Source organism: Camellia sinensis, chromosome 4 (genome assembly GCF_055761805.1).
Source record: "Camellia sinensis isolate YWXY chromosome 4, ASM5576180v1, whole genome shotgun sequence".
Classification (NCBI taxonomy): domain Eukaryota; kingdom Viridiplantae; phylum Streptophyta; class Magnoliopsida; order Ericales; family Theaceae; genus Camellia; species Camellia sinensis.
The window spans coordinates 90,404,641-90,512,137 of NC_138964.1; the positions used below are offsets into that span (position 1 = coordinate 90,404,641).

Here is a 107,497-nt window from a genome sequence, read left to right on the forward strand (position 1 = left end):
ATCGGGTGTCGGTGTGCTTACAGTGAACTACAACATGCGATGTGCCAGTATGTTTGGGTGGTTCAGTGACAATGCAACGTGTGTGCACGTGTTCAGATTCAAACAGACATCAAGTGCGAGTGTGTTCACAGTCAACTACAACATGCAGTGTATCGATGTATCCGGGTTAAGCAGTTAAAGAACAAAATCAACTATGGCAGTTAAGTGTTCTACATTGCGGAAAATGAAACGGGGAAGAATATACCTCGGAAGCGCCGTATGATAGGTGTGACTCCGGCTCGCATAGGAGAAGCTCTGGTGGCACACCTTTCACAAAACTCCGGAACTGACGAAGTCCGTCGGGAGGAAGCACGTGAACCGCCGGCCGGTAGGTCGCCGGGTCGAACGGGCAGACGCTCAAGGGGAGGAGCTCGGCCTCTGGGTCCACCTCGTGATCCGGGGGAGTCCCGCCCCGTGGAATATCATCCGCTATGTCAAAGGTGGTGTGAAAATGACCGGGAAAGTGGAAACCGGATGAGAATGCGAAAGGTCAACTAGAAAGTCAACCCCGAGAGGGCGGAAAATGGCCGGAAAAGGAGGGAAATGAAAGAGGTAAGGAAATCAAGAGAAACTCGAGGGGAACAAACCCTAAAAGGTGGAAATAGCAAAAGAAACACCGAAACGAAGAAATGTTCGGTTCAAAATGTTCGAAACACGAAGAACTTCGCGAATCGAACGATGAAACGGGCGCGAAATGCAAGAAAATGGAGGAGCGAAGGGAAAAAAATATCCTAGAGAGAGAGAGGGTAAAATTTCAGCCAAGAAGAATGAAAAGAATAGGGTTTGAAACCCTATTTTAAAAGTCCCAAGGCGAAAGGACAAAACTGCCCCGATTCAGCAAGATTTGTCCGGTTGGCTAAATTTTTGGCCGGTCGGCCAAATATTTGGCCGGTGAGATGTTTTGATGGCCGGTGGATGGCCGGTGACCTCTCCTGATGGCCGGTGAGCCTCCTACAACCTTGTTTGGGTTGATGTATAGTTTGGGGTATTTATTGCTCAAGATAGTGCAAGAAATGGCATTTCTGAAGCTCAACCGGCCTCCGTTTTGACCTCGGACAGTGTCTTCTGTGCGTGGCACTCGAATATGTGCAAGGTGTATCCTTTTTGTATCCTTTTGTCTCTTTTAAGATTCGAGAGTTGCCCCACATGCGTTGTTTTGCAAACACGTGTTGAGTTATACGTCATTATGCTTGGATTGTTATGCATTTTCAATGGTCTGGCGAGACCTTAAATACGCTCGGTCTAGGAGACCTTAAATCCTCTGAAGGTGCAAGTCTTTCGGTGTTTGTCGTGCCCGAACGACTTTTGGCAAGTTCACATGCATTGTCATGCATTTCAAGCGATGCGCGTCGTCGCGTATTCGAGTTCATAAGCATTTCGAGCGACATGTGTGGTCGCGCATTCAAGATCATATGCATTGTCATGCATATGATCTATATTGAGGCGATGGTTATAATTACTGAGGCGATGGTTATAATTACTGAGTTCTAAATCTAAGTATTCTACTTTTTTTATACACAAAATTAAATCCTACTTTAAAATTATTGAAAGCTACTATAATGTGAAACTTATAACTAAATTGTCTAATAATAAAAACTATTTTATTTCCATAAGCAAAATGTATAAACTAACTTAAATTGTCCTAAAACCGAACACTACTTTGATACCAATTTTTTGGGAAGTTAGTGGTCTACCACTATTTTGATGTTGGGCTAAGAATTATCTGGTTAATTCTATAGTTATGCTAATATTAAATTCTTAAGCTGTCGTATTAGTTGTTGTAAGGCTTCTTGTTTTATCGTTATCTATCTATTTATTTGTGTGACTTTCAAACTATAGTGTAGATCTATCGGAGGCTAATGATAACAGAAATTGATATTTTTGTTTTTGATCTTCTAATTCTTGTATATGCTCAGTACTGGATTGGATTTTAATTCTAAGCATAAAATTCTGATTTTTAAAACTTTGTATTAAAAATATTTCCTTGATATTTCTACTCAAGTTGCTCTCCTTATATTCTAAAATTCTTTCTCTTATTTGGTAAAACTATTTTTAAGTAATGTTTGTTTTTATTACATGTATTCCCACCTTAAAGCTAAGTCTCGTTTAACACACTATATTTTTGTTTTCTATTTCTTACTTTTCCATTTCTGCCTACAATTTGTAATGCCCCAACTTCTGAGCTGTTAAATACGTACAATAATACAACACAAGTAGGATAGATAACCAAAACATCTTAATATACATATATAACCAGAGTTAATATCACATATAATTCGTTTATGTTCCATTACAGGATTACCAAAACATTGCCAAACCAAAAGTCAAAAAGAGAAAAAAAAAACTACTAGTCTAAGTCTTCATATGAACCATAACTCTAACACTTATATCTTATTTTCCTTCGAATAATCCTCACCATTGTAAACTGCTTCATCACTTGGCATGGCACGCCATGAGCTTGGAATGCCCAGTAAAAACACACACACCCCTATTTCTTCTATCAACCAATCAACCATACACAGAACAAATTGGGTAACATAACATACAATATTACAATAAAGTTCTATGAATTAGTAGTTAGATTGGACATCTAGAATCCCCCAAAGAGATCCTTCTACCCAACCACAAGGATTGAATACCGGACTATTCAGAACTCCCCTTTTTGCTATTTTGCAGACCTTACCACCTATGCATGCCCACCTCCTGGTTATTTTACCGATCAGTGACATTGATGGACCTCAAAAGGGATGGCCAAACAAGTGGGCTCGCTTACACCCAAATCGTACCTAGGGCTCGCTTATAAAAGAGTCTAATTATGTAGAGTACACAAATTTTTATTTTTATATTAAATCTATGATCTAAAATTTATATTAAACAAATCAACAACTTCTAATTAAAGATATAATCTATAAGTTATCTGTTTTAGAAGAAGCACCAAACACTTCTATGGGCAAAAGAGGAAAATGTTTGGCACCTTTTTTTAACCCCACACCGATCCTGGGCCTCCGTGTATATATATATACTAGTGGTTGGGCACACACGATGTGTGTGCAAATTAAATAAATAGGAATAAAAGAAAATAATAATGAAATTAATATTATAATGTGTATTTAGTTTAAGTGGTATGAGTCCTCATACTTAAACCCATGGTCATGGGTTCAAGCCTTGCCCATCTCTTTTTTTAACTTTTTTAACACTTTATAATAGTATAGATAGATAGATAGATAGACTCAGTAAATTCTCTTGCTGAGAGGCTAAGCAAGATTAGTTTAAGTTAAACTTGGCCACTCGAGCAAATGAAACGATTAGGGGCGCAAGCTAATTTGTTCTCGGAACAAAAGAGAGAAGGATGGAGAGGCACAGAGAAAGATAGAAACTTTCTGCTTTGAGAGCCAGAAGAGAAAGTATAAGAGAAAAGAAAGAGGAATTGGAAGAAAGTCAAAGGGAATTCATTCTAATTCATTCTTCTGGGCTTGAGAATTTAACGCTTAAATGATTTAAGAAACCATAAATGTGGTGCTTATGTTAAACTGATATCGTTAAGCTACAAATATTCAGTAAATTCTATTGTTCAGTGGCTATGCAAGATTAGGTTGAGTTAAACTTGGCCAGTTAAGCGAATGACACATTTACGGGACCCAAGCTAATTAGTTACTAGAACAGAATGAAGAAGCATGGAGAAGCACACATAAAGTTAGAGAGAAACTTTCTTCTTGAGAGCTAGAAGACAAAGTTAGAGAAAATGAAAGAGAAATACGAAGAAAATTATAGGGAATTCAAATTGATCCTTTCGGACTTGAGAATTGAACACTTGGGTGATTTTGAAAACCTCGATGGGATGTTTAAATTGAACTAATATCTTTAAGCTACAGTTACCCCGTAAATTCGTTTTCTTAGAGGCTAAGCAAGATTAGTTTGATTTCAACCTGGCCACTTAAGCTAATGAAACAATTAGGGGCCCAAGCTAATTAGTTCCTAGAACGAAAGAGAGAAGGATGGAGAAGCAAAGAGAAAGTCAGGGAGAAACTATCTTCTTGAGAGCTAGACAAGAAAGTTAAAGAAAAGAAAGAGAAATAGGAAGAAAATCAAACGGAACTCAAATTCAACCTTTTGGACTTGAGAATTGAACACTTAGGAGATTTCGAACACCTTAAATGAGGAGTTTAAGTTAAACTAATGTTGTTAAGTTACAATTACTCAGTAAGTTCTCTTTGTTAAACTATTTTTAAGTAATGTTTGTTTTCATTACACGTATTCCCACCTTAAAGCTAAGTCTCGTTTAACACACTATATTTTTATTTTCTATTTCTTACCTTTCCATTTCTACCTACAATTTGTAACGCCCCAACTTCTGAGCCGTTAAATACGTACAATAATACAACACAAATAGGATAGATAACCAAAACATCTTAATATACATATATAACCAGAGTTAATATCACATATAATTCGTTTATGTTCCATTATAGGATTATCAAAACATTGCCAAACCAAAAGTCAAAAGGAGAAAAAAAAAAAACTACGAGTCTAAGTCTTCATATGAACCATAACTCTAACACTTATATCTTATTTTCCTTCAAATAATCTTCACCACCTGGCATGGCACGCCATGAGCTTGGAATGCCCAGTAAAAACACACACACCCCCATTTCTTTTATTAACCAATCAACTATACACAGAACAAATTGGGTAACATAACATACAATATTACAATAAAGTTCTATGAATTAGTAGTTAGACTGGACATCTAGAATCCCCCAAAGAGATCCTTCTACCCAACCACAAGGATTGAATACCGGACTATTCAGAACTCCCCTTTTTGCTATTTTGCAGACCTTATCACCTATGCATGCCCACCTCCCGGTTATTTTACTGATCAGTGACATTGATGGACCTCAAAAGGGACGGCCAAACAAGTGGGCTCGCTTACACCCAAATTGTACCTAGGGCTCGCTTATAAAAGAGTCTAATTATGTAGAGTACACAAATTTTTATTTTTATATTAAATCTATGATCTAAAATTTATATTAAACAAATCAACAACTTCTAATTAAAGATATAATCTATAAGTTATCTGTTTTAGAAGGAGCACCAAACACACTCGTATATATGTCACTTCATAACTGGTTCCGATTTGCCAGTGCATGCGGAGAAGGGTCGGTAAAATATAGGTGTAAACTGGGTGTACATCACACAGGAACAAAACCGACAAAATTCTCAAATACGACCGTTTCAATTTGTGATAAACGCAGAGAGACCAAATAAAATTTGTTTGGTTCCTATATCGATGAACTAGGGTTTCGATTTAGTGCGGCGACGAGGAGATGAGGAAGAGCAAAAGACGATGAAATCTATTAGGTTTCGTTGGTAATCAATGGTCTAGGGCTTGGATTATGGTGGACAATGACGACGACAAACCGACGACGAAATCAACAAATAGATGGCCGGAAATTGTCATCGTTGTGACCTGTAAGTAACTTTTTTGATTGTTCATCGAAATCTACGTTCCAGCGATTGGGATCGTGCGATTCACATCGCAAATCGCTATGATTTCTGGTAACCCTGGTTCTAGTGTTTAATTTGCCACTTAATTGACACATAAGATGTAATACTTTTCTGTTTTGTTCTTACGTATTTGAATTGCACGCGATGCGTGTGCCAACCGCTAGTAATTTAATATTCAAACACAACCATTTAACATAGAAAAACTACCTGGCCCAGACAGTCATCAATCTTTCCAATCTCAAACTGGAGCGGAAAGACATGGTTGATTACTAAGAAAATAAATAAATTAGAATTAATTAAATAGTTTGGGCCTTCAATATAATAAATAAAAGTTCAAATTTTCTAAATCATTACAGGATTTCAATTAATTTTCTCTATAGACATTTTCTTTGATGTAAGCCTCAATCCATTTCAATTTTAAGGGTATGTTTTATTGTGTTGTTCCTACTTTGTGGCATATACACGATGACTAATTTTTTTGCACCTCATTTTAGTTTTTTTGGTGGTTCCTTGAAGCTCAATGAATTTTCCAGTGCTGGAAAGTGAATAGTGTTGGACCAAAGAGAGAAGTGAGGGAAGAAGAACAGATGGGAGAAATGGGGAGTAATTTCAATTCAATAGCCGAGTCAAAATTCCTAAACCATGACATAAAGGCCTATTTATAGTCAACCATACCCTAATTAAGAGTTACCAAAAATGTCATTATTAATAGAACCAAGCCAAGAATTCCTAAAATAAAATAATACTAAAATAGATTACCAAATCTTCAACTCAATTATTCCTCCTATGCCTTTCTATTCCCCATAATTAAAGTTCCTCAATTTCTATGGGCAAATGCTTTTCTGCTTTGTTATATCATTTGAGTCATTGGTCGATACAATCTAAGCTTTGTTCTTCATCTGTTGTCATTTACATGTGCATGTATGTTTGGTTTAATTTTCGTTTCTATCAAATATTTGGCTGACTATTTTATGTTGTCTTGTTTATGGGTTTTGCTCGTTCTGTTTCACACATTGTAGTTCATAATCGAGATGACACTGAGCTTTAAAGTGTATATGTGGCTGCTAATTGCTTCTAAATATATTCATGTTCTTTGTATATTATGTGTGCATAGGTGTGCACTTGTGGATTTGTGCTCATATTCATTGCTTCAAGTTTTCATATCCCCGAATTTAGGACTCTACTAAGCCACTTAGCATACTGATCATGGATGCAGAAGGGATACCTTTGGAGCCAGACAAAATGAAGGAACAGGTAGTTGCAGATCCATTTCCTTTCAACTAACTCTCTGTTTTTGGCTGAGTTTAAATAAAATGTATTTTGATAATAACAATTCTTTTCGGATTCTGTTATCAGCCTCTTTCAGCGAAAGATGAGAGGTCAGTTTCTCCTAATGCTTCTAAGGATGCTGGAATTGGTCATTCAAAGGACATTGCTGATCAATTGGGACCTCTTGGTTCATGTGGAGATCACCATCTCTACCCATCTAATATCTATGCTCCTCAGGCGCAGGCCATTTACTATAAAGGTTAGTTTTTACATATGGGATTGTTTGGCATGCTTTGATGGTGGACCAGCCTGAACTGAGCATTGAGATGAGAACATGCATGCTGTTTTTCCACTGCCTTTTTTTTTTTGATGGGCCAATATTCAGCTAAGATATTTTTCTATTAAAAAAATAAAAATAAAAATAAAAATTCAGAGAAGATATTTTTGTAATACTTGAACTTAACCATCAAACATATTCACTTCTGAGGCCACACTTCACTGTGTTTGTATTGCGCTTTCCAAGAACAACGCTCAAGGTTCTAAGTGAAATTATCGTTCTAGGAAGATGAACCATCGAATTTGTAGTTGGTTGGCAAACAAAATACATGGCAGTGCTACACTCCCATGTCATTGTTTGAGATAGTTTATGTTCATCTAGTTGGGTTGAGATCTCCTAAGTTCACCATATTGCATTTTGCAATTGAAAATAAATTGAACAATTTTTGCGGTTTCTTACATTGATAAGATCTTAATTTAATACCAGAAATATCACGGGGGATCTGAATGGATTTGCTAGTATACTTAATTATTGTGAGAATATATTAGTATATATTCTGTATATCTTTTATATTAGGCATGTATGATTATAGATATTCCTTTGATTGTGTAGATATTCTCCTTTGATTGTGTAGATATTATATTTTCCTTTTTAGTCTTGTCTTATGGCTATATAATTCAGTTTTGTACTTTGTAAGAATACGTTGAATATACAAGTTGATACTGAAACTTACATGGTATCAGAGGTGGTTGTGAAACCCTACACTGTCAATTGAAGAGTGTTGTAGGCCTTTTTTATTCCATTTTTTTGATTTGGGCTTTGTTGGGGCTTTGTTGGAATTGCGATCTGCTGTCACCAGAATCGCAAGTCATTGGGTTGAGATCGATCTCCTTGGTTTAGTTTGGTTTGCGATCTCTCTCTTTGGTTTGCGAGATTTCTGGCCTTGTCTCCATAGGTTGACTTCGTTACCTATCTCCTCTAGTTCATCTGGTCATTTAATCGCACTTCTCTAGTTCGTTGGTCTCTCTCTGGCTCTTGCGACCCCCCCCCCCTCTCTCTCTCTCTCTCGTTCTGGTCCAAGACCTCTCTAGGAGTCGGGTTTGGGTCTGGTTATTTACCCATTTGAGGTATTATCTTTTGGTCAGTGTTGTTATTCACTTGGCAACACTGTTCTTATTTACCTATTTGCATTTATATCCTTGTTTGTGTTCTGGTTAGGATTACTAGCTTGTTCTTGATAGTCCATTCATCATGTTGGATGATAAAATTCAGGCCATCAAATGCAAACTTACCGGTGCCAACTATGCCTGTTGGTCAAGTGTTACGAAGAATTTTCTTCTTCGACGAAAAAAATGGGGATATATTTATGATTTTGTTTCTCGTCCATCAGACCCAAGAAAAGATGGATATCTAGCTACTTGTAACACTTGAGATTGTGATAATGCATAAGTTCTAACCTGGTTTCACAACTTGGTTTAAGACCATATCGGAATGATCTTTTCCAAATACAGCATTGCCAAAGAGGTATGTGATGCTTATTGGACTCCATGTTTCATCCGTGGTAGAGACTGGGAGCTTGTAGAGGTGATTATCATATTTTGATTGGTCTTGGTGGTTGTTTTAGGTTTTTTTATTTTTGTCTTAGTACATGTCTCTGTTACGAGATTATGTGTTTTATGTGGATATATTTTGTTTACTCGCCCATATATGTTCTCTAAGTTCCCATCTATTATCTTTGATGGTGGGGGTAACTTGGGTATAAAAAGGATATATGGGCAAATTTGGGTTATATTTGTGATTTTCTGTTGGTCCCTTGCAATTGCGGGGGTTTGTTATAGCTAGTTATTTTTGTATTAGCCTCATTCCTTCCTTTTTTTTTTTTTTTTTTTTGGGTGGGGTGGGGTGGGGTTGGGGAAGAGGGAGGGGGGGGGGGGTGGTGTGTTGTTTGTATTGCCTGGGGTATGCCCCTCATGAATGTGTACATTCTATTTTATGACTTACCTACCTAAAAAAAAAAAAGAGATGGGATTTTTTACTGGGTATGTAGCAGTAGTCTAATTTTGCCAAACATTATGAATTGGAATTCGCTATTCAGGCTGCTCGTTAGCGGGATTAGTCTATTCAGGATTTCTACATTGAGATGATAGGGGTCTAGGTTCAGTTGGCCCTCATGGAACCATCTAGCCTTAAGATACTTGATGATTATTTGCAGTTTGGATTGGAAGGTTGTTTGGTGCAGTTCTTAATGGCTCTTTCTCCTTAGTATGAGGCTATCCGGGGTGGTGTTCTTCACCGTTCTTCTCTTCCTTCTGTGGATGCTATAGTTCGTGAGCTTCTCTCCAAGGAAATCTGTCTCAAGACAGCTAGTTAGGTTCCATCTTCATCTGTCTTCCTAGCTTTTATTCAGTTTTCACTGTTATCAACCCTCTCTCCTAATCAATTCTAGACATCTGTTGATCCCAAGAAAGGGCCCCTGGCCTCGGATCAGTGTGCTTTCTATCATCAAAGGGGCCCTTGGAAGTACAACTATCCTAAGAAGGGACGTCCACCTGCTTCTACTTAGTAGTCTTAGTTCAAAGCTCCTTTGAGTAATTTTCAGCCTCCAGTTGCTTATACTGCATTTGCTCTGGCTCTTGATCCTAGCTTGGCTACCTTAAGTGTTTAGATTGCTTAGTTTCAGCATATATTGTCCACCTTCCAGCCATCCTCGTTTGCGTCCACTATTACCTTTCTTCATTCAAGTTTGCTTGGTTCTTTAGATATCTATCATTCAGTTTGGATATCTGACTTTAGTGCTTTTCATCATATGATTTTCCATCTCTCCTTACTTCATAACTGTATTCTCCCTTCCTTTCTAGTTGCTGTTAATGTTGCCAATGGGTTTGATATGTTTGTTTTATCTATTGGGTTTGTACTGCCTTCTGCCATCCCTTCTGTCTGCCTTCTGCCATCCCTTTTGTCTTTTATGTACTTCAGTTATCTGCCAGTTTGTTATTTATTAGTCAGCTTGATGCTTTCGGTCTTGATGATATCTTTTCTTCTTCCATCTGTTGTGCGTATGATCGGATGTCCAAGAAGCAGATTGAGATCGATCATAGTGTTGGAGATCTCTATGTGGTGGAGAGCTTGCATCTACCTATAACTACCTCTCCGATTGCTTTTTCCTCTTTTCAATTAGATTCTCAGTTGAGTCCTTTTTATTTGTGGCACTCTAGATTAGGTCATTTGTCTATTGATCGTTTACGGTCGTTAACTCAAGACTGGGTTTAGTCAAGACTCATTATGATGGTTCTCCCGAGCTCTACAAAGCTCGCGTAGTTGCTAAAGGTTTCTAACAGGAGTATGGTATTGATTATGAGACTTTTGCCCCTGCCCCTGTTGCCAACATGACTACTTTTCGTACTTTGATTTCTGTCGCGGCTGTTCGTCATTGACCTCTATCAGATGGTTGTTAAGAATGCTTTATCTTACTGAGGAGGTTTACATGCGTCCTCCCTCAGGTCTTTCCACTTCTGTAGACAAGTTTGTTGTCTTTGGTGTGCTCTGTATAGTTTGAAGCAATTTCCTCGTACTTGGTATGATTGCTTTCAGATGGCTATTACTCAGTTTGGGTTTCATCTTTGTGCCCAGGTTTCTACTTTGTTTCTCCTTCATACCTTTGCTGCTTTTGTTGCCCTGTTACATTATGTGGATGATATGAGCATCACTGCTCTAACTCTTCTGCTATCTCTGAGTTCATGCCACATTTTTTTCGCACCTTTGAAATGAAGGATTTGGACTCTTTGCGGTATTTTTTTGTTATTGAGGTTGCCTATTCTCCCAAGGGGTATTTTCTCTCTAAAGCCAAGTATGCCAATGAAGTTGTTCACTGTGCCAGTCTTTCTGATACTCCCATCGAGCTTAATGTGAAGTTTAACACTATTGATGGTATTCTTCTGGATGATCCTACTTTATATTGAGAGCTGGTGGGTTGCTTGGTTTACCTAACTGTCATTTGCCTCTTATCTTGATTATGCTACTCGTGTGATTAGCTAGTTTGTTTCTAATCCTTATTCTACACATTGAGCTGCTTTGGTTCGGAGTCTTCGCTACCTCCGTGATACTATATTTTAGGGCTTACTGTTATCTTCCATTCCTCTTTGGATTTGGTGGCTTATGCTGATTTTGATTGGGCTAGTGATATTAATGATAGCAAGTCCACTTTTGGTTTCTGTAGATTTCTTGACGATTCCTTAATCTGTTGGAAGAGCAAGAAACAAACTGTTGTTGCTCACTCTATTGTCGAAGCTGAGTACTGTGCTATGATTCATGCTGCTGCTGAGATTGTCTTCTGGCTTAGTTGTCTCTTGTTTGATTTGGGCATTCCTCAATCCTCTTCTACCTCTCTATATTATGACAACTGAAGTGCTATTTAGATTGCCCATAACACTGTCTTTCATGAATGGACGAAGCACATTGATATTGATTGTTACTTCGTTCATTAGCATCTGCAGTTTGGCTCTATCTCGCTTCCTTTTGTCACTTCGGCTTTGCAACTTGTTGATTTCTTTACCAAGATTCACGCCACTGTTCGGTTTTGGTTTCTTCTTGACAAACTCTTAGTGTTTTCTGCTAAAACATCTTGAGCTTGAGCGGGGGTGTGAGGATATATTAATATATATTCCATATATCTTCTATATTAGATATTCCTTCAATTGTGTAGATATTTTCCTTTGATTGTATAGATATTCTATTTTCCATTTTAGTCTTGTCTTAGGGCTATATAAACCAGTTGTGCACTTTGTAAAGAATACATTGAATGTACAAGTTGATACAAAAACTTACAATGGGGTGGTTTGGCAACTTAGATTTAGGCTATTTTTTTGGTTAAAATTTACAAAATGACAAAATAGGTTAAAATAGCTAATAAGATAAAATGTCACATCAAATCTATAATTATTTCACTTTCACAAACATTACATCCAACTACAAAAAAATCCAATCATCTTCCCAAACACAAAAATTTTAGCCTACTAAAATAGCCTACTAAAATAGCAATTTCTCAAACACCTACAATGTTGGGGTACTTTTTAATGCAGCATGCAAATACGCTTAATGCAGTTCTGAGATTTTGTAGATGGCATGCAAAGCTTTTTGGGTTTAATGGCCATGCAAAATCTTCTATTCACTCATTTTATGATACAAAATTAGATTCTGGTAATCATTAAACCAAGTTTGTAGCTTGCTGTAGTTGGAACAACTGGTATGCTCATCCAGAATTACAGAACTAGTTCCTTTTTATCTTTTGAATAGTTTGTACATAGGTGCGTTGATTTGCACTGCTTTTTGGACCCTTTATTATGTAGTGATGTAAAGTTTTTGATTATTGACTTCAGATCATACCTTAGTTTCGTGGAACTGCAATTAATTCTGGAACTTTTCAGAGTATTGTCCAGGTTTGTGATTAAATATCACATGCAGCTAGCTAGTAGGTAAACCAGCTTCAAATTTGAAATTTCATGGTGACTTTCATGGTCACCGTTCAAGTATGTAGTGTGTGTTCATTCACAGGTGTAAGATCATACCATAGTATAATTTTTTTATAATTTGTGTGTGTAAGATTTGTATTTAATATTGCTTAAATAAAACAAGAGCTAATGGGTTGAAGCAACTTAATAATAAGAACATCTGCACACTTCATTACCTATCTTCAAGTAGTGTGTGTGTCAGTAGCACGGATATTGAGGTACACCACTTGAAAATCGAGACTACATGGCATGGACACATCAATATATTTTATATGTATATATGAAAATAATATAATTTCTCCATTTTTTTTATATTACAAATACATTTATATTTTTTTTTGATTAGCAGCAGAGAAGTTTTATTAAGACTAGAAGAGAAAAGATAAAGAGAGGTACGTAGGAGGACAAGAAGTCCTCAAAGAAAAGGAAAGAGAAAATATAACACAATTACAAATCACATTCAACTCTCCAGTCACTAAAAAGGGCAGTCCTAGTGCACGAGGGTCCTGCCATTACCAAGTTTGGGGATCCCCCTACTGAGGGGCATTACTAAGCCCCTCGCACTATCAATTCCCCCTCCCAAAGCATTACCAAATAAGCTGTGGGTGGGACCCACAGGTGCACTTGGTAAAAAAAAATAAATTTTTTATATAAAATAGATTAAATCCGCTTACTATTTTCCTAATCGCATCCAAAACTCAGCCAAGTTAATCCCCCTCTGAGGGGGATTACTAAGCCCCTCGCACTATCAATTCCCCCTCCTAAAGCATTACCAAATAAGTTGTGGTTGGGACCCCCAGTCATAGCAATCCAATCCCCCTCCCATGCTGATAAACAAACATGACCTGAAGTTGATCACTAACATCTAAACACACAAAGTAAGTATTGCCCCAATCCATCGTTGCCAATCTAGATACTATCCGCCAAAAAGCGAAAGCCATAAGACAAAGCAAAAATAGATGATCAATGCTTTTCTCCTCTATCCTGGACATAACATACCGCTATGGACATAAATAGCAATTGGGTCTTCTAATTTGAAATATGTTTATGGTGAGTTTCTTATGAGTTTTTTCTCCATGCAAAAAGATTTAGACCATGTTTGTTTGGATGGTCTGGATAAAGGAGAATTGCAATGCAATGGATTGTTAGCCTTGGGCTAAATAGTTCCTGGATTATTTGGTTGGAAATTATGTGTATACAATGTTTGTTTTGTCATGGGATTAGATGTTTGGAAATGACTATTTTAGTGAATCTCATGTTTGATTAGGAAATTATATAGAATGATAACTTCTCAAAAAACCATTTTGTCTTTTGAATTGTTTACAATGGCAAATGATAAATTTGAAGTATATTTTGTTTTATTAAGACAACTTTTAATTTTATTTAAATACAACATTAGAATTATATTTTCATTTATAATTTTGCTAATACAAAATAGGGGAAAAAAAAAAAAAAGAAAAAAAAAGAGAAGACCATTATATATTATGAGATTAATTTACACATGTTTAAAAAAGTTTGTGTTTAAATATTTTTGTAAGAAAAAATGAAGAAAAGAGATGTATATTGTCTTTATTTTGAACATTAGAAGTATATTTTCTTTTATTATTTTGCTAATAAAAAATAAAAAATAAAAAATAAAAAATAAAAAATAAAAAAGGGAAGACATTATGTATCACGAGATTAATTTATACATGTTTAAAAAGGGAAGACATTATATATCACGAGATTAATTTATACATGTTTAAAAAAAATTCAACATGTTTAAAAAAATGAAAGAAAGAAATATTTTATAGTTGAGGGTCAATTTCGTCATTTTACTAGCTAATCTTGAGGTTACCCAATGGGATTGAGTTATGCCACATATGGGGGACTGTTAGTTTGACCTTTACTTTTCTAACCAAACGTTGGACTATTTGTTCCATTGGACATGGAGTTCAACCCCATGGCTTTATCACACTAAACACACACACCCCCTTACTATAAGTGGTACATTTGCTCTCCAAATCATATTTTGAGGTTCAAACAATGGTACATCTGAATCATCAATAATCTTATCAAAGAAAAATGGGCAAATTACATATACCTCCCTCGAGGTTTAGTTAAATTACAGATACCCCCCTGAGGTTTCGGAAATTACATCCCGCCCCCTGAGGTTTGTATTTTCATAACAATTTGCCCCCTGAGGTTTATATTTCATAACAAATTACCCCCTAATTTCTTATGCAAATATAGCATTCAGGGGGGAATTCGTAATTTCTCAAACCTCAAGGGGGTATCTGTAATTTAGCCAAACCTCGAGGGGATATATGTAATTTGCCCAAGAAAAATTTACAAGAAAATATCTCAGAAGAATGAGCAGTTCAAAATCTTTACCTATAACAACTATTCTCGTAGTTAAGAATAGATAACAAAGAAATGAGCTCAACAACTTTACGATCATTCAAGTTTTTTAAAAAAATTGAAGTTTCAAGAAATGGGAAAGAATGAAAAGAGATCATAGAAGTAATGGATATGTTATGAGGCTGAAAAAACTATACAATTGGGGAAATAAATGATCAAATGAATTCTCACCCCTCTATACATCCTCTCCAAAATGAATGGGATTGGATTCTCTCAAGTTGGCCATCCAACTTGAGAGTGTTTGGGCTTGGTTTGCCCATTTTGGGGCTGACTTTAGTGAAATATGTTTGAATCATATTTGTTTCAAAAAATGGACAACAATTATAATATCAGGAGTAGCCATTCATCTGTTTTAATACAAATGTGATTCAAACATATAGCTACCGATGTCTGATTATCGTAATTTTTTGCATGAATATTCTATTCAACAAGTACTAAAAAGTGAATGGTTCGGATCATTGAGATCGGCCCCTAAATGGGCCTACCAAGCAGAAACACTCTCAAGTTGAGATGGCCAACTTGAGATAATCCAAACCCAATCGAAACAAACAAACAAACAAACAAACAAATCGAGAGAAATAAGATACACCTTGAGAGATAAATTCCCATGGAGATTTGGAATTCTCCCAATTATGAAGCAAAGCAACAAATAGAGTGCTAAAATGCTCAAACAAATTGGAAAGGCAACAACTAGGTTGTCTTTGGATGACATGAATCAAAGACAAGGAATAGGTATATCTCATTTATAGGAATCTCATTCCAAGTGAGGGAATCAAATTCTTCCTTAGTCTAGGAAACTGAGTATGTATGGATTGAGAAGTCAAGAATCATATTCCCATTCCAATATTATCGAAATCAAGCTTGTCAACGGATCATATTTGAACCGGATCCAATCTAATTCGATTATAAAACGATCTGAATCTGAACCCGATTTGATTATGACAACTCCAATAAGAGATCATCCAAATCTGAATGTTGTATACTCTTATTCGAATTTCACTTTCTTAATTTTTTGGTTACTGTTGCCCATTACTTTTGAAATATAATAGTTCTATATGTACATATAACATTAAAGTATGAAAATCAGACCGGGTTGGATCATATTAACTCTGATCTGTCAATAATTGGATCAATTGGATTCGGATTTTATTGGATTATAGCATATTCATTAAAGAATTCTGATTTTTTGGATCAGATTCAGATTGAATTTGGATTAGATATATAATTTCTTTACGTGCCTAATCCAAATGGTGGAATAATGGAAACCTGCCATTCCCCCGTGAGATTCTTGCCATCCAAACTTAACTCTAGGGTGATACATTGACAGTGGACAAGGGAACAAATTTCGTTTAGTTTCTATCGAAATGGTTGAGATAGTTTTATTTTCGAGAAAATCAACATGAACTTTAGTGGAAAACCAACATTCTAGTATTTCCATTGAGCCATAATGAAACGTACTAAATCTCACCAAAACACTGAAACATTCTCAAACAATGAGTTGTCTCATTAGAAATATTTAGTAAGAGCTATTTTTTTATTTTTTGGGGGGCTCTTTTGTTAAAAGAAAAGATTATAGAACAAACAAAAAACTTAGGGCTTGTTTGGTTTGTTTTTCAGAAATTTTTTTGGGAAAAATTCTCTATAAACAAATTTTCAAGAGTAATCAAACCAAACAAATTTTTCCAAAAAAAATCTCAAAATTTTGTTTGGTTACCTACTTTCCAAAATCACTCTCTCTCTCATACACATCAAATCAATCACTTTTTTTAAAACTCTCTCCCCAAAACAATTTTCTAAAACCATTTCTGAAAAAAGGCAAACCAAATAAGTTTTCGTACTTTTTATCTCAAAAACTACTCTACAAACACAAACCAAACACACCCTTAATTTTATTAGAGAAAGTAGAAATGATAAGACTAGAGTTAGATAAGTGAATTTAAAACATAAAGTGACTTATTTTTATTTATTTTTTGTTATTATAGATGCGTTTCTTTTTATAAATACTTGAAATTTTACTTTTTTATTATTTAATTTTATCCTCATTACATTAGAATTTAGCATTTCTTATGTTTTACCTTTCAATGGCAATACCTCATCTCCAGTTAACCCTTTAAACAAATTGTTTAGGAGATTCTATTATTCGTTGATCTTTATTGAATCTTACTTTTACTTTTGTGAAAAATATATAAAAATTAACCTTGTAAACCCAAACGACCTCCTATGCTATGCATACCCTTTAACCTTTGTGTCTTGACTCTTTTATTGCAACACTACGTGCAAGATTTCAAAAAGTTGTAAAGCTTCTTTATGGGGAACGAAAATGAGTTGGATTAAAGAGAAATTAAAAATTTTTAAATTTTATTTATTTGTGAGGTTTAATTTAATTTAGAGTTCGATCAGGTTAGTGTTCTATTTTCGGTAACTTGATTTAGGTTCTTCTATTTTGCCTATATATATTGCTTTATACAATAGTTTTAGGTTAGCTTTGGAATATTGATATTGAGTATACGGTTATGGCCATTTTTGTGAGATTAAGGTTTTGACCCGTGTGTTCTTCTTCTCTCTATTATTCTTCTCAAAACTTTTGATCTTTTTTTTTTTTTAGATTAATTCTCCATAATTTTTGGTTTTGCAATCAATTACATAGTTGAACAGTTCTCTTAATAGCCGTTCGACATTAGTTGGTATTAGAGCCCAATTTAGATCCATTTTTCTGATTTAATCCTCGTGATTGCCTTCTTCCTACATCTATCAAACCATTATTATATCCACTTCTTTACTATCCTTTATTCTTCCATCACCATATGTTGTCTTGTCTTGATGGGACCTCGTCAGTAGGGGTGTTAAGCGAACCAAGCTACTCAAGCTTGACTAGTGTTGGACTTGTTAAAAGCTCGTTGGAGATTGTCTCGTTGCTTTAGACAATTTTTTGGTTATCTGGGGTTCTTTGTTACGAGTGCCCACTACTTGTGGTTTTGTTAGTGCTGTTGGGGTTTACTGGCATCCAGATGTGAGTGTTTTTCGATTTGGCTGATGCGAGCTAACTCTGACGCCTGATCAGTACCAGGGTCTTCTGCAGATAGGATCTTCTGCAGATGGGATCTTCTTTGGAGCATATTATAGATCCTTTGGTCTCATCTGGGTATTTTAGTAGGCTTTCTAATCTTTTTGGGATTAGAAGGGACGCCCTTTGTCATTGTATCGGTGTTGGTGAGATAGTATTTGATGTGGATTATTTTTTGGATTGATTTGCTGCTGAAACCAGACCTGATGTCTATGCTAGTGATTTTCATGAGGGGGCTAGCTCCTTGGAGGGAGAGGAGTAACGAGATTCTTGGCTTTGTTTTGGTGGTAGAATTATTATTACCACGTGTAAATGGTTGACTTGATGGCCGAGTTGGGATATTTGTGTGCAGGATGAGACTCGGCCACTCGCTAACTCCAATGATGGTTGAGACTTACATAGCCTTGTTGATGGTGTACTTTGATCCATATGCCCCATTTACTAGTTGTGTCGAGTTACTTCATCATTGGCTGGTGAGCCACCCTATTGCGTGTAGACCTCGTCATTACATGTGGTTTCGTATAGATCTTATAGCACATATGGCTGAGAGGCATCGATGATTGACTCCTCCTTGATAGTGTTATTCTTGATAGTCTTGTTGCTACTTGGGCTTGTTTCCTTTGGGCCTAGTTAGTGTGAGGACTAGGGACTGGCCTTTCATTCCATTGGTGGGTTTTGCTGGTGTGGTTCCATACTTTGGTAGGCGAGTTCTTTGCTAATTTGATCACCACCAGGTTATTCCTGGCGACTGATTTTGTTTTGAGTTTGGCACTCAGTGTGATGACTTGAGGATTTAGATGGCTTTTGAGGCATGATATCGACGAGATTATTAATCTTCGTCAAGTATGTTAGAGACTCTGATTATTACTAGGAAGTATTATACATGGCTTGATGCTCAGATTTCTAGATTTGAGTTTATATTTTTATGTCATTCAGTTTTGTAGGTGCTCTTTCCTTGAACGGATATACCGATTACGTCAGGACTTTATGTGTTCAATTACAGCTTTCAAGGAATGCTTATCACCGTTCCATGGCTTAGATGCGGTATACTATTTTTGTTTATGTTGAACGTATTGCTGTGTTGGAGTCTCGGGGACTTGAGTTAGAGATTGATTCCTTGCTCGAGGAGAGAAGTGCTTTGACTTGACGAGTATTTGCTTTATTAGCTCAGATTGATGATTTATGTTCCTGCCTAGAGCGTGTTTCTGGAGATTTGGTGACAGAGCAAGCAACTACTGAGGCATCGTTATGGGGGCGTATTACTATGGAGCATCTAGTCGTGGCACTTCGGCGTGGCAGGGATCTAGCCTTAGAGGCCTGTAGCGGAAGGTTTTCTTGTATAGTGTTTTTGGTTGATATGCGGAGTGATAGGCTCGATTTGAGGGGTTTATTGACTTGGTTGCCCGGACCACGAAGAGTGAGCTTGCTAGCAGGAAGGTTCAGGAGCTACAAGATTTTGCTTCTCGTGAGAGATACAAGGCCTTGACTCGTAGATTTCTGCAGATGTTGAGGAGAGTTCGAGGAGCACTTATATTGATTGAAATAGATGGAAAGGAATTTCTTGATTTGCTCAATTTCAATGTTGTAAAACACTATTACATGTAGTTAAGATTTCAAACAAAATGCTTGTCTTTTTAACCAATCTAGCCACTTTGGTTTTTCCTTCCCTACACTTTGAAAGGCATCATGACACAATAAAGCTGTTTCTGGCGAAAACCCCAAAAAGGGGCAATAGAGGCAAAAGTAGCAAAAAAAAAAAAAAACAAAGAAAGGTGCTCATTACCTTTCCGAAGTTATAAGTTCACAATTAATAATGTTAAGATAATCTGATCCTTCGAAAAGTTATGTAAGTCCAAGCATAATCACTAGGTCCTAAAAAAATGATCCCTGGGAGCTTACGAGTCTAAAGTGATGGTTAGTCACTTGGAGGAGCACGGCGGAACGGGAAGCATTCTGTCACTGTGACAACCATGTCATGCATATCAACTTTGCATTTATTTAATTATGTGATTATGAATTTTGTTTGCATAGTGTGTTCAATTGAATGTTACATTGTTAGGAATTATATTTGAATAAAAAATTGAAAGCTTAGATGACTTAGAAAACGATAATTGATTAGCTTAATCAGTTTAGTTTAATGTATAGAATCACATGGGAATTTAATTAAAAATTTGATTCATATTAATAATAGTTATAAATAACCAATTAGACATAATTATGATTGATTAGCTTTAAGTTTGATTAATTAAGATAATGAGCTATTAGTGTATTAAGCTAATCTATTAATATATAACTTAGAAGAAGAGAAGTTGAGTTCATCCTTATGTAATTGCTGGAGAAAGTTTTAGAGGGGGAGAGAGAGCTCAACTTTAGAGAGAGAGAAGCTAGAATTTGAAGAATTGAAGGAGGTGGTTCAAGATTTTGCAAGAATACATCAAATTAAAGACTCTAGGTAAGAATTACAAGTTTAATTCTTGTAGATATTCCACCTAAGGCTTGAATTCATGGAGTAATTAGAATAATTTGCATGTAATTTGAATATCTTATATTTCATCATTGTTGGTTTGAATTTTGCCTTTCTAGCATTCATGCGAGTTTGAACTTTGCATTTTTCCAGAATTGTCATGGTTTTATATCATATATTTCATGTTTGATGAACAAAGGAGAAAAGCTTTGAAAAATTTTGCATGCATGAAGGTTTTGGTTTCAATTTTGCTAATTGATGATGTTTCGAGTTAATGGTTTCAAAATTGATCATGTACTTGTGTTTTTCCAAGTGTTATCATGTTTTTGAGTAAACGATGCAAGCCCTCTAATATTGAATTTGTGTTTGGAAGCTCAATTATTCAGTTTTGGAAAACAGAATTTGCACAGGCCGCTTGAGCGATGAAGTAGTTGCTCGAGCGCACTTCGAGATCATCCAGTATTTTTGTAGACTGCTCAAGCAATTAGGTTACTGCTCCAGCCTACATTTGAATCACTTGGAATGTCGTTTTGCAAACCAAATACGGGAGCTTGCATTCATCGCTTGAGCAATGAAAGGATCACTCGATCGATCACTTGTTTTCAGCATATTTTGTAAAACACTCTCATGGGCATATTTTTGTTTCCATCATCTTCCGAGTATTCTTAGGCATTGTTTAGGCCTCATTAAAAAAGTAATAAGCTAGTAACCAACATAAGGAAATGGATTAGATAAGAAGTATTCGTTTGAAAGGTGTATTTCAATGTGAATTTGTTTATGTGCATTGTGTATGTTGGACACCCGAGATATAGCAATCGTTTGAGACCACTGTGAGTGATATCTCTATAAAGTTATGTTTGAAATTGTTTCAAGAATGATGCCATGAAATCTTATTTTGTATCCATGAATGAAGATCCTTTTTGTAGATATATTCGTGGCATCCTTTAGTGAGGCCTTGCCTGGGGGATATAATACCATGGCCCTTTGAATGTTTGAAGTATAGAGATCTCTGATGTTTGACACGAGTGGTCCCTTTGTTAGACCTGAAAGGTCCCTTTGATTTTGGCTTGAAAGGCCCCTTTGTTTTGCTCTATTGGCTGTTACCACTTATCACGCTTCGATAATGAATTTCGTTTATAAGCAAAAGCTTTGTTATGAATTCGATATATGATTCGTTTTGAGAATACAAGTTATGTTTTGTAATGCGATTAGACTTCATTCATTAACAACTTTATATTGATGTTACTCATTGGGTTTTAGCTCCCCCCCCTTCCCCTATATGTATGTAGGTGAGCATTTAGGAGATCAAGCTTAGAGTTTGCCTTGGGAGTCCACCTTTTTGAGAAGCCAACATGTGGAGTGTCTCCGTGTCGAGGCGTTTGCTTGGATTTGTGTTGAACCAAGCTTTTGTCAAATTTTTTTTTGTTAAGTCTTATGTTTGGACTTGTATGTGTATAAGATGAAGTTTGCACTTATTGTAAATATTATTAAGTTATGATGCGTTCTATGGAGGTTTTTGGTTTATCATTTAAGCATAGCTTAATGGACTAGTTTTGTTAATGATTTTGCTTCCGCTTTAGGCCTCGATATTTAATAAATATTTTGGATTTGTCTAAGAGGCTGTAGGTAATCTACGATTACTAGCCAGTTATGCCCTTATCCTCTAGGGGCGGACTAGGGACTTGACAGTCACTGACTTTCATATTGGAAGTGTTCAGTAACCTCACCCCCTAGCCCCTTTGAGTGTTGAAAACCTTCCTGACCAGAGTGCCTTTCACTCGACATCTCCTGGGAAAGTACTTGTTCCCTTCACCAACCAATCTTCGGATTCAAAAATTGGAAATATAACTGTTTTAATCTGGCATACTCATAAGAATGAAGCATGCATTTATATTACAACAGTGTGACACACGTACAATACTAGAATATAAAACTATTATGCAAAAAAACTATTGATCACCTCGAACTCTCCACATCTGTAAAAATCTACGGGTCAAGGCCTCATATCTCTCACGAGCAGCAAAATCATCTAGCTCCTGAACTTACCTCCTGGCAAGCTCACTCTACGTAGATTGGAAACCAAGTCAATAAACCCCCCAAATTGAGCTTGTTGCTCCGCATAATGGCCAAAAATAAGGCAATACTAGGAAACCTCAGGCTCTAGGCCTATAAGGCTAGTATACTTGTCACGCTGAAATGCCATAACTGGATACTCTAGCTCAGTAGTATGCCTATGTATCAATGCCTCGGCTGTCGTTCGCTCTGTCGCCAAATCTCTAGAAATATGCTTTAAGCGACAACATAAATCATCGATTTGAGCTGATAAAGATGGTACTCATCAAGTCAAAGCACTCCTCTCCTTAAGCCAGAAAATAGTCTCCCGTAAGTCCTCGAGACTCGAACACAGTAATACGCTCAATATAAACAAAAATAGTATCCTGCATCTGAGCCATGGAATGTTGATAAGCATTCCCCAAAAGTTGTAATCGAACACTCCGAGTCATGATGTAATCGGTTTATCCGCTCAAGGAAAGAGCGCCTGCAACAGTCGAATGACGTACAAACATAAACTCAGATCTATAAATCTGAGCATCAAGCCATGCATCATACTCCCTAGTAATACCCGGAGTCTCCAACATACCTGATGAGGATGAATAATCTTGTTGATATCATAACTCAATAACCATTTGAATCCTCGAGTCATGATATCTGTCTTGCTGGTTGTGCATTGCACAAATAAATATATATTCCACCAAACTAATTTGATATATTGTGTTGACCAATTCAAAAAAATAATATATACTTACATATTATTTTATATTTCCATTACTTTTAAATTCCACCTAACTAATTATTTTTTTTAATGTTTAAAATGAATGTTTATTTGCTATTCTTTTTTTAAAAAATATTTTTTATGCTGCATTTAATTAAATATTATATAAACAAAATTTTAAACTCATTTATAACATACATACATATATATAAAAAGTTAATATAAATAAATTAAAAATATTAAAAATAACAATAATATATAAGCGCTTCCAACCTACGACTCTTCTAAGTTGCCCTGCTCCCGTTCCCTCTCCCGTTGCTGTTTCGTGCAACTAAATGCTAGAATACACTTCACATGGAATTTCACTTCAAAAGAGGTAGCTAAATGCTGAACCAAATGTGTTGTTAGCTTTATTCCACCTATTTGTTGGTCCTAAGCTTCTCTAAACCTCATGAAACTCCACCTTAATTGCCAAATTATTCTCTATAATAAAAATTCAAGCATTAACACATAATTAGGTTGGTGTTTGGGGTTTGTTTTTTTTGTGGCCTTTGTTTTTTTGTTTTTGTTTTTTTGGGTGGGTAAGTCATAAATTAAGGACAAAAAATTACACATTTACAAGGGGCATACCCCAGGTAATACAACAAATATCATTCTCGCCCCCCAAAAGGGGGGTTGAAACAAATAAAATCTAAATACAAATAAAACACAAAAATTACCCATATATCTTTTTTATCCCCAAATAACTTCTACTATCAAAAAATAATAGGTGAAATTTGAGGAAGATATATGGGCAAAAGTACAATGACCTCACCACAGCCGAACATGGCTGAACAACAAAAAGCACAAAACCATGAGTTGGTTTTGAATACGTCAGTGGCCAAATAAAACCGACGTGGCGTTGCAACCTTCAACACAAAACTATACATATACACCAAGCTGGCCAACCACCTAAAATAAGGAGCCGACCTACCACCTATATCTATCTCCCTCATACCAACGTGCTATCCTTGATCAGAACAACATCATTGGGACGGGAAATTGCACCTTGAAACACACGATGGACCACGCGTACAGCCACTCTCCATCTCACATTTACCAACCAAACACCACAAACGCCCGACGGAGAAACAACCATTACGGTGGTAAACACCCAGGCCAGTTATGGACAAACCCACCAGTGCCGGAGTAGCGAACCACCTGCTACTCCTCACCAGAAACATATAGCGAACAACACCAGCTCCGTTACAAGCGTACCACCAGCAAGCAACACCCCATGAATTGAAAACTTTAAATCCCTAGAGGACCTATACCAAAACCAGCACCAGGTGAGAGCAACACCCGTGCCTGAACAAAGTCAATATCTCGCCGGAGAAGAAGCAACTCCGGCCAGAGATCAACCAGCACTAGTGACTACCCCCCGCCGACGTCAAACCTGGACAAAACAAACAAAAAACATCCACCAACAGTTGCCTCATCGAAACCCTCCAGAATGAAGATTAAACCTTGAGCCAAAGGAAAATGCCCATGGAAGATGACCATGGCATCACCCACAACCGAACACCATAACCCAATTTCCATATCCATTTACATCAACATTCTCGCTCTAGACTAGAGAGAGAGGCTAAGAGCAAAGAAAATGACCATTGCAAGTCGGAGACGACCAATAACAGTCACCACACCAAGCTATAAAACTCACCAGTGGCATAGCCAGAACCCTCCTTTAGCTACCAGATTTACATGAGCGTAGAGACCACCGTCATACCAACGAACCCACCAACAATGACCAGAACCCCGACACAGGCATTGACCCACGGATGGTTTGACCATCGGGAGCTGACAGATGACTACTCGTCGGCGAGACAACTGGGATGATATCCCATTCACCAGCCATGGCGGACAGCAACTCAATGTACTAGAGGCGAAGTCATGGGACTTGAATACATCACAGAAGCACCAGAGAACTTCCAAACAAAACTTGAAAATACACAACAAAGATCAATACCACCCCTAAAACGGAGCTTAACAGACCTGAAACACACTCACTTACCGTCAAAATTTGTGGCCTTTTTGCTTCTTTTAGGAGCTAAAAAAGCAAATGTGTTTGGGCAGTTGCTAAACAAGCAGGTTTTTGGGAGTGAAAAAATTGATGTGACATTTGACTTTTTTAGCTAGTGACAAACATGGGGGCTTTTTGGATTTTTTAGTCAAAAGCTGGCTTTTTATTTTTTAGTGTTCCCAAATGACCTCGCATATGTGCAAGAAATTACTATAAAAGAAATGCAACTTTTCTTATATAAATCAACATGAACATGCAATTTTAGCCGTTCGTCACTTTTTTACTGTTAATATTTTTATTATTGTTTTTCTTTTCAATTTTTTGTTGACCATAATTGGTTGCAATTTTATGCACATTTAAAATTGTATACACTTGTGCTTTATAAATTTTAACATTAATTTGATAAGCATTGGTTCACATTAAATTTTTAGTTAATTATACGCTAGTGCCATTTGTGTAAAGAGATGTGTATTGTGAAGCACAAAGATATAGGCATGGACACAAGATAACGATTTAAAAAAAAATAAGGATATAGACATAACATGGATACTACCCAGTTTTTTTTTTTTTTTTTAAATATATTTTTATTTGCTAATTTTTATCCACAAACAATAAAAAATAATGAAAAACTAACATTATTTCAACATGAAAAACCATAAAAAATACACTAGTCATAAGACACATAAGATATCATCTAATACATTCATCAAAAACACCTAGAAAAAAAAGACTACGGGGACTATATTTGTTTTTGTGAGGATGCTTGGATTGGGGATAGCTCTTTTGGTCATTTGTTTCCACATTTGTATTGTTTATCTCACTCTCATAATGTGTCTGTTGCTTCTATTGCTTGTTTCCCTAAGGCTCCCATTTCTTAAAATTTCAGTTTTTTCGAAAATCCAAGTGATACCTGTCATGCATAATGAGGTGGGATTCTATGGATAAAGGGTATTGTCTATTCATTCCTTGGGTTTGTTCTCTTGCTAGTTTTTTTTTTTTTTTTTCATGAGTTGATTGATAATTCTGATGTTCCCATTTTTTATTTTTTTTAAAATGATTTGTAATGCTTGTGTGTCTTTTTAAGTAAAGTGTTTCTAACGATTAGTTTCAAAGGAGAGCTGATTACTTTTGCTACCTCAATGGTGCATTTTGTGTAGAAAGGGGGATAATGAAAGAATTGACCCTCTCTCTCTCTCTCTCTCTCTCTCTCTCTCTCTCTTTTTTGTTGTTTTGCATTGTCTTGCGACTTATCATCGTGGCATAGATTGTTTTACATGGTGGATGTTGAGTGGGTGGCTTCTCCTTCTTTTATACAAATGCTTTTGATTGATTGTAGGAGGTTTGGAACGAATAAGAAAGTTTGAGTTCTTTAGGATTGTGTCATTTTTGTGATATTTTCAGAGATTTGTTTAGGAAGGAACACATTTTTTTTATTATAAATTTTGGCATATAGAGGAAATCATGGAATAAGATTTGTTGTATATCTTTTTTTTTGCTTCTGTCCCTTTTTCTTTTAGGGAGATTCCTTTTGATTAGTACGGATTGAAGGGTTGTGCGTGGTTTGTAATCTTTTGGTTGACTTTTGTGTTTTTGGTGGACTTCTTGTCCTACCCCAACTTTTGTAATTTTTCTTTTATTTTATTAATAAAATTTCTTTTGTAGCCTTTTGAGGCTTCAAGCAGACCTAATGTAGAGAGAATGTAGAGAGAATGTAGAGAGAATGAGTTGACTTTTTGTGATATTTTATTAGTTTTTTTGTGATATTTTATTAGTTTTTTTTTTATTTCTTATGAAAAGACGTGTAAAAAATGTAGAGAGAATGAGTTGACTTTTTTACTTTTTGGCTATTTTAACCAATTGCCAAACATGGCCTTATGTGCTTTATTGCTTTATAATCCAAATTAATTTGAGTTGTATGTAGCATAGCTCTTGTAATGTAAGACCTTTTGACTTTACATTCAGTGAATCCCATCCATGGACTTAAAGTTGCAAGCAAGTCAGCACATCATCTATAGCTTCTGAGCTGCTGTTGACAGGTTGACGCAGTTCACCATTTCGAAATTCAAAGACTGGGGATTCACCGCTTGAGTGGTGGTCCAGCAGTATATAAGGGTGTGTAGGATCTGAAGCATGTATTTGTAGAACTGCAAATATTGAATCACTGCTCGAGCGATGCCAAATTAGTTATAAAATGCATAAGATTTTATCATTTCCAGATTTGGTTGCATCCTCTCTCTCTCTACATATGAAATTAGAGCAGGATATGGTGAATTATCATCTCACTATATATAGGTGGTAGATGTGTGGCACTTTCGTCTTTTAATATGACTTTTGGTATTCATGAGGTCTGACTGATTTGCTAGGAGTAAAAATTATTAGAAGCAAGTGGAAAATATGGGTTGTGGCTACTTTGTGCTTTATGGGATGCATTTAAAGGCAGAGGAACAACTGGTCCTTGAGGGAATTTAGAAATCAGGGCACCTTAAGTATGTTTCTCTGTTGGTTGACGGAGGGTGTTGGATAGCTTGATATACATTGTTGGGCCTATTTCGTGACAACTTGAGCTTTTGGGACAATTGGTGACTTGACAATAAGAGATTATTCTATTTCAATTTTATTTTAAAATTTGCAGATAATAAGAGGAAGGAAACAATGTGATGATCCACCCAGATGTGGCCTCTTCTATTCTTTTTCTTTCCCTTTGGTTTTGGTTGCCTGTGGCAAAGTACATGTTTTGCTTCAAATATTATGTCTTCCCATGGTTATTGATGATTGTTTTTATTGAGGTTTTTTTTCCGTGTTTCATTTTATTTTCATTCATAATTATTTTTTTATTTTTCAAGAAAATTCCTAGAGATTTGACAGAGGCATCATTACCAGGTGCTGGATTATCAATAATCGCCGACTTTTCCATGATATTTTTATTTGGAATGGTAGGAAGCTCATTTTTATTTCATTGGAGATTTATGGATGTGATATGTAGATCATGACTATTCATCATTACATGAAAAATGACTTTGATTCAAGTCTATATTGATGTATCACTGCTCTTTAAAAATTGCATTAAGTTTTTGTTGGTTTCTTCTTTCATTTATTAACCGTCACATTTTTTATTTTAGGTATTCATTTCTTGTCCTAGCTGCACTACATGAATGCATGTGTCTCTCTTTTCACAAAGTAGTATACTAGTATCATAGTATGCTTAATTGTTTTTGTGGTTTTACTTTCTATACAGAATTAAATCTCAAATTTATTTTTGCAGGAACTAAATAACTATTTTACAATGAGCGCATCTACATCTGTAATTGTTGACAAGAGTTCTGATGGGGAATTCTTGCACATTGATTTTAATTTTAGGTATTGTCGTGGACCTAATTTTATTTCTTATTAAGCAACATTCATTCGAATTTTCTCCTTGTTTTTGCTCAAATTTTTAAATATTGCAAGAAGCAGTTGTAAGAACCCACACCTATAAATGAACATAAAATTCAGTGCTTTTACTATATTGGAGGTCATGAAATTGTTTGTGCAGAACCTTCGTCACCTATATACCTTTGTAGTCACTATGTTGATACGTAATACTCTTGAAATTTTTTCTATGAATTTCCTACAAACTATTTTAAATTTTTTTTTTTTTTGTTGATATTTTACATTTCTACTTGTTTTGCAATATTTAGGGTAGGTAGGTTGTGTTTCTCGTATTCAGTCAATTTCTCCACTTTCGTTTTGCAATGTTAATTCTAATTTTGATTGGTCTGTTGAACTAACATTCAGTTTTTTGTTTTTTTTTTTGGGGGGGGTGGTAGCTTCCCTGCACTCTCGTGTGAATTTGCTGCTGTTGATGTGAGTGATATCTTGGGAACAGTAAGTTTCAATGACTCATTTCACTGCAATTTATTACTCCTTGAAGAGTAAATTCAAGCATCGAATGTAATCATGTGAGTGATTCTACAAAAATTGGTTGTGCTTCTTATTTAACCAAAGAGAATGAGATTTTGCAACCTCAACTTTATATTTTTATCATGGAGTTAATTTTCTTTCTAATATCAACAGAGGGAATGAGGTGAGATTTTTGTGGAATCTTTACTAGTATCTATTTGGGAGGTTATTATGTTTACCCCAAATTATTATTACAGATAATCCAGTCCCCTAAGCCTGGCATTCTTTTTGGATTGGTCAACAGAGCGGAGTTCACCTTGCCCTTAACCCAGATCCATACAGTGGAGTCTTTGGTTCAGACAGGGAGAAGTATGCAAGAGATGTTGAAGATCTCATTACCTTTGGAACTCCAGGGCATGTAGCTGGTTTTATTTCTGAAGCCATACAGGTAAGCATCGTCTATGTAAATTTGTTTTTATTGTTTCTTTTTGTGGCTATTTTGATTAGGGTAATGATGTACACACAGGATTTAACACAAAAAAATTTATGCAAAATGATGTGTCGCATTTATATCCCTACATTGATAGTCAAATGCCCATCACTATGGTTCATAATTGCAAGAGTGTCATTGCCACATTATTTGTCTTAAATTCTGTACAAAAGTTGTGTGAGAATATCATTTTCCTATTAATGTTACCTCTTCTGAGTTACTGTCTAATTTGAACTACTCTCTAAAATGGTAGGGAGTGGGTGGAATTATTGAATTGGCCCCAGGTTACTTCCCTGTCGTATACAACAGTATTAAGAAAGTAGGAGGGCTTTGTATTGCCAATGAGGTTCAATCTGGGTTTGCTCACACTGGGAGCCATTTTTGGAGATTTGAGACCCAAGGCATTGTGCCTGACATAGTGACAATGGCAAAGGTAAATCTATATAATATGTCAGGATGATTTTTAAAAATGTCCAAAATGATTTTTAATGGTCTAAATCAATTCTAAGTGTATATCAATGGTTAAGATCAATCCTTTCAAATGTACCAAACACTTGATTCCCACCCAAATTCTCTTCTCTCTCTCTCTCTCTCTCTCACGTCTCAAACACTTAATATGGCTGGATTATTTTTTGGCCTTTATAGATTTGGCCTCTTCTTCTTGGGGTAGCAAAGTGTGTTTTGAGGGGAGAGAGAGAGAGATAGTGTGTGTTTTAAAATTTGAAATTTGAAAAAGTGAGATGAGCGAGAAAGGATGGATGGGTGGGTGGGGGTGAAGAGTTTTTTTTCTTTTTTGTTTTTTTGGGCTGTTGTGGCTCTTGGACACAAAGTGCGTTTTGTTGTCCGTCATGGCCACCGCTACCGTCGCCTCACTCTCTTGGGAACAAATTATGTTTTTGTTTTTGTTAGTATTTATTTTATACAAAATATAAAAAAATAATTAAAATGTATTATTTACTATAATTTGAGTTCAAATACTTAAAATACATAAAAATACATAAATCATGCAAAATTATAAAACTTTATTTTAAATTTGTAAAAATTATTTTAAAAATTTTTAAGTGTAAATTTTATAACATTACTCTAAATTTTATAATTTTTAAGTGTATTCAGATTGAATGGATCTGAAAAAGTAAAAAATGTTGATTAAAATATTTAAAAAGTTTACTAAAAGTAATAAAATACAGATTGAAAATTTTAAAAATTATTTTTGAAAACTGTAAACTAAATAAGTTTTGAATTTCAAATTTGTAAAAATTATTTTCAAAATATACAACCAAACTCTAATTATAAAATTATTTGAAAATCCAAACCAAACGGACCATCTATTTATATTTTGACCTCATTTTTTTTTTTTTGCGCAACAAATTAGATAAATTTTATTTTAATCCATAAGATGAATATTTCTTTATATTTTTTTAGTATTTTTATCAAAAAAAGTTACAGATTTTACAAATTTTAGCATGATACGTATAAATTATAACTGCATTTTGATCTCAACAACACGGGCATACACTAGTATATATATATAAATTATTAATTTCAGTTCCATATCAACATTTTAAGGTAGCTTGGTTGGTTGAAGCTTGCTTCCACTTACCCCCAAGGTAACGTGTTAAAAATTAGGGTTTCACAACTTTCACTCTCTTTTCCCTCCTTTGTTTCTAGACCCCCCCTCTCTCTCGCTGATCTTCCACCGCTTCAAAATTAGGGTTTTATAACGGTCTTTCTCTTTTCACTCCTTTGTTTATTGTCGCCTCTCTCTCTCTCTCTATTATCTTCCATCGTTGCTCTCTCTCTCCATAAACCTAAACCCTTTCGATCTCTCTAGCTTCTATCCATCTGAGAAACCCAAAACCTTTGAAATTGACTCATTCAAATCGTCTTTCTGATGGAGAACATGAAGACGAAGCACAAAAAAAACCCTTAGACGAAGCAGCAGAAACCTCCTAAACCACACTCAAACCCTAAGACGAAGAAGAAGAAGCGTGAGATCGTCTGAAATCCATCACGCATCTTGAAATCTAGTTATTTATTTTTCTGAAATCGTCTTTCTGATGATGGAGAATTGCTTAAATTTTGCTTCAAATTGCTTGAGATTAATTGAAATCTGTATAAAATTGCTTGATTATTCTTGTGATTATTTTTGTTTATGTGATTTCAATATGATCAGGTGAACAAGCTTTGTGAAGTGTGTTGAAGATTTCATAGCTAGGGTTTATCTGCAACTTAACAAGATTTTTCAATGCTCAGTGGCTTCGATTTCTCAATCTCAAACCTCTACTTTTACTGGTATTGATTGCTCTATCCATTGATTGCTTTATGACCACACACCCTCATCAAACTCTTAATCACCACTGTCACTATCTCTCCTCTCTCTCTTGATGTGTATTTTGCTATAGCATTGCATGATGTCAATATTTTCACTTTATTCTTGATGCATGTCACAATATTTTCACTCTGTATAGTAATTTTGAAACTCATGTTCTATTTTAGCTTTAATATGTGTTTTAGCTTTAATATGTGCATTGGTTCCCCTACTTACAGTGAAAACTTCTACTCTATTTATAGACCAAATTTTCTCTTATGAGGTAAAAAAGTTATTTTAGTAGAATTGAGACAAGTTTTGTTTTGGTATTACTCTGAAGCTTCTGTTGGAAAAGCTTGACAATCAAAGCATTCAATGTATATTGTGTCATGGCAGGGTGCAACTTGCCTACATCTTTGCTTGTGGATGTACAAATAATTTTCCATCACTACCGCCATAGATTTTAGTTATAAAAATGCAGTTCCCATTAAATAATGTTGTTGCTTCTTTTTTTTTTTTTTGGGTGACTCCTATATGCATGTCCCTACTTTTTCATTGTTAAAAAATGTGTATTGTTTGTCTCATCTTATTTAATTTTGCTTTTACTTCAAGTTCAGAGTTCTACATACATTGCAGTTCCTGTTAGTGTAGTCCATGTAATTTGGAGATGTTGATGGAGATTGAGGGCGAGGCAACCGCCGAGATTTTCAGTTATTTAGAAGTTTAATTTTATAAAAAATAGCCCTTCAACCAAACAAGAAACAAACAAAACTTGGAAAAAAATGACCATGAATTGATTGCAGGTGTTATTAACTTGTAGTTACTATTTATTTGGAATGTTGAAGTATTTTTGTTGCTTGATATTTGCCTCTCTCCTAGTTCTTCCCCTCATCATTATGCTTACATATGTGATGATGTAACCATTGTTCTTCTATTCTATAGTTTTACTCAGGAAATTCGTCTATTTTTTCTTTATTTTGGAGAGGTGGTTCTACATGATGCTGATCCTAGTATGAGGACCTTCATTCATTCATGTTTGAGTCGATAAAGATGATTCTATTTTTATTTTTTTTGTTAAGTAGGAAAGCCAATTTGTAGACATAAGTCGTAACTCAAAAATAAAATACGACTCATGCCAATTAGTTTCTCAATTTTCTCTTGACACCAGGCTCTAAGGATTCTTTTAGGTCCTCCTTTTTGAAATTAAACATATGTGTTTAGTTGTCAAAATCTCCATTAAGCTCAATTAGTTTCAGTACGAAATTACTATACCATATTTTGTTCCAACAAGGTCGGGAAGGTGCATAATAACTTTAAACATACAAAATAAGATGTGGCATCACATAAGGAACAAAATTTATTTCTGAAGTAGCATTGACGGGACGAAAATAAAATAAAACTACAATTATGAATACCAATATATGAAGGGTCTTGTTAACAAGTGCCTCGAGGACACGAAAAGTAGACCAAAAAATAAATTTGAAAACACGACATTTTTTATTAAATTCAATGCAGTTTTTATTGAAATTAATGCACTTCTTTTAACTGTTTGACCTATTTTCAAGACACTTCTTTATTTCATCCCAATATCCAGCACTTTTAGCATTTGTCATATACAAATATCTTGAGGACACAACAATTACACGAATTATAACTAAGGCCATTCCAATGAAATAAATTACATATATCTATTAAGAACAGAACAAAAAGATGACATGAGGAACTTGCTTCTCTACATTTCAAGAGCTTTAGCAATAATGGAGAAAACTACAAATGCAAGACTGATGTTACAGGAGGATAAGTTACCAAAATATTTGATATCCATGTTTCGTATTTCTTTTTTTCTACTTCTAAATCTGAAAATTCAGTCAAATAAAGAAACTAAATCCTAAGCAAAGAATCATGCCAATCTCAAATCGTATCTGAGGGAGTAATGTAGGGAAATTAGTTAGAAGTTTTCTCTTGTTAAGATTTTGAAATTTCAGTGTAGCTTCTACAACATGGTCTAAAAATTCACTTAGTAGTTTATTGGTGGTAGTTGCTACATAATTAATGTCTGTTGGGCTATATATAATAAATCCATGTGTTTTTTGGGCGATTAATGTAGACCTTTTTTTATTCAATGGCAACTGAGCAGCGAGTAGTAACACAAGTGATGAAGACTAAAGAATTCCTCAACTAAGCAGTGAGTCAACAACCAGGTAATTTCAGTTATCACTCAAGAATTCCTTTACTTATGTTGCTGCCATTGCTTGGAAATGGAGACTAAATTGGGCCCTAGTTTTTTTTAGTTTTTATTTTTTTCATTTATCCTTTTTGATGTTGTGATGCAGAGCGTGATTCTTGGGAAGCTAACATGTTCATGGAGATAGAAGGTGATGGGGGTGCCTGCATATCTTCAACCTGATCTGGAAGCAGATCTCGTCTTGCCTCCGGCACCAGCTAGCAGAGTCGACAACCATGTAATTTCTAATCTCAGTTATCACTGAAGAATAAATTCACTTGCATTGCTACAATTCCTTGGAAATGGATATTGTATTTCATGAGTAACTGATCAAAATAATTCTATTGGCACGGAATTGTATGATGCACGATTCGATTCATACAATTTAATATGAGTTTCAACCAAAATTATTTGAATTGTGTTGTTTGAAAATTGGGTGTGCTGTTGAATTGAGAATTGAGTAGTTCATAGGTTTTTGTTTACATAATGTATTGAAATGACGCCTTTTTCAACTACTCTATGATGAAACAAAAATAGGGCCATTGGTTATACTGATATACATGGTGTTATATATATATGTAATATATAATTTATTTATATTGATCCTGTGAAGTATTTGATTGCGATTGCTAGTGTTCCAACATATGTGTGAGGTTTGGAAATTCCTTTCCAATAATTTGGGCTATATTTCACGACAAGCATCCGGTGGATCTTGTATCAGAAGGGAAAAAGAAATGGAAGGAAAAGTGGGAAAAAAAACTTTGTTAATAGTTTCATGTGGAAAAAACATGCAAAGAGTGAACTGCTAACACATGTATTATCTTATGCAATTTTATCTTTTCTTTTGTGGAGATTTTGTTGGAATTGTGTTTCATTTGTTGTGGCGCGTTATAGAAACCAAAAACACCCTTTTCGTAGTTTTTAGATAATTAGAGATCGATGATTCCAACTTCCTTTACTCCATTCAAAAAGTTGTTCAAAATAATTGATCAAAATTTCCAATGATCCGGTTTGTGCATGTTATTCAAAATAATGTTACTTTTAGGAGTTGTTAGTTTTTCGTTTGTATTTTTTTTCCTTTGTGTTTTTGGCGCTAACCCCTTGCAGGCAATGGCACATATAGACATAGTTAATCATTTAAGGTAATCTCCTTAACTTTTTGATTTTATTTTTTACATTCAGGACAATGCCTTGTTTAGTTTGGGGGGAGAAAATACTTATTTTGAGAAGAATTTATATATTTGCTTGCAGCTATGAGTTAGTTATTTTGTTAAAAAAAAAAAAAAATTTAGTGCTCATGGTATTCTTTTGTTCTATACATTGAGTGATTGGGCATACTTGTGGTATTTAATTGCTTTAACTTGAGAATTGTTTTGAAGTTTGATATGCTAGCTACTTTGTTAAAGTATTCCGTGTGTTCATATTTGGAAATCATTGCACTGCACTTCAGCCACATGAATATGATTTTTAGTTGATAAGTGGGTATGACTTGAAAATCTTGAGGAATGATAGTGGAGACTTTTAACCCTGTGAGTTTTGTGCCAATCATTTATTGGAGGGTTATTATACATCTACTCTTAATTTTTCTTTGGAAGCGCATTAATTTGTTGTTTAGTCTTATTATTTTTTCATTTTTGGTTGAATGCTGAGAACAAATCAATTTGTTATCACACTTTTTACTCCCTCGAGGATGATGCATCGTTTAGGTTGGGGGGAGAAAATACTTATTTTGGGAAGAATTTATATGTTTGCTTGGTACAATGAGTTAGTTGTTTTGTTTAAAAAAAGAAAAAAAGGTGTGCATGGTAATGTATTGTTCTATGCATTGAGTGATTCGGCATACTTGTAGTATTTTATTGCTTTAACTTGAGAAATTGTGTTGAAGTTTGATATGCTAGCTACTTTGTTAAAGTATTTCATGTGTTCGTATTTGGAAATAATTGCACTGCACTTTAGCCACATGAATATGATTTTTAGTTGATAAGTGGATATGACTTGAAATTCTTGAAGAATGATAGTGGAGACTTTTAACCCTGTGAGTTTTGTGCCAATCATTTGTTGGAGGGTTACTATACATCTACTCTTAATTTTCTTTGGAAGGACATTAATTTGTTGTTTAGTCTCATTATTTCTTCATTTTGGTTGAATGCTGAGAATAAATCAATTTTTTATGACACTTTTATTCCCTCGAGATCATGAAAGTTGAAGGACCATACTAATTCTTGAGAGATGATTTTAGGCCATCTTTGTTTCTTTGAGCCTTTTATTTATTTTTCTTTCTTTTATTATTACTTCATGAACCATTAGAAACCAATTTGAGCCTTTATGTTAGCCTTTCTTTGTTTAACCCCGCAACCCATACCTTCTTTTTACTTTTGTAGATATGTTGGGATTATTTGAGTTTGACAATGGCAAATTTTTTTTAAAAAAAAAAAAGAAAAAAAAAGGAGAAAAGCTGAAAAAAAGAAGAAATAAATTGTGTTCAACGAAGGGAAAAAAAAAAGAAAAAAAAAAAAGAAAAAAAAAAAGCAGGAGGAGTAAGTTGAAAAAGACAAAAAGAAAAGTAATAGAAAGAGCAAGGCATTTGGAATAATGCTCTAATTGTGTTTATTTTTATGCCAATTGTCTCTGAGACGTCCTTTTTTTTATTCACCTTTGGCTTTTTATTATTTTTTCGTAATTCCTCAACCCAAGCATTACAACCAAATAAAAGTCCTATTTGATCTTGAGTGTGGTATAGTTTACAAGTGGACATGATGGATTGGGGTGATGGTGTGGTAATTTTAATTCTCAGTATTTGATATTCCATTCATGAGACTATTTATTTATTCTTTCATTATAGCGTTTTTCCAAAAAATTAGTATGCGGGATATTTTGCCTTTGATTTACATTATTCTACTCGCATATATTGAGAGTAATTTTTATACCATATTCTGAGTGATTTATTTGTTGAGTGCAATAACTGGTGAGATTTGAGTCGAAGCATGTTTCAGAAAGAGATTTGGGTTATATTTCACTTTGAGGCTAAGGTTGTGTATGTGTTGGCTAAACTTTTTCACACACGCCAAATTCTGAATGTCATGAGATATCTTTACTTGCTACTAGTGTCTTGAACTTTGATTGGTTATCTTGTTAAGGTTGTGAAATTCATGACTTGTTCTTGAACTTTTAGTATGAGAACGAAAGAAATCCTTCGAGTAAAGAAAATTTTTGACGTTTGTGGGTAACATTTCTAGAAATTTTATTTCTCAGTATTTGATATTCCATTCATGAGACTATTTATTTATTCTTTCATATTAGCGTTTTTCAAAAAAATTAGTATGCGGGATATTTTGCCTTTGATTTACATTGTTCTACTCGCATATATTGAGAGCAATTTTTGCACCATATTCTGAGTGATTTATTTGTTGAGTGCAATAACTGGTGAGATTTGAGTCGAAGCATGTTTCAGAAAGAGATTTGGGCTATATTTCACTTTAAGGCTAAGGTTGTGTCTGTGTTGGTTGAACTTTTTTCACACACTCCAAATTTTGAATGTCACGCGATATCTTTACTTGCTGCTAGTCTTTTGAACTTTGATTGATTATCTTGTTAAGGTTGTGAAATTCATGACTGGTTCTTTAACCTTGGCATGAGAATGAAAGAAGTCGTTTTAGTAAAGAAATTTTTGGATGTTTGTGGGTAACATCTTTGGAAACACAAGACTTTAACTCGTCCATGAGGGTTAATCTATTGGATTAAGGGCTTGTTGCATGTGCTAAATTCAATCGTGATTTCTTGCGGAAGTGGTTTAGAGTAGTTGCTTTTATTTTTCTTTTTCATTTTATTTTAGTCGCCTTAATTGCTAGGTTCTAAAATTAAAGCTGGTTGGGAGGTGTGATGAATGCTTAAAATTACGTAGTTATTCTAGGAATTTTGGATATTATATTCATTCTCTCAATTTATATTTAATTGTGATTTAATGTATTTAATTTAAATTTTTAGAAAAACTACATTTGAGCCATCAACAATATAAATTGCTCAACCAGGCCCATAAGACTCGGTTTGCTTTGAAATCATCTCATAACATCCACAAAACCTATCTCAAAGGTTAGACAAGATTTCATTGTACCTCCAGTCCTTTTATATTTTGATTTTGCTCTTCAAATATTTATTTATTTTTTCTCCTTTTAATTACTACCCATCTTTTGTTCATTGTTTGTTCCTTTTATGTAATATATATTGGGTGACTCAGATAATAGCAAGAACACTAGATCTGACTGCAATGTTGTCAAGGGTGCTTGGGCTGCTTGAATTCAGCGCAACAAGATGGTAATTTTTATCTTAATTTTCTAACCCTCTACATAATATATATACCTTTTTACTCACAACGGTCTTGTGTTTGTAGCTTTTCATCGAATAAAAGATAATATTGCTATTGCCTAAAGGCAAGATTTCATATTTTTGTAGATAAGGGAGCACAAAAGGGGTGCTGTTTTGAAAGAAAAAAGCGTGTCATTGTATATGATGTGTTTTTAATGTTAATATTGTTTGTACTCAAATGAATTGTTGAGCCTTCACAAAAAGGTTCTTTTGTATAAAACTAGACTACATTTGTTTCCCGGTAAATTGAGATCTAGATGGACCGGCCCTTTCATAGTTAAAATTGTTTTTTCTCATGGGGCCGTTGAGATTGAAAATCCCAGGAATGGTAATGTTTTTAACGTGATTGGCCAACGTCTTAAACCAGTTTTGGAGAATTTCCCACCTGAAGAGGAGAGGAGTCCATTGAATTAAAAGACCCTATTTATAGAGACCCATAAACATAATAATAAAAGCAATGTTACTTTTAGGAGGAGTTAGTTTTTCGTTTGTAATTTTTTTCCCTTGTGTTTTTGGCAATAATCCCTTGTAGGTTCATGGTTCATCTTTTCTTTTTAAATAAAATTTTTGTTGACGCTCAAAAAAAAAAAAAAAAATATATATATATATAGACATGGTTCATTATTTAATGTAATCTCCTAACCTTTGTGATTTTGTTTTTAACATTGAGGACAATGCATCGTTTAGGTTGGGGGGAGAAAATACTTTCTTTGAGAAGAATTTATATGTTTGCTTGCTGCAATGAGTTAGTTGTTTTGTTATAAAAAAAAGAAAAAGAAGAGACCTTGTCTAGCTTAAGAAGCTGTCAAAGCTCGAGCCATGATGGTTCTCATTCAAAATAGAACCAAACAAAACATGGAAAAAAATGACCATGAATTGATTGCAGGTGTTATTAACTTGTAGTTACTATTTATTTGGAATGTTGAAGTATTTTTGGTGCTTGATATTTGCCTCTCTCCTAGTTCTTCCCCTCATCATTATGCTTACATATGTGCTAATGTAAGCACTGCTCTTTTATTCTACAGTTTTACTCAGGAAATTCGTCTATTTTTTCTCTATTTTGGAGAGGTGGTTCTACATGACGCTGATCGCAGTAGGAGGACCTTCATTCATTCATGTTAGAGCCGGTAAAGATGGTTTAGTTTGTAGTCCTTTCACAATAGTTTATTTTTGGGGAAAAAATGAAATTATGATTTCATCTAACAATTATTCTCTATTTATGCATATCATATGATAAATCATATTTGAAAATCACTCTTCCAATGTTTGATTGCAGTGAATTTTTAGACCCTGTTGTTGCTGCTACATTGGACTTTCGAAATCTTAACAAGAGAAAATTTCTAACTAATTTCTCTACATTACTCCCTTAGGTATGATTTGAGATTGGCATGATTCTTTGCATAGGATTTAGTTTCTTTATTTGACTGAATTTTCAGATTTAGAAGTAGAAAAGAAGAAATATGAAACATGTATATCAAATATTTTGGTAACTTATCTTTCTCTAACATCAGTCTTGCATTTGTAGTTTTTCCCATTAATGCTAAAGCTCATGAAATGTAGAGAAGTAAGTTCCTTGTGCCATCTTTTTGGTTCCGTTCTTAAAAGATATATTTCATTTATTTTATTGGAATGATCTTAGTTATAATTCGTGCAATTGTTGTGTCCTTATAACTTGATATTTGTATATGACAAATGCTAAAAGTGATGAATATTGGAATTGAAATATGGAAGTGTCTTGAAAATAGGTCAAATAGTTTAAAGAAGTGCATTAATTTCAATAAAAACTGCATTGAATTTAATAAGAAGTGTCTTGTGTTTTCAAATTTATTTTTTGGTCTACTTTTCGTGTCCCAGGACACTTTTTAGCAAGACCCTTCATATATATTGGTATTCATAATTGTAGTTTTATTTTATTTTTGTCTTGTCAATGCTACTTCAGAAATAAATTTCGTTGCTTATGTGATGCCACATCTTATTTTGTATGTTTAAAGTTATTATGCACCGTCCCGTCCTTGTTGGAACAAAATATGGTATAGTAATTTCGTATTGAAATTGATTGAGATTAATGGAAATTTTGACAACTAAACACATATGTTTAATTTCAAAAAGGAGGATCTAAAAGAATGCTTTTGGAGATACTGTGGACTTAATCTGCAGTGAAGGGCATTACTGACTTTCATACATATATTTTTTTTCTGTTTTCTTTTTTGATGCAGATCAGAAAAATCGTTTCTAAGTGTGCTTCCAGCATTGATGTCTCTTGGATCATTTGTTCAACTATTTCCATCTCTCGTTGACTTACCAAGTGAGTTTGTTTTTCAGGATTCCCTAGTAGTTACATTATGCTCCTTTTCGTGTCTTTCTTTTGTGGTTTTCGTCTCTGGTCATATTTCACCAATGAGCAAAATGCCTAGGAATACGAAAAAATTTACCAAAAAATCTACCACTCACATGGGTGTGGGACCAACACCCGTGTGAGTGTTTGCTAGAACATTTGGGGTCTTGCAGTATTGTTCGCCAATTGAAGTTCTACTTACTCTATTAACAGCTGCACCGTGTTATTTTCCTTCCATTAATTTATTGATCAGTCAAATAGGCCATTTTGAAATGCCTTAATTAAATTTGTTCAGAAATTCAAAATCTACATGCTTGGTACTAGTTGGAAAACTGGATTTTGTTATTTTGAATGAAAGCTAGAAAGAATAATATTTTTTATTCTCATATTTAAACAATGTACACACAACATCTCTATTAATAGGAGATACATGGCATAAAATAAGGGACTGATTAGCTACTGATTCTGAGGACTGATTAGCTACTATTTAGCTACTAATTCTAATTCTAAATATAAACTTTCCTATTCTATAGTATTGACTAAATCTAGATATTTACAGCTGTGATATCCTAAAGAATTCAGCCATATCCTGGCAGAATTATTTTCTTCCCATTTCCAACACTCCCCCTTAAGCTGGCTTGCATATGTCTTCCATGGCCAACTTGTAGATTAGGTGGTCGAATTGCCTCTTGTGTAGTCCCTTTGTAAGAACATCTGCAATCTGCTCCGTAGTGGGTATATAAGACATGCAGATCAATCCCTTCTCAATCTTTTCTTTGATAAAGTGCTTGTCCACTTCCACATGCTTAGTTCTGTTGTGAAGAACAAGATTATGAGCAATTGCATTTGCTGCCTTCTTGTTACAGTAAACTTCCGTTGGTGATGTTCTTGGAATTTTTAAGTCTTCCAAATTCCAATACTCTCTCGATCCACAAAGCTTTACAAATTCCATGAGCCACTGATCTAAATTCAGCTTCAGCACTACTTCTAGCCACTACGTTCTGTTTTTGTAGAGGGTCAGAAATTAAACCCCAAATTAAGTGTGGGCCTAAGTACTGAGGTCGCCCCAAAGAGGCGACCAGGAATGAAAAAGGAGCATGGGCTAAAGTCCAAGGGAAGTGGGCCAATAGTGGGCCGGAGTAGGTCCGACCCGCCAAGGGTCCAAACAGACTTCACGAAGGAAAATGACCAAGTCAAGTTGCAGCGGGAACACAATTGCAGAGGGAATACATGCAGCAGGGAAGTTGCCGAGGTATTTTGCCTCAGCACCGCCATTCTTAATATCTTTGTCTCCGCTGCCATCCAAAGTTGATGAGGGAAAGAGAAAGCCGAAGCAACTAAGTTGCAGAGGCGACAGTTGCGACGACCAAGTTGCGGAGGCACTTTGTCTTAGCGCCGCCATTCCAAGTATTCTCGGTTCCGTCGCCACCTGGAGTTCCTGAGGGAAGGAGAGAACCGAAGCAACTAAGTTGTAGAGGCGCCCAAGTTGCAGAGGCACTTTGTCGGCGTTGCCATCTCCAATATTGTCGGTTATGCCATTTGAACTTGCCACGGGAAAGGACTACAGCAGCAACTACTGCCGCCGCAACCAACTTGCGGAGGGAACATCCCGGCAAGGTGATAGCAGCCTCTGGCAAAAGCTTCCCCTCTGCAAGGAGAGGGTAATGTCAGGCGCTGATAGCAGGCCCCAAGGCATTACTAGCCCAGGGCTGATAGCAGGCCCAGGGTACCAGTTTACCGCGACGATCCCGCGAAGACGGGAGCAGGGTAGCCCTAGCATAAGGGACTCCCTTTCCATTACCCAGGTCATAGACCTGCCTTAGTCGCACAGGCAGGACTAAGGAAGCCCCTTGGGCTTGGTACTAAGGCACAACACGGCTGATAGCAGGCTTGGCTGTGGCCTTCGCCCGGGGAAGCTGGGGAGTTTGTGGTTAGGTGGCTAAGGGTGAAGGCTTCGTTGCGGTGAGTACGAACATTGTCGATAGCAGACTAATGGAGTCCTGAGAATGCATGTAGTGGCGAAGTAGAATTGAGAAGGCAAGTGCAGCACCAAAGTTTACCGCTGCAAGTGCACTTGCTGAGGTTCGAGCTAAGAAGGCAAGTGCAGCGGCAAACGCTCCCGTCGCAACTGCACTTGCTGAGGCTCAAGAGGGAGTTGCAGCGCTAAACACTCCCATCGCAATGACACTTGCTGAGGCTCAAAAAGGTAGTTGCGGAGGCAAACAGATAGTACACAGTACATGCAGAAGGACACGTGGCATCTTTCAGGAGATATTAATCATGCCATACCCAACTGGGTATACAGTGCCCAAGTTTATTAAGTTTGATGGGAAACAAGGCAATGCCAGAGAACAGGTGGTGAGGTTCATAGAAACTCTTGGTGTCCATGGCAGTGACCACTCTCTGCGCCTTCGGGAGTTCTCCAAGTCCACTTACTGAAAGGGCTTGCAGCTGGTATGTGAACTTGGCTCCCAACTCGATCAAGAGTTAGGAGGAGATGGTGAACAAGTTCCACACGAAGTTCTTCCAAGTCTAAGAGAAAGTTACAACCCTCACCCTTGGGCGAGATGTCCAAAAGGAGGGCGAAGATATACTGGACTATGTTAAGCGGTTCCAAGATAAGGCTATTGACTGTCATGAACCAGTGGATGAGGCCTATTTAGTCAGCATATGTGTGGGGTGCCATACGCGACTACAAAATTTTCTTGGTGAATCATAATCCGCTTATCATTTCAGCCTTGATTGAGGCAGCTAGGAACCTCAGTACCACTGGTTCCTTGCACAGATCTCGTGACAGCCACCGTTACCCTAGCAGTAGCAGAGTTGCTGCGGTAACCCCTGCAGGAGGGAGCCGCTCGCAAGGGGAGGCGACGTCCTCTCGGAAGAGAGAGAGTTATGAGGACTGAAATCTATGTCTTTGCAGCCTTGAGAATGTTAAGGCTTTGGTTAAAGAATGGGTAGCTGATGGTGAACTTACCTTGCCTCCAGTTGAAGTCCCTCCAACCAAGGACAAAGAAAGCCCGGATTATTGTGTCTATCACAGAACCACCAGACACCCTACTGGGGACTGTTGGACTTTGAAAAGTATCTTCAAGAAGAAAGTTGACACAAATGAGTTGAAGTTCAAAGATGCCGGTAACCGTGATGTGCGGAAGGACCCTTGTCCTAACCACAAGGAGAAGGGGAAGAATGTACATATATGATTGGCTATCTTGGGCTTGTGCGTGATCAAGTGCATATGGCGTCTTACTATGATGAGTTAGAAGAAATTGCAACCGGCCAACTCCCTGAGACAGTACTTGCAGAGGCAAAATTCGCAGAGGATGCTAATGCCCAGGCCTTGCAAAACTCTGTTAAGTTTCGCGCCTTGTTTGACCAGTTGGGGCTGAGCCAAGCCGCCAGGTTGGAAGCAACAAAAGCCCTCATTAATATCTTTGAAGTGCACCATGATGAAGTTGCTAAGGCTAAGGAGTATGTGCCTCGGCGCATCCAGGAAGCTTATGGTGCCATTACTTTTTCAGAGGCAGATAGAGCATACCTATTTTCCCATAATCGTCCTCTTTTTGTCACAGCATACATCAATGATGTAGAGTTCAAGCGTGCTTTCCTTGATGGCGGGGGCGTCTATAAACATCATCACTATTGACACCTTTGCAAAGGCTGGTATCCTAGAGTCTGGGATGGTTCGCCAACCCATCACTGTGATGGGTTTTGGCGGCGAGAAAAAAGATACCAAGGGCCATGTGGTCGTGGACCTAGGAATTGGTGAGATCCGTTCCGCAACCAAGTTTCATGTGATTGAAGCGGACACAAATTGCCACATGATACTTGGTAGAGCTTGGATGCACCGATATGGAGCTATCCCGTCTAGTTATCACTAATGTGTGAAGGCAAAGTTGGGAAAGCGCACAATAACCATATAAATGCGTCTGAACAGCCATTTGGGGTTGAGGAGGGACACTATTCGAATGCAGTTTTCTTTACTGAGTTGTTAACGGGTGAAACTCCAAGGACCGGTAAAGTTGCAGGAGTAAAATTGCCAAAATAGGAAGGCATTCGGGATGCAGAGGCTGCTCCAGAAAGTAGTGGGCAGAAGAGGAGCAGCAAGTCCACAAGTCCTTCGCCCAAGATTGTTAAGGTGCGGGAGAGCGGTAAGACAGTTTACTACCTATGAATGGTCTTGGAGGCCAGGCTTCATACCTTGGGAGTATGGCCCCGAGAAAAATAAATGTGACGATGACGAGTTCCAAGAAGAGTTGGTGGAGACGCCTGACCCCACCCTTGAATTCTATTTAGTTCGGCCACGCCGTTTATTATTTTGTATGTATTGTTAGAGACTTGGGTCGGGCACAGCCTAGTCTGCCTTAAAAACTTGCAGATTAGGGGTTGGACTGGGAAGCGCAAGCCTCTTTCTACAATGGACACCACCGTGAAGGGGCATTTGTCCAGCTCGCCCCAGGGAGTGTCTCCTTTCTTGGCGAGCTCCAAGTGGACATCATCTGGAATATTGTACTCTCTACGGAACTCGGCCGGTGCCCCCGGAGAATTCACCATGAACCGGTACTTCCCCATCTATCCCGGTTTTATTTAGTTGGTTGATTTAGGTCGTATCTCGGTAAAAATTTGGTGAATGTTTGCTCGGACTTTGAGCTTCACCGGTTGTAACGCTGAACAGACCTGGTCAGTCCTAGTTTGTTCTGCATTATTAAGAAATAAGTCCAAGGATTAACGTGGCATAAATTGCACGGCTTCACTATCTGGGGCGTTTGATCGGTTCAATTTTCTTATCTCGGCTTCACTATGTGGCCGACTTGGCCTTCCTAGATCGGTTCTAGCCCCCTTTCTTACAGCTTGGTCTCGGCCTCAAAACAAGACCACAAACAGGTTCTTGCTCGGCTAAATCCTATTTATAGATCAAAAACTTGGGTTTTGCTCGGTCTCGCTCAGGGTTCAGGCTGTTTATCTTAAGTGTCAAGTCCGTGCATCGAAACTAGGGGAAACAAGGGGCATGGGAGCCCCATCTGCTTCTCTGATTCTAGTTTTTCCTAAGGTGTACCAGTATTACCCTAAAGAGGGGGCACTGGTAAGATTCTAACAGTCCCAGGCAAGAACATGAAAAACGTAAATGGCGAGTACGAAGGAGGGGCAGGTAAACTTACCGATATGGACGCCAAGTGAGGAGCAGTTAACCACGATCTTGTCTACAGCCTTCGAGAGGACGAAGGTGGTCGAGAACGACTGGAGGAGCAGTGATGGTAGAAGCTTGGAAACTTGAAGGCTAGGGTTTGGCTCGAGAGAGAAGATGAACAGTAGGGGCGTATGTGACCCGTCATGTGCGTATATAAAGGAGGGGGGAAGCCAAAGGGTGGCAACCTTTTGAAATTTGTGCATGATGAAGACAGCTGTGGGTCTGCACGGAACCAATGGTGTGAAGCCACGTGGCATCGAAAAGATGGCTCTGTCAGTACGGCTGTACGATCGATGACTAAACTACTGAGGCAAACCCCGACGACCGACCAATTCGGATGGCCCGGTCAGAATGATAATCCCAAATCACGCTCAGCTCGGATGGGAATAAGGGGCAATTGAGAGGGAGATTTGCGCCCGGCTATGGCGCCGAACCGAATCGGCACGGCCTCTCGGGCTATTGCGTTTGGCCGAGCTATGTCGCTGACCGCAATGCGAAGACATGCATGTGCCCAATCGAGCTTTTGACTCGGCTAAGTCTTCGGTTGGATCTGCAGTGGTGCGTTTGGACCGAGCCAAGCATAGCCCGAAATGAATTTAGACCGGGATGAAGGCCTGCACGCCTCACGGCCAGTCAGTTCGGATGGATCGACTTCTTACAGTTCGGCCGTCCCGGTCGTGGTGGTGCTTCTTCCCAAGGGATAGATCGGTTATGATATCCCGGTTGAGTGTGCCTCTTGGACCAATGGTGTGATGGAGGGGAAATCCACTCGTGGCACGCGTCAATACCGTTTGGCAGTTCCACACACGCTGTTTGGAGGTTTTGGCCTTTACACGCGTAAGGAAGGTAGAGGGGAGCACTACCACCTGTCTAGGGAAGGACAACAGAGGTAGTGCGCCCACAATCTCTGAGGCTGCATGGCCAGCCTAGAAAAAGGAGGCATGGGGGACGTTGGAGGTAAGCAATCTGAGGAATTCCGAACTCTCTCTCTTTCAAAAGTGCTCTCTCCTTCTTCAAGTGTGCTGACTTGATCTTCGGAGGGTCTATTCGGCAGCACACCGCCGGGCAGTTCACCGTCTTTCTGTTTTCAGGCCAAGCGACGCTGCGTAAAGCTCGAGCGCAAGGAGTACGGAGAACAAAGGATATTTCACTCCCGTACAATTGGCGCCGTCTGTGGGAAAAACTCGACAGATAAACCTTGCTCTTCAAGCTTTTTCGACTGTTTCCATGGATAACTATGACAAAACTCCACCGTCCGTCATCGATGGTATCACATTGGAGTCTGTTCGACGGAGAGATGGCCCTCCTGCTATTCCCACCATGGCGGGCTTGGAGACCTCTTCCAGGGGTGCGCGCGACAAACGCGCAAGGAGCACTGATTGCTCGAAGAGTCTAGAGAGTCACATGCCTCCTGGAGCACAAACTCAAAGACCAGGACGCTCTCATTCGCAAGATGGCAGCTGAAATGGGGGCGCTAAAGCACCAGATGAAGGGGAAGGGTGCTGCTCGAGGGGGCAACCTCAGTGAGCGCACCCTGCCCTCTCGCTCTGGCAATTGCCACCAGGAAAGGACGTCTTCCCTCTCTATCACCAGACGCTACGGGGTAGGAGACTCCGACCCACAAGTAGGAAGGTCTCATACTTGCGACAGCAGCTACCGTCCCTCGCACCCCTCGTCGTCGTCGAGAAACTCTTTCTCTGTCCATTCGGGAGACCTGGGGGATGTACTGGAAGAGAGGGCTCGCCGTAGACAGACCCGAAGGCTGCCGGCATCGCAAAGGCTGGGCTCCTAGATCCGTTGGAGTGAGGAAGTGGCAATGTCTGCGCCTAGGATGATAGCACCAGGGGACAGAGAGCTAGCAAGACTTACCGCTACCCCGCTGTCCCCAGAAATTGAGAGCACGCCGCTCCCTGTCGGATTCCACCAGCCTAAGTTCACGTTGTACGACGGCAAGACTGATTCGTACATGCACGTGAGTCATTACCGGCAAGTAATGGCAGGACATCGACGCAATGACGCCCTCATGTGTCTCATATTCCCAGCAAGCTTGGGCGAACTAGGCCTGAAGTGGTTCGAAAGGCTTCCGGAGGGGAGCATCGAGGGCTGGCAACAACTAACAGAGGCCTTCGTCACCAGATTCAAAACCAACACTCGAACACCAAAGGAGGTCGACCATCTCCTAGGCGTTAAGATGGAATCTGGAGGTTCTTTGAACGCATACAATGCCAAGTACTGGGAAACTTACAACGAGATCCTCGATTGCCCCACCAATTTGGCGATCACCCAATACAAGCGGGGTCTCCCAGTCGGACATAGGTTGCGAGATTCGCTTACGATGCACCAGCCCACTACCATGGAATCTTTGATGCAACGGATCAACGAACACATCCGAGTGGAGGACGATGCTGCCACCGCGACCGAGAAGGCGAATCCGGTCCCGGCGTACAGAAGAGTGGTGGGGAAGGTTCACTCGGTAGGGCAGGAGGGCAACCGTCCAAACGACCGGTCAAAAGATCAACGTCGTGGCTCAAACCGCGATGATAGGAACAAAGGTCGCAGAAACGACCGAGCTAACGCTCCTCGTGATGAAGAGGAAGATGCCAAGAGAAAGTTGAAAGCGCGAACCGGTATCACCACGGTCTTTAAAATCCCTATTTACCGCATCCTGAGTGAAATCCGAGGTGAACCGTACGTCCGTTGGCCGGCCAAGTTGGGAAACACGCAGAGAGGCTTCAACTCGAGGTATCGCTGCACCTTCTATTAAGAACGAGGGCACCGAACGGAGGACTGTGTGCCGCTAAAACAACATTTGGAGGAGTTGGTGGCGGCAAGGCATCTGGACCAGTACATAGACGGCGGTATGAAAGCCGCTCCCAGGACAGGGCTAGCCAAACGGCCTCGCCGTCCTGGATGCAGCGTCGCAGGGGTGATCAATGTCATCCATGGCATCATTGAGCCGGCAAGGGTCTGCGAACTAAGAGGGATGATCAAGAAAGCTGAGCACATGAGAGAGGTGCTCTCCGTTCAGCCCGCCGTGAAAAAGGGAAGACCGAGGAAAAAGACGTCCTGACCTTTTCTAGCAAAGACTTGGAAAGGATTTAAGTGCCTCATAATGACGCTCTAGTGGTGACCCTCTGTGTCAAGGACTTCGACATCAAAAGAATTCTGGTTGACCAGGGGAGTTCGGTCGAGATCATGTATTACGACGCATTCAAACAGATGAAGTTAGAGGACAAGGACTTAGCCCCCGCAACGTCTCCATTGGTTGGCTTTAACTCTCAACTAGAATGCCTCATCGGAAAGATCATATTGTCGGTAAAAGCGGGATCAGTCATGAAGCAAGTGGAGTTTGGGGTGCTTAAAGTCCTATCGACCTACAACTTAATTTTGGGCAGGGGCTGGTTGCATGCCATGCAGGCGGTAGCATCGACCTACCATCAGGTCTTGCGCCTCCCGGCACCAACCGGACAGATAGAAGAGGTTTGGGGAGACCAGGTGATGGCAAGACAGTGCTTCGTCGCAGTAAAGGGCAGCAGAGTTGCCAAGGGCTTTGTGCAGATGATAGAGGGCCCCGAGGGGAAGGAAGTCCTGGAAGACGTTGAAAGAAAGGTCGAGGAGAAATCGGTCGAAGACTTGGTGGAGGTGCGCATGGACGAGAACGACCCAAACAAGTTCTTTCTTTTGGACTCATCCCTGTCCAGCGCCGAGCGACTTGAGTACGTTGACTTTTTGATTTCCAATATGGAGGCCTTCGCATGGACGCCTTATGATATGCCTGGCGTCGACCCTAGCTTCATTTGCCACCGGTTATACGTCTTTCCAAATGCATGGCCGGTCATCTAGAGGACACGGCGCTCGGCCTTGCACCATGCCGAGATAGTGGCGGATGAGGTCAAGAATTTGTTGGAAGCGGGGGGCAATAGAAGAAGTGCAATATCCTAGGTGGATATCTAACACGGTGGTGGTGTCGAAAAAGAACGGCAAGTGGCGGGTTTGCGTTGATTATAAGACGGTCAACCGTGCGTGCCCAAAGGATAGCTTCCGCCTCCTAAGAATCGACCAGCTGATGGACTTGACAGCTGGCCATCAGAGGTTCAGCTTCCTCGATGCGTATCGTGGCTACCACCAGATAGCCATGTATGAACCAGACCGAGAGATCACTTTGTTCACCACTCCGCGTGGCCTGTACTGCTACAAGGTCATGCCATTCGGACTAAAAAACGCTGGGGCAACTTTTCAAAGGATGGTAACCAAGATGTTTGCTTCCCTTCTAGGCCGCATCATGGAGGCTTACATCGATGATATGGTGGTAAAGAGCAAGGAAAAATCTCGACACCTCGCCGACCTAGCAGAGATGTTCACTACACTCAAACATCACAAGCTGCGTTTGAATGCCTCCAAGTGCGCCTTCGGAGTCGACACCGGAAAATTCCTAGGTGTTTTGGTCACGAACCGAGGAATTGAAGCCGACCCTTCCCAAATCAAGGCGATACAAGAGCTGGAGCGCCCAAACTCCACGAAGGACGTGCAACATCTTACCAGGATGGCAGCCGCGCTGAACAGATTTATCAGCCGGTCTTTAGATCGTTGCAGGCCCTTCTGCAAAACTTTAAAGGCCAAGTTCTTCTGGGATGACGAATGTGACCGTGCATTGGCGGATCTGAAAGCATACCTTTCCTCAGCCCCTATCCTGGTCACACCAAAACCGTGTGAAGAATTGTATCTCTACTTGGCAGTCTCTCAACATGCGGTAAGCGTCGTGCTGAGGGTACCCAGCACCTCCCCATCTTCTACGTAAGCAAGACCTTACTCCCGGGTGAATCAAGATATCTGTCGCTAGAAAAATTGGCTCTGGCCCTGATGATGGCCTCCAGAAAGCTAGCGTACTATTTTCATGCTCACACAGTCGTTGTGCTAACCGAATTTCCACTTAAGGTGCTCTTTGAAAAGGCTGATTTTACTGGCAGAACTCTAAAGTGGGCTGTAGAATTGGGGCAGTATGATATCAAGTTTCAACCGCGCACTGCCATCAAAGCTCAAGCTCTTGCCGACTTCGTGGCGGAATTTGCCCTAGGAACACACCTCGTTTGCCCTATCGATGTGGCCAGTCCGGATTTGGCGCAGCCCATGGCTCAGATAGCAAATACGAATAGCGGACAACAAGTGGCGGAAGGGCAAACGAAAGCCGAACAAAAAATGCAGGAACCGGACAACCTGTCAAAGCACGGGCTCGATTGGGGCATAGAAAGAAACCAGAATGAACCGACCAGTACCCCGCAGCTGAAGAGCTCCCAAAATCCCTCCGACTGCTAGAAATTGGTCATTGGCGAGATGTGGAAATTCTTCGTCGATGGGGCCTCCAACAGGCACGACACTGGGCTGGGGAGCGTCCTAACCTCCCCAGATGGGCTGACCATAGAGCATACGATCACACTCGATTTTCCAGCGTTCAACAATGAGGCGAAATATGAAGCTCTCCTTACCGGATTGAAAAGCGCATTGAGGATGAAAGCGTCGGAGCTTATGGTATTCAGCGACTCCAAACTGGCGATCAATCAGGCCTCTGGGGAGTATGAGGCCAGGGATGAAAGGATGGCCAAATATCAGGCGCTGGTACGCGCTGAACTCAAAAAGGTTGCTGCGATAAGAATGGAACAAATTAACCGCGAGGAGAACAACGCAGCTGACGAACTGGCCGGCCTTGCATCAATGCAAACAACTTTTCCCAATTCTTTGATGACAAATTTTTTACCCCGGCCTAGCATTGAGGAACCGGAGGTGCCCGAAGTACTCTGCGCTGACTTAGGACCATCCTGGATGGACCCCATCATCGCCTTCCTAAAGGATAGAATTTTACCAGAAGAAAAGAAGGCGGCCAACAAAATTCGAGCCAAATCAGAGCGGTTTTGGCTCTCTCCATCTCGAGCCTTATACAAGAAGTCTTTCACTGGGCCGTATCTGAAGTGCGTCCACCCTGACAAGGTGGAAGCCTTCCTCTATGAGATTCATGAAGGCATCTGCGGGAGTCGTATTGGGGGAAGGTCTTTGGCTTACCGAGCGATTTCCCAAGGTTATTGGTGGCCGTGCATGCAGGCGGACGCGCAGAAATACGTTCGCAGGTGTGAAAAATGTCAAAAATTTGCTCACTAAATCCACCAGTCGGCCAGAGAGCTGCTCCCCCTTACAAGTCCTTGGCTGTTTGCACTTTGGGAGCTGGATATTATGGGACCACTCCCAACAGCTCCAGGCAACCGCAAGTTTTTCATCGTTGCTACCGACTACTTCACTAAGTGGGTTGAGGCCGAGCCGTTGGCAACCATAAAGGAAAAAGATGTGAAGAAGTTTGTTTGGCAAAATGTCGTCACTCGCTTCGGTATACCGAAGGCCCTTATTTCGGATAATGACACTCAGTTCGATGGGAAACTCTTTCACGGATTTTGCGAAGAGTTAAAGATTGAGTTCTACAACTCAACACCGGCCTACCCTCAGTCAAATGGTCGAGCAGAAGCCTTAAACAAGACCATCCTGGACGGGCTGAAAAAGCGGCTAGAGAAAGCCAAAGGGAAGTGGGCTGAAGAATTACCCAATGTGCTCTGGGCATACTGCACCACGCCGAGACGTTCGACCGGGAAAACACCGTTTGCCTTGGCCTATTGCATGGAGGCTGTTATCCCACTGGAAATCGGCATGCCGACCATCCGGTCTGAAAGTTTTCAGCCAGACTTGAATAATGAAGCAGTGGCCTTAGAGCTTGACCTAGCAACCTACCAGCAAGAACTCTCCAGGAATTACAACAAGACCGTGCATCCAAGGCTATTCAAGATCAGAGACTGGGTCTTGAGAAAGGTGATGGGCAACACGGTGATCCCTGGCGAAGGCAAACTAGGTGCAAATTGGGAAGGGCCGTATAAGGTAACTGGCCTTGCAGGCAAAGGGGCATACCATCTAGAAGATTTAGATGGTAAAGCTATCCCCAGACCGTGGAATGCAGCTAATCTTAAGATTTTTTACTTCTGAAATGTAATCTCTTCTGTTCCCTTCTCTTTTGAATATTGGCCCTTTGGCACCAGATGTAAATCTCTGACGTGTAATGAAAGATGACCCTATATTTTCCTACCTCCTTATATTATGTGTTTCTGTACAATGACATCACAAGGGTATTGGGCCACTATGAATGCCAGGGGCAAGAAGCCAACAATGGCTTGACAGAGGCCGTACAAACAGTTGGTGTGTTGTCCAACTTGCATAAGGGCCGAGTTGATTTTACTCGCCCGAGTGAAATGTTGACGTTTTGTCCAACTTGCAGAAGGGTCGAGCTGATTTTGTTCGCCCAAGTGAAATGTTGGCGTTTTGCCCAACTTGCAAAAGGGTCGAGCTGACTTTGTTCGCCCGTGTAAAATGTTGGTGTTTTGTCCAACTTGCAGAAGGGTCGAGCTGATTCGGCCATTCCCAAGTGAAATGTTGGTGTTTTGCCCAACTTGCAAAAGGGCCGAGCTGACTTTGCTCGCCCGAGTAAAATGTTGGCGTTTTGTCCAACTCGCAGAATGGCCGAGCTGATTTTGCTCGCCCAAGTGAAATGTTAGCGTTTTGCCCAACTTGCAAAAAGGGCCGAGCTGACTTTGCTCGCCCGAGTAAAATGTCGGCGTATTGTCCAACTTGCAGAAGGGCCGAGCTGACTTTGCTCGCCCGAATAAAATATCAACGTTTTTGTTAGCATATTATATTATTATCTGAGCTTTTTTGGTTTGTAATTATTCTATGCCCTCTGGGCTCGACTTGTAATTGTCTCATCTTGTAAATCCTAATCTTCATTTATAAATAGGGGATGATATTTTATCAAACCCTAAGCTGGTTACTCAAGCTTCATGGTACCAGAGCAGAACCTCTAGGGTTTCGGCTCACCCTTGTTGGTCGACCTTTGCACCAACGACTCTAGGGTTCGAGACTTACCTAGGTTGATCATCTGCTGCGATCTTCAGCTCGCCGTTGTCACTCAGTCGATCTCCTCAATTCGTTGCCGTTGGCTTTAGCTCGCCTTCCTCTGTCGGTCTCCTTACTCAGTCGATCTCCTCAGCCCGTCGACCTCCTCAGTCGATCTCCTCCGCCAATCGATCTTCCAGCAGTTCGTCGATCTCTCTCTGGTATACTCTCTCATCACTGTTTGGTATACTTATGTCGTGTATATAGACCGCACCAATACATATATAAATGAATAACTAAATAAAAAAAAAAATGGTTTCTTAATTATGTTATGCTTTTATAGTGGTCATTGTGCCTGTTCTTTCATCACTACCTTCCGGGTTTGTGATTGCCACTAGTTTTGTTACGGGTTCGGTAGTATAGTATCCATGACAGATTCCACCAGTGTGTGTACTTCTTAAACACCGAGGAGTGAGAGTCTTATTATACCTGCTACCATGACTGAGAACCTCAACCCTAGTCTGAAAATCACCACCTCTCTATTTAATGGTCAGAACTACCTAGCACGGTCTCAAAGTTTGACAATGTTTTTGAAGAGTAGAGGGAAGATGGGGTATGTTGATGGCCTACAGGCACCTAATACCACTGACTCGGGTTATGACCAATGGGAGATTACCAATTCTTTAATTATGGGTTGGCATATTCATTCGTTGGTTTCTGAAATTGGTGAGGGTTACTTGTCTATGGAGACTGCCCAGGATGTTTGGGATGCTGTGGCTGCCACCTATTCCCGCAAAGGGAATTTCTCACAGGCATTTGAGTTGCGCCGCTCTATTGAGAGCTCACTTCAAGGGGAGCAGACTGTTCTTCAGTATTTCACTTTCCTCACCAACGGCTGGAAACGCCTTGACCACCTGGAAGACTATAAGCTCGTTTGCCCTGCTGATTCTATCGGGTACAAGAAGTTCATCGCACGGGAACGGGTGTTTAAATTTCTGGCAGGCCTAAATGTGGAGTATGATCCAGTTAGGGGTCGAGTTCTGGGTATGGACACTCTTCCTTCACTTCAGGAGGCATTTGCTTATGTACAAAATGAGGAGAGTCGCCGGTCTACTATGATGTCCCCTGTCTCTACTGACTGCTCAACATTACTGTCTACTCCTCGAGATGGCCTCAGCCTGACTCCCATCCCTTTGTCTGCTGCTAAGGAGTCTGTATTCTGTGATTATTGCAAGAAGCCGCGACATACTCGTGAGACGTGTTAGAAGCCTCATGGGACTCCATCCGGGGGTAGAGGTGATCGGTTTGGTTCTTGAGGAGGTCGGTCAGGCTAGTCTAGAGGACGTGGTTCCTATTCTCGGGCTCATCAGTCTAGTGTCGTTGATACACTTGATTCTAATTCTGCTTCTGTTGGCCAAGCTTCTGATACTGAGCTGGAGGATGCTTTGCGCCAATTGTTGGACTACCAGTCTTCTACTGCTCTCAGTATAACTTCCTCGTCCTTTGCCCGCTCAGGTAACTTAGCCTCTTCTCCTTGTGTTTTCCTGTGTCATAAGTCTTTGCCTTGGATTATTGATTCCGGTGCCTCCGATCATATGTTTGGCTCCTCTGATCTTTTCTCTGTCTATAAGCCCTCTTCAGGTCAGGACAAAGTTAGGATTACAGATAGTACTGTTTCTTCCATTTCTGGAAAAAGTTTAGTCCAAGTCACTCCTACCATACATCTATCTTTTGTTCTCCATGTTCCCAATTTTTCTGTTAATCTGTTATCCTTGAGTCGTCTTACCCAGGATTTGAATTGTAGTCTGACGTTTTTCCTTAATCATTGTCTTTTTCAGGACCTTGTCACGAAGAGGACGATTGGCAGTGGTAGTGCAGAAAATGGTCTCTACTTCTTGAATCAACAGGATAAACTTGCTTATTCTTCCACCACGTCTTCTACTACCCCCGCTGATTTATGGCTGTGGCATCGGCGTCTTGGGCATCTTTCCTTTTATTTACTTAAGCCTTTATTTCCATCTGGTTTCGCAAATCATCATGTGTCTGACTTTCTTTGTGAGTCTTGTCAACTTGGAAAACAACACAGAGCTTCTTTTGCTCCCAGTTTGAATAAAAGTTAAGTTCTTTTTTCATTAATACATTCTGATGTTTGGGGTCCCTCTCGTGTTATGTCTGTGAAAGGTCATCAATGGTTTGTTACATTTATTGATGATTTTTCTTGTGCTACTTGGGTGTATCTCATGAAAGATAAGAGTGAGGTTTTCTCTGTGTTTCGCAATTTTCATAAGATGATTTGTACTTAGTTTGGGGCTACTGTCAAACTATTTCGTTCTGATAATGGCGGGGAATACATAGATTCTGGGTTAGGACAATATTTCTCTTCTCATGGCATTATCCATCAGACCTCTTGCACCAATACCCCTTAACAAAATGGGGTGGCGGAACGCAAGAATCGGCATCTTCTTGACATGGCTCGGTGCATGTGTTTTTCTATGAGTGTGCCTCGGCCCTATTGGGGCGACGCTGGTCTCATCGCTGCCCATCTTATTAATCGTCTCCCTACCCAGGTCTTGTAAAAACAAGCTCCTCTTCACGTCCTCCTCGGTTCTCAGTCCTTATTTTCTATTCCTCCCAAAATTTTTGGTTGTGTCTGTTTTGTTCATAATCACTCTTCTTCTCGTGGTAAGTTGGAACCTCACTCCCGCAAGTGTGTTTTCTTTGGTTACTCTCCTACTCAAAACGGATATAAATGTTACCACCCTTCTTCTCGTAAGTGGTTTGTGTCCATGGATGTTACTTTCTTTGAGTCCCAGTCCTATTTCTTGTCCTCTCCGGTGTCACCGTCCTCATTTCCGGGGGAGCCTTGGTGTGAAATGAGTCCTGTGCTTCCTATGGTGGACCCAGTTGTTCTTGCACCACCCTCTTCTACTGTGCTTCCTATGGTGGAACCAGTTGTTCTTGCACCACCCTCTTCTACTAGGACTATAGAACCCAATGTCACCAAGGATAAGGACGGACATGTTTATGTCCGGGACATCGACAGACAATAAGTTAACTGGATACAGGGGACCACTTCTGCTCCTCCACTACTATCTTCTGCTTCTGATGAGAGTCTAAGTAACTATGAATCTCTTGAGTCCATTGATCTTGATGTTCCTATTGCCAAGAGGAAGGGTGTGAGATCTTGTACTCAATATCTTATCTCACAGTGTGTGTCCTACTCTCATTTGTCATCCTCATATAGAGCGTTTGTATCCAATATTTTCTCTGTTAGCATTCCTAACCATTTTCAGGATGCTCTTGCTACCTCTGAGTGGAAAGTAGCCATGATTGAGAAAATGAAAGCACTTAGGAAGAACGGCACTTGGGAATTGACTGAGTTACCTACGGGCAAACGACCTGTGGGATGTAAATGGGTATATATTGTAAAACACAAAGCAGATGGGTCTATTGAGCGTTACAAGGCAAGACTTGTGGCAAAAGGGTTTACTCAGACATATGGCATTGATTATCAAGAGACCTTCGCACCCGTGGCTAAGATGAATTCAGTCAGAGTACTTCTCTCTCTAGCAGCTAATCTAGATTGGCCGCTTTATCAGTTTGATGTCAAGAATGCCTTTCTCCATGGTGACCTCAAAGAAGAGGTATATATAGACATTCCTCCTGGTTTTGAGGATCATCAGACAGAAGGCAAAGTATGCAAGCTTCGGAAGTCATTATATGGTCTCAAACAGTCTCCAAGGGCTTGGTTTGAGAGATTCACTCAGGCTATGTTTAAATATGGCTTCAAACAGAGTCAGGTAGATCACACCTTGTTTGTGAAACATTCCTCACGTGGTAAGACTATATCACTTATTGTTTATGTAGGTGACATAGTTCTTACAGGCAATGATAGTGGGGAAATACCTCTGTTGAAGAAATATTTAGCTAATGAGTTTGAAATCAAAGACTTGGGAAGCTTGAAGTATTTTTTGGGAATTGAAGTTGCTCGCTCTAAGGATGGGATATTTATCACAGAGAAAATATGTGCTTGACCTATTGAAGGAAACTGGGATGCTTGGCTGCAAGCCATGTGCCACTCCACTGGAACCCAATCAGAAATTGGGGGATGATGAAGGAGGAGAAGCTGTTGATAGGGAGAGCTATCAGCGATTAGTGGGTAAGCTCATTTACCTATCTCACTCCCGTCCTGATATTGCTGTTGCTGTCAGTGTGGTTAGTCAGTTTATACATGCTCCTCATCAGATTCACTTTGAGGCTGTCATGAGAATCTTGAGCTACTTGAAGTCTGCTCCTGGTAAGGGTCTTTATTTTTCAAAGTATGATCATCTTCGTGTGAAAGCCTATATAGATGCTGACTGGGCTGGATCAGTAATTGATAGGAGATCAACTTCAGGGTATTGCACCTTTGTTGGAGGCAACCTAGTTACTTGGAGGAGTAAGAAACAGAATGTGGTTGCCAGGTCAAGTGCAGAAGCTGAGTTTAGAGCTATGGCACAAGGTGTGTGTGAACTTTTATTGATCAAGTTATTGTTGAGTGATCTAGGTATTGATCAGACGGACTCCATGCGGTTATACTGTGATAATAAAGCCACCATCAACATCGCTCACAATCCAGTTCAACATGACAGGACAAAACATGTTGAGATTGATCGCCACTTCATTAAGGAGAAACTTACTAGTGGTACCATTTGTACTCTAGTCTGGTGAACAACTTGCTGACATTCTCACCAAGGGAGTTGGGAATAAACCATTTCATGACATATTAGGCAAGCTGGGCATGCGAGATATCTTCGCACCAGCTTGAGGGGGAATGTTAGCATATTATATTATTATCTGAGCTTTTTTGATTTGTAATTATTCTATGCCCTCAGGGCTCGACTTGTAATTGTCTCATCCTTGTAAACCCTAATCTTCATTTATAAATAGGGGCTGATATTCTATCAAACCCTAAGCTGGTTACTCAAGCTTCAGTTTTGTCCAACTTGCAGAAGGCCGAGTTGAATTTGCTCGCCCGAATAGAATATCAGCATTTTGTCCAACTTGCAGTAAGGCCGAACTGATTTTGCTCGCCCGTGGCAATGGATGCTTGGGCCATCCAGGTTTATGGCCGAGCTGATTTTACTCACCCGAGCTGGAACTTATATTCGACAAACATTTCAAATCGAAGAAGATTTGCTTATCATACCGAAGACATAACAAAAATAGATACTTGGCGAGCAAAAGTTAAACTTTTCATTGATTAAGAAAGCGGAATTACAAAAGTGGGCGAAGCCCGGTTACATTCCAAAAAAAAAAAGGGAAAGAGGGCGGAAGATCAGTCTAAATCTACATCAACGGTTTGCTCGGCCAGTCCCTCCTCAGCCTCATCTGCTAGCGCATCTACCACCGTGACAACCTCTTGCTCGATCTCTCGATCCTTGGCCCTTTCCTCAGAAGCTTCAGAAGGAGGATGTTGCTCGGCTGGTTGCACGATGGTAGCTTCTGCTTCAGCTGCTTGTTTGGCTTCTTCGATTAGCCTCCTCTGTACGGCACCGACATAAGCTTGCATATAGGCCGGGATGAAGGCAGCAGGAGGGTTTTGAAACACCTCGGCGTCCTGACCATGGCCAAGTTTTTCCACGGCAACTTTCCAACCGCACTGGGAAAAGATGTCATTGGTCCCCTGGACCTGCCGTTCATATGCTGTCTCACTCTCGGCATAACTGTGGTCTCCAGCCTCGTCGACCTCTTTCTCCAGCTCAGTTTTGTGAGCGTCGCGGAGTTTGCGCAGCTCGGCAATGTATCGGGCCTCCGTCACTTGGAGGGCCCTCTACTTGTCATCGTCTGCCCGGGCCAATCGTTCAGAAAGCTTGTCGCGCTCGGCCGCTGCTGCTTCCTGCGCGACCTTCAGTTTTGCCAGCTCGGCCGTCTTGGCCTTGTTGTCAGTAATTGCCACCCGTAGACTTTTCCGCACGGCGATCATTCGCTCGTGGGCCAGGTAATTCTTCTGCGCAGCCTGCGCAACAAACGAAAATGTCAGAACTCCACAACCGAGCAGACACTTGACAACATGAGAACTTGCAAATTTACCAATACTATTGACTTTGTTGCCGAGCACAGAACCTTCAGGTCGGACAGCTCCTCGTGCTTTTTCATGTCGGCATGAAGGAGCCGCCCTTTGGTTATGTTGAAGCCGAGAGAGTAATCCTTGTCCGCGTAGACCGAGTCCGCAGTAGAGCCAGCCCGGCCTTTGTATGTTAACTCGGGCGACTAGACTGGGGGGACACTGGATCGAGTGGATGGCTCGGTGATCGGCTGTTCAGTCTGGTCCCCCAAGTTGGTAGAAGCATGCTCGGTTGAATCTTCATCTGCCAAATGTTGTTCGGTCTGATTTTTTTTCGGCCTTTTCTTTGACCGACCTACAACTTGTTCGCTGGCCAGAGCCGGCACAACCCCCTCATCTTGCACGGCCGGCGTGGAAGAAGTTACCCCAGCTGCCTTCGGTGGCTGGGAGTTGCTCGCCTCACCGATGATCATTGACTTGATAGCTCGGATCTTGGCCATCTTTTGCTCGGTTGTCAAAGGGACCAGTTTGATCGGTGGAAGGCTGGGATCTGGTTCTGGAGAAGGTGCACGCAGGAAGTCGGTCACCTTGCTCTTGCGCGGCGCCTTGTAGCGGTAGCTCGGTTTGAAACTGAGCAGCTTGGGTGATTCTCGCTCCTCAGCCGGATTACGTAACGCAACCCTTATAGCCTCCTGGTTTGCGCGGGAGTAATCCTCTGCCAAGAGTTTATAGTCTGCAACATGAAGGCAATTGTTAGACCGGCAGTAAAAAGAGCAACTTCAAAAAAATTGATGCCGAGATGCTCACCAGCACTTCCAAAGTCTTTTCTTATGTACCAGCCCGGTATGGGTGCTTCAGTGTCCTCATAATTACCGGACATCCACAAAAAATCATCATTGTTGGTCTCTTTGTCCGGGTTACCTTCGATGAGTTTTGCTCGGCCTTTCCTGACCTTCAGATACCAGCAAACCCCACCTTTATTTTTACTAAGTGCGTATTGGTGAAATATCTCGGCGAGGCCGAGATTCAGACCAAGTATTCTATTTAGCTTGGCCACGCCGTTTATTATTTTGTATGTATTGTTGGAGACTTGGGTCTGGCACAACCTAGTCTGCCTTAAAAACTCGCAGATCAGGGGTTGGACCGGGAAGTGCAGGCCTCCTTCTACAATAGACACCATCGTGAAGGGGCATTTGTCCAGCTCGCCCCAGGGAGTGTCTCCTTTCTTGGCGAGCTCCAAGTGGACATCATCTGGAATATTGTACTCTCTACGGAACTCGGCCAGTGCCCCCGGAGAATTCACCATGAACCGGTACTTCCCCATCTATCCCGGTTTTATTTAGTTGGTTGATTTAGATCGTATCTCAGTAAAAATTTGGTGAATGTTTGCTCGGACTTTGAGCTTCACCGGTTGTAACGCTGAACGGGACTGGTCGGTCCTAGTTTGTTCTGCATTATTAAGAAACAAGTCCAAGGATTAGCGTGGCATAAATTGCACGGCTTCACTATCTGGGGCGTTTGATCGGTTCAATTTTCTTATCTCGGCTTCACTATGTGGCCGACCAGGCCTTCCTAAATCGGTTCTAGCCCCCCTTCTTGCAGCTTGGTTTCGGCCTCAAAACAAGACCACAAACAGGTTCTTGCTCGGCTAAATCCTATTTATAGATAAAAAACTTGGGTTTTGCTCGGTCTCGCTCAGGGTTCAGGCTGTTTATCTTAAGTGTCAAGTCCGTGCATCGAAACTAGGGGAAACAAGGGGCATGGGAGCCCCATCTGCTTCTCTGATTCTAGTTTTTCCTAAGGTGTACCAGTATTACCCCAAAGAGGGGGCACTGGTAAGATTCTAACAGTCCCAGGCAAGAACATGAAAAACGTAAATGGCGAGTACGAAGGAGGGGCAGGTAAACTTACCGATATGGATGCCAAGTGAGGAGCAGTTAACCACGATCTTGTCTACAGCCTTTGAGAGGACGAAGGTGGTCGAGAACGACTGGAGGAGCAGTGATGGCAGAAGCTTGGAAACTTGAAGGCTAGGGTTTGGCTCGAGAGAGAAGATGAACAGTAGGTGCGTATGTGACCCGTCATATGCATATATAAAGGAGGGGGGAAGCCAAAGGGCGGCAACCTTTTGAAATTTGCGCGTAACGAAGACAGCTGGGGGTCTGCACGAAACCAATGGTGTGAAGCCACGTGGCATCGAAAAGATGGCTCTGTCAGTACGGCTGTATGATCGATGACTAGACTACTGGGGCAATCCCCGACGACCGACCAATTCGGATGGCCCGGTTAGAATGATAATCCCAAATCACGCTCAGCTCGGATGGAAATAAGGGGCAATTGAGAGGGAGATTTGCGCCGGGCTATGGCGCCGAACCGAATCGGCACGGCCTCTTGGGCTATCGCGTTTGGCCGAGCTATGTCGCTGACCGCAATGCGAGGACATGCATGTGCCCAACCGAGCTTTTGACTCGGCTAAGTCTTCGGTTGGATCCGCAATGGTGCGTTTGGACCGCGCCAAGCATAGCCCGGAATGAATTTAGATCGGGATGAAGGCCTGCACGCTTCACGGCCAGTCAGTTCGGATGGATCGACTTCTTACAGTTCGGCCGTCCCGGTCATGGTGGTGTTTCTTCCCAAGGGATAGATCGGTTATGATATCCCGGTTGAGTGTGCCACCTGGACCAATGGTGTGATGGAGGGGAAATCCACTCGTGGCACGTGTCAATACCGTTTGGCAGTTCCACACACGCTGTTTGGAGGATTTGGCCTTTACATGCGTAAAGAAGGTAGAGGGGAGCACTACCACCTGTCCAGGGAAGGACAGCAGAGGTAGTACGGCCACAATCTCTGAGGCTGCATGGCCTGCCTAGAAAAAGGAGGCATGGGTGACGTTGGAGGTAAGCATTCTGAGGAATTCCCAACTCTCTCTCTCTCAAAAGTGCTCTCTCCTTCTTCAAGTGTGCTGACTTGATCGTCGGAGGGTCTATCCGGCAGCACACCGCCAGGTAGCTCACCGTCTTTCTGTTTTCGGGCCAAGTGACGCTGCGTAAAGCTCAAGCACAAGGAGTACGGAGAACAAAGGATATTTCACCCCTGTACAATTGGCGCCGTCTGTGCGAAAAACTCGACAGACAAACCTTGCTCTTCAAGCTTTTTCGACTGCTTCCATGGCTAACCATGATGAAACTCCACTGTCCGTCGTCGATGGTATCACACCGAAGTCTGTCCGACTGTGAGATGGCCCTCCTGCTATTCCCACCATGGCGGGCTTGGAGACTTCTTCCCGGGGTGCGTGCGACAAACGCGCAAGGAGCACTGATCGCTCGAAGAGTCCAGAGAGTCACATGCTCAGCGCCTGGAGCACAAACTCAAAGTCTAGGACGCTCTCATTCGCAAGATGGCAGTTGAAATGGAGGCGTTGATGTGCCAGATGAAGTGGAAGGGTGCTGCTGGAGAGGGCAACCTCAGTGAGCGCACCCCGCCCCCTCGCTCTGGCAGTTGCCACCAGGAAAGGACGTCCTCCCTCTCTATCACCAGACGCTATGGGGTAGGAGACTCTGACCCACAGGTAGGAAGGTCTCATACTCGCGACGGCAGCAACCGTCCCTCGCACCCCTCGTCGACGTCGAGATACTCTTTCTCTGTCCATTCGTGAGACCTGAGGGATGTACTGGAAGAGAGGGCTCGCCGTAGACAGACCCGAAGGCTGCCGGCATCGCAAAGGCTGGGCTCCCAGATCCGTTGTAGTGAGGAAATGGCAATGCCTGCGCCTAGGATGATAGCACCAGGGGACAGAGAGCTAGCAAGACTTACCGCTACTCCGCTGTCCCCAGAAATTGAGAGCACGCCGCTCCCTGTCGGATTCCACCAGCCTAAGTTCACGTTGTACGACGGCAAGATTGATCCGTACATACACGTGAGTCATTACCGGCAAGTAATGGCTGGACATCGACGCAATGACGCCCTTATGTGCCTCATATTCCCAGCAAGCTTGGGCGAACTAGGCCTGAAGTGGTTCGAAAGGCTTCCGGAGGGGAGCATCGAGGGCTGGCAACAACTAACAGAGGCCTTCGTCACCAGATTGAAAACAAACACTCGAACACCAAAGGAGGTCAACCATCTCCTAGGCGTTAAGATGGAATCTGGAGGTTCTTTGAACACATACAATGCCAAGTACTGGGAAACTTACAACGAGATCCTCGACTGCCACACCAATTTGGCGATCACCCAATACAAGTGGGTTCTCCCAGTCGGACATAGGCTGGAAGATTCGCTTACGATGCACCAGCCCACTACCATGGAATCTTTGATGCAGCGGATCAACGAACATATCTGAGTGGAGGACGATGCCGCCACCGCGACTGAGAAGGAGAATCCGGTCCCGGCGGACAGAAGAGTGGCGGGGGAGGTTCACTCAGTAGGGCAGGAGGACAACCGCCCAAACGATCGGTTAAAAGATCAACGTCGTGGCTCAAACCGCAATGATAGGAACAAAGGTCGCAGAAACGACCGAGCTAACGCTCCTCGTGATGAAGAGGAAGATGCCAAGAGAAAGTTGAAAACGCAAACCGGTATCACCACGGTCTTTAAAATCCCTATTTACCGTATCCTGAGTGAAATCCGAGGTGAACCCTACGTCCGTTGGCCGACCAAGTTGGGAAACACGCAGAGAGGCTTCAACTCGAGGTATCGCTGCACTTTCTATGAAGAACGAGGGCACCGAACGGAGGACTGTGTGCCGCTAAAACAACATTTGGAGGAGTTGGTGGCGGCAGGGCATCTGGACCAGTGCATAGACAGCGGTATGAAAGCTGCTCCCAGGATAGGGCGAGCCAAACGGCCTCGCCGTCCTGGATGCAGCGTCGCAGGGCGTGATCAATGTCATCCATGGCATCATTGAGCCGGCAAGGGTCTGCGAACTACGAGGGATGATCAAGAAAGCTGAGCACATGAGAGAGGTGCTCTCCGTTCAGCCCGCCGTGAAAGAGGGAAAGACCGAGGAAAAAGACGTCCTGACCTTTTCTAGCAAAGACTTGGAAAGAATTCAAGTGCCTCATAATGACACCCTAGTGGTGACCCTCTGTGTCAAGGACTTCGACATCAAAAGAATTCTAGTTGACCAGGGGAGTTCGGTCGAGATCATGTATTACGACGCATTCAAACAGATGAAGTTGGAGGACAAGGACTTGGCCCCCGCAACGTCTTCATTGGTTGGCTTTAACTCTCAACCAGAATGGCCGATCGGAAAGATCATATTGCCGGTAAAAGCGGGATCAGTCACGAAGCAAGTGGAGTTTTGGGTGCTTAAAGTCCCATCGACCTACAACTTAATTTTGGGCAGGGGCTGGTTGCATGCCATGCAGGCGGTAGCATCGACCTACCATCAGGTCTTGCGCCTCTCGGCACCAACCGGACAGATAGAAGAGGTTTGGGGAGACGAGGTGATGGCAAGACAGTGCTTCATCGTAGTAAAGGGCAGCAGAGCTCCCAAGGGCTTTGTGCAGATGATAGAGGGCCCGGAGGGGAAGGAAGTCGTGGAAGACGTCGGAAGAAAGGCCGACGAGAAATCGGTCGAAGACTTGGTGGAGGTGCGCATGGACGAGAATGACCCAAACAAGTTCTTTCTTTTGGGCTCATCCCTGTCCAGCGCCGAGCGACTTGAGTACGTTGACTTTTTGATTTCCAATATGGAGGCCTTCGCATGGACGCCTTACGATATGCCTGGCGTCGACCCTTGCTTCATTTGCCACCAGTTAAACGTCTTTCCAAATGCACGGCTGGTCATCCAGAGGACGCGGCGCTCGGCCTTGCACCATGCCGAGATAGTGGCAGAAGAGGTCAAGAACTTGTTGGAAGCTGGGGGCAATAGAAGAAGTGCAATATCCTAGGTGGATATCTAACACGGTGGTGGTGTCGAAAAAGAACGGCAAGTGGCGGGTTTGCGTTGATTATAAGACGGTCAACCGTGCGTGCCCAAAGGATAGCTTCTGCCTCCCAAGAATCGACCGGCTGGTGGACTTGACCACTGGCCATCAGAGGTTCAGCTTCCTCGATGCGTATCGTGGCTACCACCAGATAGCCATGTATGAACCAGACCGAGAGATCACTTCGTTCACTACTCCGCGTGGCCTGTACTGCTACAAGGTCATGCCATTCGGACTAAAAAACGCTGGGGCAACTTTTCAAAGGATGGTAACCAAGATGTTTGCTCCCCTTCTAGGCCGCACCATGGAGGCTTACATCGATGATATGGTGGTAAAGAGCAAGGAAAAATCTCGACACCTCGCCGACCTAGCAGAGATGTTCACTACACTCAAACATCGCAAGCTGCGTTTGAATGCCTCCAAGTGCGCCTTCGGAGTCGGCACCGGAAAATTCCTAGGTGTTTTGGTCACGAACCGAGGAATTGAAGCCGACCCTTCCCAAATCAAGGCGATACAAGAGCTGGAGCGCCCAAACTCCACGAAGGACGTGCAACATCTTACCGGGATGGCAGCCGCGCTAAACAGATTTATCAGCCGGTCTTCAGATCGTTTGCAGGCCCTTCTTCAAAACTTTGAAGGCCAAGTTCTTCTGGGATGACGAATGTGACCGTGCATTGGCGGATCTGAAAGCATACCTTTCCTCAGCCCCTATCCTGGTCATACCAAAACTGGGTGAAGAACTGTATCTCTACTTGGCAGTCTCTCAACATGCGGTAAGCGCCGTGCTGAGGGTACCCAGCACCTCCTCATCTTCTACGTAAGCAAGACCTTGCTCCCGGGTGAATCAAGATATCTGCCGCTAGAAAAATTGGCTCTAGCCCTGATGATGGCCTCCAGAAAGCTAACGCACTATTTTCATGCTCACACAGTCGTTGTGCTAACCGAATTTCCACTTAAGGTGCTCTTCGAAAAGGCTGATTTTACCGACAGAACTCTAAAGTGGGCTGTAGAATTGGGGCAGTATGATATCAAGTTTCAACCGCGCACTGCCATCAAAGCTCAAGCTCTTGCCGACTTCGTGGCGGAATTTGCCCTTGGAACACACCCCGTTTGCCCTATCGATGTGGCCAGCACGGATTTGGCGCAGCCCATGGCTTAAATAGCAGATACGAATAGCGAACAACAAGTGACGGAAGGGCAAACGAAAGTCGAACAAAAAATGCAGGAACCGGACAACCTATCAAAGCACGGGTTTGACTGGGGCATAGAAAGAAACCAGAATTAACCGACCAGTACCCCGCAGCTGAAGAGCTCCCAAAATCGCTCCGACTGCTGGAAATTGTTCATTGACGAGATGTGGGAACTCTTTGTCGATGGGGCCTCCAACAGGCATGGCGCTGGGCTGGGGATCGTCCTGACCTCCCCAGATGGGCTGACCATAGAGCATGCGATCACAATCGGTTTTCCAGCGTCCAACAATGAGGCGGAATATGAAGCCCTCATTGTCGGATTGAAAAGCGCATTGAGGATGAAAGCGTTGGAGCTTATGATATTCAGCGACTCCAAACTGGTGATCAATCAGGTCTCTGGGGAGTATGAGGCCAGGGATGAAAGGATGGCCAAATATCAGGCGTTGGTACGCGCAGAACTCAAAAAGTTTGCTGCGATAAGAATGGAACAAATTAACCGCGTGGTGAATAAAGCAGCTGACGAACTGGCCGGCCTGGCATCCATGCAAACAACTTTTCCCAATCCTTTGATGACAGATTTTTTGCCCCGGCCTAGCATTGAGGAACCAGAGGTGCCTGAAGTACTCTGCGCCGACTTAGGACCATCCTGAATGGACCCCATCATCGCCTTCCTAAAGGATAGAATTCTACCAGAAGAAAAGAAGGCGGCCAACAAAATCCGAGCCAAATCAGAGCGGTTTTGGCTCTCTCCATCTCGAGCCTTATACAAGAAGTCTTTCACTGGGCCATATCTGAAGTGCGTCCACCCTGACAAGGTGGAAGCCTTCCTCTATGAGATTCATGAAGGCATCTGCGGGAGTCGTGTTGGGGGAAGGTCTTTGGCTTACCGAGCGATTTCCCAAGGTTATTGGTGGCCGTGCATGCAGGCGGACACGCAGAAATACGTTCGCAGGTGTGAAAAATGTCAAAATTTTGCTCCCCAAATCCAGTAGCCGGCCAGAGAGCTGCTCTGCTCCTCCCTACAAGTCCTTGGCCGTTCGCACTTTGGGGGCTGGATATTGTGGGACCACTCCCAACAGCTCCAGGCAACCGCAAGTTTTTCATCGTTGCTACCGACTACTTCACTAAGTGGGTTGAGGCCGAGCCGTTGGCAACCATAAAGGAAAAAGATGTGAAGAAGTTTGTTTGGCAAAATGTCGTCACTCGCTTCGGTATACCGAAGGCCCTTATTTCGGATAATGACACTCAGTTTGATGGGAAACTCTTTCGCGGATTCTGCGAAGAGTTAAAGATTGAGTTCTACAACTCAACATCGGCCTACCCTCAGTCAAATGGTCAAGCAGAAGCCTCAAACAAGACCATCCTGGACGGGCTGAAGAAGCGGCTAGAGAAAGCCAAAGGGAAGTGGGCTGAAGAACTACCCAATGTGCTCTGGGCGTACTGCACCACACCGAGACGTTCGACCGGGGAAACACCATTTGCCTTGACCTATGGCATGGAGGCTGTTATCCCACTAGAAATCGGCATGCCGACCATCCGGTCTGAAAGTTTTTTGCCAGACTTGAATAGTAAAGCAGTGGCCTTGGAGCTTGACCTAGCTGAAGAAAGAAGGGAACGGGCGCTAATCCACATTGCAACCTACCAGCAAGAACTCTCCCGGAAATACAACAAGACCGTGCATCCAAGGCTATTCAAGATCGGAGACTGGGTCTTGAGAAAGGTGATGGGCAACACGGTGATCCCTGTCGAAGGCAAACTAGGTGCAAATTGGGAAGGGCCGTATAAGGCAACTGGGCTTGCAGGCAAAGGGGCATACCATCTAGAAGACTTAGATGGTAAAGCTATCCCCAGATCGTGGAATGCTGCTAATCTTAAGATTTTTTACTTCTGAAATGTAATCTCTTCTGTTCCCTTCTCTTTTGAATATTGGCCTTTTGGCACCAGATGTAAATCTCTGACGTGTAATGAAAGATGACCCTATATTTTCCTACCTCCTTCTTATATTATGTGTTTCTGTATAATGACATCACAAGGGTATTGGGCCACCATGAATGCCAGGGGCAAGAAGCCAACAATGGCTTGACAGAGGCCGTACAAACAGTTGGTGTGTTGTCCAACTTGCATAAGGGCCGAGTTGATTTTACTCACCCGAGTGAAATGTTGGCGTTTTGTCCAACTTGCAGAAGGGCCGAGCTGATTTTGTTCACCCATGTGAAATGTTGGCATTTTGCCCAACTTGCAAAAGGGCCGAGCTGACTTTGTTTGCCCGTGTAAAATGTTGGCATTTTGTCTAACTTGCAGAAGGGCCGAGCTGATTCGGCCATTCCCAAGTGAAATGTTGGCGTTTTGCCCAACTTGCAAAAGGGCCGAGCTGACTTTGCTCGCTCGAGTAAAATGTTGGCGTTTTGTCCAACTCGCAGAAGGGCTGAGCTGATTTTGCTCGCCCAAGTGAAATGTTAGCGTTTTGTCCAACTTGCAAAAAGGGCCGAGCTGACTTTGCTCGCCCAAGTAAAATGTCGGCGTATTGTCCAACTTGCAGAAGGGCCGACCTGACTTTACTCGCCCGAATAAAATATCAGCGTTTTGTCCAACTTGCAGAAGGGCCAAGTTGACTTTGCTCGCCCGAATAAAATATCAGCGCTTTGTCCAACTTGCAGTAGGGTCGAACTGATTTTGCTCGCCTGAGTGAAACGTTGGTGTATTGCCCACTTGCACCGAGGCCGAGCTGCTTGGGCCATCCAGGTTTATGGCCGAGCTGATTTTACTCCCCCGAGCTGGAACTTATATTTGACAAACATTTCAAATTGAAGAAGATTTGCTTATCATACCGAAGAAATAACAAAAATAGATACATGACGAGCAAAAGTTAAACTTTTCATTGATTAAGAAAGCGGAAGTACAAAAGTGGGGCTAAGCCCGGTTACATTCCAAAAAAAAAAAAAGGAAAAAGGGCGGAAGATTGGTTTAAATCTACATTAACGGTTTGCTCGGCCAGTCCCTCCTCAACCTCATCTGCTACCACCGTGACAACCTCTTGCTTGATCTCTCGATCCTTGGCCCCTTCCTCAGAAGCTTCAGAAGGAGGATGTTACTCGGCCGGTTGCACGACGGTAGTTTCTACTTCAGCTGCTTGTTTGGCTTCTTCGATTAGCCTCCTCTGCACGGCGCCGGCATAAGCTTGCATATAGGCGGGGATGAAGGCAGCAGGAGGGTTTTGAAACACCTCGGCGTCCTGACCATGGCCAAGTTTTTCCACGGCGGCTTTCCAACCGCACTGGGAAAAGATGTCCTTGGTCCCCTAGACCTGCCGTTTATATGCTGTCTCACCCTCGGCATAACCGCGGTCTCTAGCCTCGTCGACCTCCTTCTCTAGCTCGGTTTTGTGAGCGTCGCGGAGTTTGCGCAGCTCGGCAATGTATCGGGCCTTCGTCACTTGGAGGGCCCTCTACTTGTCCTTGTCTGCCCGGGCCAATCTTTCAGAAAGCTTGTCGAGCTCGGCCGCTGCTGCTTCCTGCGCAGCCTTCAGTTCTGCCAGCTCGGCCGTCTTGGCCTTGTTGTCAGTAATTGCCTCCCGCAGACTTTTCCGCACGGCGATCATTCGCTCGTGGGCCAGGTAATTCTTCTGCGCGGCCTGCGCAACAAATGAAAATGTCAGAACTCCACAACCGAGCAGACACTTGACAACAGGAGAACTTGCAAACTTACCAACACTATTGACTTTGTTGCCGAGCGGAGAACCTTCAGGTCGGACAGCTCTTCGTGCTTTTTCATGTCGGCAGGAAGGAACAGCCCTTTGGTCATGTTGAAGCCGAGAGAGTAATCCTTGTCCGCGTAGACCGAGCCCGCCGTAGAGACAGCCCGGCCTTTGTATGTTAACTCAGGCGACCAGACTGGGTGGGCACTGGATCGAGCTGATGGCTCGGTGATCGGCTGTTCAGTCTGGTCCCCCAAGTCGGTAGAAGCATGCTCAGTTGAATCTTCATCTGCCAAATGTTGTTCGGTCTGATTTTTTCTCGGCCTTTTCTTCGACCGACCTGCAGCTTGTTCGCTGGCCAGAGTCGGCACAATCCCCTCCTCTTGCACGGCCGGCGTGGAAGAAGTTCCCCCAGCTACCTCCGGTGGCTGGGAGTCGCTCGCCTCACCGGTGATCATTGACTTGATAGCTCGGATCTTGGCCATCTCTTGCTCGGTTGTCAAAGGGACCAGTTTGATCGGTGGAAGGCTGGGATCTGGTTCTGGAGAAAGTACACGCAGGAAGTCGGTCACCCTGCTCTTGCGCGGCGCCGTGTAGCGGTAGCTCGGTTCGAAACCGAGCAGCTTGGGTGATTCTCGCTCCTCAGTCGGATGACGCAACGCAACCCTTATAGCCTCCTGGTTTGCGCGGGAGTAATCCTCTGCCAAGAGTTTATAGTCTGCAACATAAAGGCAACTGTTAGACCGGCAGTAAAAAGAGCAACTTCAAAAAAATTGATGCCGAGATGCTCACCAGCACTCCCAAAGTCTTTTCTTATGTACCAGCCCGGTATGGGTGCTTCGGTGTCCTCATAATTACCGGACACCCACAAAAAATCGTCATCGTTGGTCTCTTTGTTCGGGTTACCTTCGATGAGTTTTGTTCGGCCTTTCCTGACCTTGAGATACCAACAAAACCTACCTTTATTTTTACTAAGTGCATATTGGTGAAATATCTCAGCGAGGCCGAGATTCAGACGAAGTATTCTATTTAGCTCGGCCACGCCGTTTATTATTTTGTATGTATTGTTGGAGACTTGGGTCTGGCACAGCCTAGTTTGCCTTAAAAATTCGCAGATCAGGGGTTGGACCGGGAAGCGCAGGCCTCCTTCTACAATGGACACAACCGTGAGGGGGCATTTGTCCAGCTCGCCCCAGGGAGTGTCTCCTTTCTTGGCGAGCTCCAAGTGGACATCATCTGGAATATTGTACTCTCTACGGAACTCGGCCAGTGCCCCCGGAGAATTCACCATGAACCGGTACTTCCCCATCTATCCCAGTTTTATTTAGTTGGTTGATTTAGGTCGTATCTCGATAAAAATTTGGTGAATGTTTGCTCGGACTTTGAGCTTCACCGGCTGTAACGCTGAACGGGCCTGGTCGGTCCTAGTTTGTTCTGCATTATTAAGAAACAAGTCCAAGGATTAGCGTGGCATAAATTGCACGGCTTCACTATCTGGGGTGTTTGATCGGTTCAATTTTCTTATCTCGGCTTCACTTTGTGGCCGACCTGGCCTTCCTAGATCGGTTCTAGCCCCCCTTCTTGCAGTTTGGTCTCAGCATCAAAACAAGACCACAAATAGGTTCTTGCTCGGCTAAATCCTAGTTATAGATAAAAAACTTGGGTTTTGCTCGGTCTCGCTCAGGGTTCAGGCTGTTTATCCTAAGTGTCAAGTCCGTGCATCGAAACTAGGGGAAACAAGGGGCATGGGAGCCCCATCTGCTTCTCTGATTCCAGTTTTTCCTAAGGTGTACCAGTATTACCCCAAAGAGGGGGCATTGGTAAGATTCTAACAGTCCCAGGCAAGAACATGAAAAGCGTAAATGGCGAGTACGAAGGAGGGGCAGGTAAACTTACCGATATGGACGCCAAGTGAGGAGTAGTTAACCACGATCTTGTCTACAGCCTTTGAGAGGACGAAGGTGGTCGAGAACGACTGGAGGAGCAGTGATGGCAGAAGCTTGGAAACTTGAAGGCTAGGGTTTGGCTCGAGAGAGAAGATGAACAGTAGGGGCGTATGTGACCCCTCATGTGCGTATATTAAGGAGAGGGGAAGCCAAAGGGCGGCAACCTTTTGAAATTTGCGCGTGACGAAGACAGCTGTGGGTCTACACGGAACCAATGGTGTGAAGCCACGTGGCATCGAAAAGATGGCTTTGTCAGTACGGCTGCACGATCGATGACTAGACTACTGGGGCAATCCCCGACGACCGACCAATTCGGATGGCCCGGTCAAAATGATAATCCCAAATCACGCCCAGCTCAGATGGAAATAAGGGGCAATTGAGAGGGAGATTTGCACCGGGCTATGGCGCCGAACCGAATCGGCACGGCCTCTCGGGCTATTGCGTTTGGCCGAGCTATGTCGCTGACCGCAATGCGAAGAAATGCATGTGCCCAACCGAGCTTTTGACTCGGCTAAGTCTTCGGTTGGATCCGCAGTGGTGCGTTTGGACCGAGCCAAGCACAGCCCGGAATGAATTTAGACCGGGATGAAGGCCTGCACGCCTCACGGCCAGTCAGTTCGGATGGACTGACTTCTTACAGTTCGGATGTCCTGGTCGTGGTGGTGTTTCTTCCTAAGGGATAGATCGGTTATGATATCTCCAAGGGATAGATCGGTTATGATATCCCGGTTGAGTGTGCCACCTGGACCAATGGTGTGATGGATGGGAAATCCACTCGTGGCACGCGTCAATTCCGTTTGGCAGTTCCACACACGCTATGGGGTAGGAGACTCCGACCCACAGGTAGGAAGGTCTCATACTCGCGACGGCAGCTACCGTCCCTCGCACCCATCGTCGACGTCGAGATGCTCTTTCTCTGTCCATTCGGGAGACCTGAGAGATGTACTGGAAGAGAGGGCTCGCCGTAGACAGACCCGAAGGCTGCCGGCATCGCAAAGGCTGGGCTCCCAGATCCGTTGTAGTGAGGAAGTGGCAATGCCTGCGCCTAGGATGATAGCACCAAGGGACAGAGAGCTAGCAAGACTTACCGCTACCCCGTTGTCCCCAGAAATTGAGAGCACGCCGCTCCCTGCCGGATTCCACTAGCCTAAGTTCACGTTGTACGATGGCAAGACTGATCCGTACATGCACGTGAGTCATTACCGGCAAGTAATGGCAGGACATCGGCGCAATGACGCCCTCATGTGCCTCATATTCCCAGCAAGCTTTGGCGAACTAGGCCTGAAGTGGTTCGAAAGGCTTCTGGAGGGGAGCATCGAGGGCTGGCAACAACTAACAGAGGCCTTCATCACCAGATTCAAAACCAACACTAGAACACCAAAGGAGGTCGACCATCTCCTGGGCGTTAAGATGGAATCTGGAGGTTCTTTGAACGCATACAATACCAAGTACTGGGAAAGTTACAACGAGATCCTCGATTGCCCCACCAATTTGGCGATCACCCAATACAAGCGGCGTCTCCCAGTCGGACATACGCTGCGAGATTCGCTTACGATGCACCAGCCCACTACCATGGAATCTTTGATGCAACGGATCAACGAACACATCCGAGTGGAGGACGATGCCGCCACCGTGACCGAGAAGGAGAATCCGGTCCTGGCGGACAGAAGAGTGGCGGGGAAGGTTCACTCGGTAGGGCAGGAGGACAACCGCCCAAACGACCAGTCAAAAGATCAACGTCGTGGCTCAAACCGCGATGATAGGAACAAAGGTTGCAGAAACGACCGAGCTAACGCTCCTCGTGATGAAGAGGAAGATGCCAAGAGAAAGTTGAAAGCGCGAACCAGTATCACCACGGTCTTTAAAATCCCTATTTACCGCATCCTGAGTGAAATCCGTGGTGAACCCTACGTCCGTTGGCCGGCCAAGTTGGGAAACACGTAGAGAGGCTTCAACTCGAGGTATCGCTGCACCTTCCATGAAGAACGAGGGCACCGAACGGAGGACTGTGTGCCGCTCAAACAACATTTGGAGGAGTTGGTGGCGGCAGGGCATCTGGACCAGTACATAGACGGTGGTATGAAAGCCGCTCCCCAGGGACAGGGCGAGCCAAACGGCCTCGTCGTCCTGGATGCAGCGCCGCAGGGCGTGATCAATGTCATCCATGGCATCATTGAGCCGGCAAGGGTTTGTGAACTAAGAGGGATGATCAAGAAAGCTGAGCACATGAGAGAGGTGCTCTCCCCATTCAGCCCGCCATGAAAAAAGGGAAGACCGAGGAAAAAGACGTCCTGACCTTTTCTAGCAAAGGCTTGGAAAGAATTCAAGTGCCTCATAATGACGCCCTAGTGGTGACCCTCTGTGTCAAGGACTTCGACATCAATAGAATTTTGGTTGACTAGGGGAGTTCGGTCGAGATCATGTATTATGATGCATTCAAACAGATGAAGTTGGAGGACAAGGACTTGGCCCCCGCAATGTCTCCATTGGTTGGCTTTAACTCTCAACCAGAATGGCCGATCGGAATGATCATATTGCCGGTCAAAGCAGGATCAGTCACGAAGCAAGTGGAGTTTTGGGTGCTTAAAGTCCCATCGACCTACAACTTAATTTTGGGCAGGGGCTGGTTGCATGCCATGCAGGCGGTAGCATCGACCTACCATCAGGTCCTGCGCTTCCCGGCACCAACCGGACAGATAGAAGAGGTTTGGGGAGACCAGGTGATGGCAAGACAGTGCTTCGTCGCAGTAAATGGCAGCAGAGCTGCCAAGGGCTTTGTGCAGATGATAGAGGGGGTCGGAGGGAAAGGAAGTCCTGGAAGACGTAGGAAGAAAGGCCAAGGAGAAATCGGTCGAAGACTTGGTGGAGGCAAGTACAACGGCAAACGCTCCCGTCGCAACTGCACTTGCTGAGGCTCAAGAGGGAGTTGCAGCGCCAAACACTCCCGTCACAACTACACTTGCTGAGGCTCAAAAAGGTAGTTGCGGAGGCAAACAGATAGTACACAGTACATGCAAAAGGACGCGTGGCACCTTCTGCCTGGTGGCTCAAGGCAGAATATTTCATGTGATTCTTTAGGCCACATGTCCTCTCTCTATTTGGCCACTTGGTGTCCTCTTGGTGCCATGGAAAAGCCTATATAAATAGGACCTCTATTTGGCCACTTGGTGTCCTCTTGGTGCCATGGAAAAGCCTATATAAATAGGACCCATTTCCCAAGGTTCAACACGAGGAATTTTGGGGATTTGGGGGAGATGCTGCCCATTTTGGCACTGCCATACATTTCTTCTTGAGCTACTTGGTTCACCCTCACCCAGCTGCACACTCTCCAACTTCCAAACAGTTGCTGCTGCTCATTCTCAAGCCACTTTCACCATTCTTTGACCATTAGCATAGTTTTGCCTCTCTAATCACCTTCTCTAACCTCGAACCCCCTTACATTTTTGGTGACTCCGCTGGGGAGGCTGCTTTGTTGATTGTTCATACCCGCAGTGGTTTACACACCTCATTGGAAAAAAATGGCAGAGGATGAAGTTCAGCAAGGCTCTTCAAATGGCGGAGCAGCACATACGGAGGACCGTGACCACAGTGTTGTGATTGAGGCTGTTCAGTTACTCCAGGATACGCAGAGGGAGATCCTGGCAGCTTTGCAAACTCTCATTGATGCTATTATGGCCATGGCTTCTCGACCAGCTCCAGCGCAAGCACCTCCGCCCGTAGCAGTCCCAAACCCAGTGCCTAACCTGTTCCCTGAGGTTTGGGCTCCGATCCAGGTGCCTCCGGTGGTACTTTAGGCGAACAGTGCGGCTGTTGGTTTAGCTACGCAGGAGCAAACTAGACCATTCCGGCCCACTCACTTTGTTCCTCTAAGCCGATGAACAAGCTATGCTCGAGCAAGAGCGTAGCAAGAAGCAACTCCCATCTCTCCCCGACTCAGATGTAAAGGCCTCGTACTCTCAGGAGATATTGACCATGCCATACCCAACTGGGTATATAGTGCCCAAGTTTATTAAGTTTGATGGAAAACAAGGCAATGCCAGAGAACAGGTGGTGAGGTTCATAGAAACTCTTGGTGTCCATGGCAGTAACCACTCTCTGCGCCTTCGGGAGTTCTCCAAGTCCACTTACTGAAAGGGCTTGCAGCTGGTATGTGAACTTGGCTCCCAACTCGATCAAGAGTTGGGGGGAGATGGTGAACAAGTTCCACACGAAGTTCTTCCAAGTCCGAGAGAAAGTTACAACCCTCACCCTTGGGCGAGATGTCCAAAAGGAGGGCGAAGATATACTGGACTATGTTAAGCTGTTCTAAGATAAGGCTAATGACTGTCATGAACCAGTGGACGAGGCCCATTTAGTCCGCATATGTGTGGAGGGGTGCCATACGCGACTACAAAATATTCTTGGTGAATCATAATTTGCCTACCATTTTAGCCTTGATAGAGGCAGTTAGGAACCTCAGTACCACTAGTCCCTTGCACAAAACTCGTGACAGCCACCGCTACCCTCGCAGTAGCAAAGTTGCTGCGGTAACCTCTGCAGGAGGGAGCCGCTCGCAAGGGGAGGCGACGTCCTCTCGGAAGAGAGAGAGTTATGAGGACAGAAATCCATGTCCTTGCAGCCTTGAGAATGTTAAGGCTCTGGTTAAAGAATGGGTTGCTGATGGTGAACTTACCTTGCCTCCAGTTGAAGTCCCTCCAACCAAGAAGGACAAAGAAAGCCCGAATTATTGTGTCTATCACAGAACCACCAGACACCCTACTAGGGACTGTTGGACTTTGAAAAGTATCTTCAAGAAGAAAGTTGACGCAAATGAGCTGAAGTTCAAAGAACCGTGATGTGCAAAAGGACCTTTGTCCTAACCACAAGGAGAAGGGGAAGAATGTACATATATGATAATCGGCTATCTCGGGCCTGTGCGTGATCAAGTGCATATGGCGTCTTACTATGATGAGTTAGAAGAAATTGCAATCGGCCAGCTCCCTGAGACAGTACCTGCAGAGGCAAAATTCGCAGAGGATGCTAATGCCCAGGCCTTGCAAAACTCTGTTAAGTTTCGCGCCTTGTTTGACCAGTTGGGGCTGAGCCAAGCCGCCAGGTTGGAAGCAACAAAAGCCCTCATTAATATCTTTGAAGTGCACCATGATGAAGTTGCTGAGGCTAAGGAGTATGTGGCTCGGCGCATCCAGGAAGCTTATGGGGCCATTACTTTTTCAGAGGCAGACAGAGCATACCCATTTCCCCATAATCGTCCTCTTTTTGTCACAGCATACATCAATGATGTAGAGTTCAAGCGTGCTTTCCTTGATGGCGGGGGCATCCATAAACATCATCACTACTGACACCTTTGCAAAGGCTGGTATCTCAGAGTTCAGGATGGTTCGCCAACCCATCACTGTGACGGGTTTTGGCGGCGAGAAAAAAGATACCAAGGGCCATGTGGTCATGGACTTAGCAATTGGTGAGATCCGTTCCGCAACCAAGTTTCATGTGATTGAAGCAGACACAAATTGCTACATGATACTTGGCAGAGCTTGGATGCACCGATATGGAGCTATCCCGTCCAATTATCACCAATGCGTGAAGGCAAAGTTGGGAAAGCGCACAGTAACCATATAAATGCGTCTGAACAACCATTTGGGGTTGAGGAGGCACACTATTCGGATGCAGTTTTCTTTACTGACTTGTCAACGGGTGAAACTCTAAGGACCGGTAAAGTTGCAAGAGTAAAAAGGCATTCGGGATGCAGAGGCTGCTCCAGAAAGTAGTGGGCAGAAGAGGAGCAGCAAGCCCACAAGTCCTTCGCCTAAGATTGTTAAGGTGCGGGAGAGCGGTAAGACAGTTTACTACTTATGACGGGTCTTGGTGGCCAGGCTTCACATACCTTGGGAGGATGGCCCCGAGACAAATAAATGTGACGATGACGAGTCCCAAGAAAAGTTGGTGGAGACGCCTGAGCCCACCCCTGAATGCGTGCAAGATAGACCCAAACCGCAGCAGGAGGTACTTGCTGAGGTCAACCTCAACGACTTACCAGGGCAGAGCAAGCCCTGTGTTCATCAACGACACAATGGCTCCAACAGCTAAGGCAGAATTGATAACACTACTGAAGCGGTACAGTGACGTCTTTGCTTGGACATACGATAAGATGCTTGGTCTTGACCCATCTCTTGTCACCCATCACCTGGATACTTTTCCCAACTCTAAGCCAATAAAGCAGCATGCTCGAAAGTATCACCCTGACCTTGAGGCAAAGATTAAGGAAGAGGTAGAAAAGTTGTCGAGGGCCAAGTTCATTGAGCCTATAGAGTACCCAACTTGGCTAGCAAATATTGTGCCTGTGGAGAAGAAGAACGGCCAGATCAGGGTCTGTGTAGACTTTCTCGACCTGAATGAATGAGGCCTGCCTATTGCCCCATGTTGACACACTTGTCGATTCTACTGCGGGCCGTAAGGTGTTCTCCTTTATGGATGGGTTCAGTGGTTATAACCAGATCAAAATGGCATCAGAAGATGTAGAAAAAACGGCATTTAGAACACCCTTGGGAAATTTTTTCTATACGGTGATGCCTTTCGGTTTGAAAAACGCAGGGGCAACCTACCAACGGGCTATGACTGCAGTGTGCCATGACATGTTGCATCATGAAGTGGAAGTATATGTGGATGATCTGGTGGTCAAGTCTACCGAGGCAAACCGACACCTCTGCGACTTGGAAAAAGTTTTTCAGCGATGCCGCAAATTCTGCCTAAAGATGAACCCTCTCAAGTGTGCCTTCGGAGTTACCGCCGGCAAGTTCCTTGTCTTTTTTGTACACCGGCAGGGGATTGAAGTAGATGAGGATAAGATTAAATCAATCATGGAGATGCCACCACCACACTCTCAAAAGGCTTTGAAGAAATTCCTAGACAAAGTGTCATACCTCAGGAGGTTCATTCCAGCCCTTGCTGAGATAACCTTTTCCTTTGGGACACTGCTGAAAGGGAATCACAAGTTTGAATGGTTGCAAGAACACCAGCAGGCATTTGATATGGTGAAGAAAGCACTTACAATGATTACCCTACAACCCAACAAGCCTCTGCTACTGTACCTGACGTCTACACCTCGGTCTATTGGGGCTCTACTTGTCCAAGACATAGATGGCATTGAGAAGCCAGTCTATTACATCAGTCGCAAAGTCAATGGTGTCGAGTCGCGATATACCCCAATTGAGAGGCATTGTTTAGCCTTAATCTTCACAGCGCGGAAGTTGTGCCACTATTTTTTGGCACACCCGATCCATGTTGTGACCTCGGAGTGATCCGGTCTGCTACTTGCTAAGCAAACCCGCTCTGACTGGAAGAATGGCAAGATGGCTTTTGGCTCTAGCAGAATATGACATCACTTGTGTTACTCCCAAGGCTATTAAGAGCCAAGCACTTGCAGACTTACTGGCCCAATTCCCATCTGGTGAACATGAACCTGCAGAGGTATTTCTACCAGGTGAGGTCCATGTCTCAGCAGCTGTAGTTGAGGCTTATTGCAACTTAAAATTTGGTGGAGCTTCGGGAGCTGGGAAAGGCGGAGCTGGCATAACACTAACCAGTGAAGGAGAGAAGTTTCATCTATCATATAAGCTTGATTTTGAATGTTCAAACAACGAGGCTGAATATGAGGCGTTGATATTGGGTCTAATCGCTGCCCAAAAGAAGGGGCTCCGCAAGTTGAAAATTTGGGGTGACTCTGAGTTAGTTGTCAGGCAAACAATGGATGATTTCGCCTTAAAGGAGCCTCTGTTGGGCCCGTATCGCACCGTGGTTCAAGGGTTGCTCACTCAATTTGATGATGTCCAAATCCAGCATACCCCTGGAACACACAACCGTTTCCCCGATGCCTTGGCTACACTGGGGGCAAGGGTGGATATACCAGATGATAGTATAGCCATCGTCATCGAGAAAAGAACAACACCGGCAGTGTTAGCCGAAGAACATACAGAGCATGAAGCTGAGGGATGGAAAGCAGATATAATCCAACAGAACAGTTGAAAACAGGCCAGGGAACAATTAGACTAGCAGAACTTGCATAATTTCTGCTCCTCAGAGGAGAGTTGTATTTTCGCGGTGCCAATAACTTGCTGGCAAGGTGCGTCGGTAGACAAGAAGCAACTTACAGACTTAAGCAGATCCATGCTAAGTCTTGTGGAGATGGAGATAACAGTCTATACCGGCGGATACAGAGGCAAGGGTATTACTGGCCAGAGATGGAAAAGGAAAGTACTGAGTTGCAGAGGCAATGTGCAAAATGTCAATCCCATCCTAAGGAAGAGGAAGCCCATTTCTTAAGCAGTGAAGAATGGAGGCAGCCATATGTCGACTACCTTGGAAATGGCACACTGCCTGAGAACAAAGCCGATGCAATCAGAGTTAAGAGGCGGGCCCTCCGCTTCTTCCTTGACCAAAGGATAAGGCAAATGAGGTGCTGAGGGAAGCCCACAAGACAGAACATCAAGGAGGGCAGCGATTATATGGACATCTCATTCACCTCGGCTACTACTGGCCGACAATGGAAGAAGATGCTAAAAACTTTGTAAGGAGATGCCAATCCTGCCAGAAGTTTGGGAACTTGATACATGCACCGGCAGTTGAGCTGCACAACATCAAGACCCCTTAGCTGTTCCATACTTTGGCATTTGACCGCGCAGCAATCGAAAGGCCACAGATTGCAACGACTGAAGTTAGTACCAAGTGGGTGGAGGCTATACCGATGAGGAAGGCAGACGGGGCAGGAGTAGCCAACTTCATCAGAGAAAGCATAATCTGTAGGTTTGGCATACCAAAAGTAATGTTGTCTGACAATGGAACTCCCTTTGTAAATCGTTATGTGGGAAGACTGCTGAACACCTACCAGATCAAGCAGCACAAGTCTAGTCCATACTACCCCCAAGGGAATGGACAAGCTGAGGCGACCAACAAAACCATCATCCGAATATTGAGTAAAATGATGGATGAAGCAGGGGGCACATGGTTTGAACGACTCCCCGTAGCACTCTAAGCGTATAGAAAAGAAAGCCAACTCAGGCAGCCCCATTTTCCCTAGTGTACGGGTCCGAAGCTGTATTACCAGTTGAGTTGGCAGTACCCTCAGCAAGAATGGCTATGTCAGCACACTTAGTTCCAGACAGCAGAAAGAATGACATAGAGGCTGCTGAAGAAAGAAGAGATTGGGCCTCGCGGGCAGTGGAAAAGTATCATCAATCTGTAGGTCGTGCCTACATTCAATTTGTTCAGCACAAGAAGTTCAATAAAGGGGACTTGGTATGGAAGACAGTGGACGCAATCATGTGGGGGCAACCAATTCCCAAGTTCTCACCAAGATGGGAAGGCCCCTACAAAGTTGCTGAGGCAAGCAGCAGCGGGTACTACAAGTTGACAAGAGTAGATGATGGGTTCAAAACTGGCCCTATCATCGCCACGTTGTCTGCATGCTCGAGGAAACCATCGACTGCCTGAAGCCTATCCTTTATCCACGATAGGTCCAAACCGTTCCTCTCAAAGCCACTCAGGTTTGCCTCGGCACTTTCCACGAACTTGCTAGGGGTTGTCAGAATCTTCTTAGTAGCAAGGTCGCAAATGAAGCTGGTGAGTGACTCCAGCAGTGCTGTCTGCACCATAGATCCAGGAGCGTTAAAAGCAGGAAAGGTGCCGGGGTGCAGCGCCTGGATGCGAGGCGAGAGTGGGAGCAGATACGGAGGAGACCCAGTAACTTAGAAAAGAAACTTTCTCTGAGGGCTAAGGGGACTCCCTCACACCCCCGCCAGCTTCAATCACTGGAGGGAGACTGGTGGAGCGACCAAAGGTCTAAGGACGACACACTTCCCCTGAAGATGATTGCCCAACAGCATTAGAATGGGTAGATGTAGCGTTGGCGACCAGGTGAACTAGCCTCGCGAGAAAGACTAAAGCTGCCTACACTGTCATGTCGCTTCGAAAAGAGGTCATCCATCTGGTAGTCTCTAACGTTCAGATCTGGAACAGCAGTGGTATCCATTCCAGTATAAAAATCTCGGGATATCCCAAGATCAGCTGGCACTTCTGGAAAGTGAGTGGGGTACAAGTCTGTCAGCTGTTCAGAGGTTGTCGAAGCAACTGGGTCAGAGGTCCCAGCGACAGCAATAACAGTGTGGGTGGCTAAAGTGACAGCTACCTCTGCAAGTTGGTCCAAATTTAGAGAGGCCACAGCAGGAACAGTGGAAGCAGCCGCTACACTTGCACTCTCTTTAGCCACTTGGGCGTTCGGAAGTGGGGTCTGCTGAACCAATGGAGACTCAGTGGACTGGGAGGAACCACCAGATGCAGCTCCAAAGGGAGGTGGTGCAACTTCCAGCGGCTCTCTCATGCTGCTATCTGCCCTTGGGGTCTCAGGGAAAAAATCCTCTCCGCAGACAGAGGAACGGTCGGAGTGCACAAAATCAGCGAGGTTTAGAGTCTCTGCACCCTCAGCAACTAGGCCGCCTGCAACAACTTCCACAGCAGGGGGGACTTCATTTTCTGCAGCCTCCACAACTGGCTCAGCCTCAGTAGTTGGTGCGGGCTCAGCACTTCGTTTTTCTTCAACATCTGGAAGTACTGTCCTGCGGGTCCTGAACCTTGTGACCCTTGTAACAATGGGAAGGTCGTCGTCGTTGTCGTCGTCGTCGTCGTCGTCTGAATTTGAGGAAATTCCGATGGCAGTAGAAGAACCTCTGGAGCTGGTGGTATGGCCGGTGGGCCCTTAAAAGAAAAAAGGTTATGTGATTACCAAAGTAAATTTAAGAAGTCCAAGGAATGTGATTTCCGGTTAGTGATGCTTCCAGCCCAATCTGCATCTGTATGTACTTCCACTTGAAGATGTCCTTGTTTTTTAAATATCAAGCCTTTATCCGGAGTTCTCTTTAGATACCTTAGGATCCTGTATGCTTCTTCAAAGTGCTCCTTTCCTGGTGAATGCATGAATTGGCTTACTCTGCTTACTGCGAATGCTATGTCGGGATGTGTGAGATTAGTATATCAGTCTTCCAACAAGTCTCTGAAATTGGTCTATATTCACCACATCTTCAATTCTAGCATGATGTAGCTTCAAGTTGAGCTCGGTTGGTGTTTCAGCAGCTTTACATCCGAGCAAGCTTGTTTCTTTGAGCAAGTCAATTGCGTACTTGCGCTGAGTGACAAAAATGCCCTCCTTAGATGTAGTGAACTCCATTCCAAGAAAGTATCTTAGTGCTCCAGGACCTTTATCTCGAAATCTTTAGCAAGTCCCTTCTTTAACTTTTTCGATTCGGCACTATCATTACCTATTAGAATTATGTCATCTACATAAACAATCAAACTAGCTACTTTACCTTCTCTTGAGTGTTTATAGAACATAGTATGGTCTGCTTGGCTTTAACTGTATCCGAGGTTTTTTACAACCTTCCCAATGCGTTCAAACCACGCCCTTGGGGATTGTTTGAGGCCGTATAGAGACTTGTTTAATTTGCAGATTTTATCTATCCCAAACTTCTTTTCAAAACCTGAAGGTAGGTTCATATAGACTTCTTCTAGATTTCCATTTACGAAGGCATTTTTTACATTTAATTGATGTAGAGGCCAGCTGGAATTAGCTGCTAGTGATAGTAAAACCCGAATTGAGTTCATCTTGGCAACTAGAGCAAAGGTTTCTTGGTAGTCAATCCCGAGGGTTTGTGTAAACTTTTTTGCCACGAGTCTCACCTTATATCTTTCTACGCTACCATCAGCTTTGCACTTCACTGTAAATACCCATTGGCACCCTACTGTCTTTTTGTCCTTAGGCAGATTCACTAACATCCAAGTACTGTTCTTTTCTAGAGCATTCATCTCTTCCATAATTGTTGATTTCCAATTAGGATCATCCAAGGCTTCCTTAATAATTCTAGGAACAAACAGGTTAGATATTTTTGAAGTAAATGCCCTATGACTTTTGTAAAGTTTATCATAAGATAAATATTTCGCAATGGAATGTTGGGTACATTTTCGAATTCCTTTCCTAATGGCTAGAGGAAGATCACAATCTGTGGGTATAACATTAGGTAAAACCGCTGAAGGAAATGGAGATGAAGTAGAGATAGATGATGGAGGAACCAGATTAGGAATACCCAAGGTTCTGAAAAGTGGTTGCGGTCGTCGTAACGGTGGCGGTGGCACGGTTGCGGTTGCAGGGTGTAAAGGCCGTAGCGTAACGGTTGCGGTTATTGGAACCGTGAATTTTTTTATTTTTCGCACAATTTGAAAAAAACTTACTGATATGCACATTTTTTTCCATGATCATATCTATTGGGTTTTAAAATAAATATTGATCAATTTTTGTAAATTTTTAAGTTTGATGTAATATATTTCATATTTTTAAATCACTATAAACTGAGTTTTTTACATTTTATTTTAATAATTAATGACTTTATATTCTACAAAAAAATCAATCACTAACTATTATATATAAGATAAACAATGACAAAAGTAAGAGAATAAATAAAAGCCTAAATATATATATATATATATACATATATATTTTAATCAAGCCAAATAGATAATGACCACACTTATTATTATTATTATTATTATTATTATTATTATTATTATTATTATTATTTTCAAATAATATATAGATAAACACACAGAAACAAAATAGTTGAGTGATAGCAGCTGAATAGAATAGTATAGGTCTTACAGCTTCAACAAATCAATAACATGTTCTTCATCTTCCCTCTTCCCTCTTCTTTCTCTCTATCTCTTCCTCCTCCATCTTCTCTCTTTATCTTCCCTCTTCTCTCTCTAACTCTCTTCTCTCATTTTCAACTTTTTTTTTTTTTTGTGTTTTTTCAAAAGAAGCAATTCGGAACCGTTATATAAAGGTGCAAAACAGGCCGTTACGGCACCATTACGACCGCTATAGTGGCCGCTACGGCCGACACACCAATGAATCTCAATCACACTGCAAAAGCAGCCGTAACGGGTGGCGGTAACCACCACAACAACGTAACGATTGCGGCCGCTTTTTAAAACCTTGGGAATACTTGAACTACTTGAGGGACCTTTTTTAAGAGATTCTGATTGGCTTTGTGGTATAGTGGTTGGCTAGTCTTTACTTTTTCTTTGAGTATTTTTCTAAGCATAAACCAAAAACTCAGGTTCGGGAACAGTTTGTTCCAATTGTAGTATTTCTCCCCCTGCTTGTGAGCCTTCTATGTTTGGAGAAATTGGACTGGGATTTCATTCGTTCTCTATATCTTGAATACACTGTTTCTGTTCTTGTTTTTCAGAAAACAAGGGATAGAGATCGAATAGGATTTGGTAAGGGATCCGAAGTTGTCTGCCAAAAATTTTCTTCCTTTCTCTTTTTCTCCCCTTGAAGAGAATTTTTGGTAAAATAGGATTGAGTTTCAAGAAAGGAGACATCTATAATCACCCGAATGTTTTTTGTTTGAGGATTATAGCACTTGTAGCCTCTTTTGTTTGGAGCATACCCGATGAAAACAACACGACAGTGAGAGTTTTTGGATAATTTACTGACAGACAACAACTTGCAGGCCAGTTTAGGAACATGAAGGACAGAGTGAAGAGTAATATTTTCTAAAATTTTTATTTGAACTTTTCCTACAATGGGTGAGAAATTGCCATCAGCAATTCTAACTCTCACTTTCAGAATAAAATAAATAAGTATTAAATAAAGAAGAGAAAGAAGTCATGTGATCAGATGCCCCCGAATCAATGATCCAAGGGACAGAATTTTGACTACAAGATAGAGCCATAAGGATTGCTACCTGTCTGTGCAAGAGAACCACTAGGAGTGCTGGATAAAGAATTGGATTTTAGCAGTTTAAGAAAATAATCCATCTACTCCTTACTGAACAGACTTACTTCAACCTCATTGGGATAGGAGAATGCATGAATTGGTCTGTCACTTGATTTGCAGCTCTTCCAAGTTGCAGGCTTCCCATGGATCTTCTAGCAGTTTTCTCGAGTATGGCGTGGTTTATTGCAATAATCACACCATACTCGAGATTTTTCATTCCTCCGTGGTTTAAAAACCTTGTTTGCACTTACATCTGATGTAATCATGGCTGAGTTTTCCACAGGTGTAGCAGCTCCCTTTTTCCCAAGCATCACATTCCTACGGCTTTCTTCTCTCCTAACTTTAGCAAAGACATCACCAAAAGGAGGCAGAGGTTGGCGGCCAATTATTCTCCCTCCGACTTCATCAAATTCAATGTTTAAGCCGGCAAGGAATTTGTAGATACGGTGATCCTCCACCATCTTTCTGTTGTGATTGCAGTCCTCGGTTGACTTCCACTCATAATCATTGAACATGTCCAAATCTCGCCACAACCTTTTCAGAGAATTGAAGTACTTAGTGATACTGTCCTCTCCTTTACGAATGTCACCAAGTTTAATTGTCAACTCATATATTTGGGACTGATTTCCCAAATCCGAATACATCTGGGTGATAGTATCCCAGAGTTCTTTGGCTGTTGGATAACACATATAGTTGGAGCTGATGTCTTCCTTCATGGAATTCACTAACCATGTCATGACCATGGAGTTTTCAGCATCCCTAGTAGCATATGCCGAGTCCTCTTTTGCTGGTGCCTTCTTCTCTCCTGTCAAGTATCCAATCTTTCCTCGGCCCCGAATGTACATCTGGATGGACTGAAACCAACGCAAGAAATTATCACCATTGAGTTTAATGCTGGTGATTTGCACCGAGTGAGAATCAGTGTTGGAGACATGTTTCTCAATGTTTTTCGGTGAAACGGTAACTGTGGATTCAGATGTGGTTTCTGATATGGTGAAGGACAGCTTGCTGGTTCTAGGACTACCTCAGAAGGGTCAGAGAATAAGTCCTTAGCTTTGATACCATGAAAGCTAGAAAGAACAATATTTCTTATTCTCATATTTAAACAATGTACATAGCACCTCTATTTATAGGAGATACAAGGCATAAAATTAGGAATTGATTAGCTACTAATTAGCTACTGATTCTGAGGACTGATTAGCATTTAGCTACTAATTCTGATCCTAATAAACTTTCCTATTCTATAGTATTGACTAAATCTAAATGTTTACAGTTGTGATATCCAAAAGAATTCAGTCATATCCTGGAAGAATTATTTTCTTTCCATTTCCAACATTGAATATAATTGATATTTGTTAGTTTTCCTTTTCTGGGCTTCTGTGGCACGTAGGCATTGTTCGTCATGCTATGCTTTTTCAGGGGTAAGTGCTTTATTGCCATAAAAGGGGATTTACAATGAAGCTCATGACATGCCAAAGGCAATACCCCCTCTAAAAGAGAGCTTACAATTCTCTATAAATACTCTAAAAATTACACAACATATTCTAAGTAAATTATTCGATGAATTACTCAGTAAATTCCCAGCAAATTTTTAGTAAATTACTTAGTAAATTCCAAGTAAATTACTCAGTAAATTCACGTAATTTCTCAGCAAATCACTCAGTAAATTCTCAGTAAATTCCAAGTAAATCCTCAGTAAATTACTTAGTAAATTCCTCTGTAAATTCTCAATAAATTCCTATTAAATTCTCAGTAAATTACTCAGTAAATTCCCTATAAATTCTTAGTAAATTACTCAATAAATTCTCAGTACATTACTCAGTATATTTTCAACAAATTACGCAGTAAATTATTCAGTAAATTCCAAGTAAATTCTTAGTGAATTACCAGTAAATTATCTATAAATTACTCATTAAATTCTCAGTAAAGTACTCAGTAAACTACACGGTATCTGGTATCCTTATCAGGTTCACTAGGGCTGAGGTTGAACATCCCGCTGCTCACCTACATGCATATAAATAAAGAGTGAGCTAACACCCAGTAAATAATACCATAGTAAAGGGGTTGGGTGAATGAGCCCCTTTTAACAGATAAGTATAACTAATCAAATCAGTAAGTATTTTACATCGGAATGACCTTGGGTCCAACGTGCGACAGAACGACCTTAGGTCAAATAGATAGCAGAATATACAGTACAAGTTCAATTATTGTTCAACAGAATGGCCTTCGGCCCAACAATGTACAGAATGACCTCAGGTCCAATAGTCGACAAACTCACCGATCGGATTCATTTATCTCTTATCAGAACGACTTTGGGTCCAATCATTTCCAGTAGCATAATGGCCATTCAACTATTGCAATTGTATATCAATCATTCAAACTTGTGAGAGATTCAATCATATCATATCAGTCAATCAATCTTATCAGAGATTTAGAATGACCTTTAGGTTCATTTTATCAGATGTACGAAACGGCCTTAGGTCCAATTCAGATATATTGAGCAACCTCACTCCATAATTCAGTTGTATAGAATGACCTTGGGTCCATTATTCAATTATACAGAACGACCTTGGGTCCATTTATTATAGTCATGTCATATCATTCGCTTGTACAGATAGCATGTCCTTTAGGCTGCTGGTGACTCATTCACATATATCAAATCATTGATCTAGAAAAACTTACCATATAAGGCCAATCAGAAAAATAAAGTATAAGTAAAATATCTTTACGAAGATATTACTCACAGTGGTCAGATGGCTGAATCATCCTTGTAGTTGACCCTACATAATTCGCAACACATTGGGTCATAATACAATTCAATCCATTCTTAACTTGTTTAATTCTCTTAGGCTTCTTTCATGTTCTTTAATTCATTTAGAATACTCAATGTATGCCTAAGAATGCTCATAAATGAAAAAGAACAGAAATTGAAGCATAAAACAACTTTTCAAAGTTTCCTAGAACGGAGCACTTCGCTTGAGCACAACATTGGTCACTTGAGCGGTTAAACAATTTGCAAGGGGTTCGCTCGAGCAGTCTGTAAAGACTGCAAAAGTACTGAATGCTCGATTTTTACACTCGAGCCAACTTCTTAGTCGCTCGAACCAAGACTAAAAACTAGGGGTGGCCGCTCAAGCGGTCGTTTGGTCACTCGAGCTAACCTCTAATGTCTGCAAAAGTACTAGATGCCTTCAATTTATGCTCGAGCGATAACTTCACCGCTTGAGCGATGCGGTCGATTTTTGGGTTTTTCATAATGCTATTTGGGTTTCAAAACATGGTTTTAAATGATACAACTTGCATGTTATGTCCTATATTTGAGCCATAATCAACTACTAACATTATCATATGAGTCAATTCCACAAGATTGAAGTTCAAATCATCATGAATTCATCATGCAAGCCCTAAATCATGTCAAATTCTTTTTCATATCTCCAAACCCATGAAATCAAATTCCATAACTTCATGAATTGTGTGCAAGCATGTGAAATGTAGCCTCTAATTTCATCTCAAATGGTACAAATGATGCTCAAATTCATGTGACTCAACAAAATTATGCATGCATGTGTGATTTGGCACCAAATTCTTCATGTTAAGTTTATATCTTACATTAATTCACCGATTCTTCTTGAATTCACAAGTTATAAGATCTCAATTCACAATCTAAGGTGTAATTACTCACCTAGAGGCTTTAATTCTCCCAATCCTAGCTAGAACATGAATTACTTTTCACTATCCTCCAATTCACTATGCAAATCCTTCAAGTTGAGCTTCTTTTCTCTCTAATTCTCACTTCTTTCACTCTAGAGTGTATATTTTCAAAATTTTGAGCACATAAGATGAGCTTAAGCACATTTAGGACATATTTATATGTTGGCATAATCAAAATTGCTAATTATGGTTTAGTGCTAATTGATGATGCTTAATTAAATTAATTTAATCTAATTATTTTGATTCGAATCAATTTTTAATTAAATCTCACCGTAGGCTCTAAAAATTATGCTAATCATAATTGTACCGTCAATTTCGGTTTTTGTTGCCTCTACGGCCCTCAATTACAAATTATAGTAGAATACCGAACAGATTTTTCTACGGTGAACAGATATAAATTCAAATGCACAAATAATCACATGTTTAGCACCCAAGATCAAATTAAGCACATAATCACAAGTATAATTAAAAAGTAACAGCATATCACAGAACAGGGTTATCACATAAAGTAGAAATCATAATAGATAATTCATCAATGAACATATATGCACAAATTACACATCAAACACATAATTAGCATTCAAAATTAAATAAATATAAATATACTACGTAATGGCGTTATCACAGGACAAGTGCATGAGTAGAGATGAATCGTGTCTCTATCAGCCTCTACCATTATCCTCCATCCTCCGCCGATTGCCGACAGTTTTTGGTTTTCATAGATGCCTTATCCATTGACGACTCATGGTTTCATGGTCTCTCTCTTTTCTCTCTCTCTCTCTCTCTCTCTCTCTGGGTTTCCTTCACTGTTTAGAATAAGTATGGGTTTTTCTACATTTCTCATCAATTAGAGAACCCATTTGAGAATCTCAATTGGTTTTTGTTCTTGCTTTGTCTCTATTTCAGATAACTAATTGATGATGTGTTTGATGCCGTTGAAATTGGTCTCTTATTATTTGCTTTGTATTATTGATTGAAAATTCTGTTATTGGTTGTTAGAAGTTGATTGTATAAGTCGCCTATCAACTGTTGATATTTTGCTCGACTGTGCTATCTATGAACAAAACTCTTCCAATTTCTATGTATTTGGATATAGACATTACTATATTCATTTTTTTAGGCTATTTGATGGATTGATTTGGGTGTGGGTTTGTACTTTAAATGGAGTTGTGTTGTAGAAATGCACAAATTCAATAAGGAAATATCAAAATAACTACCAAATAGAGGATTGACAACAAACCATGAATAACCATTAAATAACCACAATGTATTGACAACAAATCATGAATTCCATGTTATTTCATAAAAAAAAATAATAAAAATGTAGTCCTCTTTTTAATGCCATCCAACTATTTGATATAATGCTTCGTTGACAAAATTGATGATCCACATAAACTGCCCACCTTAGACCATCTCTAATTCTTCATCAATTTTTTTTTTGTCTTATCAAATTTAAATTTGATGAAAAAATTAATGAAAGCCTGTTTTCAACCATTTCATCAAATTTGAAGGTGTTGTTTTGTACCGTGTATTCTTTTTTTTTTTTTTTTTAATTTCTTTTATTAGTTACCTAAAAGTCATTCAAACCTGCCCAGTGCACTTGTCAAAAAGTCTTTCTATATTGGACCCATAAATGATGAAAAAATTTAGTGTATTGTTAGTGACTGGTTTGTTTTATAGGGCCTAAGAAGTAGTTAAACTAATATCACAATCCGCTATTATGATTTGTTTATTTTAATGATGGTTGATATTCTTTATTCAAGACCTCATTTCCATTACATTGTTTCTAACTTTAAGATCTTTATTTATTCATTTATGCACTTTTTATTTATTTATTTATAAAACAGAAACGATGTCCATATCAGAAGGAAATTCCTCATCAATTGATTGCGCTCGAACATCAACATTCATTGGCAGCTCTCAAACACCCACACAGGCCAATGGCTCTATTCCGTTCTCATTTGAAAATGACCTTGAGGAAGACAAAGTGGTAGTTGTTAGAACAGATAGACTAAGAAGTGCCGTGTGGAAGCATTTTCTCAAGGTTCAAATTAAAAAAGTGGACAAGGCAAATAAGTAGCTATTGCAAGAAGACTCTTAGGGAAAAATCTCAAAATGGAAACTACACACTTGCGAGACCATTGTAATATTTGTCAAGTATGGAAAGCAATGGAAAGTATGAATGAGAAGGTTCAATCACCAAGCCTTGCAAAGGGAGAGGGGAAAAGGAAACTTGAGGCGTATATTTTTGACCAAGAATTTGCTAGGAAAGAGTTGGCTAACATAATAATCATGCATGAATATTCTCTTTCCATAGTGGAGCATGTTTGATTTAAGAGGTATTCATATGCCCTTCAACCTTTATATAAGATGGTATCTCGTAACATTATCAAGAGTAACATTTTAAAAATATATGATTTTGAGAAGATGAAGACATTGAAGATGATTGAGCAAAATAAAAGTAGAGTTGTCGTCATGATCGATATGTGGACATCTAGTAATCAAAAGAGAGAATTTATGGTTATCACGACACACTTCATTGATGACTATTGGAAATTGCAAAGTCGCATTGTAAGGTAATATATAATATTTGTTATGTCACTTTTTTAACTGTTTTAAACTATTAGTTTATGATTTAATTGTTAGTTTGCCTATTTACTAATTATTATTTATAATTTCTCAATTTAGGTTCGCTTACGTGCCATGCCCACAAATAGCACAAGTGATGTGTGATGAATTGATGGAGACTTTCTTGGATTAGAATTTTGATACGAAGCTTTTGACTATTACGGTTGATAACTATACAAGTAATGATGAGATGATTACAATTATTTTGGGTAAGTTGCATTCTCGTTCTCTCTTGTTGGGTGGAAGTTTATTTCACATACATCGAGCAGCTCCTATTCTTAACTTGATTGTGAAAGATGGGTTAAATGTAATGAAGGAAGGGATTGAAAAAATTGCGGAAAGTATGGTGTATTGGACAACAACACCAAAGAGAGAGGAGAGATTTACAGAAACAACCCAACAACTATGCATCTCTTATTCTAAGAAATTGTGTCTTGACTATGTTACTAGGTGGAACTCAACCTTTTTGTTGCTTCAAACTACCATAGAATACAAGTATGTTTTCTTCCATTTGAATACCCGTGACCCCCAATATAAAATTTCAATAAAATAGAGTGATTGAGTATTTGCTAGGAAAATTTGTGAAAAATTGAAAATCTTTTATGACATCACTGAGTTGTTTAGTGGGACTAAGTATCCAACTTCAAATATATATTTTTTCCAAAGGTTTATGAGATTAAAATTGTATTATCTCAATGGATTGTGTGTTTGGACATGGTGATAAAGACTATGGCATTGAATATGGTTGAAAAATACGACAAGTATTTGTTAGTTATTCATGGCATTTTAGGAGTTGCAGTAGTGTTGGACCTAAGGTACAAACTGAATTTGGTAGAATATTATTTTGAAAGAATTTATGGAGATAATTCTAATTTTGAGGTTGAGAGGATTAAGCAATTTTTTATGACATCTAAGCTTGGCCATATTGGTGATTCTTCGAACCATTTTGACTTGGGTTCTAGTGCTCTAGATACCTCTTAGGCTTTGATTTATTTCTTTCTCATAAAAAGAGGCGTAAACCTTTGGATGTGAAATTAGAGATGGATAATTATTTGGAAGAGGGTGTCTTACGAAGAAATCAATACTTTGATATCTTGGTATGATGGAAGTCAAATGAGACAAGTACCCAACTTTACAAGCCATAGCGAGGAATATGTCAACTATACCACTATCCATGGTTGCTTCAAAGTCCGCTTTTAGCACTAGCAGTAGAGTGGTGAGTCCACAATGTAGTAGGCTTTATCCCAAGACCTTGGAAGCTTTGATGTGTGCTCAAAGTTGGCTATGGTCTATTGAGAATGAAGGTAATGGATTTGCTTATTTAGTTTTGTCTTCATCTTGTCTTTCATTTTTATAATTCTTCTAATAGATAGATTTTGTTTTTTCCAAAGTGGTCAATGGAGTCCCAAAAATCAATTGGTTTTGCAAAAATCAATGATGATGATGATGTTGGAGATAATTTCAGCAAATAATTAATTTAAGAAAATAATAAATAAAAAAAATAACAAAATTAAACCTTACAGTACTTCTGCAGATTGTTTGTAAACAAGTTTGTGATTGAGACCAGCGTTTGAGCACTGTGTCTTTAAAACAGAATTTCATCCTCTCCAATGGTACTTGAAAACAATGGACGTCCTATCTCTTGGATACAACAATCACCACAAATGAAGATAGCACACTCTTTGATTGTACAGCGAACCAAAAATATATTTTATACTCACAAAATTCAGACTCATACAGATGAAAAATACATGAAGAATGCTTGAACTTGAGGAGTCTGGAATGAAGAAAATTGGAATAAGGCAGCCTTTATAGAGGCTTTGTTGGCACCTATTTGGTTTGAATAGAAAAGACATGAAGAAGAAGATGACTCTTGGGTCACATCCTTTAAAATAAAGAGATACCATGAAAGTGTTGTACCCTTTCATTCAAATGGAGTCTATTTCAATTCACCACTTCTAAATTTTTCCAACAGATGATGATGGTGGTGAGTCCACTTTAGGGTTGATCATACGGTATTAAACTTGTGATGCAGTTAGATATTTTCTGAATTTTTTTTTTTTAGTAGAATATGAAATTTGTAATGTGGGTGGACAAGAATTGAATTATAGTTACATAACAATAACATTAGATGTAAATGAGTTATTTTATTTTGTACATATTTGAAAAATAAGCAAATGGTTCATTGCTCAATATTTATTTTGATAGTCAAGTTTAAAATTTATATTTTGTGGGTTATTTGTTTGTAATTTTATAATCAAGCTGAATTTTTATAAATATATATTTTATAGAAATTTTTTTCAAATTTATACTTTTAAACTTAATTTTTCTATATATTTTATTCAAAAAAGTTTTCAATTGTTTCTAAATAGAATTGCAAAAAAATGAAAAAGAGAAATGGGACTAGAAATCGAGTTGGGGGTATATTTTTTTAAACTCAGACTATCAAGTGAATTAGAAAAGAAACCAGGTCAAGGGTCAGTGGTTCAACTATTGGGTCAATCAGAATCAAATCGTGATATATAAATATATTAATAATTATGTATAAATAAAATATAGTTATTAAATTTATAAAAATATATGCTAATATTAACAAGTCTTTTAATTTAGGATTTAAAATTATATATGTATACTCTGTTTTTTTTTTAATAGATTTTTACTAGAGTGAAAACCATAATAAATAATATATTTTGTCCAATACTTAGGCCTCTTTTGGCAAGGAGATTAAAAGTAATTTTTTGACTTTTAACCTCTTTTAGGTCACATCACCTCTCTATTTTTTATACATTTTTAAAAAAAAAAAGATAAAAATATCTTATGATTAAGCTAAGTTACAGTATATCTTCTAATTTCTATCTTCGCAGACAAGATGACCATAGTTTCCATTATATGCTAATAGAGGATTATTAACAAATTTCTTCCATTTATTAAGCTGATCTCTGAGTGAAAATTTTCTGCACGGCCAAGGTCTTTGAGTAAGAAGCCCCGGGTATCTTGGAAATGTTGAAGTTCCTTTGAGTTACATTTTATGCTTGGCAGGAATGCATCTTATTCCTTTCCATTCTAGTAACTTGCTGTCAATTAATACTTCTACAAATGGATGATGCTCTTCCATTACACAAAGTACTAAATGAGCAAGTTTATTCCCTAAATTATCTGTCTGTTTTGGATCTAAAAAAATTATTCTAGAAACAAAACCGTAATCTAACAATTGTACGGCTGTTAGATTATGAGTTTTGCCTCTAATCTCTATCTCTACTAGCTCAAAAGTTGCTAGATTTATCTGGCAAAGATAGATGCGTAAATCGAGATTACACTGACATCTTCCAAAATATTTTGGCCTTTCTCTACATCTTTCTTGTTGTAAACATGGTTGTTCTTCATCATCGTAGAGATAAGTCCATTGATATGCCATACTGGGGCATTGAACTCTTGCTATGGAAAGATCCTAAAGAAACTGTTGTATAATGACTAGCTCACTATTTCTGCTATCTTTGGCTAAGACGTATATATAAGGTTTAAGGTTTTCTATTTCTTGGCTTTTCTCGCAAAAAAGATTAAATGATAGAATGCCTGAAAAAATACATTCTAGCACTCAATTGTTCAAATTCCTCACTGGTGAGTTGTCTAATTTCTAGGTTTGGAAAGGGAATGGGAGCTTTTTCTAGAGTTAGTATTTAAGCTGGCTGGTTAGGGTTCGAATGGTTGTTCTCAATTATTTTTTCTCGTCTCGAAGCTAGTCTAGCTCTTCACTGACCTTTTTGCCTTTATCCATAATTTTCTTGAAATTTCTAATAAAGCCATCGCAATTTCTGCACATTTGAAGAGAATTTTGATAATCTAGCTGAGAGTTAGTACTACTGCTTCCTGTTATCTAGCTAACTGGAACTCCACTAGTAGCAAGAATAGTCGACTGCATTTTGCTTAATGTGTCCAGATAATCTTTAGCTATTTGGCTAATAAAATAACTGGTTCCTATTTGTCTGCTAGCATATGTACTGGCTGACTCAAAATCATAAAATCCTTTAAATTGAGGTGTAGGAAAATTTTTAACCAAAGGTTCAACTTCTATCCAGTCATGGTAAATACCAAGCTTGGCTCCTTTAACTACTACATAGAAAGAAAAGCTTTTAGACAAAGGTTTATTTTGGATTTTTAAAAAATATATACTGAGAGAATTTAAAGCTGACAAACGTTTAGCTGGGTGGTTAAGGTTGTTCCAAAGGTTATCTAAAAGACACTGTTGAACTGGGTTTCGCTCAATTCCTATTAATGGTTTGAACTTGGTTCTGCCTTCATAAATGGGAAGAGCAAATCTCCCAAAGTTCATAGTTTTGCTATTTTTCATTATCTGCACAAAAATTAAACTGGTTATTTTCTTTTTCTAAATAAATTTTCCTACTTAACCAATCTGTTAACTTATTATCACTTCCTTTAATATGTTCAAATTCTACCTTATATCCTTGTCCTACTATACAATCTAAAAATTTTGCATATCTTCTACTACTAACTTTATGCTCATTAAGTTTATTGTGAAATTTAACTATAGCTTCGCAGTCTGTTCTAATTTTAAAAGGCTTGTGTAAAAATAATTTAAATTTGTTTATTGCATATACTACTCCTAATATTTCAAAATCTAAACTAGTCATAGTTGTATCTTTTTCTTTAAATTTTCCAGAGCTATATCTACAAATGCGCTCTTTATTTTTACTATCATATTTGCTAAGTTTAGCTAATAGTATTGCTCCTCATCCTAATTGGCTTGCATCAGTTTCTACGACTATATATTCTTATTCTAATGGAAGTTGCAAGTCAGGTAAATTTCTACAAATATCTTTAAGTTTTCTTACTAAAGTTATATCTTATTGGTTAAAATATTTTTGTCTTGTAGGTGTAGTCTTGCTATATAAAGGTCCTATTATCTTGTTAAGGTTAGGAATGTACATCCGTGCATAATTTAGAATTTCTAAAAATGATTGAAGTTGTTTTATATCTTCTAATTTCTCTGGGTAATCTAAAATTTTCTTAACTATGTGGGGTTGTAGTCTGATTTTTCCATCTCCTAACTCCATTCCTAAAAATTCTATATGAGATTTATTCAATACCATTTTTCTTTTACTAATTATTATTCCATTGTTTATAAATTCTTCTAATACTATAAATAAATAATCTATGTGGTTATTTTTATTTAGGCTAAATACTAATATATTATCTATATACACCAATACAAAACTATATTTGTTGAATATACTATCCATTTCACGCTAAAATATGGAAGGTGCATTTTTAAGTCTAAAAGGTATGACTAGCAATTCATAATGTCCTTGTGAACAACAAAAGGTTATCCAAGGTATGCTTTTCTTTTTCATTTTTATTTGCCGAAAACCTGACTTGCAATCAAATTTGTTAAATATTCTTGTTGTCTGTATTCTATTTATAAGCTTATCTTATCTGGTATATTGTATTTATCATCTTTTGTGTTATCATTTAATCTCTTATAATTTATAACCATTCTACCTTTCCCTCTTTTTATCTCTGCATGATTTCTTACCATAAATGCGGCGCTTTTATATGGACTATTACTAGGTCAAATTACTCCTAAATTAACTTCTTAATCTGTATTCTAAATTCTTCTATATCTGCTGGCGTATGATCTATTTGAGCTGATGTAATCCTATAATCTTTATTTTTTATATCTAAACTAGTTAAAACTTTATTTCTTTCTCAGTAATTCATGGGCTGCTCTCCTAAAATTTATGTTGAATCTTATTATTTCATCTAAATCATTTTTTTTTCTTCTGTATATTGGTTTTTGCTTCAGTTTTCCTATTTTTGCGAAATTAATTCTAAGTTAACAATTTATTGAAAGTCTTCTAAGTTCCAAGAGTCAAATTTCTCTTTTAATTCAAAATCTTCTATGTCTAAATTTTTTAAAGAAGTATTTGCTATCTCTTCATTTAGTATATACTTTTCGGCTAGCTCAGGAAAAGTATTTTTACTAGGAAATAAAAAACTAGCGGGAACGGAATCTACTCCTATAGTATCACTACGCTTCGCATGCAACTTTGATGAATGGGCAATGATGCTAAGGGCATATGATGTGGATGTATGTACTGTTCGCTTGAAGAAACAAATGCTATTATGGCTGATAAACATGCCACCTTGTAGACTAAGTATGAAATTAAGGCCTAATATGAAGGGATGGTTTTGTCAAGCATTCTCAATCCAAACTTGGGGTAAAAGAAACCATTCTATATGTTGAGTTTGAGAGACTATATGATGAAAACTAATTTGTTCTCCATTAATGTAATGTGTATATGTTTGTCTAGTGCCATCGGTTGTACTAACTAAAGTTGGGGTTGTTAAAGGCAAACTCCATGGCGGAACTATGTGTTGTTCAATATATGATTTACTAGCTCTGGTATCTATCATGGCATTTACACTACGAGTTTTTTCTGCAAATTTGATTACACAAGAGATCTCAATTAAATTTAGCTTGGGTATGATAGCGTAATTAAATGGTAAATATGCGTTGTCAGACTACGCTTGGGAATATTGACTAAAGGGTTGAGAATCAACGAGGTTGACTAATTCTAAATAGTGTATATGTTCTTCAACAAGTTTATCTTTTAAGGGGTATTTAGTATGAAATTGTTCTAACTGTTGTTTAAGCTATTTATTTTTTGATTCTAAACATTCTATGTCAAAATTAGCCTTAGTTTCTATCTCACGTATTTGTAGTCTATGTTCTCTTACCTGTATCTCTAATTTTCTAATTGTTAGGTGTAATTCTTTGTTTTCTAGACTATGATCTTGTCGCATCTCTTCTTTATTTTCTAACGTTATCTTGTGTGTCATATTTAATTTTTTTAAACAAACTATACAATAAGTTATACTGCATAACAAACATTGAACTCTCTTATTTTTAGTTAGAAACCAATTACAATAACTGCATCTAGTGGTATCAAATCATAGTCCAATCCTAAAGTTATGCTGACATTCAGTAGCTGGATTGCATTCCATCATCGTAAAGAAACTATTATGGGAAGAGGGTATTTCTATTTATTGGTTAAGTTGTCTTGAAAGATTGTCTATATCAGTATCACTTTATGAATCACTATTTGAATTTCTGGCTTCTATTTGATATTCATAATTATTGACTATGTTGTAGACTTCTGAGTCATCACTGCTTATGCTTACTATATTTTCTTCTAAATCTTCTATAATATGTAATCTTTCCATTTGTTTATTAGTATTAGGCTTATGTCTTTTTGGGCAGTTTTTTGCAAAATTATTAAGTTCTCCACATATAAAACAACTGCATTTTTTACTATTAGGTTTCCTAATATATCTTTGTTTTCTTTTATCTTTCTCTTCCTTAGGTAGTCGCTTATAATTTATTCTATTAAAAGTTCTACTTTTTCTAATTAAATTTTTGTTTTCTCCACGGTTTCCTATATTTTGTCTTCCAACACTTTTCTTTTTTACATTTCCCATAACTTTTGTCTTTTTTTCCTATTATATTTACCTTCGTACTGCTGAGGAGTATATATTATGCTGCTATAGAAACCATAGTTTTGTTTTTTCAATTTTTTCTGGATTTTGACTTCTATACATTTTTCTCTAAGCCTGTGAAATGTAAAAACTATTCTAGGTCCTATTCCTAAAGCTCCTCTTATATTTACTTCTCCTGAGGCTATTTTTGCTAGTAAGTTTGCATAATAAATTAACCATTTATTTTTTATCTCTCTTCCTAATTCTCTTGGTAATTTTTCCTAAAATATTTATTTCTTATTTCTTTATCAAAACTTTTTCTAGTTCTGGCTGCTATGGCTAAATATTCCTTGCTAAAAGGTACAACATATTTCCAACTTCCTAATGTTATCTGATCTAACTCGATTAATGCTATACTTTGAGTATAATCATTTCTTCTAGAAGGGTCATATCCTATAAGCATTTCTTTTATAAAACTAGTAAAATTCCATAGGTTATCTCCTAATCCTTTAAGCTGTCTAATTGTCTCCTCGTATTTTCCTTTAAAAGTTAAATATATATTAAAAGTTGAATCCCCTAAAAGTGTTTCCATATATTCCCACGTATCAGTTGATTCAAAGGGATTATTCATCCATGTCTTTACCGCATCTTTTTCCCATTTCTCTATCACTTCTTGCCATATCTATGGGTCGAATTTAGCTAAATCTAAAAGGGTTCTTTGGTTAGTTGCTGGTTGTATGCTCATATCTGGTTGTCTGCGCATTCTATGAAACTTATACTGCTTTTACTATGTCTTGTATTGGTCAGTGGTTTCTTTCCTCCAACTTCATATTGCATTGGTTCTACTGGTTCTTCAACCGTATGTTGTGGGTTGCTAGTTCCTGTACTTTCTGTTGTTTGAGTGTTCATATAAAAAGTGTCTTCTAAATTTGATTGTTTTGATATTTTAAATATTTTGCTAGGATGCATTTTATCTTCTAAAATATCATCTACATATTCGGTATGAAATTCTTAGTCTAAAATGACACTGCTTTATCATGGGTATCTCCCCTAGCTATATATTCATAGTATCTGGTATCTAATATTTTATTCATATCACTTAGAGTAAAAATTTTCAAATTTATCTCATTGATATTATGTATCTTATTTTGTAATATTGTTTGTTCTTCTGTCATTACATAAAGCTGATTTAGGTCACTATGATTATCTTGATTTTCTTCATTACGAAATTTATCATCTTTGGATTTTTCTGGGGCTACATATGTATATTGAGTAAATCTTACTGCATAACTTCCATCTGCTTTTTGATATAATAAATTATCTTGAGGGGCTAACCTCTTTTGTCCTAGGAAATCTACTAAATTCCAATCTAGTGTTGCTTTGTCTTCAGAACTATATTTTTTAGCTAGTAGCGCCTTCATCCCTTTTGCGCCTAACATCTTAAATATTTGATCATTTGTAAGTCTATAATGGGTATTGCTTTCTGAAACTGCTAAGCCTAAAAACCCTGTGCAAACTAATAAATTCTTTTCTCCCTTTTTCATTTTGTATCCTCTACTCTTTATATCTATTTTTATCTTTTTATGAAAGGTTGAGGTTGGTAAAAGAAAATTTGGTGTAAAATAAACTATTCCTCCTTTCGAATTCATATATAAGTCATAGTTGCTTAAAATACTTTGTCCTACATCATTAAACCAATCATCATAAAGACATACAAAAACATTAACTTCTAAATTTTCTCTGGTTAAAGCCTTAATTCCTATCATAATTAATCCTAAGTGAGTCATTTTGAGATGTTCATTTAAACCATAATTATAAATTTCTCTATTTATTAAATTTAACTCTATTTTTTCATCTTCTTGAGTTACACTAATCATTTGTTCACCATAGTGTTTGAATAAATATTGTTTTTATGAATTTTTCCTAGCTTATATACCTACTTAGTTGGAATTAACTCTAGTTTTTCTTTTTAAAATTTTTCTATTTGCTGTACTACATCTATAAATTCTTTTACTTTAACGTCTTCATCCTCATTACGCTTTTACTGCTACTTCCTTTTACGAACTGTTTAAACATTTTTATTTTCTTTAAGTTCTTCAAACAGGTTTCTTTGATAATTTAAGCTTTTCAAAATATTTAGTTATATCTTCTTCGTTTATTTGAGAGTGGGCTTTACTTGCTTGTCCTTCTACTTCTTTCCCTTTTTGAAGTACTAAGCTTGCTAATGAATCTAAACGATTTTCTAAACTGTGTAGTTGTTTTGATAATTCTATAAATTTTTCACACAACTGGATAAGAAATAAAATTTCTATATTATTTTGTCTTACAAATATTTTATCTGACTGATTTATTCCTTGATAGCTACTAATTCCCTATGGGTTATTATGAAAGTCTTTTGCTTGTTTTAAAATGATCTGGTAATCTCTGTTAGCTTTTTTATCACTACTCATAAATTAAGATCTTATTAGTTGTTCTAAAATTTCTAATTTTTGTTTTAAATTATCTTGAATTTGGTTGATCTGTTCTATTTGTCTGGCTATTTAATTTATCTGATTATGAATTTTTCAATTAATTCCCTAAGTTCTATCTCTATTTGCTTCAAACTACTAATATTTATAGCTGAAATTAGAGTTTCTATTTCTAGCTTGCTGGGGAATTTTTCTAAATTTAAATCTATTCGTTTTTGTAGAATTGAGCTACACTAATCTTGGATATAATCTAATTTTTTATCTTGATCCTTAATTATACTGCAAGTATTATGAAGATGGTCTATAGACGAAGTAAAAACATTATTGATTTTATCTACTTCCTTTTTAATATTTTTTGCAAAATTAGTCTGATGATCTATAATACTATTTAGCTGAGAATTATGTTCGCTATGAAGTTGATGTGTAAAAGTTATTTCAAAATTACAACGAAATTTATTTTTATCTATATTGAGGCGATGGTTATAATTATTGAATTCTAAATCTAAGTATTCTACTTTTTTTATACACAAAATTAAATCTTACATTAAAATTATTGAAAGCTACTATAATATGAAACTTATAACTAAATTGTCCAATAATAAAAACTATTTTATTTCCGTAAGCAAAATGTATAAACTAACTTAAACTGTTCTAAAACCGAACACTACTTTGATACCAATTTTTTGGGAAGTTAGTGGTCTACCACTATTTTGATGTTGGGCTAAGAATTATCTGGTTAATTCTATAGTTATGATAATATTAAATTCTTAAGCTGTTGTATTAGTTGTTGTAAGGCTTCTTGTTTTATCGTTATTTATCTATTTATTTGTGTGACTTTCAAACTATAGTGTAGATCTATCAGAGGCTAATGATAACAAAAATTGATATTTTTGCTTTTGATCTTCTAATTCTTGTATATGCTCAGTACTGGATTGGATTTTAATTCTAAACATAAAATTCTGATTTTTAAAACTTTGTATTAAAAATATTTCCTTGATATTTCTACTCAAGTTGCTCTCCTTATATTCTAAAATTCTTTCTCTTATTTGGTAAAACTATTTTTAAGTAATGTTTGTTTTCATTACACGTATTCCCACCTTAAAGCTAAGTCTCGTTTAACACACTATATTTTTATTTTCTATTTCTTACCTTTCCATTTCTACCTACAATTTGTAACACCCCAACTTCTGAGCCGTTAAATACGTACAATAATACAACACAAGTAGGATAAATAACAGAACATCTTAATATACATATATAACCAGAGTTAATATCGCATATAATTCGTTTATGTTCCATTATAGGATTACCAAAACATTGCCAAACCAAAAGTCAAAAGGAGAAAAAAAAAAAACTACTAGTCTAAGTCTTCATATGAACCATAACTCTAACACTTATATCTTATTTTCCTTCAAATAATCTTCACCATTGTAAACTGCTTCATCACCTGGCATGGCACACCATGAGCTTGGAATGCCCAGTAAAAACACACACCCCCATTTCTTCTATTAACCAATCAACTATACACAGAACAAATTGGGTAACATAACATATAATATTACAATAAAGTTCTATGAATTAGTAGTTAGACTGGACATCTAGAATCCCTCAAAGAGATCCTTCTACCCAACCACAAGGATTGAACACCGGACTATTCAGAACTCCCCTTTTTGCTACTTTGCAGACCTTACCACCTATGCATGCCTACCTCCCGGTTATTTACTGATCAGTGACATTGATGGACCTCAAAAGGGACGGCCAAACAAGTGGGCTCGCTTTACACCCAAATCGTGCCTGGGGCTTGCTTAAACCCTGCACATACCATACCAAAGGGCTCGTTTACACCCTGAAACAACCGTATAGAGTTTGAATACATCTGTGTTAACCTAGGGGCTCGCTTAGACCGCTTGCGCAAGACTTAACTCATTTGGTTTTAATCCCATCATAATTCATGTCATTCATATGTATAAATTATTCCACAACACTAATGTGAACGTCACCCATTGCCAACCCCTTGTCATTTCCCGTTTATTAAATCTTTTGCCAAACAAGTTAGTCACATTCAGTAATTCGGTAATATAAAAGAGCATGAGACAAATATAAGAGAGGAAACATAGCCCATGATAATCATACATAAGTATGGTAAGGCAAGCAAACAACCTTAGGCATGCTTTGAAATACATGGAGACAAATAACACAATAAAACACCATTTTCATCACTATTCAGTTCTGCAGGGCTAACAAGAATGCTTTGGTAAAAATACTTCCAAGTCAAATTAGGGGCTGAAATTGCACAGAAATAATAATCAACCTATCTAGTTTCAGTTACAATTCTCAGAATTTGCATAGCACCTCCAGAAATTCATTTACAAGCTATATTCAAAAACCTGTCTAGATTTGTCACCCTTTGGAAAAACTAGCTTTCCTCTCAATCTACCCAATGATTTTCACTCAAATAAATTCCATTGGAAAGAGGACTCAGAATTATAAATTTTGACAGAAGAACCAACATGAGATGATTTTTCTGGAATTTTATAAAATTGAAAGAAGTGGACTGTTTTTCAGAGACTCAGGACCAGATTTTTAAACAAAATATCTAAGCCCTAAAACACATACAATTATGGGCTAATAAAATTATCACAAGCTCTAAACACACCAAATAGCCTACAATAAATTCAGATTTGAGAAATAAATAAATTTGATATTTCTTTTAAATTAGAGAAGTTACAGTACTGCCTAATTTGACAAATTTGAAAGACAATGTCACTAGCTCATACCCACCCTTTCATACACACCAAAACCCTATTTAACATTAATATGCAACACAAGAGGGCATCTAAACAAATAGGATGAGATGGGTGAAAGACTTGGAGAAGACAAAAGAGAGATGTGTTCTTACCTTGACTCAAGAAGGCTTCATTTTCTTCCTTTTTTTTTTTTTTTTTTTTTCTACTTCCCTATGATCACACTCTCCTTCTCTCACCCTCTCCTTGGCTGTTGATATGTGTGTTTGTGTGGAATTGAGACAAGGCTCTCAATTTATAGGAAATAAGCTTGGGTTATAGCTTAATAACTAAGGAAGACATAAATATCTAGATATTTTTTATTTTGTTTTTCAACCAATTTTTCATCAAAATATTATTTATAACACCTATGTACATATTCAAATAAATAATAATATTTTATTCAAATAAATAATAAATATTCAAATAAATAATAAATGAATGAACAACAAAAACAAAAATAGAAATAAAAATAAAATGTACGAATTAATTTATAAACTTGGAGGTAAATAAATAAAAACCAAGTTTTAGGGTATTTCCAATTATAAAGTTGTGTTCTCAGTTTAATTTTGATAATATATAAGAAAATTATTCTTTATTGGGCCATTTTGCAAACTTTTTCGAAACTTAGGGGCTAAAATGCTATTAAACTAAGGCTCAGGATTTCACGTGTAATTACCAAAAGTTAGGATCTCTACACAATTTATCCTCAATGCCTAACCACGGCTCACACGGGCTCTTTACCTAAGGTCACTCAGTAATAAAATAGAAAATAATAGATACTATAAAAGGTTCAAAGCATGTAATATTAATGAGCAAGCAAGCATTTCATAAACTTAGTTTTCCAAAAGAAAAAAAAAAATAAAAAATTTAGAACAGAAGAGTTGCCCTTTTGAAATATCTAAGGAAAAAGAGAGACTACTCACACTTCATATTAATATATATTATACTTACAAAGATTATGTTACAGACCTTGAGATATTGGAAAACATTGAAAGACTTGAACACTTGAATTTTTTTAGACAAGGACTTGAGTAAAGAAGTTGGAGAATTTTTGCAACAAAGTGTGGAGAGAATTTATGTTGCTTCATCCATTGGCATGAATGCCAATTTATACAATATAATTAATGGATACAAACAAAAACCAAAGACTTAACACTTACGTCTAACCTTTGCACAAAGCCTAAAGGCCTAGTCATAGGCTTCACAAAATTTTTACATAATAAATACAAAGACTTTGTGGCTATAATAAAGGGTTCGGATAATGATGCCGGGTACTATTTTGGGCCCTATTGCACATCATTCAATCTTTCCATTTTGATCCTTGATTTTGACACTATGACACACGTGTAAGGATTCTCATATCTTTTCTTTAATGGAGCAGGGTATGAGTCATCTGCTCTATTAAAGTAGTGAGTGAAGGAGAAGCCTTACCACTGATAGACGCAAATAATTACAGACGCAAATAATTACAGACACAAATAATTACAATAGCTGTTGTCATTTTTTAGCGTGAATTTTACTGCTCGTTGAAGAGAGGCCTTATCTTCTACAGACTGACTATTTGTCTTTTTCTTCTAATCATCTTGAAGCCAATTACTGATGTGGACGTGGGGATGCTTAGAGGATGGAGAGAGTCTTTAAGGCTCATTTATGAACAACTTTAGTAGATACAAAAACTTAAAAGAGTTAAAAGTCTAAAATTCAAAGTCTAAAGATCTATGAGGCTAA

At 40.1% G+C, this 107,497-nt stretch overlaps 5 protein-coding genes across 7 annotated transcripts; all 5 read left to right on the top strand.

Moving 5' to 3' along the window:
- The first annotated feature begins 5,138 nt into the window (after window positions 1–5,138).
- LOC114267776 (uncharacterized) lies at window positions 5,139–94,531 on the top strand. Of its 3 annotated transcripts, XM_082925295.1 has the most exons (21): window positions 5,149–5,508; window positions 6,659–6,798; window positions 6,901–7,072; window positions 28,238–28,290; window positions 28,620–28,714; window positions 29,164–29,221; window positions 29,541–29,684; window positions 29,980–30,159; window positions 31,900–32,018; window positions 34,172–34,235; window positions 34,368–34,496; window positions 38,243–38,347; window positions 38,493–38,569; window positions 39,646–39,747; window positions 39,897–39,990; window positions 40,146–40,184; window positions 40,837–40,925; window positions 91,021–91,148; window positions 92,241–92,732; window positions 92,821–92,969; window positions 93,082–94,531. In XM_082925295.1, the coding sequence occupies exons 2-9, from the start codon at window positions 6,751–6,753 to the stop codon at window positions 31,924–31,926; spliced, it is 777 nt and encodes a 258-aa protein (XP_082781421.1). In that variant the 5' UTR covers window positions 5,149–5,508; window positions 6,659–6,750; the 3' UTR covers window positions 31,927–32,018; window positions 34,172–34,235; window positions 34,368–34,496; window positions 38,243–38,347; window positions 38,493–38,569; window positions 39,646–39,747; window positions 39,897–39,990; window positions 40,146–40,184; window positions 40,837–40,925; window positions 91,021–91,148; window positions 92,241–92,732; window positions 92,821–92,969; window positions 93,082–94,531. The 3 variants fall into 3 exon arrangements, with proteins under 3 accessions (XP_082781422.1, XP_082781421.1, XP_082781423.1); XM_082925297.1 differs by lacking the exons at window positions 28,238–28,290; window positions 91,021–91,148 and having other exon boundaries at window positions 5,165–5,508; window positions 6,721–6,798; window positions 38,287–38,347; XM_082925296.1 differs by lacking the exons at window positions 28,238–28,290; window positions 91,021–91,148 and having other exon boundaries at window positions 5,139–5,508; window positions 92,241–92,969.
- LOC145823875 (uncharacterized) lies at window positions 63,864–64,445 on the top strand. The gene has a single exon (XM_082923420.1). It carries the CDS (start codon window positions 63,864–63,866, stop codon window positions 64,443–64,445), a length of 582 nt encoding a protein of 193 aa, XP_082779546.1.
- LOC114267890 (uncharacterized) lies at window positions 65,038–65,997 on the top strand. The gene has a single exon (XM_028208972.2). The coding sequence runs from the start codon at window positions 65,038–65,040 to the stop codon at window positions 65,995–65,997; it is 960 nt and encodes a 319-aa protein (XP_028064773.2).
- Window positions 67,388–67,873, top strand: LOC145823876 (uncharacterized). Its single transcript, XM_082923421.1, has one exon. The coding sequence runs from the start codon at window positions 67,388–67,390 to the stop codon at window positions 67,871–67,873; it is 486 nt and encodes a 161-aa protein (XP_082779547.1).
- Window positions 79,328–80,158, top strand: LOC114312221 (uncharacterized). The gene has a single exon (XM_082923422.1). The coding sequence runs from the start codon at window positions 79,328–79,330 to the stop codon at window positions 80,156–80,158; it is 831 nt and encodes a 276-aa protein (XP_082779548.1).
- Window positions 94,532–107,497: the final 12,966 nt, after the last annotated feature.

What these genes read in the sequence shown, in the direction of transcription:
- LOC114312221 (XM_082923422.1), top strand. Translation starts at nt 79,328, where the DNA reads ATGGATGGGTTCAGTGGTTATAACCAGATCAAAATGGCATCAGAAGAT.
- LOC145823875 (XM_082923420.1), top strand. Translation starts at nt 63,864, where the DNA reads ATGGCAATGCCTGCGCCTAGGATGATAGCACCAGGGGACAGAGAGCTA.
- LOC114267890 (XM_028208972.2), top strand. Translation starts at nt 65,038, where the DNA reads ATGATCAAGAAAGCTGAGCACATGAGAGAGGTGCTCTCCGTTCAGCCC.
- LOC114267776 (XM_082925295.1), top strand. Translation starts at nt 6,751, where the DNA reads ATGGATGCAGAAGGGATACCTTTGGAGCCAGACAAAATGAAGGAACAG. An exon ending in GCAGGCCATTTACTATAAAG is followed by an intron (nt 7,073 to 28,237) that starts GTTAGTTTTTAC and finishes CATCATTACCAG; the next exon opens with GTGCTGGATTATCAATAATC. An exon ending in CACATTGATTTTAATTTTAG is followed by an intron (nt 28,715 to 29,163) that starts GTATTGTCGTGG and finishes GGGGGGTGGTAG; the next exon opens with CTTCCCTGCACTCTCGTGTG.
- LOC145823876 (XM_082923421.1), top strand. Translation starts at nt 67,388, where the DNA reads ATGTGGGAACTCTTTGTCGATGGGGCCTCCAACAGGCATGGCGCTGGG.